General features: G+C 32.9%; 1 protein-coding gene across 1 annotated transcript; it reads left to right on the top strand.

The window, feature by feature from the left end:
* Positions 1 to 81,249: 81,249 nt before the first annotated feature.
* LOC127734431 (zwei Ig domain protein zig-8-like) lies at positions 81,250 to 142,145 on the top strand. Its single transcript, XM_052244276.1, has 7 exons — positions 81,250 to 81,862; positions 126,166 to 126,296; positions 131,149 to 131,368; positions 132,446 to 132,469; positions 133,089 to 133,391; positions 137,505 to 137,534; positions 138,885 to 142,145. The coding sequence occupies exons 1-7, from the start codon at positions 81,784 to 81,786 to the stop codon at positions 139,001 to 139,003; spliced, it is 906 nt and encodes a 301-aa protein (XP_052100236.1). The 5' UTR covers positions 81,250 to 81,783; the 3' UTR covers positions 139,004 to 142,145.
* Positions 142,146 to 144,179: the final 2,034 nt, after the last annotated feature.

Genomic DNA, 144,179 nt, shown 5'->3' with positions numbered 1-144,179 from the left:
GTGACGATACAGGCTTGTTTCGTTTTTATGTTGTGACTCAAGCGGCTGACACTGAAAGATGTCTACATGTACCACGTGCACAAAAAAATAAGAAGTAAAAACACCGGACAATCTTTACAGATCTTAGAAAATTGGGGACAAACGGGACCTTGTATGGAAAATAAATGCTTAATAGGATGATAACTACATGATTGGTGGTGTTTTTAAATAAAAAAAAAATTAATAAAAACAATTTATCAAACAAAATAAGTTGTTAACTATATTTGAAATATCAGCATTCCCGGTGAAGAAACTGACAGAAGTAAAACTTTTCACAATCGTTTTTTAAATTTATTCAATAAGGAATATGGATACGTACATTTGTATGTGATAAAAAAAAACCGTTCACAATGATAGAGAGATAGATACTCCAAATAGTACCTTTACATCTATAGCATTCGTACGCTTTTGGTGCTTTTGCAACCTATTTTTTTTTTGTATTTATCATGATCTTATAAATAAATAAATACAAGTAGATGTACAAAAAAAATATTCACACCTTCAGATACGAATAACACTATTTTTACAGTCCCACTGTGCTACATTTTCATTACATCATCGAACACGTAAATTTTAATGGTAATGAGAATAAAGACAGTATTGTTCGATAGCTTAATATATAATTCACATGATAAAAAAACATTCTTATATGGGTTACTGAACCAGTGTTAATAGGTTCAAAAATAGAAATGTATCACTAGCCTCATTACACAACTACTTGTGTAGCGCTTGCACGGTATATATATATGCAACGATGTTAATTGATGAATAGGAATAAAAGTCAAAGAGATTTAGAGCATTCATTAATGAGACAGCAACATAACGACACAAATAACTAAAGAGACATATTGAAGTCAAGTTTTCGAAGTTGTGAATAAATATAACAGAAACAAATATCTACCATCGACACGCAGTTCGTCAAACAAAAGAAAAATAAGATATAACATAAGACTACCCCGATTAGTTCAGGACACTGCTAGGCACATGGTCATGTTACAAGATTTAATAAGTTTTTTACAAACCAACCCTTTAGTTGCTCTTAGTTGACAAACATAATCAGTGGTTACATCATGTCATTTGGACAACTCCTACACTCTTATATCAGTGGCTGTTCTTCACAGTGGATTTAAAACTGCCATGTCATAAACAGAACAAAAAATACGACAGTGTGTAATGCCAAGAGCAAACCTGTACATAATTTCAATGTAAAAAATCAACGAAACATTGTAGTCTGGTTTCCAACTATAAGTTAGCGAAATTGAAGTTTAACCGTGACAAACAATGCTCGACGTTATGATTGCACAATGTATTAATAAGTCTATTTAATTAAAAAGAAAGATTTGAATGATAAACCTTAGTTAGTTATGCTAAAATTGGATGCTATTCTACATCACATTTTTTTTATTGTAATACGTTACATCTGATTTTTTATTGCAATACGTTACATCTGATATGTTTAAACTATTGTCTAACAGTGTTTATTTTAATTCCTTGAAATAGCATTATACAGTCTTGAGGAAAGGGTGTACAGGGTACTTAATAAGTAATTGTGATACTAAATACCAATCACCACTCTTAAGTCTATCATGTATATATATTTGTATTGCCATATGATAATAAAGTTGTCGTATTAGTTGTTAAAGCTGCTGTCTTTTAAAAATAGATTTCATTGGACTTGGAACTGGATCATTTGTTACCATAAGGTGAAAGTTGTTTATGATACATTTTATAATTATAGTCAAAATTACCCGAGCACTTCATATTCATGTAGTTAAGGTGTCTAGTACTGCTGATGTAGGATAGCATGCCCGATGCGTTCTTATTAATTTGTACAAAATGGAGATAATATATAACGGTATTTTATGATCTTGTTTTAAAATAAAATAGATATAATATTTTAGTTCACACAAATCCGATATGATTTCTCTCATATACCATATAAGATACGTCGAATGATTTGAAACTAATAGACTGTGAATGCAAATTGATAAGTATGCCCGTTTGAATATCATATGTCATGGCAACTCACTTAGCTTAAAATCAATCTCATTTGTGCGTAAAGATTTGCTTTTCTTTAAATGATGATATTATTGAATATTCTATAAGAGGGATTAAACAACCTCTGTTTGGCCTGATATAGATATTGGGTGGTAAATGTTGTCAATCAGATGGAAATAAAAAACTAAATTAATGCACACACTTGATGATTCAAATCAAGTCAACTTGAAAGGAAATTAATTATTTGTAATTTTATATCGGGAATATAAAACATGACTATATTGTCAACCGGTAAAAATATTAAACTGAATCATATTTATTTTCCATAGCAAAAACTAGTTTTACCTTTTATTTTATTATTAGTCTCTTCATAGTGTGTAATTAGTGAGAAGTACACTTGTAATACAATTGATACAAATGATAAAATATATCATTTTTAGTCAACCCTTTTGTATACAAATTATGTATTTTAAGGTTTCTTAACAAATGCGAAGAGGAATAATCAAATTTCTATTCCAGAATTAAAAACAAAATAGTGCAGGAAATAGTTTGTCTTACTCTGATTTAATTTGAATTAACAATACATTAGCCTAAAGCCTAAATAAACTGACATACAATTGTCTCTCTGTGTATCATTCTTGTCACAAATTTGTGTCCTGAAACAGACAATAAAGTCGAAGTTCATAAACAAAACTTTGATTGGATTACAAAAAAAATAAAGTGGAGAAACTGAGCAATTTTATTAAATAAATTGACAGCACATAAATATCTATTGCTTTAATTACATAAAACATTGTTAAGCAAGTCTGACAGCAATAGTTTTAGTTTTCATTACAATTAAACAATTTATTGTCTTTGTGGATTGAGTTTATTCCAAGAATGCTAGACGGTTGTAAATTAAATCTTTTTTTAATATACACCAGGGAGTAATGAAATTGTTGTTCCTTTGATATCGTTGTTTCTGGAAACATGATAAGAAAAAAGCTCGTTTTATGACCCTATACAGTAATGTAATCGCTTAGTTCACATTGTGTCTGTTTGTTTTGTTCACGCATTGTTGTCAATATAAAGGAATTCGATGCGACCGTCATACAAGTGAGAGGTTTAGCTAGCTATAAAACCAGGTTCAATCCAATCCACCATTTTCTACATAAGAAAATGCCTGTACCAAATCTGTACCAAGTCAGGAATCTGACAGTTGTTATCCATTCGTTTGATGTGTTTGAGCTTTTGATTTTGCCATTTCATTAGGGACTTTCCTTTTTGAATTTTCCTCGGAGTTCAGTATTTTTGTGATTTTACTTTTTTCAATGTAAACACAATGTTCTACAGTAATAGATTTTAATGCATTGCAAGCGATTTTAAATATAGTTTTATTTTTGCAATGAAATTTAACTATCAAACTTTAAGTATGATATAAATAAGTTTTTAATTACAAGAGGCTGAAGATATCAATGGGCAAAGCAAAACTCATTTGTCGAAGAAAGACCTACAAAAGCTTGGCAACACCCCACTCCCCCCGAAAAGTCGGATAAAAATCTAAAAAAAACTATTTATAAAAAAAACCTAAAGACTGAGCAACACAAACCCCACCAATATTCGGGGTGATATCAGGTGGTCCGGAAAGGTAGGCATATCCTGTTCCACACGTGGCACCCGTCATGTTGCCTTCTTGTATTAAAGTGAACATTTTATGTTAAGTCTCATTGGGTGATGTCACAATCGAGGAAATAGAGTACGGGAGAATGACAAGGACAATTGAAACATGACTTAAGTAACTCGCCAAGTTACTGCTAGCATTGTTTTTCATTAAAAGCTCTTAAATGAAGTGTTCCTCATATAAATAAAGGAACAATATTAGAATTGTGAATGGAAACGGGGAATGTGTCATAGAGACAACAAACCGCCCAAAGATCAGAAAACAGCCGAAGGCCACCAATTGGTTTTCTACACAGCGAGAAAATCCCGCACCCCCTAAACAATAATGTATTATAGTTCAGCAAAATGGACGACACATACAAATGAACCAAAAGTACAAAGAAAAAAAACACACACACACAAGACTAACAAACGCTAGAGGTTCCTGACATGCGACAGGCGCAAAAATGCGACGGGGTTAAACATGTTTTGTGAAATCTAAACCCTGTTCCTATACATCTAGCCAATGTGGTAAAAAAAACACACAGAAATACGCACAATAAAACTCAGTTTAAAAGAGGTCCGAGTCCGATGTTAGAATAGGTTAGTGAAAAACTGCAACACAACCTTCCGCCTTATGCAGAACACAGAATGTATTTGTTAATAAAGTGTTAAATATCATTTATTGTAAGGTCAAATGTATGCGAGTAAGTTTGTTCGTCACACGAAATGCACAACATTTCTGGATTTGACTGAAACTGTGTGAATTTCATTTTGTACAAAATGAAATAACTATAATACCTGAAGATTTACGACAAATAAGGTTATCCGTAGTGAAAAGAAAAATGAAAAGTAATTGTCAAATCCTTGTCGTTTTGGTTTTTTAATGGATAGTTGTCTAATTGGCAATCATAGATCTTTTTACATAGTGTCGGTGATACGTTTCTTTGAGAAAGAGAAACATAAAAATTCCCAATTGTTTTTGTCATACCGACATTCAAGGCCTCGGTGGCCGAGTGGTCTAAGTAGCTCATCTACAGCAAAAACTAGCCTGTCAACACCGATATTGTGAACTTAGTCGCTTTAAAATGAAAGTTTTCCTTCTCTCAGCTCATCATTGAGGTCTTTAATTTGCAATCAACTTGAACTTAAACGAGGTTTATTACACTATAAACTCTGATATGAGTCAACGATACGCACGTCATAAAAATAGTTATAAAAAGTATCGGCATGGAAGTAGTTGGGGAAAATAAAATAAATCGTTCCAGAGTTTTGAGTATCAAGTCTATCCATTGACGATTAAATTACAACTACTCTTGAATGACAACAGTAAAAATTGCCAAAAGTATACAAACCTCCAGTTTCCATTCTTATTAATTTAGTAAAGTATGAATTGAATTGTTCAAGGCATACCCAAGGTAGTGCACAATGTGGGGAGGTTCCAATTTGTTTTATAGATAAAGTTCTACTACTAAGGAATTCGAATATGAAAATCCTCAAAAACATATAGACACCCAAAACCATTTCTAAACATTTGGTGAAATTTTAAGTACATCGCTCAAGATATTTTTGAGCTTGAGTGCGATATGAGAAAATTGCTCAGTTTTCGAAGAATAAAGTCCAAAAACTCTTTAAAGGGGCATTAGCAACGGGATACATAAATATATAAAAAAAAAATATGATTGTGTTTGTTCAATCATTAATGAAAGTGAAAAAGTTAAATAATAATTTGCTTTAGCAGCCATTTTGGTTCTATTTTGTCAAAATTAGCGAATAAACATCGCTGATGAATTATTCACAAGCAAGTGAATAATTCGACCTCGTTGAACCTTCAATTGATTCCCTTAGCTGGAGATGGGTTACGCATGTATTCAGTTATTAAAATGAAAAGAATGTCCACATTGAAAGTGAAACAAGGATGAATCATTTGGTTGAACGATTCGATCCACAAAAAAAATCATTCTTTTACAGGTAAAAAACGATGATAAACATACTTTTTAACCCACAATATGAAATCAAATCAAACAGACCTAGAAAAGTCCAATTGCACGAGGTCGCTATCTATTTATATTTATGTTTATATCGCGTTATATATCCGTCTGCAGTCTTTGGGGATCATCTCGATGGTTATTTATATGACGTCTAGACAAAAATACATGTACGAAATGCTGATACATATTATCGAGTCCATGCATTGTTTACTTTAGACTTTTTGTAATTTGGATATACGTTTTAGTATTTTATTGATCAAATATGAGAATATGAATCAAATCGGTGAACATGAATTTGACAGCTTATGCTTCTTTAAACATGCACAAATGTAAAAATATTCAGAAGTAAACGAACCGGCAGGCCGTTATTCTTAAAATTTTGGTCGTTTGCAGTAAATCATTCGAGACATACATGCATAAGTACCCTGCCACGTCCACGCTGTGTTTTTGTTAGATGTATTTCTGCTTTGCATCGATCTGATGAGTTAAGCTCTTTTTCGACTGATTTTTATAGTTTGTTCTTATGCTGTACAGTTACGCCACTGTCTCGGGTTAGGGGAGGGTTGGCGCGCCTTCAAACTAGTTTAACCCCGCCACATTATGTATGTGCCTGTCCTAAGTCAGGAGCCTGTAATTCAGTGGTTGTCGTTTGTTCTGCATATCATATTTGTTTTTCGTTCATTATTCTGTGCATAAACCAGGCAGTTAGTTTTCTCGTTTGAATTGTTTTACATTTGTCATTTCGGGGCCTTTTATAGCTGACTATGTATGGGTTTTACTCATTGTTCAAGGCCGTACGGTTAACTATTATAATTTCTGTGTCATTTGGTCTCTTGTGGAATGTTGTCTCATTGGCAATCGTACCACATCTTCTTATTTTTATATGTGTTAGTGCACAACTATTAAAATTTCCTCATTTTTTTACAATTGAAGTCCTATAACTCTATTAATGACAAAAGTAAACAATTCAAAACGTAAAGAGATACTCAGACTAATAATTTGCTTAGGTTGAAGTTCACCACTAAAGGTAAAGTTGAATGGTCTTGTGCACGATATGTGATTGTTGCTTATTTTTCGATATCCCATAAAAATCGTCAAACTATAAAGACTTGGAGACGACCAACCATGATAATTTGAAACAATTTGAAGTATTTCGATAACGGTATATACTAAAGTTTGTGTGCGACATTTGAAAAAAAATAATGTTCTTTTCGAAGATTAAAATCACACAAAATCTGGAGACCCCGAAAAAAAATGTAAATTGTCAACAAGTATAATTACAATCAATCAATATACAATTAAAATTAATTTGGTAAAGTTTGAAGTAACTTGAGTTAATGCGCGGCATGCAGGGAATTCGAAGGATGTACATTGTACAAAGGTTTACTTACACCACAATTCACAAATTGCTGACAAGCGTATCAAACAAAACGTTGGATAAAATTAAATTGGATGTGCAAGCGGGGAAATCTGCAGAATAATACTCAACAAAACGAGCAACACCTAAAACGATGTACTTAAACTTCAGGAAGGTTGAAACAATTGTACATAGTTGATGAAAATAACCTATATGCGTGTCACCTCTCGCGCAAAATAGTCGCAAGGAAACTTTAAAAAAACTGTCTCTTAAAGGCCACTTTGCTAATGAGAGACAACTTACAAGTGAATATGTATGATTTACTCGTTTTGATCTGTTTCAGTCTGTCATCTGTCATCATTTTAAGCAAAATCAAATGTTTTTTTTTTTTCATTAACTGAACGTTACTTCATATATTAGTAATAAATCCCTGTTCATTTCTATTTTCATTGAACACGTTTTGAAGGTATGAGATTCACATCTCTTGAGGAAATTGTAATTTTCGATTTTATATGTAATTAATTTGATGATCGAATCAGACAAATTGTTAGTGCTTGTACAATCGATACGCTTATAACTGTAAAGATTCTGGTTTTTATCCCTCGAACGTTTCTATAGCTATATGATTTACTCTCACTGGTGAATTGGTATCGCAGTATTCTACACAACATGTTAGATTGTCAAACATATCTTTCAAAATAAAATAGTATTTGATATTTACATTTGTACATGGGACAGACAATAACTTTCATTTACAGTAAACAATTTGTACATGGGCTTGACAATAACTTTCATTTAAACATGGTTTACAAAGAAATAGTTTAATAACATGCCACCTGAAACCATGCGCCGACTGACCTTTCATATACTGTGCACAATGTTTAACCGATATTTTCAATGTCTATAATGAATAAACGATAACAGAGTATAATCGTCATATATTGCTAATACCATCGATATCGCGATGTCTAAAATGTATTCAAGGTATTGTGTTAACATCGTATGAACTGCATGTATTGTTTACATCGTCGACATTTAAACGTCGTTACATGTAACATTGTATAAAATATCGTGTATTGTTTTCATCGTCGACAATATGAACATACATCAATAGAAATGTTTCAAATACGGAACGATATTTGTCGGTACTTCATCACTATTTCTTCATTTGCATATATTACTACACATAATTTATCTTACAATTAAGATCCATAGTTTAGACACTTTATTCAATTCATCGTATATTGTTAATGACGATTCACTCTTACGATGCTATCCCAAGTAAACATGTTAGAAATGTTTCACATGAACAAATGTATTTTCCATGTTACAAGTGCTTCGTTGCATATTTGTGTTTCGCAATCAGTTGAAAAAATGTTCACACGCTTCTGTGCTTATGTTTCTGAACTCATCTGTGTAGGGGATAAGATTATCACTGTCACAATACCATTGATCTACATGAATGTCAAAGTGCATTTATCAACCACAATTCTCAAAGTTGTTGCAAGAAATCAAGTATATTGTCTTACCATACCAAAACCAAATATTATACTTCAGTTTAAGAATTCCTTCATTGCATCAATTATCCCGTAATTATATACCGAGGAACCAATTCATGCAGTTTTTTTTATTTTCTCGACAGTCCTTTCTTATTCAAAGTGTTGCATCCCGATGTCGACCATTTTTTAACAATTGAATACTAGTATATAGACTATGTATACATTCCTTTTTATGAATTACTACTTTTAAAATTAAGTTCAGTTTACCTTAAAACACTTATTAGCTTTTAAAATTTGATTTCAGTTATAAGAACGTAGAACAAGATCACTGTCTACGCGAAAAAGGAAATTGATAAATCATTTATATCTACCTAATTCTTGCCAGAAGCGCAAGTTAAATTCTCGATTCGTATTTTAATATAGTCTTGGGATTGCAAAATACGAATCCAGAAATTGATTCCTGTTGAATAGTTGTGATGGCATCGAACAGGAAAACAAGATTTTTTTTAATCCCACATAATGGTCATAATCAAGCCATTAAATTTAACCATGTTAACAGAACCATTATTATCACATCAATTAGAGAGCGAAAATATAATGTAGGTTTGGAATAATATTTTATTGAGTTATACATACATTCATCCTATCAAGTAATACAATAGCATTGTCTCACAATAATGAAGCACAAACCTACGAAATAATTTGTGTTTTATTGTGATGAAAACAGATTTAATCCACCATCTTCATCAGATCCTAAATGCCTTAAAATTATTGGAGAACTACAATTAGTGAAAAAAAATGTTCTACTTATTCGCAGTTAATTTGATTGGGATGGTGTCTACTATCAGGCCTGAGAATATTTCTTTGTATCGATGTCGCAAAATTAGACATCTCAATTGACATATTTTCATCTCCTTGCTCTTAACACTCGCCTTTCTCACAACAGCATCACGGCACTCAATAGAAACCTTTTGCTGATTTCAATCTATAGATATAATTCTAAGTTTGGTTGATATATAGAGTATGTGTCCTAGTAAACACATAACTTCTTATAATAGAGAAGAAGCATCAATAACATGACATAATTTTGTGTCGTTTTGACTTGTTTTCGTTGAGACATTGTCGATGTGTACTGATGTCAGCGGTGATAAATTATTGCCAGCAATAAATCAATCAGTTTGACATTTAGAGGCTGCATCCTCTCATGAGATAACAGTCATGAATATTATAAATATAATACTTATTATCCTTTTTTTTTTAAAGAAGATTGCTCAACACCAGCGTAAAAGTACGTAGGATCTAAGACTATTAAGACTTCTATAACTAATAATTATAGAAGTCTTAGACAGGATGTCTAATTTAATATGCAACCATAATATAAATATTTTCAAATGTGTTATTTGCTTTAAGTTGTGGTACAGACCTTTCACATTCAAACCTAACACACACATGGTGCACGATACAAGCACGGCGAAAGGACGGTGAACGCACGATGAACGATGCACGCACGATGATGTATATATTGTGTTACAGTGGTTTTCTCCTCAGAACATTTACAATGTAAATCCTTGTCCGACATAAATGAAAGAGAGTATAGATGCTTCACAAAAAGATATGAATCATATAAGATATGACTTAAAACAAAATAAGTAAAACAAGTAAAATTGTCAAATTGAACTACTGTTCCCTTTCAATTAAAAAGCACACAAATACCTGTATGTTGGTTCAGTTGCTCCGTTAATTTTGTTTACTTTTATTAATGTTTAGGGGTAGCTATGACTTTTTAGATCCAGAATGTTAATTACACAACGCCTGATTGACAATAGCAAACATTTATATGTTTTATGAAATGTTACCAGGTTTGCCTCATTTCCTAAAATTTGATATTAATTAAAACCATGAGAGGAAAGAATGAATCATACACAGGGGTTCTATAAAAAATACAAGGAAATAAGAGATAGAAAATCAATGCAAAATTAAGAGAAAATTACATGAACGAGACAAAAGAAAAGCTACGAGATCTAGATATATGCACCCAACTAAAAACAAGTTGATGTCCTCTCGATTTGAGCTCATCTGGAAACCAGTTGTTGCCCTCTCGATTTATACTCAATTGGAAAACCAGTTGTTGCCCTCTCGATGTTTTTTTGAACGGAAACATGCAGTTGTTGTCCTCTCTGTGTCTTTTTTCGTATAAAGAAATATTTTATAAATTCAAAGAAAAAAATATATATTGTTTGGTTTGAAAGCACGGTTGTAAAAATTAAGAAACTGTTTATTCATTTTAACATTATAAACTGACCAAACAGATTATATATAGGTACTGAATACATTGTATTTGATTTAATCCTACAATCACTTTCAATTTGTTGTGGTGATATCCTGTGGGACTTTGTTTTAGTCCTTAATACCAATTCCTTTAATATCTAGTTGTTGACCGGTTGGTAGGTTGGATTTCATGTATACCAGTGCTTCTTGTTGGCTTATGTACTAGATATTTGTTCTTGTCCACATCAATCATTTGTTATTTTAAGAATTTTAATTCCTGCTTCTTTTCAAATTGTGTTTACTGGCAATGCTGTTTATGCTTGATCTATTTTCACGTCTGCTGGTAATATATCGTGCAGCTTGTATCAATAATAACGTACTTTTGCTGTCGCTATATTTTAACAAATATTTTTAAAAAAATCGTCGTTTAAAAAATAAATGATGGAATGTGGTAACTTTAACAAAGATTCATCATGATTGTCAGTGAATCTTATTTAGTGACTATTTATTATTCTACTTTTTGTTAACATGTTAAAACTTTAACCTTTGAAACATTAACACTATAGCAGAAATATTAATGAAAAAAATATAAAATATATCAGGTAAAATGAAGGTTATGTTGAAGATTCATCATGATTGTTAATGATTCTTATTTAGTGACTATTTATTATTCACTTTTTGTGAAAATCTTTAAAATTTTAAGTGACTATTTATTATTCACTTTTTGTGAAAATCTTTAAAATTTTTAAACCTCGAGCAGAGGTTACATGAATTACATTATTACAAAAAAACATTATGATAGCAAAAAATTTAATAAGGAACAAAAACGTATCGATAAATTACATTGTATAACATGTAAAAAGGGTACTAATATATCAATGGGTCATCGAAATCCATAAGTCTAGAAAGACGAAAGACGAACAATACGACTGATTGATTGATTGTTAGAGTTTAATGTCATTTTCAGCACTTGTATCATGTTGACAGGCTAGTAATACTTAAAACGAACTACGTAAACCACTCGGCCGCCGTGACCCCACAACTAATACGAACAACAGTTTATAGAACACCACAAATGTATTGAGCAACAGGAACCATGACTAAAAACACAGAATTAACTGAGGTGCTTCAGAAGGTATAAATGTAAGCGGTACCTATATTTCAGTAGTGACATCCGTCGTGTTGTTCATGACAGGTTAAATGTCGGTGATAAGTCGTGTTCGGTCTTGTAGTAACATTATGATATTTATCGATCCTAAATTTATCAAGTGTTGTAAAAGTTCATACGACCACTATGCAGAATATGTAGCTTGTGCATAATACGAATAAGAAGTATGTGATGTAAGTCAAAATTTACATCTTTTTGCTTCTATTGGATATTAAAAGGATTATTCGTCTCGAAATCAGTTACTACAAATCCTCCAGTGAAAGAGTAAATAAATAAACAAGAGGGACCAACAATTTAAAATTAACAGAAACTCTATAGATAAAAACAAAGGTAGCCATAACCACTGTCAGGTGACCTAACATGATTTGCTAATACTCATTCCTACTGCAGTTATTTTGACAATTAGAATAACATATAGTACAGAAGAAGATGCTTTATTTCCATCAATGAAATAAGTACAATGAATAATGAGTCTGGACGAACTTTTATAAATGCATGTGTCAGATGGCTGAATGTAACTACATTACTAGATGGCATCGTAATGTATCGAATGAACGAAATTGGTATTCCAATAATAGACGACCGTATTATTAAGCTCTTTGAAAAAAAACAATGTTTTGAGATGTTCGTTAAACATCAGATTCTTGATGACATAGTTGTGAATAAGTATGTCTTTCTGGTGATGAAAGCTGTTGTGCGTTTTTAATTTATCACCGTTCAAATGAATGACAAGCGAAAACATTTATTGAAATCGTATTCGTCTACTGGAATCTAATCGTGATCAAAGTTCAAAGGGTTACCAAAGAATTCAAATGCTACGCAAAACGTATATATATTTGATATTTGTTTGGTATTGAAATGAGATAAATCTTGGGCATGTCTTCAGAAGTTTTACAAATTACATCGTTCTAATTTCAGACAGGATTAAAGGAGCAATGTCAAACACACGTAAAGGCATCCAAATAAATGAGTAGACCGTAACCCTTACGTCATATCAGATGCTGAAAAACTCTGTTGAGACATAAAATCAATTAATGTTCGGTGTAATATTCTTTTATATAGTCATTCGGTTTTGTGGAATAGAAAAGGCGAGAAACTTAAATATTCAAGTCCTAGCTTAAACAGAACTTCGTAAAAATGGCATCCAATAATTGATTTAGAAAAAAATCTAAACCAAAACAATAATTTAAAGTTAATTGAATATGTAGTTAGAAAAACAAAATCCAAGTGAACTGTAGTTTTTGATAGATTTGATATCGTTTTGGTCGATCAAAATATTGAAAAAGAGGAGCTAATAAACCAGAAATATATTTTGGAAAGCGATAATGTTCACCACAAATAATTTCATTTATTAAAGCAACGTTATGATTCTAATATTATGATTATGATGCTGTTGTACTGAAATGGTTACATAAATTAGACTGTTATACTCCTTTCAAAATACTTAATCTGCAAACTTCGGGTGCATTTAGTCTAATTACTTTACAAACTTTAAGCCAGACAAAAATGATAATTATAAAAATAAGAATACGTATACTATTGGAAAACTTGTCTTCTTTATTCCAACTGTGCTGTACCTGAGATCACCCTCAGTTTTTGGTTGGATACGTGTTTCTCAGTCTTTATTTTCTATCTTGTGTTTTGTGTACTATTGTTTGTCGTTTTGTTCTTTTCTCTTTTTTTTTTGCCTTTGCGCTGTCAGTTTGTTTTCGTCTTATGAGTTTTAATGTAACTTTGGTATCTTTGGCCTTTTTTTTTGCAAATTTTCTGATAATAAAACCAAATATTGTATTTTTTTTAAGAATGTCTTCTTAATGTCAAGAAGTTAAGTCTTATTCAATATAAGTACTGTTTACACACAGATCACCACAAGGTCCTAGATCACAACTCCACATAAATTTTATTTTAGCACATTATATATACAGCATTGGTTTACAGTATCTATAGTATACCAAAAGTAGAAAGAGACATATCCTGTTTAAATATTAGGTGTCTCTCCTCCCTTTTCCATATTGACAATGAGACAGAAAGTCATTGATAAAAGTACAAACCCTGTACACAAAAAGTCTGGAACAGAAATTGGAAGCTTACTCTATTTTTACAAATTCCGTTAATACGTCTTCAAAAGTATACATACCAGATGTTTTATTCTTTCATATCAGTGCAAATCAGATACTTATTGCTGCAGTAATTCACTTCTTAAATAAAACAAAAAGACTTAAGCATTATACTAATTAGACCAAAAACATAAAGGGCAATTTTACTGATGATGTGATAAAGGTTTTCGCTAGGGGTACCAGTTTCATCTAATTTCCTGGTACGATACGAATTTTCGTTTTGGCAAAACGTGTACCATTTAGAAGGTATAAAGGTCAATAGGTATAATTTTTAGATAAATGATTAACGATATAGACTGAAAGTCAATGTAACTGCAAACTATCAATTATGTGTTAATAGAAATCTACGTATCTTTATACTGGATCTTACTTTGGACAGGCAAAGAAAACTTAAGTTCCAAGCCAGGAGTCTGTAAAACAGTGATTGTCGTTGGTTGCTGTCTGTCATATTTTTGTTTTGTTTGTCGTTTTATCATATATCAGGCCATTGTTTTCTCGTTTGAATTAAAGTTTTGCATTTATTCATGTCAGGGCCTCTTTTAGCTTACTATACAATATAGGTTTTGCTCATTGTTGAAGGCCATTAATTTAAAGATGCTTATATCCACGTCGTTTAGTCTCTGGTGGAAAGTTGTTTCATTAGAAATGATACCACATCTCTTTATTTTTATAAAACATGTCTGTGTTATGTATATAAATATTAGACCATTTTCCATTATGCATTAGTACTGCTTACGATACACTCCGTTAGAGTAAGCAGACCCTGCCCCACATGTGGCACCCGTCGTGTTGCTCATGTAACCTGAAACCCTGTGATAAGTCGAATTCGGTAGGTCACATTCGGTGAACAGAGGACGGGATTGTGGTTATGACAAGTGGGACATATCCGATGTGATCTGTTAAACAGATATTCCATAACGGTTAACCAACTCGTGATGGCGTCCGTAAAATTTACGAAGGGAAGATTTCAACTTCACCACTTGGAACTCATGGTTTAATAGCTTCCTTGTCAGCAGCAACCCTCTATCAAGGAAATCATGATTGGAAATACATGCCCTGGAATATCGTATCAATTGGAAGATATATACTCCATATGCACGGGCTGCTGGAATGTGGTTACAAAGAAATGGAAACTTCCCAATTGAGAGGCTGAAATAATCTCTTTTGTCGTAATGTTTTGTTTTCAACCTTCCCTCATTGTCAAATTCTAGATCTAAGTCAAGAAATGAAGCAGACTTGACTATATCTGTTGTATCCTTTATCTCAAGTTCGATGGGATAGATGCGTTCAAAATTGTCAACTAACTTTGAATTATTAAGTGAGAAAACGTCATCTTTGTAGCGGAAAGGGAATGTAAGGATAATGCTGACTTCTTATCTTTCTTCCCAAAAAGCTACGGTATGAAGTCAGCATCAAATGAGTAAAGGAACAAGTCTGCAAAGGACGGTTTGTTTGCAAGAAATTTGTTTCAATATTGCCTTTGATTAAGAAAAGTCATTTTAGCATCTCAAATATGTCTTTAAAATGAAAAGGACAATTCTTTTCTAAAAAAAAAAAACATATTTTCACTGTAAAAAGTTCGCATTTTCCTTTTAGTATTTTATTTTTATCTCTTTTACCTCTAACATTGATTTACTAAACAAATATACCTCGAAAATGAATAGATATTTGTGTTTGTCGCAAAGATTTGTATTCATTGGTTGCCACTGTTTATTCTAAGTGGACGAAGCAAACATTGTTTTATCTGTGATGTATTTCAATGTTATCAAAAACAAAATCACCGTTGTTTACTTAGCCCATTACCTGCCTGAAGTTTCGAATAATCAATGGAACAAAAATTCATCAAATTCATTGGATGTTGGATGTGTACGGATTAATAATTTAGTCTTAGATGCATGATTTTTTTAATTAGTTGTTAGTGGCTTTGAACTAGCTGTCAGTAACTGCGAGTACTCTCAGATCTGTACTTAGTGTCTTTTTGTTGTTTGGATGTACAAGTACCCGACCACGTCCACTTGTATTTGTAGTATTTGTATTTTTATCCATCTGATGAGTTAAGCCTCTTTCAACTGATTTTTATAGTTCGTTCTTATGTTGTACTGTTACACCACTGTCCCAGGTTTGGGGGAGGGTTGGGGTCCCGCTAACATGTTTAACCCCGCCACATTCTGTATGTATGTGCATGTCCCAAGTCAGGAGCCTGTAATTCAGTGGTTGTCGTTTGTTTATGTGTTACATATTTGTTTTTCGTTCATTTTTTTTACATAAATTAGGCCGTTAGTTTTCTCGTTTGAATTGTTCTACATTGTCATTTCGGGGCCTTTTATAGCTGACTGTGCGGTATGGGCTTTGCTCATTGTTGAAATCCGTACGGTGACCTATAGTTGTTAATTTCTGTGTCATTTGGTCTCTTGTGGAGAGTTGTCTCATTGGCAATCATACCACATCTTCTTTTTTATACAGGTAGAAAAAGAAAACTGTCTTTTTTACCAAAGCGTCCACTCCCATGATTTTTATGCCCCACCTACGACAGTTGCGGGGCATTATGTTTTTCGGTCTGTGCGTCCGTTCATTCTTCTGTTTGTTCGTCCGTCTGTCCCGCTTCATGTTAAAGTTTTTGGTCAAGGTAGTTTTTGATGAAATTGAGGTCCAATCAACTTAAAACTTCGTAAACATGTTCCCTATGATGTGATCTTTCTAATTTTTATGCCAAATAAGAGTTTTGACCCCAATTGCACGGTCCACTGAACATAGAAAAATGAAAGCGCGAGTGGGGCATCCGTGTACTATTGACACAACATCCTTGTTTCTAATATTTCGAAACTAACAAAAAGTATCATATACTAAATCATGCATGGTTCTTATTATGAAAACGTTTTGATTCTAGTACGGTTAGTACAATATTCATGAAAAACATTTCGAATGCATATTGATGATCAAATCAAAACGTGTTCTTTTTCTAAACAGAAAAAAAAAATGTTAGAAATGCCATCTAATTATAAAACAATTATCTTGCAGTAAATTGAACGAAATTATATGCTATTGTTGGTATCTTGAATTGTTTACGTCGAACTATAAGAATAATGTCTCTCTATAAATTGGGCTTCTATCAAGAAACGTCTTTCTCACCTCTATGAATATTATTCATCTTCAAAGACATTTGGATACAAAGTGCACACGGCATCCCCAAAGGGAGTTCATGATATTTTGCTATCATTTACAACTGTTACAGTGATGTCGGTTTATCTCATTTATAAAATTACAAGCTGATTTATTGGCAACGTTGTCCTCATCAGTAATGCCGGATAGTATTACATTGTTAACTTAAATGTTAACCAACCAAATATCAGTATTATATTTTGATCGACTGACCCGATTATAGATACTTTTACTGGTGGTTCTTTACACGTGTCACACAATCAAAGCGGTTGCATTACATATTAATCTTGTCCTTTCTCAGACAGTTCTTCCTTATACATTTCTTAATAGATTTCCATATTCGTTGTAGTAGTATGTGATAAAATATGAAAACGTTTGTTCCTTTTTCACTTTTTTATCTACATTATTCTAATAATAATTGCATGTCTACTGAAATTTTTGTTTCATTTCTATGAACTGACACAGCAGTCTTATACATGTGGTTTCTGCTCACCCTGAGTGCAGGGGTTCATGAGAAAAAGATGGCTTACTCGGAGTCCGAATGATGTAATAAAATAGAATATTTCATTGTGAGCTTTCATTTTAAAAATTCAGCTTCGCCTATACCAAAAAGACAGGGGGTGGGGGTGGTCGGCAGAAAAACAGATAACACCTTATCGTGTTGAAAACGCCGAAAAGACAAACAGACAACAAAACACTAAACAGAAAAATAGATTGAACAACAAGCCGAATCTCATCAATGAACGGGATATACTGAAGAGTTTCAGAAGGGTCAGTTTTACCAATAAAAGATATCATATCTTCATTTTACATGTAAGATGTTTTTGTCCTGAATATGCATGCACCATTTGCTGCTGGACATCAAGTATACATCACGTAAGGTGGCGCGGCCCTTTAACAGTGCGTAGTTTTCTACGCATGTTTCTAACGACGAGCGCGTGTTCTTCATCTTGGAAACGATCGCTTTGAGGAGTCTTCTCAAAAATAATTTTGACGACATTGGAACGCGGGCGTGTGTTAAGAGCACCCTTTCCCAGATGTCACCAAAAAATCAAATACAGTCAGAAATACAGTGTGGTTTGTTAATTTTCACATAAAATTTTAAAACGACAGAAATATAAGCATGGTGTGGTGCATTAAAAAAAAAAGAAAATTGATATGTACGACTGCCAATGACGCAACGTTAAACCGTAAACCAATGACAACGTACGGCCTTCAACAACGAGTAAAACCAATAAAATATCCATAAAAGGCATTGGGGGTTCATCTGCACGCTATATGGTTTTGCGTATTATTACATTTTGTCACTGTCATAAATCTTTTTTTTTAATTTGAAATATCTTCATTTTCAAGTAATGGCCAGGAATGTATTCCGAAGTATGTTAAATATTTTCTCACTACAAAATTATTGATAATAGTTTATATTTTTTATTTACCAAAAGCAGTTTTGCATATAACAATTTTCAAGTAAAAGAATAAATACTTGACAGTCACATCCAACATTTCAATTATACCCATTTATATTCTTTATCAATTCATGGGCACGAAAAAGTACTTTTAAACAGCCACTGTCTTCTAACCTGGAATTTGTTTTTTTTATTGTATTTGTAAGTGTAAAGAGGATATCTATTGTAATAAATGAATAAACGAATACTCCACCAATTATTGTGTCAAATGCATGAACACCATTTATGGTAATAAGAAGTTGGTTTGATATTTGCGTAATGTAACATGGTCTGCTTACTGTTCTTTTCCCTCAGACTATCAACAGACGAACTACATCTGTGAGAGCTGGTTCTGATTTTTTTACATGTTCGGGGGAAACTAGCTGTGAACAATGCCTTTGATGGTGTATGGCATTGCTGCCGATGTAAAGGCAGGCCGGGCGTTGTTGCCGATGTAGAGGCAGGCCGGGAATAACAACAGGAAAGAAAACCAAACTAGAATATCAAGAAACTCGCTATTAATTTAATAAATAAATAATGACAATATAATTTCAAAGTACAAAGTTTGAATGTCAAAATAAATTGAAAACAATAATAAAATACTACAAACAATTCAAATTAAATATCAAATAATAACAATAATAATTACTGTTAAATTCAACCTTTGAATTAAAATATTAGTTACTTATAAACTTTATTTTTTCTTTTTCCAAAATAAAATTAAAAGAAAAATACTTTAAAATCTAAATTGTTTTCAAAATCAAGAGACTCACCTAGAACATCAAGAAACTCGCTATTAATATTATAGCGGCTTGATCAGTTTATATACTAATTTCTGAATGTCCCAGTAACCCTTAATTAACTGCAACAAACAAAAGAATTTATGCTTTATGAGTTATAAATAAAGTTGCTGACGCAGGTTGACCGCTGTCTAACTTCTAAGACCTTATGTTAAACTCTGCCAGACATACAACTGGAGGTCAGTCTGGCATCAGCCGAAGTTTTATAGAACAGATATGTTTAATAGTTTATTAGAGTACTTATCTGACACATTTGAAACATAAAATCAAAGGAATAATTGTAACGTCATTTATATCCAAAATTTATGCCAAATATCTATCACAATATATCTAACAAATTCTTTCATTCGATTATTTCCGGAACTATAGTCCTATAACATATGACCTCGGGGGCAATGTTATCTATTTCTGATATTTTGTTTTTACTTCTTTTGCTATTTGTTATTTGCTCGTTTTTGTTTTATCTTTCAATGTGCCAACCGAGTTCGCATTAAAAAGAAAGAAAATATCAGCGTAAAACGTTAAGAATTGAATAAGAATGTGTTATGGACTACCGGGACTCGAACAACACATTTCTATTAATAGAATTTAAGTCCTGTACGTAAATTCAGTTATCATATATGTTTTGTTTGGTTATTAGTGAGTTAAAGTATACCGAATCTCATTGGTGGTTACTGAACCTTAAAATCTGACGTCACGAGCCTTTTTCAATTTGGATCCAAGGAGGAAGGCAGAAGACAATTCAGCTAAAATATAAAACCAAAAACCCGCCCTCCCTCCCAATAAATTGATTATTTTGTTAATATAACAAGTGTGGACACAGAGTTGTGTTATCCCGATTAACCAATTTTTGTAATGACTTGTGCAGGGATTGATTCTGCAGAGTGCTAGTAGGTACACATGCCATTTAAATCCAAAAAAAAATTGTGTTGTTTGGTTTGCAAATGTGAACTCTGTTTTACATCGAAAAAGAAAACAGATACTTAGGAAGTAACAATACACTAAAAATGAAGGATATCTCTCATAGAAACACTTGAACATTACCATGACTGATACAGTTCTGCAAATATGTAGTATATTTAATTGTCATGCCCTGAGACTCTTTACACCAAACTGAAATTTATAGGAGTGAGATAAAATGAATGTTATCGAATCTTTGAAATATGAATTTAATACAGGAAAAAAGCATCAATACTTGAGAATATCAGTAAACAAATTTACTGATACTGAGAATGCAATGAAAAAAAAATTAGCATTTTTTCTGTCTTTTAAATATAATTAGAATTAGAAACTGCTTTGGTTTATGTTATCTTTTCAGTTAGACATTTCTGGACGCCTTCAAATAATTTACGAATTGAACAGATGAAGAATTCTGATTGATGTAAAAAGAACTGTCCTCAAAGAATGCTTTACAAATGTACTCTGATTTGCATAATTCGCTGCATCAAAAAACATTTCGTTTTATAAATAGTATCATTCACTACAGATGAACAATGTAAGGGTTTTGATCCATCACCTGTGTTCCGACGGTGATCCAAATTGTTTTAATCTTATGTTAAGTTACCACAATCTGTGGTAGTCATTATGTAAGGGTTTTGATCCATCACCTGTGTTCCCACGGTGATCCAAATTGTTTTAATCTTATATTCAGTTACCACAACCTGTGGTAGTCATTTATATATATATTTGATAGTAAGGTTGCCATAATCAGCGATATGCCGGTAACCTCATATTTTCAGATATACAAGTGACAGTTAAATTGCCAGCGATCTGCGGCACACACATACATTTATATTGAGATTACTTATATACAATATGTATAAATTAAATAATATTTAAGGCTGTGGCCAAATACTGCCAATATGTTGTTGGGTTTTAACAAGCATCTGAGATAATTGATTATTTGTTTTACACAGAACAGCCCCCCCCCCCCCCCCCCCCATCCCCCCATTTCCCCGACACTTCAATAAATTTCTGTTTACCTCGTTTGATCATATATGAAAATTGGTTAATAGGTTAATAGTAACCTGGACCTATTATTCCGACCTTATATCTCGGCTTATAATATTATCCCCCAATGCCGCATGCTTTGCTTAGAAGCGCTAAATCTTTGGTTTAACCCAGTATGGGATTTAGCCTAGGACCCCCGCAGTCTATCGACAGTTCCAAAGACTACAAGCTAATTGCTTTATAAATAAACAAAATTTATACCACTTACTTGGTTCAGGAAAAGTTGGGATTGTAATTTCAAGACTCCGCGCAGTACACACACTAAATTATTCAGTGGTATAGGCAAACTTTAACTTCTGTCTTAAGTTTTTGACATGTGTTTTTTGAAAAAGGAAGCAAACAAGGAAAGTTCTTGATTTAAAAAAAAAAACAAAAAGTGAAGTATGTCATTGCGGCAAAAAATTTGAATGGCAATTTTAATAATGATGTGTGAACATGCAATTTGGTTTGACCCACCTGTTGCAAAGTAACGTATTTACTAATTATCGGTCAACGATGATATAATAAGGAGATGACAGGTTTTTTTTTAAACTAGACTCGTTGGGTTAACATGGGTATAAAAATATGACTTCCCTAGTCTGACAGATAAATCCTTGCTTATTATCTCAGACGCCCAGTTTGAATTTGGGCCTGGCCACGGAACTCATGATGCAATGTTTGCTCTTTATTCCATCATATCAAAATCTTTGCGAAACGGAAAAAGATTATATTGTTGTTTTATTGATTATAAAAAGCCTTTTGACAGCATTTTAAATTATGAATGAAATTAGATAAATGTGGTATAACCGGAAAATTGTTCAGTCTAATAAAATCAATGTATTCTAACTTGAAATCATGTGTTAAACATGAGAGATTTTTTTCTGAATTTTTTAACTGTGACATTGGTCTAATGCAAGGGGAATCTTTATCACCTTTTTGATATGCTATGTATGTCAATGACATTGAAATAGAATTAATAAAACATGGTTGTAAATCATATGACATGAGAATGCTCAATCTTTATTTATTAATGTATGCTGACGATACTGTTATTTTCAGAGAAAATGTAAACGATCTTCAAAAAATGATAGATGTTGTCCAAATATATTCTGAAGGGTATAATTTGCATATAAATATGTTAAAAACTAAGATTGTTGTATTTAGAAATAGAGGTGTTATTAAACCAGAAAAAAATGGTTCATTAAAGGGCCATTAGCTACGAGATATAGAAAAAAATGAAATAAGATTTTTTTTTGTTCAATCATTAATGAAAGTGAAATAGTGATATAATAATTCGCTTTAAGTAGCCAGTTTGGTACAGTTTTGTCAAAATAAGCAAAGAAACATCGCTAATGAATACATACATGACAGTCATGGATTGCAGTGTTATCTTAGTAGACCTGTTAATTTTAGATATAAACCATTAATAAGCAAGTACCGTTTACATGCACATAACTTGAGCATTGAAACTGGAAGGTTTTTAAATAAAAACGGAAGCTCTAGAATATGTAATATGTACAACTGTAATTCTGTTTAGGATGAATATCATTTTATTTTGGAATGTATTTGATATAAAGATATTCGTATGAAGTACATAAAACCTTTATATTGGAGAAATCCATCAGCATTTAAACTTATACAATTGTCATCTGTTCGTAATATAAAAGAACTTAATAATTTTGGGAAGTATTTATGTATTGCCAGAAAAAAATCTTAATTGTTGAAAGTGTATATCATTCTTCAAGATTGTTAACTTATATTAATTAATATCATGCTCCTAGATTTGTTTAAAATTGTATGAATTGTATTAATGAATTACTATATTGTGCTATGTGATGTTTACTGTATTTAATGTACTATTGTAAATCTTGTGGAGAGTTATCTCATTGGCAATCATACCACATCTTCGTTTTTTATATTGTTACCTATAAGCTGTATTGCTTTCGGAATAAAGAATATATATAGAATGAGTGTTCATACAGCTGATTGTATAAATAAACAGTCTCGTAGGGTAAAAATGGGGAATTTTGCTTATATCCAACATATATTGTACCTTAACCAGTGGCAGTTCATATATCCCGTCCTTCCTACTTTGCAGAACCTACATGAGGTAATAATCACTACATGTTCTTAATATGCTTAAAATATTCACATTAGATCTTGAATATCGCAGTTGTCATCTCTGTAAAACCAACACAATGTACCAAATTTGAAAATGGTTAGTAGACAGATTTGTTGGTGATACAAAGATATTGATTTGCCTTTCAACCATGATAGCTATGTTTTGTGAAATCAATTTCACAACACTAAATATGGAAATATTAGAAAATAAAATGCTTACAAGTAAACGATGTGAACTTTCTAGACTTGTTTCAATACAATTAAGAAGTATCAGGATAGATCACACATTTTTTAAATTGTTACCACAGATTCCTAAATACATCTACATGTATGGTAGTCACAGTTTTCAAAACATTTGTTTTTGTGTTGAGAAGAGTGCACAAGCTGAAATGTCTCACCTGCTTTACTTATCACGATTATTTTATGTTGATATTGCTAAAGATAATATTTTACTACAAGTACATTTGTATAACAAAAACTTAATATGATCAATGATTCATGAATATGAGGTCAAGGTCAGACAAACCAAGCCAGCATTACAATCATTCCATACACCAAATATTGTTGAACTATAGCATATATAGTATACAAGAAACCGACCATGAAAATGAGGTTAAGTCCAGATGAACCCTGCCAGACAGACATGTACACATAAAAATCATTCCATACACCATATATAGTTGACCTATTGCTTATAGTATCTTAGAAGAGGACTTACCATTGACTAATGAACCATGAAAATTGGGTCAAGGACAAATGATACCTGCCAGACAGACATGTACACCTTACAATCATTCCATACAACAAATATAGTTTACCTCTTGCTTTTAGTATCAAAACAACAGACCAAAACACAAAAACTTAATACATTTATTGACAAATGACCCACTGCTAACAGTATCTGAGAAACAGCCATAATCAGCTAACTTTAACCTTGATCAATGATCCAGGATATACGGTTGAGGTCAGGTGAACCCTGTCTGAAGGATATGTAGACCTTGCAAGGGACCCATATACCTAATATAGATATCCTATTTTAGCTGTCGCTGAACCATGAAAATGAGGCCAAGGACAGCAGATATACATGTATGACAGACAGAAATTTTGTAACATAAGGCATCTGAATACAAGGTATGAAACGTCCAGGTCTTCTACCTTCTTGAATATAAAGCTTAACACAAATATTTATACCAACTCCAGCTTGTAATCCCTATGTCTTGCATTGTCACTATCGTTGCAGGCAAGAAAAAAAAACATTGTTAGGTTGATGTTTTGTTTATGAATACATGTACCCCATATTTCTCCTGCAATCTGTAATAGATTATTTTGGGTAACACAATTTGAAATTCTAGTAATGTTAAAGTCCATTTTTGATGTCATTCAGGTAATTGATCAAATATAATTCAAATGAAATAAAAATTGTTCAGACAGGATTTTTCCATGCCTACTCTTAAAAATATTTGCAAGTTCAAATATCATTTCCGAAATCTTTGTTGCAATCCCTATTAATTGGAGTGCATATCTAATTTTGCAAAACAATATTTATCTGATTTTAGTAATCTGGATCATAGTGATAGATATAGGTAATGAGGTAGTCAGTTAGTGAGCCAAGTTTTCGAGTCATATATAATTTGTTTGATTGTTTTGTTTGGTTGCTGAACTATATTCCAAATCTCCTTTTATCCAGAAAAAAAACTTTGAAATAGCTACTGATCAGCATATGAAATTTTATGAATAGACAATTAATGCCAAATGATGTAAAATAATTCAAGTGGCCATTTTGGTCAGGTGTTTTGTGAGGTAAAAGATGATGGAAAGTTAAGGCACATGCATTTACTACAACTGCCACCTGATATGATTTCCAAAATATACAAATCGCATTAGCTTAATTTTGTAAGACAACAGCATATATTGCAGTTTACATGTCATGTATCATGTTTGCAGCAAAATTCACTAAAGGCAGCAAAAAATATATATATAAAACAGCTCTATCAAAAAAGAGTTTTAATTCAATTTCTGAAACTTTTCTTTATCTTTTTCTTCAAATGTCTATGAGATCAAAGATATTAAACATTAGTTTACGTTGTATATTCTAATATTTACATATATACATGTACAATTATTAACTAATCAGCTCAATATTTTCACTCATTTTATATCAATATTTTTTTTTTCAAATCACCTTCGGTGTTCTTTAAATGACTCCATATTCTGTATTCATTATTGGGACATGTGAGGTAAAGTAGGCCCTTTTGATCTTGGATTTTTATACATGGATTTTGACAGCACTTTGCATATAGTTCCCAAGTATAGTTTATCTCCGCTTCTAATGTGGATTCTGACAGCACATTGCATATAGTCACCAAGTACAGTTGATTTTGGGTTCTTATATGGATTCTGACAGTATTTTGATTATACATGTAGTTCCAAGTATTGTTGATCTTGGCTTCCATTGTTGATTCTTCAGTTTCAGCACTTTATATATGGTTTCCAATTGCAAGGCAAGATGATCTTGGCTTCTCGTGTGAATTCTGTTATTACTTTGCTAATTATAAATAATATAATAGATCCAAAGTAAAGTTGAACATTCAAGAATCTTTTACAACAAATCACAGTGACTACTTCTTCTTACTTGTATCATACGACCCAGTATTCAATATTTGAAGCCTGAAATTAAATTTCAGAGTAATATATTTTTTATTACATATTTGATTTAATCCGGTAAAAAATAGCCAATTTGCAAATTTTCATCAAAATTTCATTATGGGATCAAAACTGTATTGTATGCCCTTAAATTCTGAAATGCAGCTACATTTGTAATCCTCATCAATCAATCATGAATGTTAAGGTTACTTGTACATTTAAAAAACTTCCAACTTTCAATGTCCAGTTCCCTTTTTTTCATTTGTATGTTACAGGAACCACACATCCTTTATAATTTGACCTGATCATTCATCTTTTAAAAGGATGCACTATTTAGTAATTTTTTTTTCTCTTTTCTAAACTCTATAAAAAATATTGTTTATTGTGAAACGTGAAAAATGTTGGTATTATTGCACAGTAGTAAAAAAAATAAAATAAAACAAATTTGACTTCAACAGAATTCTGAATCTTTTTAATGAAACACATTGTTTGTCTCTGAACAAAACCATGCCTCTTAAAAAAACATGCTAAAGTGCCTTTGTCATGCTATTTAAATAACAAATATGAATAATGTTAAAACAATGCAAAAATAAGACCTAAAGTTTAATGTTTTAGTTTCTAGGTATATAATGTATATATAAGTGTATGCTTTTGATATGTTCTTACTGTAAACAGGACAGGACAAGTTAACCAAATAGGTTATTACACCCTGTTTGGGATATGGAATACATGTAGTATTGTACACACATTCTGTATTTCAAATACTGAGCACAAACAATATTGAATTGTGAGTTTGGAAGATTAATATAACGTTAAACTCATATGTTTGTGTTATTTGGTAAATTAGATAAGTCCTATGTTTGTACCTAGACACTGGACCTGAAAAAGGGTGGGGGTGGGAGAGGGCAGGTAACTGTTAACAAATTATGATCACGACGAATCGACCAATAATATGTATTGCCTTTTACTGTAGGAGTTATAATATACAAATTAGGCCCGATTTTTTTCCACCAGGTTTATGCAGGTTCACAACTCACATGCACGTGTTTCTATCCATAGGAAGATTGACTATCCATATGTAATAGAAGAAGGTGGCTAACGAATGTCACGACCGTCTCCGCATCGGACGCTTTTTGTTACTTTTAACTTAATGCAAAAAATCCTTACCTTATAGGAATCGATTCATTGAATATTTTCCTTTAACACTAAACAAATTTTATATCCCCCTTAGTGTTCAGTGTTCCTCTTCATGGTATCTTACTATTATTCACTAAACCGTGGTGTAAACTTGACCTACCAACTTGTGCTTGAGTCACAACTTGACGGTTAAGGGTCAAATAAACACCGAAAGATACCCTAACCAATTTACCACGTCAAACTAAGAACCTGTTCCTCAAACAGTTAGAAGTTTTCAGCCGGAAATATTTTCTACAGTAGCGAGTATTTTGAGACAACCCCCCAACCTTGTATTATTCGTGATACTGATAACATTTGGATGCCTTAAATATTAAAATCTATTTTTTTATATGCAATGACTATACTTTCAGCGTTTAATTAAAGGGAAACAACTCGCGCATGAAAAAATTACCGTATTTCACCAAAAAAACCCAAAATTTCGCTTTGTCATTACAAAAATCATACTTTAAACAAATTTATATTCAGATATCGTCCATTAATATAATTGCACACATTATTTTAAAGCGATCAATAAATAATTCACAACAAAGTAACTAATGGAGTGCATTGAAATCGACCCTTATGGGGAAGATGGGTAAAACAAAAGTCCATCCATAACTTTATTAAAAGCCTGGTGACCCCCATTTTATTTTACCTTTAAGTTAAATGTTAGAAGAAAAGAACGAAAAGTTCATAGCTTTGACATATCCGTAAAAAAAAATCACCGGCGAAATTTTACGAAAAATCGATTTAACCAATATGTTCAGCCTTAAACTGAAATTAGAAAATGGCAAAGTTTGGACATAAATCTATAAATAAAATAAAATTTTAAGTCTAAAACAATTAAGGGAAACGTTTACTTTTAGAATTTTAATGTTTTTCCACATAGTAATCATACTGACTTAGTTCTAAAAGTCTTTGAATTTGATGTACATTTGTAGCCCTTATTGTTGACAGGCTGGTAATATTTGAAAATGGGGTCAACATCGCACATTTCGCTTCCTTTTGAGGAAAAAACGAGCCTGATGACCCCTTTTTTCTTTGCATTTTCGGATTCGACATAAAAAGATCTTCTAAATATTCGAAAATAAAAAAATTCTACCGGGGTCCTTATTGGGGTGAGCCACCTTAATCAATCACATATAGCTTATTGAGTTAATCTACCTCGCAATGATGAGTGTGTGTGTAATGTGTTAAGTCATTTACTTATTTTAACCACAACAGTCTCGCAGCCTGTCTTTGCATCAGGACGAAATGCGTTAGCTAAAACCATATCAGTAGGTCAGTTACAACTAGTACATAAACGCAGTTTACATTAACCTTTGAAAATAAAATATTAAAGCATAAATTGCACGTATCATTTTGCAAAAAGTCGATTGACGGCTATCCTGTGTTAACTTGTATACAGAACTGTCATGATTATAAATTGTTACCCAACATTTTTTGTTCGAAATGAAATAACAAGAAAATAAAGTGTTCATTTGAGACCTATAAAGATATTTACTACTTTATCGCCCAACTTAACTTCCCATACAGGATTTCTGCAGTCAGTAGAATGTCAATATTATCATGATAACTCATTTTATATCAAATTATTTTATTTGATACAAGTGAAACAAGATCAGAGTCGACATAGAAATGATTCAAGTCTACTATTTTATACATGTGTATTATTGGTAACCGGAAGTGTATCAATACTAGAAAGGAAACAGCACACGTGTATGTATAACAAAAACACAGAATGACCTTTAAAAAAGATAGAAAAAGAAGCAATCGAATATTTAAGACTTGTACTTAAATTAGTTATCACGGTGCGCTGTACTGTCATATTTAGTTTGGTTGTTAATGAGTTTGATGAGAATCTAATAGTGTTCATTTGTGGTTATTGAACCATACATTCTGACGTAACGATACTTTTTGACTCTGGGTTCAAAAAGAAAAGCCGAAGATAATTAATGAACTTAGCTTCTGAAGATTATATACACATTGTCACCTCCGATTCTAAATCTGGGATTCTCTTACAAAGAATTTAAATGAATATGGGTAACGCTTAGTGGTTACAATGAAGTAATTATTTACATAGGCGACAATGGTAGCCTTTTTGGGTTCTGCGTTTTCACTATAAAAGAGGGACGAAAGATACCAGAGGGACATTCAAACTCATAGATTGAAAACAAACTGACAACGCCATGGCCAAAATAAAAAGACAAACAGACAAATAATAGTACAGATGACACAACATAGAAAACTAAACTCTAAGCAACACGAACCCTACCAAAAACTGGGGGTGATCTCAGGTGCTCCGGAAGGGTAAGCAGATCCTGCTCCACATGTGGCACCCGTCGTGTTGCTTATGTTATTACATATCCGGTAAATAGTCTAATTCGGTAGGTCACATTCGTGAAAAGGGAAGGGTATTGTAGTTACGACATAAGGAACATATCCGATATCATCTGTGAAACGGTTATTCCATAACGGTCAACGAACTCGTGATGGCGTCCGTAAAATTTACCGTAAAACATAAACATTACGTTGAAAAAACTTTCAAATTCTGAAATTTCAAAAAATTTGGTCGTAAATTAAACTGCAAAACACATATAGTGGCGCAGCTTTTTTGATTGAAAGATAGCATTTTTAAGGGTACTCTATGGGACCGAAATTTTCGAAATAGGATGCATGGAGAACACTACATGCTTAATTTTGCGCAGAAAACTTTGCTGATCACAAAGCGTTTGCACCAAATTTCTCGCTATTTCTACACCAATAACCGACATTCAATTCTCACTATTTAAATTTTCTTTTCTAATTAACAGGGCAGCAGAAAATAAATTTACTTCTAGCTTAATTTTTGATGTAAAAACTAGTCATCTTTATTTACTTCGTTTTAACCTAGTGGCAGTATAAGAAATAATTTTTCTACTTCAGTTTTTAAAGAGTGGAGAAAACTTTTTGGTATCTAATTATAATGGTTACCTTTTTAAATTGATAGGTTTTTAAAAAGTGAAAAATGTACATGTATATGACCTAATGTCATAGATATAATTTACACCGGAAGACGTCATCAGGGTCATCCAAAAGTATATGTATCGGTAATCTGTGCATCATGTTTTAAAATCAACATTAATGTGATTAAGCATACCGATCAAACGACCAACATAAAATCGAACGTATATACGTACGTGTTTCCATCATGTTAAAGACGAAGAAAATGAAGTTTATACTTTCCTTCTCAGGATGGTATTATATCACACTGTTTGTAATGATCTGTAATACTTAGACAAAAGAAACATAATATTCGATCTTACCATGCTAAATGATTATTAATAACACTATAATGTTCTGTTTTGTACAGTAGACATATGTTTAAATGCGAGGATTTATTATTACTGTTGTTCAATACCATTGCTCATGATTGCTGTTATTACTTCATCAGTAATAAAATAACAACTTAACTTGGTACTTTTTTCTCTCAACATTTTCATGGCCTATGGTCTGTCTGTAATGTTCTTGAATATATCTATTGTGGACATTCAACATTCATACACCGTATAATTATCTTCTCTACGAGATGTAATCAGATTTAACAATCTCTTAGAAGAACAAAAATGCATTTATGCATTCCATGATATTCAATTACAGATATATGTTTTCAGTGTTTTGTCGAGTTAATGTAATTTTAACGGTGTCTGTATCAGTCTACAGTTCCTAATTGTGTAACAATATCATGTAATTAGTCCTCAGCCATATCTTCCTATGTCACCTTACTAATGCTTTAAGGAATAGATTGTTGAAATCATAAATACCACGATGAACGCGGTATGACGAAAGAGACATTTCTATTCCAAATAATTCTCTATACATTTTACGATAGACAATTAACGTCATTGCGTGGAAAATGACATAAATGTCATGACATGAAGTCTTTTATTAACCGTTTCTATTTCATACAGTTTTGATTTTCTTGAGGTAAAGTGGTAACATTGATTATATTTCTTATTAAACACATATTCCGTGTGTGTAAACTGGACCAATTAATTCACACAAACGGAGGAAAAACAAAAGACTCTAATATGAATTGTTATATTATAATAAGTTTGATGGTGAATTGGTCCACGTCACAAACATGTTGTGAGATATCGCAAAATGTTAGAAATAAAAATAAATTAGTGAAATAACATTACCGGTACCAATCAGATGCAAATGCATTGGCATCATGCATCACTGAATAGACATCATTTAACAAAATGCGTATCCAGAGCTGTACTAATTGGTACTGTTAAATTTGATTATCAACACGAAGAGTATTTAAATAAATATATATATATATATATATAACCAGTCTAAAAGGGTACAACATCACCAAAAAGTGATGTTGTACCCTTTTAGACTGGTTATATATTATATTTTGTAGTGTACTGTATCATATTTATATGATCCATCGCCCCGTAAGATTTATCGTTGGCTATTATTCAGTCATTTTATATATATATATATATATATAACCAAATTGAGGTAAATTATGTGGCCTTCCAATAACCGTTTTGATTCCTAACATCACTGAAGAGACATCAATTGTCGAAATCCGGATATGGTGTACAAATTTTTGCACCTCATGTTTGTGGTATATCATCTTTTCCGCAAGTTTGTTGTTTTGTGTTTGGTATGAAATTAATATTAAGATCCATTTTGTTACATCTGGTGATCAATTTATTTGGCAATCGCCAATGGCAGTCAGCAGGGTTTAAGAACATTTGTTGTTCGACCTGTTAGTCAAATGCGTTTTGTTAAAATATACTTTTTCACTTTTTTTGGTCTTTTGGAAAATGTTGTTTGTGCTGTATTTAGACCCCTCTAGCAAGAAATTTGTTTTGCATGCACACGTATAAAAATTGCGGTTTTTATCGAACGCAATCATAGGTTTGAACGTTGTTTTCAATTTAGACTTGTTTATATATATATATATATATATATATATATATATATATATGGGTCATTATAAAAAAACATGCAAATATATGTTATTTGGTCTTTTAAGTCACAAACATGAAAACATATCAAGATAACACTTGTATATGTAAGTTATGAATGTTTTGTGAAACAATATACAGTTTACAGTATGAAATGTTATAAAGACATCCTAAATGTTTTCTGAAACCCTTGGATATAGCCAAAATTAACTGTTATTTTTTCTATAGTACTTTTCAGACCTGAAATATGACTATAATTCATATCCTTTTTTATTTGGATTGATCACTATTTATTGCATTTTGATATATACAAACAATTTTTAATGATTTGGATAGTGTATGTTGGTTTTAAAATAAAAATTATCAACAAAAAGAAAAGTCATATTTTTTTAAGTCACTGGTGTAACCAACAGACAAATTGGTTGGGTAAGAGTTATCTTTCTTAAGATTTCAGTATTTACAATAGTTTCTCCCCTAGCAATGTTTCCTGTAAGCATGTAATGCAGACGACAAAAAAAAATCTATGTTGAAAATTAGTGAAAAAATCTTAAAGGTAAGTGAAAGCTGTATCGTAAATGAGTTTAATGTCCATGGTGTACCCTTATAAAAATCATTTTCCAAAATATTTCCAAAACTTTGATTTATGAAAAGATATTAGTTGTAGAAATATGCACAGGAACACCATAAAAAATAGGGGAAGGGAGCACTTATTTTGCAAATAAATCTAAAGATACACCTGTACATCATTGGTGTTACTGTCAATGGCGAGACCACTCAAAAAGTAACACCATTGACCAGTTTAGTAACACCACTGAATATATTATGATACTTATTTAACAATGTTTTAACAATATAATGTATCACCAATACCAAGTTCTCTCAAACTGGAATATGCTGGTAATACCATGGACACAATTTAGTAACAATATTGATATTTTTAGTTATTTTCAAATATTTTCACAAATGCATTCTATATTTGTATGAAATCTTTAAAATCAAATATATATTTTTTCTATAAAGATCACGTTCAAACCAAATTAAAATACCTATCTATCTGGTTTTACCTATTTTACATGTAAGGTGACAACATTGACCAGTTCAGTAACAACACTGCATGATTTCATTAAAATCAACAATTATGTGTGATTTGTTTTACCCTTTTAATAGCCGTAATATATTTTTTTACTTGAGACAATAACAACCAAATTCAAAAGTAAACAAAAGATGATGACAACAAAAGTAAAAACAAACTGAGAATATCACGAACTCAACTAAATACTGGGAGACACAGGTAGCACCATAGAAAATTAAGTAAAGGAGAAACTATGATCATGAATAATCCAGATGTACATCACAAAAGTACATCATGAGGTTTAGAAGAGAAAAAGCCAGAATTCTCAAGAATGAGAAAGATATTGCATCGCCACGTTCCAAAACAGAAAGGCTATTGAGATTTTAGAGTGCCAACTCTAAACCAGGGAAATCAAAAGAAAGGGAAACCCTTGCAAAGTCTAAAGTGAAAGTTTTTACTTTTTCATTTTGTTATACAGAAGGAACTGCAACAAAAATAGTTGAAAAGGAGTAGAACACAGAAACAAAGTTTGTCTGAAATATTCAGAGGAAACATGCTGAGAACATACAAGCTTCTGTTCAAACCAAACAAAGATCTAGGCATTAACTGCAGGGATCGCAAAAAACAAGAGCTAAGGGGATCTCTAACAATAAGAATAGAAGCTCAAGTTATCAATTTCTACCAAATGGACGATAACAGCAGACTGACAACCGGTCTGAAAGAAACAGTCACAAGAAATAAAATAAAAATGCTAGAGCTCAATAGAAACAATTGAAGATGTGCACAAAAAATTCTTGAAGGAAAATAAAGAAATTGAAGTAAGTTATACTTCTTTTTGTCGGTTAAGGCCATTTTTGGTTGTGCCACCAAGAGATTCAGACAGAGACACATGTGCCTGTAAGCTTCATGAAAACATACAGTTTATTGTAAATATACTGAACAGAGTGAAAGTACTGGCAACTCGTAGTTTGAAAGAACTTGTAAATTTATCTGTGTGTAATTTTGAAAATCTAGATTGCATGTCCGGAAGATGCCAAAAATGTAGCAAGAAAGAGATGATAGATCGGAACTCTGGGAACTATAACAAAAATGAAGAAATGACATGGTTCCAATGGATCAAGAAGATGGAAAAAAGAATTGTGAAAACTGAAGAAAAAGAGATTACTCTTACTGTCAAAGATGAGATGAAAGGTGATCTTGGTTTGTTGGTCGACAGATTTTCAGAAGAGATGGAAAGGTTCAGTATACATTACTTCAATATAGCTAACCAACTGAAATACTTAAGATAACTCAAGGAAAATTTTCAACAAAATGAAGCACTGATACATGTGGATTTGTCTGGAAATTTCGTTTGTAAATTAGGTAAAGATACAAAAAAACATGCACTTTGGTTCTTTGAAAAAAAAAAACATTGCACACCGGAGTCTACTACACAGGTTAGGGGGAAAATGTTAACTCTTTCAGTTCTGTGTCCGATTCCCTTGACCATGGACCAAGTGCCATATGGACTTTCTTGAACCCTCTACTTGATGAAATTCAAACAAAATATCCTGATATACATACTCTCCATTTCTTTAGTGATGGCCCAAGTACACAGTATAAGCAGAAAGGCAACTTCTACCTTTTTACAAAATTCATGTCTGAAAGAGGATTTACATTTGCCAGGTGGAACTTCCATGAAAGTGGCCATGGGAAAGGCGTTCCTGGTGGTAATGGATGTTCACTTAAGAGAGCTCCAAAACGTGATATTTTGCAAGGGGAGACATTCTAGATATTGCTTCATTCCTCAAAAGTTCAAATGGTAAAGATTCAAATATAGCATTATTTGAAGTTCCCAGGAAAGAAGTTGAAAAGAACTCAAAGATTGTATCAAATTTAAATCTTAAGGCAGTTTCAGGCACTTTAAAAATGCACCAGCTTTTCACAACTGCATTCGGAGAAATAGAATATCGAGATATTAGCTGCTTTTGCAGAAAAGATGAAGAGCAGAGTGGGCATGGATTGAAATGTTTCAATTTTGATGTACTGAATACAGACAACTCAGAAAACCAAGAAAAGTTAAAACTAGCAGAGAAATCCACAGAGAAAAAAAATTGAACACAATAAGTCGGAGAAACCAAACACTTCACATGCTTCAGATTTGAAATCGGGGATAGGGTAACAAATGAGAGACAACTGTTTTCCATGAAACCTTAAGAAGCCTTGAAAAGTGCAGAACCTTCGAAGACTTAGAAAAATTTTGCCAAACTAAGAAAAAAGAGCTAGAAAGATTTGCCATAGACTATCAACACATTCTACAATAGTCGATACCAAACTCACTGTTGATGAAAAGGATTTGACAATTTATCCAGCTGATACTGAAAATCATGTGCACTCTTTCCTGTGACAGTTTCTGCTGATGGCAATTGCCTACCTTATTGTGGCAGTATTCATGCGTTTTGAAATGAACTTAGTAGCAGGGGAATGAGAACCAAAATTATCTTTGAATCTGTCGCTCATAAAGATTTATACCTTAGTCAGCAATAGGTTTGTGTGAACAAAATAAAAATAATTCTATAGCTAAGGCCTTTGCAATGTACTCGGATGAATTTGTGCCTGGAACACATATTTTAGACAGTCATGAAATAGAGAAGCTATTAAAGGCTAAAGTAATTAAGATTACGAGAAACAAAACTTACATGGGGATGTTGCAAGTTTTTGCACTTTCAAGCGTGTTATGTAGACGGGTTTATTCGGTCTATCCCCTACTAGGAAATACAAATGTCAGGCATGACCTTCATCGACTAGTTGAGCCAAAAGAAAGAAAATCTGAGCATGTCGCATACTAGTATATTATGTGGACAACTACCAGAACTGATATGTTACAACTAAACTGGGTTCCAAACCATTTTGTGGCTGTTTTACCTGTTGATAATCCGGACACCACCAACATCCCGATTGAAATGCAACGTTGGAGATTAATGAGGCTAAGGAAAATAGAGAAGGACAGAAGAGAAAAAGAAGACAGTGAACAAACACTAAAGAAGATCAATACTGAAAAAAATATAATCAACAATTCACGCATAACTGACCTAGAAAGCGACAGTGAAGAAAATCATCAGGATTGTTTTAGTGATAAAAAATCCAGTCACCAGATGGGACATGGAACAGACGAGTCCGCGTCACGGAAAGAACATGAAAAGGAAGTAGAGCATCCTGCTACCACTGAAAAGATTCGACAAACACCTGAAGAATCAATTTATCTTGAAAGTCAGGAAAACATGCCAGACATAAAAGATTTTAAATCTAGACAGGAAAACGATATTGACTATCAAACTTATGGTACTGAAACTGATGAAAATTTTAGTGCATTCAATCTAGAAGATGCTCTACAGAAACACGTTCTAGTAGACTATGATGGCAAGTTGTATTCCGCATTAGTTGTTGATACTGATGACAAGGAAGTTTATGTTAGATGTTTGCACCCAGTTGGGAAAACATTTTACTGGCCAAAAGCGATAAATGATGAGTGTTGGTATAGTATGCAAAAGGTAATTGCACAAATAACAGAGCCAGTAAAGATCAGAGGCAGATATCATATTGACAGTTACATGTGGGAAAAGGCTCTTGGAAAACGAAATGAAAGTCCTACCAAGTTGATTAATAACTTTAATTTGAATTGAATGTTCTAAAGTTTGTGTTCACAACACTATTGCTTGTTAAATGCATTGACATACCATTGGGCATCTAATCTTAAATTTCTTAAGGTCCTGTAAATAAAATTTGAACAAAATATCCTAACTAAATACTTTTCATTAGTGTAACAGTATACATCATTGGTGTTACTTCGATCACAATTTTTATGCTTTCTCAATTTCGTTTTCTATTTCTTTGACTGTTATTGACTGACTACCTTCTAATCAACTTTAAAAGTTCCAATTTGAAAGTTTGAATTTATACATCAACCATGAAAAATCCTCGTTTCAGACATATTGTCAATGGTGTTACAAATGATGTCATTGGAGTTACTAGTACTAAGCTAATATTGTTGTAGTTTGATGTTATGTTACATTATTTCGGATTTTTTAGCCTTATTAGGTTTTTTTCACGCCCATACTTTTTCTTTTGCTTGGTGTTCTTTGTTATGTGTTCAGTACTTAATAAAGGTAAAAATTTAACTTTGTTGGCAATGGTGATACTTTAGTGTCATTGTAGTTACTGAAGGGTCAGTGGTGTAACTATATAAAAATGCAATAATTTTTATTTTTCAATTTTTTTAAATGAAAGCTTTTTTTAAGCCGTATACGAAGGATTAGGCATTATCTTATCATTAAGTCTTACTCATTTCTAAGTTATATTCAGTTTTAGTGTATTCTTTAATATTAACAACAGCCTTAATTAGGACAGCAATGTTTTTACAACAATTTATTGTGAAATTTGTGTTCAAATAGAATGCATACCTATAAAAATAATGTCTAGAAGTAGTAATTTAAACCTTAACATCAAATTGGAACAGTTGTTTGGTATTTAAAAATATTTTTTAATAACTTATATTGGTAACACCATTGACATGATTCTATCAAATAGCAGGACATTTTTAAATTTTTATAACAATGACATCAGTTTTCCGAACTTCCCTCATCAAAACATGCATGTTTTTTATAATGACCCATATATATGTTGCGATGAAATCGAAATGATTTATTTGGATCTGTAATTATGATTTCTTTTGTTTACTTTTTTTTTTTACATATTTTCAGAATGATTGTTGTAGATGATTGATGCTTAATGTTCAGTGACAAATATTTCATGCCTTCCATCAGAACAAAAGCAACTTTACCAATGAATGATTTACACACCGGTATACTACTGTTGCCTTTATTTAAGTAGGTTTTGGAAAGTGGTTCGATTCGGATGCAGGACATTGACATTGACATTCGCAGTGGAAATATTTCTATGTCAGCAGGATAATTTGCCTTGCATTATATCATCTACGGACCAATAAAGTACGAGTCACTCAACACAAGAAATTGCATTGAATGTTCCCATTTCGATCAAACGTTGCTGCATATCTATTATATACACGGTTTGATTGTTCAGGACACAAGCATAAACCCCAATGCAAATAAAAAAATAAATTCTAAAGCATATGTTTTGTTTCTTGACGGAATGGGACAGTCCATGTAACTTAACTATCCCAGTCAACCGGATGTTTGTTGTTCACAGACTTTAATGCCAAACTTATGGTCGAAATTGGAAAAACGAATAAATAAAAACTGAATTAAAAGCATTATACACTGTCAGAACGTTCCATAAACGTTGAATTACTTTGAAAAAAAGTAGGATATTATAGTAATGTTCTCTTACCGGCGAATATCAGTCATTATATTTAAGTACAGACAAACTAAGGTTTCAACTTCCCCAGTTAATTTTAGATGTATTTGGCTTTTATTTAAATAGATAAAAGAAATTGTGGTATGAGTGCCAATGAGACAACTCTCCATCCAAGTATATTGTTGTAATAAATCTCTTCAACTGTGTCGGTTCTTGTACACATCCCTGGCTTTCAAATATTCGGCTTTGAACGTTCCTGATGAAGGTAAATCCAGAAAAGCAAACAGGACGAATGAAAGTGTTGTTTTCATTTTTGACAATTAGTTTTATAATTCAGTGCTTGTCGCTTGAAAATAACATAGAAAACATTTGTTTGTTTCTTCGTTAACAAAAGGTAAAGGTTCGTATTACCAATGTGAACGTACATAATAAGCAATCATCGGTTACAATTAATATAATCCACTTCAACAACAATCTCAACAAAGATTGATTGCTTTAATGACAGAAAATACTGATTGGGTATCCTTGACCGGAAATCTAATTCCAGATCTGAAATTAATTTCTGGCTAAAATAATATCCTTCTTCCTTTTTCCTTCAAGGAGTATTCTGATTTACTTATTATACCTTTACGCTAAGTATACCCATGTAAATATACGTGTTTTATTAACATTATTAAGGTCCTTTAGGATTTTAAGATCTCCAAAGGTTAAGATTTTTTACTTTCCATATCTAAATTATTCAGTTTGTCGTAATCCAATAATACTAACACAGTACTTAGTCTACATGTACTGGTTGTACTATGCAATAAATGCTATCGAATGAATATTACTTGATAATTTTGTTCATTTGCTTAGTCATGTTAAACTAACTATTAGAACTTCACAATAGCGTGGTCTTAAATAGTTTAATGATTATGCGTAGTACACTTTAATGTTGTTTGTATGTTTTTACAAGATTATAGACCCATCCTTTGCATGCCTGCCTAAAAGGTTTATATGGATCCAAGTATGTTATTGCTATTTTATGTACACAGTGAGATTCATTAATCAGTTAAAAAGGGCATTCAAGATTGTGTACAATGTTTTAATTGTAGCGAGGTGGAAACTTCTTGGATAAGAAAGATTTATTCAAAAGCCGATGTTCTGTTGCTAATATCTGGAAAAGAATCTAAATGGCAATGCATGACAATGTTTTTAAAAGGGCAAATAACACTAATTAATTTTAATTAATTTCCTTAAAGTAGTAATTAATGTTGGTGTTATATTTTAGTTTTGCTCTTGTACCGACATGTTTGCACCTAATGTAAATAAGCAAATCATCAATCGTTTCATTATTGGATTGTTTTAATTGTTTCACAATAACTACAGAGCAGGTAAAATAACTAAATGTTTATTGATATACAAATGAGTGATGAAGACTTATGGTCCCACATCAGTCGATATTTGTATTTTGGCAATTAACCTGCACGCGTTTGATGTTTACTGATTGACGGTTTATTACTTGTATAGTTAAAATTTACTGTGAACAACTTTTAGTGACTAAGAGAACTCTTAGATCGTTGTCTAGTGTTTACAGAGTTTTTTTTTATGCTTCGTTCCGATCTGATGAGTCAAACATTCTAACTTCTTTCCTTACGTTGTGATGTTACACAACTGTACCGGGTAAGGGGGATTGAGAGTTTACAAACAACTTAAACCACACAAAACTATTGTTGTCCCTGTCCCTAGTCAAAAACCTGCCTGCAATTTAGTACTTGTCGTTTGTTGCTGTAAGTCATATTTCTTTCCTGTTTATTGTTTTTAGCCTAAATGGGGCATGATGCCGTTGGTTTTTTCTTTTTAATTGTTTCACATTAAGTCATGCAGTGGACTTTTACTTTGAGCTATAAGACGTTACTAACATTCCCGTCTTTTGGTCTGTGGTATAGTTTTCTCATTGGCAATCATACCACATCTCCCTATTTCTATACAGTACTCAATCTATTTGAATCAATGTTGATCGACATTTCCATATTCTGCTGAAATGTTTTTTGAAATGAATGGAAAGGTTGTTGGTTGTCTAAAGTCCAGTGGAAAATATCTCATGTATTTTCAGGACAATAACATGAATTGAAGCATACAATCCGCAAAACCAATCCTACACTGTACCTGTCTTAAGTAGAACAGAAACATGTTTGTACACGTCTGCTACATGTAAGTAATATTACACAAATTGATCCTTGTCTACATCATTCTGCAAATTACAACAAATGTACAGTATCCGAAGTTCACTACGTGACTTTTTAAAACTTTTTAAACCAATGCTATGGTTAAAATCACACTAAAATATCTTCGCGAGCTGAAAATATATTTTCACAGGATCAGTTGTCATAAGTAATTGCATTTATTGCAGCTTTGAATTGAACACTAAATACTAACACTTCCTGGTTACGTGTACATATATACACAATATATGTACATTGTCTGAAAATATTAAATTTATTTGTACGAGCTTTAGAAACAAGACGAAAAGCGAGGCAATTAATCCTGTAATTTACACCCGACATCTTTAGGTTTAGTTGTTTAAATCGAAATAGTTGTCGATGATTTTTCAAAGGAAATCGACATAGTTTAATCGAGGACCGCGAAGAGGGCCTTAAAATGAACTGTCACACCGTTTGCTCAAGATGGAAGTGGAATAGCAGAAGACTTTATTTGTACGCGTGCAAATAAAGCAAACTAATATTTTTTACCTGTTATTTGTACAATACATGTAGTTGGCTGATTGCAGGATGAATAATGATAAATGCCTTCAATAGGCGTCTATAGACTATATATATATATATATATATATATATATATATATATTCACATTCTCACTTTGAAAGAGAGCGCGTTTTAAAATTTATAGTTTAGATTGTTGCAGCCTAAATTGCACTTCTATGTCTGAGAAGCTGTGTTTGTCTGTCACAGTTGAGACAAAATTGTAACTTATGGAGTTCGGTTGAAGATATAAAGTGAACAACAACAACAAAAAAGTCTGAAGATAGATAAATAAACTTTAATGTTTAATGTCGATTGACGTGTTTAGATTCAGTTGAATGGAAAACTATCTACATGTAATTGAATTTGTAAATTACTGGTGTTCATGATCGCTTTAATCCACGTTCTTTGGACTCATTGGCAATCATACCACATCTTCTTATTTTCATAATGAATCAACCGAGATGAAGTTATTGCACTTACATACCGCTCGTCGTCAGTAAACTCAGGACGGTGTTTACTCCACATGTACACATGTAAATGGCACAAGCGCTGCATTTTGTTTACACGAATCAGTTGACTATGTTAGTCAATGATATAAAAATCCATCATATATAAGTATTACATGTAACAGAAAGATTACAATTAATAATCAAAGTACTGAAGTACTGAACATCGGATGACCGCAGGTTCTTGTGGATGGTCAAAAGCACATGTCACAGAAATAGATCACATCTCTATACCTGAAACTGAGGTTAATTTACAGAGATATATTTTTTTCTGATACAAGTTCGTGCATGGATGATGAATAAATGACAGGAAATTCAACCGCACCGTAATAACTATTATATTGTAGTGATACAAATCAGTATACCTGGGACTATTATACTAATATGATAATAGTGTCAGAGTATACACGTCTGGTTTGTTGTTATATATGATATTAATATTACGGTTGCATGTATATATAATTTTCATCTATTTATATATCATTCTATTCTACTATTCTAATTATAGTGCAGTGCAAGTGCATGGTGGACACTCTTCTTTAAAAAAATCGATTTTTCTAAAAGATTGGATATGAGAAGCCATTCATATTTTCCCGCAAAACAATAACAGAGTTATCGGTCCTTGCCGGGAGTGTCGCAAAACGTTCTTGAGATATTCTTCCGTAAGCTTTAACACAATTTTTCGGTACGTGTGCATTTATATCATCAATGATTTTTTACTTTTATATATATATAACTAAAGACAACACATTTTCATATTATTAATTTGTGTTTTAATAAAAATATTTATAGGAGTATTCATTGAAAAAATGAATTTGAAACAAGCGGTAAGTAATGTTATTTTGCACTAGATAAGTGACCGCGGATCTATAATTTTTATAGATCGGTTGAAAACCCAAAACTAATTTGCATAATGGATATTTAGGCGATAGCAATACATCGATATGACCTCACGGTCATCGCGATGTAAAAATGAGAAAAAAATCATGAAATATATATGAACCATTTTTATTATTAGAAACACAAATAGTACAATTAATACGGGTACGTCTTAGTTCATAGTAAATACACTATAATAGTGAATAGTAACAATAACGTGAAATAAAAATATAAAAATCGGTTAATGGAATCAATCATATAGCACGAATGTCAGAGAGTACATTAACTTCAGGGATTAATTTAACATAGAATTTTTAAGACGGATCAAGAACCCAACACATCTTTTCATCTTCAAATTGACTGTATAAAGAAGCAGACATGCAATTGTTAAAACAGACTTTGTAAAAGCTGAAAGTACGATAATGCAATTTTTATGTACTAAAAAGACGGGCGAGAAACCAGTAAGTCTGATTTCGGAACAATAGTAACTGATTAACAACGTGATAATTCGGAATGAGAAAATAAAAAAAAGCCGAAAAAATCTCATAATTATAATTCAAACACATGAATTACACATATTTCTATGTATTATACATGTATGAATTACAGGTGACGCAGGGTGTGACAGTCCGTTAATAGGACAAAAACCCGGCCAACAACAGAAACAAAATCCCCAAAACGTATCTAGAGGTCTAAATACGGTAATAAAATAAATTCTGAAGTGTCTTTCAAAGCGAGTATAGATTCATGCACAAGATATACTTATTATTACCTCATTGTCACTTCAATTTTGTACAAGTAACAATACTGTAAACATTAGAAGTATCTACGTCAACTCTAACTTTCCTAATTCTATATATTTTCTCTTGAAACAGTGTTTATTCTATACAAATGGTAAAAGCAGATAATACTTTCTTGTACTAGTTTGGGGAAAAAATGTTTTTAGAAAAACAAGCTTTTAGTACTAACTGAACCTGTTAAACTTACTATTATACCCATTGACACTCAATACCGGTCACTCGTCAGCTGCAATAACACGTAAACATTTGCAATTCCGACGTTTTGTAAACAATATTTCGATAAAGAAATAAATGCAAAAATTAAGTCGTATTTCAATTTGAAGGTATGGGAAAACTAATCAATTCTAATACAAGACGCAAATAACTATGCAATTACAAAATGTATATCCTTTATCAATAAGTGATTAATACCTCAATCAAATAGTGCATTTAAGGCATGTACCTAATAGCTGTATTTCGGATTTTTATGAACTTTTAATGGCATTTGGAAGCAACGATCACCGAATACCAGAACGATAAATTCCCTTGCAAGGAAACTAATTGGTTTAAACAATTTCATAGTCACGAGATTTCAAATTCTTCTCAAATGGTTTCATCTTGCCAACCATACTGCTATTTTGTAGAAACCAACCCAATTACAGCTCAACAAATAAGTTTCAGTGTCACAGTAACTTAATTCAAAGTCTTAGCAGCACTATTTACCCATGCAAATACTGAGCATTGATAAACATTTATTTGGTACACGATGACGCACTAGTATGTTACAATATATTCCTTCTAAAACTGCAAACTATTGCGTTAGTTGTAGGTGCTCGTTTAGGCAGAAAGTCGGTTTTTTACTGTGGAAAGCAATACGATCTGACACCACATGCAACAGCTATGAGACAGTAAGTTGTTTTAAAACTGAATACAGTCGATCTTTTCGGTAAAAAGTATCATGTTTTGACAATTTGTTTACATCTATAAATCTTGCACGAACATTTTACGGCGAAGCATTTTTTTCACTAGAACAAGACGGGTATATTCCTATATTATATATCCTTCACGGTGAACTTCTAATGCGTTATAACTGTGAAAAATTTGGAAGAATGCCAGTTCGCATTTAGTCAATTTACGAAAACGCTATTGAAGATGTAAATAACAAATCCAAAATTCTTGATATTTATAACATGCATATCAGTGGCGTTTATCTTCTTTATTCTGAAACAACCTACGATAGAAAAGTGAAAACAAGACTATATAAAAATTAGAAGTTGTGGTATGATTGCCAATGAGACAACTCTCCACCAGAGACCTAACAACGTAGAATTAACAACTATAGGTCACCTTACGGCCTTCAACAATAAGAAAAACCCATATCATGTAGTCGGTTATAAAAGGCCCCGACAGGAAAAAAATTGAAACAATCAAAATGAGAAAACTAACGATCTCATTGATAACAAAGCAATTTACGAAAAAACAAATATGACAGACATGCACCAACGACAACCACTGAACTACAGTCCCCTGACTAGGGACAGGCACATAAAGAATGTGGCGGGGTTAAACATGTTTGAAGGCGCCAACCCTCCCCTAATCAACTGTGACAACGGCGTAATGACACAACACAAAAGTACACGATACAAAACAATAACCGACAAACAAATACGAGAAACAGCAATAAACGACAACCACTTATATGCATATGTGTGCTTTTATCTTGCAGATATATCATTAATTTATAATGAAGATAGAAAAACTCTGAAAGTTTGGACATTTTGTTTTTAACTTTAAAGACCATGAATGATCTTAAACCCGTATATTCTTTATTCTGGAAACACCAGCTATCGACAAGTCAAACAATACTATAGTTCATACAAAGTTTAGTTGAGGATCTGGTAAATAAATATCTGTTATCTCTGAAACCTCTGGCTAATCCCCAAAGCAATAGACAGCAAAAAGGAATTTCACTGAGAATCACTACACAAACATAGAGTGTATTTTGATAGAAGTAGGTTGGTCGTCGTCGCCGGATGCGGTTGCATTCACAACACGTTAGTGTTTGTTCCGTTCTGAGGTAACTGAAATAAATCTTGTCGCTTATTTCGCATGTTTGATTTGGTCTTCCAACTATGCTTATTCGAGAGCCACTGACGAGTCTATTATAGACAAAACGCGCGTTAGGCGTAACAAATTATAAGCCTGGTATTCGTTTTTGCTCAGTTCTTCTTCGTCTTCTTCTTCCGCCGAACTTGTCCGCACCCGTTCTCCAAAACCACTGGTCAGATTAACTTAGGGTTTCACAATATGTTAGACTAACATGTCTAGTGGTGCAATCAGGGTTTTTTTTTGTGCAATGGGGTTTATAAAGGGGTATTTTGAGGGGCATAAAGGAAGGAGGGGTTTACTATAGAACTCTATGGGATTTTATTTTTTTTCATTTTCAAATGATTATAACTTGAAAACAGTTAGTGATAGACACAATCTTTATAATTGAAAATGTTCTAAATGATAAAGCACATTAAATGAAATAAAAGCTTATTCCCCAGGGGTAACCCCACCCCCTGCTATTAGAGAAAGTTTTAATATCTTGGAAGTGGTCAAGATCCCCACTCCTAAACCATACATATTTTGGTTTGTCATGATAAAGCACATCAAATGAAATACAGGGTTAGTCCCCAGGGGTCATCCCCACCCCCTGCCATTTGAGAAAGTTCTAATATCTTGTAAGTGGTCAAGATCCCCACCCCTAAACCATATATATTCTGGTTTGTCATGTCGAGATTATTTGAATGATAAACAGAGTTAGTCCTCAGGGGTCGTACCGAACTCCTGCCATTTGAGAAAGTTCTAATATCTTGTAAGTGGTCAAGATCCTCACCCCTAAACCATATATATTCTGGTTGGTCATGCCAAGATGATTTGAATGATAAACAGGGTTAGTCCCTAGGGGTTGTCCCGACCCCCTGCCATTTTAAAAAGTTCTAATATTTTGTAAGTGGTCAGGATCCCTACCCCTAAACCATATATATGCTGGTTTGTCATGCCAAGATGATTTAAATGATAAATATGGTAAGACCCAACGTGTCATCCCCACCCCCAGTCATTTGAATATGTTGAAATATATCTTGTTAATGGTCGAGATCCTCACCCCTAAACCATATATATTCCTGTTTGTCATGTCATGAAGATTTGAATGATATATAGGAATGGTCCCCAGGGGTTTCCTCAACCCCGAATGTTATAATATCTTGTAAATGATTGAGATCCCCAACCCTAAACCATATATATTCCTGTTCGTCATGTTCCAAAGATTTTAATAATATATAGGGTCAGTCCCCAGGGGTTCTCCTAACCCCAAATGTTCTTATATCTTGTAAATGGTTGAGATCCCCACCCCTAAACCATATATATTCCTGTTCATCACTTCACATAAATTTGAATGACATGCAGGGTCAGTCCCTAGGCGTCACTAATGCATATCACTTTACTGGACCAAACCAATTTGAACTGGACTTTGCCCAATGTCAGGTGACCATAGGAATGACGAACTATGGGAGCTTCGTTTGGGAGACTTCGTAACAGCATCCTGTTACAACCATTTCTTGTTTATAACAGTTTTGACAACACCACATAATGTATTAAAAATATATTAAGTGTCGCAAACGGTAAAATACACATTTATGAAAACAAATTCCAAATTATCAACAAACAAAGGTTAAATGTTGATAACTGCCTGTCCAACAAAATCAACTTCAATAAAACTTCAAGGAAGACATTTTAAGCACACAAAAAAAACACGCAGGAATGCAGGATATTTGCTTCTGTGAAAACGATAAGTTTCATGGAAGCAAAGAAAGTCATTCATGTTCTTTTTATACATCGTTTGCCTTCTCCTCGTGATCATTAGCGTTACGGCCTGATATTCAGTATTAATATTATCAGATCATTTAGACTGTGTCTATTTTGTTATCTTATTCAATATACAATTAATTTAAACACTAAACACAATGTGATATAGACAAAAAAAAAATGAGATTGTTCTCCTTAAATAATTTGAAACGAATTTGAAGGTGTAAGCAATGATTCGTTCCCATTATTCCAAATTTCAGCCGATCATAGAATGTGCTAGCTATAGATAAAAAAATATCAAATCATTTACATCTAGACAAGATAAACTCCGCAAGTGATCGATTTGTTATAAACGTGAATACTCAAAAAAAGTTTAGCAACACAAATTCTCACTAAAAAAAAAGGTAAAACAACATCTGTATTTATCTTTAACGTTTGTGTTATCAGAATCTTTAATGAATTGTGTATTCAAAAGTACTACAGTTATGTTGGTCAAATTTCAGGCAGCTACACTGTTGTCAAACTTTGAGGGAAGGGGGTCAAAATTGAAAGTCACAATTTTAACATTTTTTTGCACATGGTCTACTTTTGAGATGCATAAAATTGAATAAGTGGTAAATCTGATAGCATAAATGATTACATTTGAACAGAAACACTTTTTACCCCCCCCCCCCCCCCCCATTTTTATCATATTTTAAAAATATTTTCCCCTTTAATCATTTCAACATCATTTTACAGGAATGCTGTTTGATTTCAGATTATATTGAGTATTTTCTACAAAGATATGAACCATCAAAGTTTAACGCCAATTGATCAACTTTCTTTGAGTAGTATATATACGAAAAAGGGCACGACGTACGTTATTTGACTTAGGCCATCTATATCTGGAGATAAACTCAAACTTTTAATGTTTCTATTGATTTCAGCATTTTATGAACAGTTAATAAATAACAAAAATTGCTTTTGTTCCGATAAATTTTGTTTCTTTCGCCTAATTTTGATGTTTCAATAGATGTTGCTTAAATATTTTGTATATGATATTGTACAGTTTATACGCGTTTGAAACTGACCGTGTTTAACCGAACACTTTCCTTTGTAAGATTTATCTCCCCGTACACTGTTTTCCTTGTAATGACTTCTCCTTCGCAACCATAAAAGAAAGCCCCAATTTTATTTTTCTAAATTGCTCGTTATATCCTCAGAATGTTACATTTAATTTTGACCGAATCATTCCGGAGACTCCATATGAGAGTTATTTCCCCTTCTTTATTTAACATAGGTGAAATGTTATAGTAACTAATAAACCATAAGTCATAGAGTCCTAGGGTCTTTTGATTTGAGGTCCTTGGACTACTGAAATGAAAATAAGGTCAAGGTCAAAGGTTAATGTCATATTTTAAATATGGATTTTGGTTAATTTTCACTTATTATCAGAAACCGTATAAGATAGCGACACCATATTTATACAATTCTGTTAGTTGCGATTTGTCGTTACACTTAAATTTTGGTTGAAAGGGTATGTTGACATTTGATGAGAGTTTTCTCTCCTCTTATATTTTAAACAAGCTGATATAACTCATTAATCATATATAGAAGAGACCTATATAGGCTCTTTTGATTTGAGGTCCTTGCTTTATGAACTTGAAATTGATGTCAAGGTCAAATGAGAATTTGACGTTCTAGATTTTGACCTTTTGTGTAACTTCTTATTGGTAACTTATCTTATGATAAAGTCATGAGGTCTTTTACATTGAGTGTCAGACATATGACCTTGAAGAGGTTCAACCGGAAGTGACCTTTTGTAAACCGGAAGTAGCCATTTGTGCATTAGTTTCATGTGAACGTTACTCTAGAACTTTTTATTTTTGAAATCAGTGTGAAGTAAGATTCAATTAAATGAAACCAGAAGTGAAATTTTGTAAACCGGAAGTACCTAGTTATCTCCCTTATTTGAAGCAAAAGTATTGAATAACCATATATTTTTATAATCAGCGTTAATCAAGCTATTATTTGTCACCAGAATTGACATTTGCAACTATCAAAACATATGCAATAATGGTGGAAAGACCTTTAATTGTTCTTTGAACAATTGGTTTTTAATATCATCAGTAATACCTCCTGTTAGCACATGAGGGTTTGAATACCTGTTTGTGATAACACAGGAGACTTAATGTCCACATCTTATTCAGAGGTTTATAAAAAGTCATCAATAATACCGGACTTAATATTTTTTAGTAAGCCAGACGTACTTTCAATTTAATTAGAAGTAAAATCTATGATTTCGATCTACCTATGTAACTTCGTCAGGTAAGCGAGTCAAGATAGATCTAAATTGAAATCAGATTGGACGTGCATTAAGGGATATATTAGAACTACAATTTTTACACTTTATTTCTTATTTAATAATAACTTAAAAAGAAAAAAAGTGCTTCATTCTCTATACTATATGCGAGATTATTTTCTTTTTATAATGTGTACTTATTAGGTTTGTGGACTTGAATGTTGTGCGGTGACCTACAATTGCTTAAGTTCACGATATTGTACCCTGTTTGATTGTTGTCTCATTGGGCAATCATACCACATCACCTAATTTTGTAGTGTTTTCTTAACGTCGTCTTTTTTTTTGTCATGGCTTTGTCAATTTCCCTTCAACTTCCGAGTTTTGAATGTCTCCATGGTATCTCCTGCCTCGTATCTATTCGCAACACAAAACTTTTAAGCGATATAAGGATCGATGAAGAATTTCTGAAATCATCATAACTTCCATGATCGTATCTGTGCTTCAGTTTTTCAACCCAAAAAAGTCATTTAAGGATGTTCGCTACTCTGTTTTAAAAAAACAACCTTTGAAAAGACTGTTTTAAATTTATAGTATATAAATAAAGGAACCAAAAAAGCAGAAAAAAATGAAGGGTCCGTGTGCTTGTTTTTGAGATATAAGCCATTGAAAATTTGGCGGGAAATGATTCTCTCTAGACTTTTCATACTTTTAACATTGTCCGCTTTTCTCTTTTAAAAACTATGAAAAAATAACAAGGATTTTATAAGATTTTCAAATATGGCTTTTAAAACTATATGAAATAAAATTATGAAAAGAAAAGTAGGGGTTAGTGGACAAAATTATTTAATGGCAAAACATGGATAAAACCAGTGGATTCCGAAAATCTGGCAAAATTTCAAAAACAAGAGGAGCGAACATCCTTAAAACAGAAAAAATGACACCAAGGGGTGATCAAAGTGTGGGCAGCTAGTGTGATAATAATCTTCATTAGGTTCACTCTGAATGATATTTTGATAAACAAATATAATCATTAAACAGTTTTGGAGCATCATACTCAAGAGGACCGAGACAAAAAAAAATGAATCGAACTGTACAATTTAAATCCTGCAATAACTTGCTACTTTTTCCTCCTGGTATTCAACATAATGTCAGCAGCTTTATAGACCCAGTGGATTAAATAAGAACGTAGGCTACAAAATAACTCAAAAAGACACAAACTTATTATTTCTTTTTACAATTATATTTGCAGCAATTTAATTGCTAGTTTGTATCTGATATTTAGACCACTGTAAATTGTAGATTTACGTAACTGTGATTATAATTCACAGGTATTATCACCTTGTAGGTATACTTTTAAATATTTGTTATACTTTAACAGCAACGGGGTGTTTGTCCCATGTGGAGTTGGAACTAATAATCCTTTCGGATTTTTGGTGGTGTTCGTGTTGGCTAACTCTTAGTTTGGAAATTCTATGTTTCACACACATTGCAAGTTTTGCTTTTGTTGCTTGTCTTTTCTTCGTTTTTATTTTTGGCCATGATGATGACTGTTTTCTATTGAACTAATGATTTTCGACTACCTCTAGGTTTTTTCTGTCTTTTTCAGTCTTGAATTGTTGAGAAAGGTTTATGAAAATGTGATATTATAGTTGATGAGTCGAGCAACTCTTCGACTGCTCGATAACTGTATGACAGTAGAACTATTCAAAGATAAGAATTGACGGTAGCATATAACATAATCCGCTATGCTTGGGATAAATACAAAAAAATGAAAAATGGGAATTTTATGTCTTCCCATATAAGCGGTCTGTACTAAGTAATTCATATTTGAGTAATATTTAGCAACCCACAAATAAAAAAGGTATTAATATTTTGAAGTCATAGATTATTGTTAAAATATCTAGTTTCCATTCAAGCTGTATTGAATGCAGATAATTGAAACAGTATTAAAGAAATATATTTTAATATTTTAATTCCTGCCGGAATCAATTTATGTTTCTTGACGGCTTAGGTAAATAATTAACTTTTGATCCGTTCTAATGATGTGCAAGTCATTCAACTCAAATTGCATCTATCAAATTTACAACAGCTGTAGACAAATACTAAAACTTATGTAAAAAGTTCAATTAGTACTGCTAACAAACTATTTGTTACAAAAAAAAAAAAAAAATGAAAAACACTCAGATATTTCATATTTCAAATAATTGTTGTGCGAATAGCAGCCGACTGGTTTTTGTACTCATATGAAGCAGAACTTATACAAAACCTTCTCAAAGACAAAACAAAAGCATCTTTCCTAATTCTTAAATCTAACTTTCAGATATTTGATGATGTCCTATTACTTAATCACCCACATTTCAAAGGTAAAATATGCTACACCGAGAAACAAGTGATCAGTATATATCTTGGAGTTTCTTATTGACAACATATTTGTTGAATTTGGAGGTAGACTTTTTCAAAAAATTGTTGGCATTACTATAGGATCGAACTGAGCGCCTCTCCTCGCGACCTCTTCCTAAATTCATAAGAGTCGGAGGTCCTTCAGACACTTGTCAAAAACAAGAAGATCAAAGAAGTCAGATAATTTAATTTCACATTCAGATATATTGATGGTGTTCTTTCCATTAAGACTTATACCTCGAATTTGACATAAGCGGTCATCTCAGTACCAGAATCCATGACAAACAAAACGATTTTAATTTTGAAATTATCAATTTCTCCCACCTTAGCAGCAATATACCAACTTCATCTGCATATTGAATATACATTTCCCAACTCATTTGGTGTTCAAGATAAAATTGAGAATGGAAATGGGGAATGTGTCAAAGAGACAACAACCCGACCATAGAGCAGACAACAACCGAAGGCCACCAATGGGTCTTCAAAGCAGCGAGAAACTCCAGCACCCGGAGGCGTCCTTCAGCTGGCCCCTAAACAAATATGTATACTAGTTCAGACCTTGCATCTGCTACTCAGACTTTATAAAACGCCACCAGTGTCTGAGCAGAAAATTGATGAAACAGATTTATGTCAAAGAACGTCTCGTCCTTTTTCTCAAAAAGTTCATGCGAAGATACCAAGACCTTGTTGACCCCTATGGATCCGTATTGGTCAGTAGATTTCACAAAGGGTTCATGACATCACGTCTACTATTAATGGTGACGTCATCTATATATATATATATATATATATCAATGCCATAGTATTTTATTCTTTATCTTTATACAAAAATTGGCATGAAAAGTCGTGTGTGCGATAAATTCGCTATACGGCTCACCTCTGACCCCTACGGATCCATAAAGATTCCTATGGATTTTGCTTACCCTCTATGGATCCGTAGGGGGTCAGTAGCAAACCATATTACTTATAATATGTACCTTTGTCCCATATTATGACGTTTACATATATCAATTGATACATTACGTGCGTGTTTGTTCATCCCATACGATCTTCACTGAAAGAGATTTGCTCCTGCCAATAAAAATGCTGCAAGAGGATTATGAGAAAGGACGATTAAAATCCACATTTTACAAATTTTATGGTCACATCACGAATTAATCGATACAATTGTGTCTGTGTCTCAACATACATGCGCCATGTTTTCGCGGTCTTTGATCTTTTGATACCAGAATAGTCGTCTGATCTGTAAGTTTTCAAAGGACATACAAATAATTCGCAACAATCTTTATATAGTGGAAACTTTAACAATATTAACATTTTTACAATGTATTTGTTTAAATCATTTGATCGTACGTGGCATTATTTTACAATTATCGCAGTTAGTACTGAATCCCTTTCTGGATCGGCTAAATGGATGCATTTGTTATAAACGTCCGGTAGAATATAATATCAAAATGCATATCAGAACGAAACCAAGAAGATGTGCTAAGAATAAGAACTCGGCTTTGTAAAAAAATAACTGACACACTGAGGCTGGAATTGTAATTGTGATTCACAAGGTAACAAACCACACCCTACCTGTACTCCAAGCCGACATGTCTTTACTCTTACGCCTTAATGTTGCTTGCTTAGGCAATAGCGGGGAAGCAGCAAACACAAAATTTGACCCGACATTGAACGAATCCCAGAACTCCTGCACTCATGTCGAGCACGAGACATTTTCCACGACACCATCGTGGCTGTTTCTAAATTTGATTTTTTTCATAATAACATTTTTACTATGAATTGACACGCATTTTTTTATTGGGAACTTGGAATGATTTGGTTGTCATTTCAAGGTAGTTTAAACTTTTGATCTCTGATCCGTTTGGGAAAGGTAACTAATAGCTGTTAAAAAAATTTGTTTACCGATATAATTTATTTTCACTGACGATTGTGTGTATGCGTCTTTTGTTGTTGTTGTTTTTCAATCGATGAATTTACTTCAGATTTCAATTTCTTTGTCCACCGAAATGTTTTTAGATTAGTGGCACTAACCAGTCTGTGTTTCCTTGGAATATTCATATCATGACAACATTAATACATTAACACATGTGCATGTACACGGTGAGAGGGGAAACTTATTAAGGAATTATCATTATCGATTATATCATTTGACATCTTTTGATCTATGAAATATAAAATAAAGTGTGGTATGATTGCAAATGAGACAACTATTAAAGACCAAACAACAAAGATGCGAACAACTAATGTGTAACAGGTCATCGTACGGCTTTCAACTATGAGCAGAGCCCATAACGTTTAGTCAGCTACAAAATGTATAAAGGTTAGGCCAATAGGCAATAACACGTTTAAAGTTCAAAAGGGAAAAAAAACCGGCCTGATTTATGTTTTCAACCATAAACGAAACAAAAAAAGCATAAAGCAACTAACGACAACATTATCAATATTGACAACACAGAGATAAGGATCACCAAACCATAATCCATGTATAAAATTACTAAATCAAATCAAGAGGTTTTAATATATTAATTTCTCAGAGGGTCCAATCTTGATCTGTCCTTAGTGTATACTATATATCTTGCATATCTTATCACTATGAAAATAAAAAAGTTTCAAATTTCAAGTAAGATATATATATTAATCAATGCATATCATCAATATATCCTCCAAACAGTTATTCTACATTACGAGTAACTTACTTCGAAGAGCGACCAATGTACATTTTTATACATTTGTTCTGCAAATGCAGTTAATTACAGTAAAACAAAACTAAGAGGGATCAACTATCATCATCCATGCATAATATTAATCCCGTTAATGAAGCAGTTTCAGAGGAACCATGTACATGTTATAGTATATCCGAAATTAAAAAAAAACGCCTTTGGGACCATTGTGTGATTTCTGGTCGCAATCATAGGCATAAATTGTAGAAAAGACCATATCAAGATCTTCAGCCATTACTGATATAACATGAGCTGTCTGAAGCGGTTAACATGTATTTCCCGTAGGTTAATAATATATGATCCATGTTGTCGTTCATGGAATATTGCAAGTAAAATTAATATTAAAATGACAAATAAAAGTCAGTCAGATCATCAAATCTTTATTGTTCACGCATCATGTGCATCAGATCATTCATATTGAACAGTTTCCTTTGTATTTCAAATAGGGTCGAAAGTCCTAACATCTTTGATTTGAGATCGGTGCCATAATCACAAATGGTATTGTAAGAGTCATCATATCTCCAATGCATATTATTATTATTTTAGTCTATTCAGCGGTTTTAAAGACTTTATAAAACGTCACCGGTGTCTGAGCAGAAAGTTGACGAACAAGGGTTATGTCAAAGAACGTCTCGTCCTTTTTCTAAAAAAAAACGTTAATTGGAAGATATCAAGACCTTCCTGATAAATATTTCGTATCAACTTCACAAATAATACATGATAGTCTTGAAGTATAGATTTTAAGTATCTAAAGTACGTGCTATAGTGTTCTTTTTATTTGTATTTGTATATTTCTAACCTTTACTGTTTAGTCCATTTTAGTAAGAAAAAACAACTCTCATATTCCTGACTTGATACATGCATTTCCTTATGTAGAAATTGGTGGATTAAACCTGGTTATTATATTGACAACAATGTGTGAGCAAAACAAACAGACATAATAGGTAAAAATGTCAAAAACTGGGGTACATACCTATTTGGCGTGGCTCGGTATTTATGCATCCCGCCATTAAGTTATTTTGCTATGGTCATGTTTTGTTATCTTGTCTTTCATTTTTGCTTATGTGCTTTGTCTAAAGAGTGTCTATATGCCACTTTGTTTTTCTTTTTTGACAGAGTTGTTTGTTTTATAGTGATTAAGATTAAAACACAATGTTGACTGCTGTGTCCCAATTTTTGACATGTTCATTCATTATGTCTGTTTGTTTTGCTCATACATTGTTGTCAATATAATGGAATCATATGCGACTGTCATACAAGTGAAAGATTTAGCTAGCTATAAAACCAGGTTTGATCCACCATTTTCAACATAAGGAAATACCTGTAGCAAGCCAGGAATATGACAGTTGTTTTCCATTCGTTTGATGTGTTTGAGCTTTTGATTTTGTCATTTGATAAGGGACTTTCCGTTTTGAATTTTCATTGGAGTTCGGTATTTTTGTTATTTTACTTTTCACAGCCAGTCGTCAACAATGAGAAAAATCCATACCTTATACTAAGCTATCAAAGGACGCAACATGACAAAATGAGAAACAGTCGAAAAAAAAAATTAACGACCTGAATTATGCTATGAACAAATAAAGAGCTGAGCCATGAGCGCATGATACGCCCGTTGCACTTTTAACTCGTCTTGATGTTTCAAATGAATTTATAGGATCAACTAGAAATACTGTGAGCACTACTCAAATAGACCCCCCTCCAAAAAAAAACAAAACAAAATCAAACAAAAAATCAAACACAAAAAAAAAAAAAACATGCACACACTGTGTTACCCATCGGCACAAAACATGAACAAAAAAGGGAAAAGACCAAAAGACAAACAACATTATTCAAAACACAACATAGAAAACTAAAGACTGAGCTACACGAACCCCACCAAAACCTGGGAGTGATAGCAGGTGCTCCGAAAGGGTAAGCATGCAGTTGTATAAAATTTATAAATACATGGCCACGCAGCATTTGGGTGTTGATTCAAATGTTCCTTGGGACATTTGAATTGAAATACATAAATTATGATATGTTAGTGGAAATTTTATGTCCATGTTTGATTTCAGGATGATGACAGTCATCTTTTCCTTGAAAGAGGGTTACTGCTTACACGGAAGCTATTGAACCAAGTCTTAAGAGTTGCAAGTGAAGAAGTTGAAATCATCTTTTCGAATATTTTAGGGACGCCATCACGAGTACGTTGACCGTTATGGAATATCTGTTTCTCAGATGACCACGGATATGTTCCAATTGTCGTAACCACAATCTCGTTTTCTTTTCCTTCAATATGATCAGCCGAATTAGACTTGTCATTGGGTTTTTACTTACATAAGCAACACGACGGGTGCCACATGTGAAGCAGGATATGCTTACCGTTCCGGAGCACATGGGATTGGTTTTTGGTGGGGTTCGTGTTGCCTAGTATTTAATTTTCTTTGTTGTGTTTTGTGTACTGTTGTTTATCTTTCCGTCGCTTTTGTCATGGCATGTCAGCTTGTTTTCTACTTATGAGTTTAAATATCCGTTTTGTATCTTTCTCCTCTCTTTCAATTTCATTGAATCGTATTAATGTAGCATTTAATATCCCAGGAGGCAGTGTATATGGACTTCTGACTTTTTGGTGTTTTCCTAGAGTAAACCCGTGTGTATATGAACTTGCATAGAGGTTTTTGTATTTTTGCTCCATATTTTGTGCATCGTTTCTTTTAATTGTTTTTATATTGTTTTTATCGCTTAGCAATCCATACCTTATGATGATATTAAATTTCTAAATCCTCCAAGATTACAGAACGACCAGCAATTAATACTGGTGAATGATAGAGAGAAACAGTCACTGGGAATTGTCTAGTAAAAGGAAGAATAAATGGTTGAAAAATATTATGAAGACGTTGAAAATGATTATTCCTTTGTTGTCTACATCACTAATGTCGACTTACTATTTTATGCTGAGAAAAATATATTTATTAATCTGATCGCAAAAAGGGTTGCAAAATAAACATTTGACTTTACTTTTTTAATTTTGCAAAACTGAAGTTTAAAGTGTAAAAAAGTACAGAGAATATTTGTGTAGCTATGTTATAAAAAGCAATATGGTAACATATTGTTCGAGAGAGAAAAAAAAACTCAATGACAGTAGGAAGTTGTTGTGTACAATGAATTTTATTTAGCGATAGTGCTGGTCGATATTCATGGACTTATACACTAAAGAGGCTTTAAAATATTTTATAGTTTTCTATGCAAGTCCTTATTTTTTTGTCATGGCATTGTCAGAGCCCAGGCTCTCTTTCATTTCTATATGCATTGATTTTAACAGTGCATGCAGTATTATTAAAATCCTTGCTATAAACGGGTTCGTGTTGAAGTAAAATATTGCTGCTTCGTACACTTCAGTAACATATACTAACAAACTTTTTCTTGGTTACTGGTGGGATCAAAATATATTTAAAGAAAAACAAATATACGTTAAAGCCTCTTATAGTGTATAAGTACATCGACTAGGACAATTGCTTATTAAAATTCATTGTACGCAACAACTCCTTACTTTCATTGACGATTTTTTCTCTCGAACAATATGTTACTATATAAGATGTGAATTGTATAAGGAACATTATATGTTTTGGAGTTTAGTGTGACGTCCATTTTCTTTGAGCTAGTACACATTTTTGTTTAGGGGCCAGCTGAAGCCCGCCTCCGGGTGCGGGATTTTCTCGCTGTGTCGAAGACCCATTGGTGGCCTTCGGCTGTTATCTGCTCTTTGGTCGGGTTGTGGTCTCTTTGACACATTCCCAATTTCCACTCTCAATTTTATTTTATAGTGTTGGTACAAAATGTACATATGCAATTCACTTTGTAAGGTAGACAATTTGATAATGAAATTTCTAAAATCAAATTTGACAACAGAGTAGGAGTTTCTGAATAAATGCTGTTATTTATCACTTTCTAAACTCTAGAGTTTTTAGTGAACTTAATCGATATTAATACATTTGTACTAGGCGTGAAAATATGTGATCGATTTCATTCACAAGTTCTGTTCATTAAGGTTCTATGATACTGACATGAAATTGACAAAAAGCATCTGACGACTTAGAAAGTTATCGTAATTATTCAACGACTCTGATTGGTTCAACAGAATCAAAGTGCGTGTTCAAATGTCATAATCTTAAACATGTTTATTTCTTGCACGGCTCACTGCGTGATGTGATACTATTTGATTTCTGAACGAAGGAAGATAAACAAAAAGGTTAAAAGTTTCTAAAAGTGACTTGGATAAGATAATTGTAAAGAATGTTAAACTGATGCCATGCTTGCTTTGGCAATGATTTATTACTGAATAAACATTCAATGACTATACTCTCAAACGGTAAGTAGTTTCATTTCTAGGTAGTAAAATGGAATTTTGAAATCCGCGATTATGTTGCGATTGCTATTAACTTTAAATAACTAAATGGTATATGATAATAACTATTTAGGTCAGTTGACAAGTAACTTAATGCAGATAAATCTATTTTTTAAAATGAACATGTATTATAACTTGCAATGGAAAACGTATACTTTTAAAGTATGAAGTAGGCGTTGAACATATCGAACATAAAATCTTTGAAAGCACCGAAATGACCGGCACCATAAGTCAATAAAACTATTCGACCGATATATTCAAAACTTGTAATTATAAAACTTACTTTGACTTTCAAACCTTACGTTCTAGCAGACATAAAAAACAATAAGTTTCATAATTCTGTTCCATGCGTTTGTGTCCTAAAATTTGAAGAAAAAAAGTTTTTTTTCTCGAGTGGAGATATATCATACATCATACTCGATGAGGTGATATAATTTATCCGACCAACACATTATTCAGAGTAAGCAGTTACTGATAAAACTATGTTTGGTCTAGAAAGAATATAGCATTATACTCATTGCTCATCTTGAAACTGATTAAACTTTCTATCTTTTTACATACACGTTTGATTTGTATTACCATGTATATCCCAATTGCATGAATTCGAATCCCGGCGAGGGAAGAACAAAAGTTTGTTTCCGCAAATTTGCAGATTTAACATTGTTGTGCTGATATTTAGAGTATATATATATATATATAATTACTCAAAATACCAGCATAACAATGTTAAATCTGCAAATTTGCTTCCGCAAATTTTTGTTCTTCCCTCGCCGGGATTCGAACTCATGCTATTGAGATATCGAGACGACACCGCCTGCACTGTGGCCAGCGCTCTAGACCACTCAACTACCTAGACTGAACTAAAATTTCAGCTTTCGGTGGCCTAGTGTTTCCTCTCCTCGTCAGTAAAATCTAGAGTTGTAATACAGTACATGATATATTAGGCATGAAGATGGAATTGATTGCAGATTAGCTAAATTATCTATCGTAGAGGATCGTAAGATGCAGTCACAGAAATAAAGTACGTCTAAGCAAGTGACAACTCTACGACAGATCCATTAATATTTCCAAGGAGCATAACTCGTTAAAAATATTTGATCAGCACTTATTTACGAAAGTGTCAAAACATTGCTGATATAAACCTATGATGTAAGTTTCATAAAATTCTGGCAAGAATTGTACGCATGAGAGCGCTAACAATGCCATTCTCCGTATAATCAATGTTTCCAAGGGATAACTCTTTTGAAAATAATTGATCGGCACGGATTTTCTAACTCGTCAAAGACATTGCTTATAAAAAACTATGATATAAGATTTATAAAATTTTGGCAAGAATTGTACGCATGAGAACAACAACAATGCAATTTTCCATATAATTAAAGTTTCCAAGGGGCATAACTCTCTTAAAAATAATTGATCGGCACTGATTTTCGAACTTGTCCAAAACATTATTAATATAAACCTATAATATAAGTTTCATAACATTCTGTCAAGAATTGTACATATGAGAGCGCTAACGATGCAATTTTCAATATAATTAATGTTTCAAAGGGGCATAACTCTTTTAAAAAAAATTGATCGGCACTGATGTTTGAACTCGTCCAAGACATTGCTAATATAAACCTATGATATAAGTTTCATACAAATCTGGCAAGAATTGTACAAATGAGAGCGCTAACGATGCAATTTTCCATGTAATTAATGTTTCCAAGGGGCATAACCTATTGTCTGACAATATTCACCTGGGATTTCAGTTGTCATAAAGTTACACTTATCTTTCAAGTTATGGTGAAATTGAATGTACTATTAGTATACAAGATTTCCTGTCTTCTCATATGACTGGTTTTTTTTATCGTTCTCTCGACAGACGGAATATTTATAATAGCATGACAGATGAAAATTACCAATAATTATATTACTAGTCTAGCATTAACCGAAAGAAACTTTCTTCAGAAATATCTTAGTTGTCGGAATTTTTTATTTTTAATACAAATATTTTCTATTCTGATGGTCTGACAATATATGAAATTCTAATTGACCTTCAGTTAGCTTTTTTTCATTAGAGTTTAAACTTATATAAATCATTTGACAAACCTAATATATATCATCCATGTCATGTGGATAGTTGTCTCATTGGCCATCACATAACATCTGTGTATTTTTTTATAATTCAGACTTTTCATTACCGTAAACTAAGCAAACTGCGTATGTTTTCCCTTATGATTGTTAAATGCCCCACTCGATATAATTATCTTGTAGGCAAAACAAATAGAAGGTACTTAAAAGTTTAAAATTGAGAATGGAAATGGGGAATATGTCAAAGAGACAACAACCCGACCAAAGAGCAGACAACATTTGTTTATATTATGTTTTTTTTTTTTTAGATTTCAACTTCAAAGTCAACATTCTAAGAACGTGTTCGACTTATGAGTTGGATTATCCCTTTGCTATCTTAGCTTCTTCTGTTTTTTCTAAATACCCTGATGTTGAATAGCATATTAAGAAAATCAAAATAGCACTTCATAAATTTCGTCTTTCCTAAGCGCTTTTCTGGATTTAGAAATATCGTGACTTTTGGTTTTCTTCTTACCGGCAGTAAAAAAAAGTCTGTTTGGTCGTGCGGGATGTATAAATACGCAGCCACGTCCGGTCAGAATTGGGTTGTTGAATCCGATGCATCATGTAGAGAAATTACAGGCTCTCTGCATGTTAAGTTGGTGGCCTGTTGCAAGGGTAAATTTGTCTCTAATCAATATTCCTTCATTTTCCAGCGTCCTCAACTTGCATAAAATATTGAACCCTTGCAAAAACTCTTTGAGGGATCCGTGAGTGGCCTGTTGTAGGGGAAAATTTGTCTCTAATCAATATTCCTTCATTTTCCTGTGTCTTTGACTTGCATGAAATATTGAACCCTTGCAAAAACTCTTTGGGGTATCCGTAGGTCGCCTGTTGCAAGGGTGAATTATCCCCTGTCCAATATTTTTTTATTTCATTGAGACATAGACATAAATAAAATATTTGCTGCTGGACGTAAAACAGACAACAATCAATCAAAGTTACACAACTGAAAGTCCACACCAATAAAAAAATATAATAACATGTGGAATGATATGTCCAATGAGACAAATAGGACAAATGTGCTCACATTTCTCTAAAACGGCTTCATTTGTGTGAGTATCAATATTAAAACTAGAACTGTAGAATGTTATAATAATTGTTTTATCATCTTCATTTTCTGCATTATATTGACTACTTTGTGTTAGATTTTTCAACCATTATATTGTTTTGACGAAAACATGGAATATCGTTGATTGAGGTGAACTAGTTTTGAGATCTCAACCTTTACCAATTTTTCTTATTCTTTTTTTTTTTAACTCTTGCAGAACTATTTGATGAGAGTAAATGAAACGACCTCAAGTGATCTCTTACAATATATACGAAATACTTGAATAAGATTGATGTCAACTAAAAATGTCTGAAAGAAACAAAACATATATTAAGATTATGCCTCATGTATTGATTTCTTACCGAGTTACAATGCACACAATAGACGCTCAGTTATTAAAGACAATATGTGTTAAGATTGGTGTAATGGCGTTTGCGCTGTGCACTATTAAGCTTGTGTTGTCATTATGGCTCAAGATGCACGAGTAAGAATCTCGATGAGGGCATTGTTTTGCTATTTAATATGTACATGTATATGTAAACCAAAAAGGGTTGACTGGGGAAAATATATATAGACAGGCATTTGTAATAGGGAAATCGCTACTGAAGGGTATACAGTTCTTGTTCCATAAGCGGCACCTATCATGTTTCTCATTGCCATTACTATTGTACTGATATATCGAATTCTGTCTCATTCTGTGATTTTATAAACAAGCAAAAAAAGGATGAAATATTAAGGCTACGAAAGACAGTTATCGTGTGAATAATGGTCCTTAGGGCGACTGCTTTTGCAAGTCTTTAACTTATATACCAAAAACTGAGTATCCTTTTTTAAGAAGATGTACACCCCAAAGTGTTTGCGCTAGTTTGTACGCCTACAGAATTTGTGTTTTAAAACAAACGCCCGTTTACTAACATACATGTACCACGATAATATCTAATTCGATTTTTTTCTTAATAGTATAATAATTAGTAAAACTACATGCTTTAGTGTTTTTCAACAAAACTGCTTCAACTAAAAGCTGTGATTTACTAATTATGCATTTTGATAATGCCATCTTAGGTTTGTTATTATGAAAATGCTCGATGTGATTTCCTGGTCAACTGTTGTGTTTACAGGAATTCGTGTTGCATAAACTTGCACTAATACTTTATTTTCTTTTGATAATAAAAATAGGCAGATGTGGTATGATTGCCAACGAGTATCATGCATCAACCAGTACATATCCAACAGATTTAGTGTAAAGACGTGTAAAACAACCTGAGAAAAGCATGACCTTGTACAATGCCAAAATAAATATTGTTAAATTCTTTTATTTGTTCATTTATTTCTGTACGAATTGTTGTTGCGCTTTTTGCTACTAATTGATACATGCTTGGATGAAATTGTCCTATGCAACAGACTATGCAATAGACCATAAACTAGCTATAACAAATATGCACAAGATTGTCTGATGCATTTACACTCATTACATAAACTATTTTCATTATCAGTTTTATATTAACACTGTTTATTGTATGTGGGATAAACATAACAAAGCTTAAATGTGCTGGAAAATAACTGTTATCCCATTGCATTGAAACAAGTAGTCAGGAGTCATTTTACATGAAAGACACAGCTGTGCATGTCACATGCAAATTTTATGATGAGTTTATTTAAGTTAGATAATTCAATATTAGTCTTTCAATTGTATTATTATTCTATTAGATTTTGAAATATAGATTATTATGATGTTTGCATCTATACAGGTAGAAAGACTATCCATTATCTTTATCAAATAATTTAACAACACGTGCATTTCATCTTCCAATTGATTACCTTTACAAGTCAATGTATTGGTAATTGAGCCATCGCAGCTATCAAAATACTTCACAAATGGGTTGATAAGTATTTTCTGTAGAAATTGTATATGCAGTTTTGTACTACTAATCCATAGTTTGTGAAGTGTTAAAAAGATCAAAACATTCCTTTCGAAAGATTACCACAAATCTGAGTTGGCAGTATATTTATTTTAAGAAGTTTAAATCAGATAAAGTACATTCTTGTTACCTGCAAGAAAAAATGATAATGAGACTGTTTTAAGTGAAAGATTTCGTTCGAGAAGAACCTAAAACTGTTTATACTGTGACATCTTTAGGAAGCACTCATAGAAGGACTTTTGTGTTGCATGACCACCAAAAAGCTATGGGGAAACCATGAGCACCAAAAAGGTATGGGGAAAACATTTCCACCAAAAAGCTATGGGGAAAAATGACCACAAAAAAGCTATGGAGAAGAAATGACCACCCAAAAGGTATTGTGAAAACATGACCACCAAAAAAAGGTATGTGTAAAATATGTCCCAATAAACAATATGGCGAAAACATGACCACCAACAAACTATAGGGAAAACATTACCACCGAAATGGTATAGCGAAAACATGACCACCAACAAAGGATGGGGAAAGCAAACTTTGTTAACTAAAAGAATAAATAAAAGATTAACAGAATTTCCTGTTCGATTACTTCTTCATTCGGTTTACTGTGGTGGCAAGTTAATCAACCGACCTTTTGTCATTTTCTGTCTCGTCTGGCACAGATACAAGCCTGATAATGTACTGTCTAATTAAGTGTGATTTCGAGTAAGATATTACAGCGTGAAACTGATTATTGACTTTCTTGTACATTTTAACTGGGTAATGAAATGGTCTTTTGGTCATAAAGTTAATTGAATTTATTCAGGAGGCAATAATGTTATAATGAGTATCACAATTTGATGACAATCAGTTCCAGAGTTATCTCCCTTTCGCTTCCGTTAACATTACAATGCATTTCATCTTAAAAAGAATAGATTTCAGATAATATTCTTATTTGCTTCGAATCCTGTATATACATGCATATAAAACGGATATAAAAGTCAAGTACATTACTTTACATCAGATACATGTCGGTCTTTGTTGACGTTTGCCTTTATATGAAAAACGTTAGTTGACATACATTTGTACTTGATTTAAAGAATTGTTAAGAGATCGACAGATGAACTACACATACCGTTTTGACTTTCAAATCCAATACTGACGCCATAAACTGAATTAAACAGAAAGTGATTAAATTCATGAGATCTAAATAAAATGAAATTTTCTTTGGTTATTTTTTTTTACTAATTTGGTCTAGCAAAACATGACGCCATATAAATGAATATTCTAATTTCGCTAAATTCACGCGTTATATTTGATCAATGTCACCCCAAATTCAGATAGTTGGTGTTTTAATGGTTCTGTACTGTTGCGAGTGGTTTTCTTGAAAGTTAAAGGGGCATTAGCTGTCAAATTCATGTTCACCGATTTGACTCAAATTCTCATACCTGATTTATAACCATGTAAAATATTTATCCAAATTATAAAAAGTCTGAAATAAACAATTTACAGGGCATGGGCTCGATAATATGTAGCTTCGTTTCGTGTGTATTTCAGTCTTGACGCCATCTAATTAACAATCAAGTTGACCTCCGAAGACCTCCGATGGTCATATAAGCGATATAAACATAATTATAGATATAAATAGAAAGAGAACTCGTGCATTTGGATTTTATAGGTCTGTTTAATTTCATATTATAGATTAAAAATATATGTTAATCATCGTTTTTACCCGAATAAGAATGATTTTTTTGGATCGATTCAGTCAATCAAATGATTTACCTTTGTTTCACTTTCAATGTTGACATTCTTTTCCTTTAAATAACCGAACATGCACAGTGCGTGCGTTATCCATCTCTAGCTAAGGGATTAAATTGAAGTTTCAATGAATACGGATTCAATAAGGTCGAATTATTCACTTGCAAGTGAATAATTCATCATCAATGTTTCTTAGTTTAATTTGACAAAATTGAACCATACTGGCTGCTAAAAGTGAATTATTATTTCACTATTTCACTTTCATTAATGATTGAACAAAAATAATCATACTTTAGATTTTTTATATATCTCGTAGCTCGTGCCCTTTTAATTAAGTACACTGTATAGATCGTCTACGAACATGTATGAAATAGAATTATAAATTGTACTAAACCAATAAATCCTGAAATTTATCATTATAGTCACAAATCAAAAAAGACCACCACCGTCTAGAAGCAATCACTTAAAAGTTCTGGTATTATTGGTGGTTAAAATCAGAAATTAAGCTTTACTACTGAGAAGAATTATTCCCGACTGCAATTCAATAGTACTTCTTCACATATTGTACTTTAATATATTTACTATTTTCACCTTTACAACATATAAACCTGACTTCGTAGAGTGCAGGATTACGTTGGTATGTCTCAAACTTTGTATTTTTCTCACTTTTTATTCGTTGACTTCTCTTCAGACATATTGATTGATCATTTAATGCTTCTTAATTCTTTCTTCGGTTTATGAAGGTTTCTATTTATTCGGCGGAATAATTTCCTGAATTTTTTATTACGTATATGTTATTACATTTAAGCAGCTTTTCTGTGGTCAAGATTTCGATAAGAGCACTCTATATAATTTTGATTTATTAAATCGCCAACCTTCCGCCGTACCACAGGATTAACGTACGTGATGTGACACTTAATATGTAATATCAGCAGAAACATCCTACCATAAAATAAATTGCTTAGGATGTAATTAGAATACTTCATAGAAAACCAAAGAATAAGTAACACGAACCCCACAAGAAACCGGAGTGAGCTCAGGTTCTCCAAAACGGTAGCAGATCCTCCGTTACTTGTGGCTTCGTTATGTTGTTCGTCGCAATCTATGACAAGTCGCCTTCGGTATAGTCACAATCGAGGAAATGAGAATGGACGGGGTGGTGGATACGAAAATTGGATCATATCCGTGGTCATGTTTGACACAAAGTTTCATAACGGTTCGAACGATCACAATGGCGTCCGAAGACTCAATAGAAGATGTCTTCAACTTTATCATTTGGAACCCTTGGTTCAATAGTGGAAAAGAGACATAAAAGAAGAAAAAAAAACACATGATGTTTTAGACGGTGTTGAATTCTACAATAGATAAAATTCATCACAGATACCAGGCTTGAAAATAATGTACGAAGTTGAAAACCATTGAAGACCCAAAATTCCGAAAGGTTAAGCCAAATAAGTTAACCTATTCCTGGGGTAGAAAATGATGATGATCAAGACTACATTTTGAAACAGCATTGTAAATATTCCTCAATTTTAAATAAATACACGTGTGTTAATCAAATACCGTGCGACAAAATTGTGATTCCAATGAGACCATAAGCAAAGTAAGGTATCTTTAAAATAGATGTTCAATTATATGAATAAAATAAATCCAAAGTTGATAACGTCGGTAGCCCATGGCTATATATGCCAACTTATATTAGACCCAATCTGTATTTTATAGTCTTAAAGTAATAACTGTTTGCTGAAAAAGAAAGTGCAAAAAGGAAGGAAATTTTGAATGCAATGCGATGCGACAGTTACACACACTTTGTGTGGAATGTTGACACGCGAGGTAGCCCGTTATAAGATTAAGAATATCGGTCTAATACAAAGCAGTATTACTATATTCTTATGAATTAATATGCATCGATCGGCCTGATAAGTGCAGCAAGACGTTAAGTACCCCTTCAACCTATTAATCTATTTCAGCTTAATTTTATTTTATTGTTTATCTAGTAAAAACATTTTTATACCGCAAAGAATTAATCGTATTCCCTTTTTGCATTGGATATCTGATATTTTTAAATTCAATAATAGCTTCCCGAGATTTTAATTGATGATATGTAGAACAATAGTTATTTAACACTTTTTGAAGTCTCTAAGGACAATGTATCTTGCTGGTCTGTATCGATCCATGTCTTTACTGGATTATAAAGTACTCAATTCCTTGAGGTAATTACCATCAGGGTTTTTGGTTTTTATCACATTCTCTCTGATCTGCTGCAAAACATCGATACCTTTACTTTATTTACTTACTACATTTATATAGTTATCCGTTTCATTATATACCAGGATATATTGGTATTTTTATTCTACTGAAAAATGTGATTTTAACCAAATTTTTGATGTATCTACATAGTTAACATAGCTCAAGACAGAATTTTAAATTAAAGACTAAAGGCGTATTGGAAATATTATGTTGTAAACGTTACACGATATTGAAATACGAGCTACGTGCCTTAATAGCTTAGCATGCGGTATGGGTTTTTCTTATTGTTGAAGGCCATACGATGACATATAGTTGTTAACTTTTACGTCATTTGGTTTCTGGAGGAGAGTTGTCTCATTGGTATTCATACCACATCTTTCTATTTTTATAGTTTGAGGCGTGTGTATCTCCTTAATCCATTTAGTTGTACAGATCAAATGTATTGTAACAGTCTGGTATAGACCATTGTAAAGGCAAAATAAATATTCTCAAGAATTAAACTGAAAGTATAAAGAATGTTAATTATCAGGGTATGATTTTTACTTGTTCCTCACGTGTTTCTGTAACAACTTTCAACGAATACTCTCGGGACAAAAAGCAGACGGAAGGACTAACACCATATCCTTCACGATCATGAAATTCAAACAGGGCCTACATAGAACAGATAAAATCATATGTGTTCACTTTTGACTTAGAGTGCTGCAACCTTAGCTTAAGCATACGTACAAAATTTTGGAATTAATAGGCGTTTTTATAAGATATATCAAGTTTACGTCTGTTTTCACAGCAGTATACTAGTTAAAGGTATTGACAAATTGGCCGGTTGATATAATCCGAAATAAACAACACATTTGCATATACTTTAACAAATGTATCCTAAATTCTGCACTAAGAAGTATAATTCAAATGACTGTTTAAACAGAGCAGATCTTTTTGAGGCTACAACATAATCTTATAATAAAACCACTCATATTTAAAAATGGATTTGTATAACGATATCAAATATCTGTTATTGTCGAAAAAAAACTTTTAGCAAACAAAAAAATTCTTATTGGACATGCAACGAAACGATTAAAGGTGTTAGCTTCTCGAATGTTTTTTTAGTTAGTTTTGGAGATAAAGTGAACCAAGAAAATGATTGGCAACCCAATGGAGACTAAGTGTGCCCCATGTTTCAGATCTTAAAATGTTTATAAACGCAGTGTTAAACATTGCAAAAACCATCACCAGTGGAGATATATTTTCAAATAACATGCAGATATTTGAATGAAATCTTTCAAAAAAAAAAAATCCATATTTCATTAGCTGTACAAAAACACGATCGCGAATTAATAGTATAATTTCTTCTTGTTTATTTTATTTTCCCCTGATCGATGGTGTCATTCCGTAAACGTCTTCTTGTGTGTTCATGTCTCAGTGGGATATGTATGCGTTTGTTTACAGTACAGCGATGTATTATATTACAATGAGTGTTATATTTAAATTACTAATTTATTATAACAGGAATATAACTAATCATATCCAAAACTTACTTACTGTTATTTATTGTTTTATTCAATTTCATTCTACATGCTTAAGGTAGATCGGGTGTCTTTTTCTGAGCATCCCTTCTGGACATGTTGCACAATTCATTTTTGGTTTAAAATTATTTTACCAATTATCATTCAACATTCAATATACAACAGAAACATCTGAAACTTGAAATTTAAATATCAAAGTATCAAAAAATAAAGTGTCGTTAATCGTATTTAAACTTTTCAGAAAAAAATCCTTTTAAAATCAAGGCAGATTATGCTGAGCCGGATTCAACTAGTTTAACCAGGTGACTGAAATCGCAATCTCGGCAAATATATAACGAACACAACTTGTTTTGAAAATTGTAATTATAGTATTCCACCAGAAAGGTTTACAAGTAGTCAGTAGATTGTTTGGTAAACTGCAATAAAACAAAAAGAAATACTCACAAAGTGTAAGAAAGAACATATTAATGTAAATGCAAATATTTAAAACAATGAAATGAAAACGAATATAGAATTTACAGTTCCAATCTCGGATATAAATAACTTACAGTTCGTATGCATTTAATAAATCACTTATCCAAATTAACGGACTTAAACAGATTAAATTATCACAGTTTATAAATGAATAAAACGTACTTGACAGTGATATGTCTCGATTTCCTCAGAAAATTAAATGTCGTCCATGTTACATGTGTTTGAAATATTGAAGCAGACGGTGTCACAGAAATTAAAGGCAGTCAATACGTACGGTGATGTAAGAAATCGGTCCAGTGCAATTTGTTCCGGAAGATTATGAAAACATATAGTAAACATAGAATGTGAAACAGAATACTCCCCGTCTGATGTCTAACTGATATCACTATTCAAAAAATATAACGCTCTTGAATATTTCACTGTAAAAACCCATAGTATCACTATTAACAAAACAATATACAGTCGTTCTCTATGAGAAGAATCATGTCCACAATTGGTCGTGTGTAGATGGTGGCTTTTCCATTTACGATGATTCGTACTTCTCCTTTCCGGACATGTTCGTCGGAACTTTTGAATGAGTTTACTATAACCCCGATGGGCCATTGAGTACGGCAAAGGTTTTTGTCCTTAAGGAGAATGACGTCTCCTTTGATGAGATCACGGCGATCTTCGTTCCATTTTCGTCGTGGTTGTAGTAACTGCAGGTACTCTTTCCTCCAACGGGACCAGAAAATACTGGCCAGAGCCTGTACACGTCTCCATTCGTCTAGACATAGATCCTGTTTGTCGAATTCTCCAAGCTGATCTGAAGTGAAGATGTAATCGGTCTTTTGTGTCAATAACATAGCTGGCGTTAAGATTAACGGATTCTCTGGATCTGTCGATACCGGTACCAGAGGTCTAGAGTTCACTATTGCTGAAACTTCTGCCATTAGTGTGTTGAGCACGTCGTGCGTTAGGCTTCTTCCTGCTGCGTTTAAAAGCATAGAATCAAGAATTCTCCTTGCGATACCAATCATTCTTTCCCAGGCTCCACCCATGTGGGACGAATGTGGCGGATTGAAGATCCAAGTTGTACCAGAATTGTACAGAAAGTTCTTGAAGGGTCCATCTTCGACGTTGATTGAGTCAATCTTTAAATCGTCGATTGCACCAATAAAGTTTGTTCCACGGTCAGATCGGAAAATCTTAACTTGACCTCTTATAGCGGCGAATCTTCTGACGGCGTTTATGAAGGCTGAAGAGCTCATTTCCTCGATTAGTTCGATGTGAACAGCTCTTGTCACTAAGCATGTGAAAAGAATTGCCCAACGTTTTGAGTTGGCGTATCCACCACGTGTTTTACGTGAAACAATTGTCCAGGGTCCAAAGGTGTCTATTCCAACGTTGGTAAACGGAGGTGACGGTTCAAGACGGTCCTCTGGCAAATCGGACATGATTTGACACTCGGTTTTTCCTCTTAGTTTACGGCATATCATACATTTGTGAATAGTAGAAGATACCAAGCGTTTTGCTCCGACGATCCAGAATCCTGCGGATCGAATCGCTCCGTCTGTGAAGTGGCGTCCTTGATGTTTTACCTTGTCATGGTAGTGTCGGACTAATAATGTCGCTATATGATGGCGTCCAGGGACGATCAATGGTTTCTTTTCACGGAGGTTTAAGTCAGATTTGACAATACGGCCTCCTACTCGTAATAGTCCTCTTTCGTCCAAAAACGGATTGAGGTTAGCTATTGGGCTCCGCTTATGAATTTGTTCCTGACGTTTAATGCAATCTATTTCAACTCCGTAAAGTTCATGTTGTGCAGATATTAAGATGAAATTTTCGGCGTTCGAAAAACTTTCCAAAGAAGTTACTGGTGCTGCCTGTTTTGACCCATGAAACGTTCCAAAAAGGCTATCGCTCTCACAAGTGATGTCCAGTTGGAGAATCGGTTGAATCTATCAGTTCCGATACCTTTATGCTCAGGTGTGGCAAATGTTTTTGCAACGTTAACAGTTGCACGGATTTCTTCATCTTCCTCTGGGTCTATTAGCTGATATATGTCCTCAGAATTCTTCTGTTCTGAGGAAAGAAGTTGTCTTGGTCCCAATAACCATTCACTGCTATGAACTTCGTGGGCCGGTATGGACCTCGTTCCCGAATCTGCGGGATAACGGTTTGTTGGTACATAATTCCATTGACTTGGAGAGCTAAATTTCCTTATTTTATCTACTCTATTGGCGACGTAGATAAAGAACCTTCTTGTCTCGTTACTGATGTAACCTAAGACCACTTTACTGTCTGTGTAGAATTTCACGGTGTCTATATGTAAATCTAAATTATCCACGATGGTTTGTGTAATCTCAACTGCTAATACAGCAGCAGATAATTCAAGTCTTGGAATAGTGTGACCACTCGTTGGTGAAACTTTAGCTTTCCCAAGAATGAACCCTATGTTTGGTTCACCACTACTGTCGGTCGTGCGTAGATATGCAACAGCTGCTATGGCTTTTTCTGATGCATCAGAGAAGACATGTAACTCCTTTGTGGCGGTTTTGCTGAGGTACGGCACGTAAGTACGTGGAATGCGCAATGTTTCGATAGCAATTAAAGTATCTCTCCAAGATTTCCACTCAGCTGCTGTGTCATCAGAGAGAGGTTGGTCCCAATCGACGATTTCTGATACTATTTTTCTTAATTGGAGTTTCCCTTGTATGATCACCGGAGCCAAAAATCCAAGAGGATCGTAGAGACTGTTTATCGTTGATAAAATTCCTCTCCGAGTGATCGGTTTGTTTTCTGATGATAATTGAAATAAGAAGTTGTCAGTGTTTACGTCCCAGCTGAGTCCAAGACTGTCGCATTCTAAGTCTAGATCTTTAAGATTTGAAGCCAAATCACTGGCATGAAATGCAGACATAACTTCCGCACAATTAGAGGCAAACTTGTGAAGGCGTAAGTTCCCATATTTTGCTAATGCTTGCTGTGTGTCCTTCATGAGCTTTACAGCATCCTCTTTTGTAGGACATGACGTTAGACCGTCGTCGACATAGAAGTCTCTTGTAACAAAGCTAGTCACGTGACTGCCAAACTCTTGATTGATACTTGAGCTGCTTTTCTGAGTCCAAGCGTAGCAACGGCAGGTGACGGACTATTTCCGAAAACATGAACTCTCATGCGGTATTCGACAAGGTTCTCTTGTAGGTCGTTGTCTTTATGCCATAAAAATCTCAGATAATTTCGGTGGTCTTTTCTGACTACAAAACAGTGAAACATGTGTTGGACGTCTGCAGTTACTGCGACCATTTCCTTCCTGAAACGCAGCAATACTCCTAAGAGATCATTGGTCAAGTCGGGACCTGTTAGCAGGACGCTGTTAAGCGAGACTCCGTTACATTTTGCGGAAGAATCAAACACACCCCTTATCTGATCGGGTTTCTTTGGGTGATAGACACCAAACAATGGTAAATACCAGCACTCTTCATGGTCGTCTAACGGTGGAGCGAGCTCTGCATGATTATTGTCTAGGATCTTACTCATAAATGTAAGAAAGTGTTCCCGCTTTACTGGGTTTCTATTCAGACTGGCGTCTAACATATTAGCACGATGAAGAGCTTGTGGTTTGTTGCTTGGCAATGGCTGTCTTGGCACTTGGAACGGTAACGGTGTTACCCAACTTCCTTCCGAGTCCCTCACAAATTCGTTGTCCATCTGCTTCATGAACATTTTGTCTTCATATGACATTCCAGGCTTATCATCGTCCCTTGTTTTTTCAAAGAGTGGTGATTGTAAATCTTTCTTTACAGGGTCTGTGCAATTTTCCCGGATGTCAAACTTGCTTGTGCATGGTTGAAAAGTTGACGGTTGTCCTGTAGGTAAAATGTTGGTTATTTTGACGTTTAATTCATAGGGCACGTGCTGCTTGTTAATGCAAGTCTCTCCTATCACTACCCAACCCAGTTTCAATTGTTGTGCATATGGAGTTCTGGGTGGTCCTATGCGCTGGTCAAGGACGTGGTGTGCCTCTATAAGGTCTCTGCCAATTAAGAGAAGAATTTGGCAATCTTCCTCTATTGATGGAATGCATCCTCTGAGTTCTTTTAAATGAGGATGATGCATTGTGACTTCATGAGTAGGTATTTCGTCCCTATTGTTGGGAATATGATCACATTCTATCAGTACCGGCAGGTCAAATTTGTCATTACCATTTATTGATTCCATGACAAATCATCTTCCCCTTTTCCCGGAAGTGACTACTCTGCCGGAGCATGTTGATAAGGTATAGTTCTCCGGTTTATCTTTTACGTCGAAAAGATTGAAGAATTCGGGCGATGCTAGTGACCGGTTGCTTTGGTCATCAATGATGGCGTACATCCGGATAACGTTGTCCTGTTTATCCTCGTGATAAACATTCACAGGTAGTATTTTAGCACAAGATTTCCCGCTATATGTATCCTTGCAAATCTCGGTACAGGTAGAATTAACTGAGGTTGACTTAGTTTCAGCCGATTCTGTAGGCTCCCCGCCATAGGCTTGCTTGGGCGAGCTAGACTGAGAACTTGCAGGTTGCTGTGGTCTAGTAATGTGAAGTGCGGTAGTGTGTTGTTTACTTCCACATTCTTTACAACTTATGCGTGCATTACATTCCCGGCTTCTGTGTGTGGTGGAATCGCAACACTTATAACAGACATTGTTTTGTTTCAAAAGTCCTTTGCGTTCCTCTATTGACTTGGCTCGGAACGCTCGACATTCATTTAAGGAATGCTTTGTATTGTGCAGAATACAAAGACCTTGTTTGCTGGCGTCTCTAGATTGCTGCTCAACCGCTGTTTTATGAGCACCAACTTTAGTCTTGGGGTGCGACGTGAACCTTGGCGCAGCACCTTTTGTATTTGGTGTGGCTTTTGACCCAAAGATGAACCCAGGATCATTCTTTGTTTTGCTAATTTCCCTGATGAAGGCAGAGAATTCTGTGAAAGGTGGAAAGGCAACTTCATATTTAGACTTGTATCTTGTAGCCCTTGTTATCCACTTTTCTTGGAGTCCGTATGGTAATTTTTCAACAATAGGATTTATCCCGGACGAAGAGTCAAAATATGCTAGCAAACATCCCAGCTTGGGATTTTCTTTGTGATACTCTATTTCTGATAGAATATCGGACAAGTCATAAAGACGTGCGCTATCTTTGTTCGTCAAGGTAGGGAAGTTGACGAGTTTACTTGTGAGAGAGGCCTCCAACATTTCTGGACCACCATATCGCTCATCCAGTCTCTGCCATAACCTTTGTATGCCTTTTGTAGGATTATTGGCATTCGACGCTCGTATGCTAATGGCATGTTTAGCAGACTCTGGACCGAGCCACTTGATCAGAAGATCAATCTGTTCTGAGTCACTAACTTGTTACTCGTCTGTCACGTTCTTAAAGCTTGCTTTCCATGTATGAAAGGATTCTGCCCGGTCGTTAAAGCTTGTTAGCCGGGAGAACAGCAGGTCCTTGCGTAGGAGAAATCTGGTTATCTCCGACGTAGGATTGATTTGTTGCTGGTATGCAACAGGGGTCTCTTCTATTACGCCTTGTTTTTGGTGTTCAGTAGGGATCTCCTCTGAAAGGCCTAGTTTTTGTATGCCGGTTACTATTCCCAGATCTGGTATTAAGGTAACTTCCGGTGACTTAGTATCGGAAGGCAAAACAGCAGATGTCTGTGGCGGCAAGTTCAGTGCCACGGATGGCACGAACGCTGGTGCTTCATGACTCAGCTCAATCTTAACAGGAATCTGTTTTATCTTTTGAGGTTCTGTTACTTTCTGTACAGCAGTTGGTACAGGATGTTTATTGACGAAATCTTGCACACGCTGAAGAGGGTCTTCCGTTTCGTATGGGAGATCGCTAAATTCTTGGCTGCCGTCGTATCCAAGGATACGAGCCTCGGCTTCTGCGGCTGCGGCTTCTCTTTGTGCTTCTAGAATGTTCATAGCAGCCTTAATTTCGGCTTTTTCCCGTATTGCACGTGCAGCCTCTTGTTCCATTATAGTTTTCCTGCGTACGGCTTCACGTTTCATTTCAGCTTTTAGGTGTGCAGCCTCAGCATTTCTACGTATGGCCTCTTGCTCCGCCTCGGCTTTTCTACGTATGGACTCTTGCTTCGCCTCTGCTTTTCTACGTATGGCCTCTTGCTCTGCCTCTGCTTTTCTACTTGCGGCCTCTTGCTCCGCCTCTGCTTTTCTACTTGCGGCTTCTTGCTCTGCTCTGATTGCTTCTTGTTCCACTTCGGCCTTTATTTCATTTTGCTTGAAAAGAGTCTGTTCTTCTATCATTGCCTCCTGCTTTAGTAGCAAGGCCTGTTTTTCAGCAAATGTTATCTGAGATCTGGCAGCCTCTGCTTTGGCACGCTTCCTCCGTGCAAGACTTGACATGTCAGAGACGTTGGAGCTCCCACTGTGCGAGGTTTTCTTGCCCTTAGATGTCTTGGTTTTTGTAGATTTAGCCTTTGTCAGGGTGAGGCGATGCTCGTGTAAGGTTTCAATTGCTAGGTCAACTTTAGACATTCGGATATCTGTTGAAAGTTTACACGTCTCAATGTCTTGAAGGCTGTCTAGCGTTCTTGTATTTTTAAGAAATTTCAAGTACTCGTCTGTGAGCCTGCGATAATTAGTACAGGCTTGTACAATTTTATCTTGTGCTGTTAGCAATTGTTGGGGGTCGGTAGGAGGCGTGGTCGTTTCCAATAACTGAGATTCTAGGTCTGACCATAGGGCCTCTAAGTCATGATAGAACTTGTCACGTTTTACTGTAAAAACTCCCTGTCCCTTTTCGGTAAGTTCACGTACTCGCCTAGTCTCGGCATTTTCATCTAAAGGTGTTGTAGTAGACGGGTTCTGTATTTGTTCTTTAAAGACGTCTCCCTCTGGGGGTTGAACCTCGTCTTGCTGTTCCGCGTGACTGGTATCCATGATGTAAATCAACTAACTGTAGGCAATGTTTGTTCAACGTTGTTGGTTTGCTGCATAGGACACACAAGCTGTGTTGCGTAGTGTCAAGGTAACAGCTACGAACGATGCTCCGTTGTATTTCCTGTTCAGGAGATGTGTAGACAAGTTGTTGTCAATTTACTATGCTGAGCCGGACTCAACTAGTTTAACCAGGTGACTGAAATCGCAATCTGGGCAAATATATAACGAACACAACTTGTTTTGAAAATTGTAATTATAGTATTTCACCAGAAAGGTTTACAAGTAGTCAGTAGATTGTTTGGTAAACTGCAATAAAACAAAAAGAAATACTCACAAAGTGTAAGAAAGAACATATTAATGTAAATGCAAATATTTAAAACAATGAAATGAAAACGAAAGTAGAATTTACAGTTCCAATCTCGGATATAAATAACTTACAGTTCGTATGCATTTAATAAATCACTTATCCAAATTAACGGACTTAAACAGATTACATTATCACAGTTTATAAATGAATAAAACGTACTTGACAGTGATATGTCTCGAATTCCTCAGAAAATTAAATGTCGTCCATGTTACATGTGTTGAAATATTGAAGCAGACGGTGTCACAGAAATTAAAGGCAGTCAATACGTACGGTGATGTAAGAAATCGGTCCAGTGCAATTTGTTCCGGAAGATTATGAAAACATATAGTAAACATAGAATGTGAAACAGAATACAGATAATTATAATGAATCTGATAGAACAATTTGTGTGTTTTATTTTTCAAGAAAATTAAGCTAGTGTCCCTATCGTTTAATGATTCCTCAAGAAGGAACAATTAAGTTTCCCCTATATAGTCCATATAAAATAACTGTGAGTTCGTTAATTTCAATGTATGTGAACGAAAAAACAAGGTCCGTGACCTCTAGTTTTTATACGAAATTTGAAAGTACATGATCAAGAAGTCTTTAACAGAAGTTCAAGAAAAATCAATCGTCTAACATTTAGACACCCCAACTACCTTAAATGTAGTAAAACGTTGTAATTCATACTCAGCCTTGTACGGAAACATTAAAGGTATGAAACAAAAAATAAATGTCAATAGACTTATTGAAAAAAGCTTGTAATTTTCTTTTGTTGGTGCTCAGTTATTGCGTTTGGTATCTTTGGGGATAAATACTTATTGTTTATTGGAAATTAAAAAAAAGATCTCATGCTTTTTGGCTTTTTCTACATTGAAATTCTCTATAATAGATTAATTTTTGATATTGTTTTCTTTTTATACTTGTGGCATTGCTAAGAATCCAGGCCCATTTACAGACGCTAACAATGTCGGACGAATCATAAAATCGGCAGTTTTAAGACTTATATAGGATTAAGAAGATGTGATATGATTTTAAATGAGTCCACTATATCTACTCGAGTTCAAATGACGTGCATATTAGCAGCTATAGATCACCGTACGTCTTTAAGCAAACCAATACCGTATGTTCGCTATAAAACACCCCGACAGGACTAAATGTGAAACAGTTCAAAACAAACAAAAAATATGAAAGAAAACAACCACTTAATTACAGCGTCCTGAAATGGGACAGGTACATAAAGAATGGGGCTGGGACATTGGGTGGTGTAAAAGCACAACATCTAGCTTGTATTCAGTAGCTACGAGCATTCTTTAATATTTTTTTTTATATTATTTTTTTACTTGTACTTGTGTTTTTTATCTATCATACCGTTATTATGGAGTAGACACAACTGTATAATTTGTATTTTACTTTTATTTATGTACATTTGAATATTCCCAGAGATGAAGAGGGTTGAGATCTCATTCAACCCATTTAACTCTGCAAAATGTTTATGTCCCGTCTAAAGTCATGAACCTTGTCGGTGGTAGTCTTTAGTTATATTTTTATGTTTTCTCATAAAGTGAATTTGATGATGACTGATATTTGATAGTCTGTTTTAAATGTATTCACACCTTTTCTGGACTATTGGCGTTCTTGGCATGTCTTATACTGAAACTTGTTTTATTTAGATATGTTGTTTTTGTGTTGTTTGTTTGTTCGTTGACGTAGTCACATCATATCATTTTAATTCAACTGAAAATTTATCTACATGATCTTACTCTGGCTAGTTTACCGGCGAATTGTCGTTTTATTACTTAGACTGGTTTAAGCATTCTTATGGTAATCCTCATACCATATATATATATTTCTTGCTTTCTTGATGATAATTTTCTCTTTCCTGTGGCTCTTTCTATTAATGAAGTGCACATTTTTCGGGTTTTTTAATGACCATTTGACTGCAAAGAGTGTTAGCTTTCCAATTAACATTAGTATTTTTAGAGTTCAAATATTATCAATTTGTTAGAATGATTACTAAGTGGGTTATCACAAATATAGGGCGGTATAGTGGATGTATGATTCATCTTGCATGGGTATAGTGGTATAGCATATGAAAAATAAGGAGACGTGGTATGATTGCCAATGAGACAACTATCTACAAAGTTCAATTGAAATTGATGTAAGCAATTGAAGGCTACCGTATGGTCTTCAGCAATGACGAAAATCCATGCCGTATAGTCTGCTATAAAAGGCTCCGACGTGAAAAATATGAAACAATTCAATTGAGAAAACAAACGGCCTTATTTACAACAAAACAATTTACAGACAACGACAACCACTGAGCTACAGCCTCCTGACTTGGGACAGGCACATAGAGAATGTGGCGGTGTTAAACATATTTGAAGGCGCCAAGCCTCCCCTAACCTGGGACAGTGGTGTAACAGTTCAACATAAGAGCAAACTATAAAAAATAAGTTGGAAAGGGCTTAACTCATCAGATCGATACAAAGCAGAAAACATCTTACAAAAACACAGACCGGACGTGGCAACGTAATTATACATCCCTCACAACAAAATATCTAGACAAAAAGTACAGATCTGAGAGTACTCGCAGTTACTGGCAGCTAGTTCAAAGCCAATAACAACTAACAAAAAAATCATGTATCTAATACTAAAATTCCAAGCCAACATCCAGTGGATTTAGTGTAAAAATGTCATTAACAGTCAGAAAAAAACACGACCTTGTGCAATGCCAAAAAAGTAAAATTAACAATAAGGAAAGAAAAATCGTCCCTTTTGTCGTAATTTTTTGTGTAGAGTTTCTCGTGTGAAACTGAAATATCTAAATCTAGGAAATACCCTGTTATCATTTAAATATTATCAATAAAGCTAACCAATATAGGTTCTCTTTTTTGTCTTCAAATCTTGTGTTCTAACCGTATAACACAATTAATAAAGGTTATGATTTTGTAGTTAATTTTGAATCAATGCGCTTGTTATTTTTGTGGAGTGGATCGCTACTTCATATATAGTTTGAACCATGATTGATATGCATCATATAACTTGATGTTCACAAGGCCAAAACTTGAAGAGCAAAATATTGAGTTTATGAAACGTTGAAAAGCAGCAAAATATTCAAAACCATCAAAACTCTACTTTTTAATTACATTTCCATCAGTAGATATAAAATTCTCTCACTAGTAATTATTAATAAACCGAAATATTAATTGTCGATTAAAACAAAATGATTTAAAATTCTCTTGTGTGTGATAACACTAACATACTCTACAAACACAATCATTGAGCATAGAACATGTCATTGGTAAACAATGTACAATAATCAATGGGATGATTTTCCGTTTTAATGATATTTTTAGTTAGAAAACATTTATAAAGTAAATAATTGTAAGTGTTATCGTTTTATGATCGTGACAATTTAAATCTTTGATCAGGATGAACTCTTAATGGGTGAATTGTATTGGAGATATGGTCATTTGATAATACTCAATCAATGATTCCTTTTTAATTTGTATTGGTATTTTTATTGTATTAAGTTTTACACGATACGAATTATATAAAATATTAATGTTAATTGTCTTTATGTTTTGCAGACGAGGAACTCGGAAAGCGATAGTGACATACACAAGTGATATCCTGTCAAGTAATAATAACGTCTCATTGGAGTATATTCCTTCTATATGAAAACTTTTGATCAAGGAGATAAAGTATATACAATAAACGTTTTGTTTAAGATCTAAATAATATATCATATAAACAATAATTCTGGAAGCTGGGAAATTACTCAAAGTAACAATAGCGGAATGTCATTCAGGCATGGTAATGTAATGTTACAACACCTCGGTTATAGCTGATTTTTTGTCGAATAGTTTTGCATGCAGATCTATTCACGAATTGATACGAGATACTTTTTCATGTGAAATCGCTCAAGTATTGTGTAATTTAGATTGGATTTATAAAACTTGACATTTCAAGGAAAATACTAATTTGTTTCAATGTGTTGAAGACGAGAATGCATAATTAAGACATTTATTCCTGATTTTGATACTTGGAACGGCTCTAGAGAAAGTGACCACTGAGGGTATAGTAATAAACATTGGATTTTGAGATATTATTGAGTTTAGCGATGGAATTGTATTACCTTTTGGTTCAGCGATCTCTATGGACAGTTCAACTTCTTATAACGTTTTTAATTTCTTCGGAAGGTAAGTAAACAATATTTTTGTATATTGATAAGATTAATATTGTAGTTTTACAAAACTATAGAGTAACATATACTAGAATTTTTTTATATAATGTTACTTTTCATACTTCTATAGACGCTAATATAGTGTGAAAGGTATGTTGGAACCAGATATATAGTACAATGTAACCAAGAGTCGATTACTTTAAAATTAAAAATAAACATATCTGTCTATATACGAATATCCTTCAAAATTAAAAATAAACACATCGGTCTTTGTACATATTTCGAATGTTCTTTAAAGACCTCCTTAAAATATTTCAACCGCTTAGTACTGTTCTATTATTTATCTAAAACTTACATGCATGACTATTCTATATCGTTTTTTCATGCTTATATTCAAAACGACTGTGTTAGTAAACTTCTAATCATTCGTTTGTAAACTGATGTCAAAATCCCCTGCCAGGTGTTTTACAAATTTGAATTATATTTATTGATGTAGATTTTATATCCACTATTTTAGTTAACTAAATTGTTTCAGCTATCTCTGAATCAACAAATAATCAATTAAACCTGTTACCTTCATTTACAACAAAAAACCCAACAAAATTTTATCTAAAATATTGTTTTTATATGTATAACTATGTCTCAAATATGCAATGAATGATCCGTCATAATATTCAAAACCCGGGATTAAACTATAATTTTATATGTCTTTCACAATATCACCTTATTGTCTCTGTATTTGAAACTTTATTCCAGGCTTTGTATTTTGAAACTAAATGCGCTTATATTATTGGATTATTTCACATACAGTTGTATTATTGTATTTAATATCCCAAGAATTACGAGAAAAGTACCAGCGGCTTCACAGAGGATTTTCCCAATCATACGGTAATGACAGTTCTAAGATTTCCGACTTTCCTAATTGGAATCCTTTTTATAGCACTCCCGGAATGCCCATGATAACGGTAATTCTAGTTAATGACATAATGAAATATAATAGCAATGATGTCGGCACTTTGGTTCAGAATAAGTCATGTGTAAAACGTCAATTAATGTGTTAAGAAAACGTTGCGTGTCAAGTGGTGGACACAATGCATCGGAAACATAATGATTGAACCTTTTATGTACATCCTAAAACAAGGCAGGAAAACGAAAGAGAGAGAGAGAGAGAGATTTTAAAACTTCTAAAATATTTATGGATTATATAAAAAGCTTTACAATATTTATGGAGGAAAATATACAATCCAACAAACTTAAAGTTAACCCCGAAATGTATGACACAAATGGAAACTGAATTTCATATTAAATCAAATGTTAAATCAATTTTGCTGGTTAATTATTTCTATCACTAGAGCTGAAATGAGTTTGGAAGCCACAATAGATGAATCCCACATTATCTTGGGCTTTTTGTAATGAATTCAATTACATCAGAGAAAACAATCTATAATTCATCATTTCAAAAATATGGCCGTAAAGTTCAATATTTGATTTTTTTATTCCCTGTGTTTCTTGTCAAATACATATTTTTTCGCGAGACAGAACACATATTAATATTGTATAGTAATTGGTCTTTGGGGTGATTTCATAAGGAAGACAATCAGAATTTCACAAACAGAATGTATAAATCATCACCCAATTCATTTGTGAAATTGCTAACCATGACTTTGGTTTTTGATTATTATTGAAGTATCATAATTAATTCATTATAGATAGTAATCTTAAAACAAAAACTAAAGTTCATTGATGTAAACAAAGGCAACCGTAGATTACCGATATTCAAAATCTCATAAATCGACGGAAAAAGACAAATCAAGGTTACAATCAAAAACTGAGGGAATCGCATGAACTCCAAAATGAGCCGAGACCGGGTGCGTGGACAGGGTATGCGTCACCTGCTATGCGTGCATCACCTGCTATGCGTGCGTCACCTGCTATGCGTGCATCACCTGCTATGCGTGCGTCACCTGCTATGTGTGCATCACCCGTCATGTGTATAAACACTCAGTCAAAATGTCACAATTGGGAATAGGACACAATTGGTAAAATTACAAAATAGACCGCAATCTGGTATCTTAAGATAGACGACTATTCTGGTATCTTAAGATCTAAGACGACTATTCTGGTATCTTAAGATCTAAGACGACTATTCTGGTACGACTATTCTGGTATCTTAAGATAGACGACTATTCTGGTATCTTAAGATCTAAGACGACTATTCTGGTATCTTAAGATCTAAGACGACTATTCTGGTATCTTAAGATAGACGACTATTCTGGTATCTTAAGATCTAAGACGACTATTCTGGTATCTTAAGATAGACGACTATTCTGGTATCTATTCTGGTATCTTAAGATCTAAGACGACTATTCTGGTATCTTAAAATCTAAGACGACAATTCTGGTATCTTAAAATCTAAGACGACTATTCTGGTATCTTAAGATAGACGACTATTCTGTTATCTTAAGATCTAAGACGGCGAAAACATGTCGCTGGTAAATTAAGACACAGACATATTATCGTATCGGCCAACAAATTCGTGATGGTGACCATAGCACTCCTGTTATTATTCCTTGAAAATCTAATGGAATAGTTTTTGTGTAAGGAGCAAATGCAGATCTATTTGTAATATGTTCGGATAAATGAATTGGGATTATAATGCATTGATTTTATTTGTTGCTTGATGAAGATATATATATATATCAAGGGGAGAATGGTTAGAATTTTGACAGCGCTAAATTGAGGACAATGGTCATTGCACAAGATTTTGTTTGCATTATTACTTACATTTTGTAGAAGTACATTTCAAGATTGTTTCAAGGCACGTCTTCAATCTTCTGATGCAGAATTACGATATTGTTCGCTTGCTTTAATCCGGTCATAGTTTTATATAGCAATGTAAATAAAACTTCTAGTGTGCAAAAATAATTCAATCAAATGCTTTTTTTAAATCCGATTTTATTTCTACTGTACGTTTCAACTAAAGCATTTATTTTTATACTGACCGAAGGAATGAGGAAGAGCTTACAGATAATTTAGTTTAACGAATTAGGATTGAATTTCCCTTTATACAATATGTAAGAGCTGAGACAGTCAATGTGTGAAAGGTATGTCATTAAATATAAGGAAAAATGGTGATTTTGGTAACGTTTAAGATACATCAACATAACGGTACAAATAACAAAAAGACATCAAGAGTAAAACATAGTCTTCAATAACAGACATGTGTCTTAGCAATTTGTCGTAATGTAAATTGTCCAGAGAGTCTGTGATTAAATTAACCAAAAACATTCAAAGTATGCAATTAACAGCATTGTAGCTAAGTGTATATAACTGTGAAGTCAAAAATAATCCCATTGCATGTTAATGAACTATATTTTTTATCTGAACACAGTGTCTGCAGATAAAACAGAGACACGAGACACTTAAGGTACAATCATAAACCAAAGAATACCGACAATACCATGGCCAAAAAGTATTACAACGATAAGACAAATAACAGTCTACAAAACATAAAACTAAACACTAAAGACTGAGCAACACGAACCTCGCCAGAGACCGGGAATGATCGATCTCACGTGCTCAGGAACAGATACTGATTCACTTGTCTTTTCATAGCATGTAAAAAGTTGGTTGTTAGGCGCATTCGATATCGTGAAACAGCTAGGACAGGATGGTTGCTTCGATAATTGAAACACATCCCTGGTCACCTGTGACATAGATTTCCATTATGGTCAACCAAATCATAATGGCGCCCGTAAAATTACACCCTTTAAAACCCTTGGTTCAATAGCTTTTTTTGTACCCACTATCAAGTAAATCATGATAGGAAACGTAAGCTCTGGAATATCTTTTTAACTTTGAGATAAAAACGCTACATAGAATCGGAACGTTAGAAAAACAACTCACAATTGGAAAGCTGAAATTATGTGGTAAAATTGAGTTCTCAACTTACCCTCATTATCAATTTCTAGAATAATCAAGAAATGAAGCAGCCATAAATGTATCTCGAGTATCCTTTATTTCAAGTTCGACTATGAATTAAGGGATGGAAAATCTTTCATAAAGCGGAATCTGAAGTTATAGGAAAATATTAGTTTTATATTTTTCTTAAGATGCTCTTATATGAGTTCTGCCTCATATGAGTAAGTTATAGCGTTTACCAGTAAATGCCAGATTCATAGTTTTAACCCAGAGAACCACCATTTTGTTTATTATTCTTATAAAAAAAAAATTTTTTATGTTTTGACTTTTTTTATAAGATCACAAGATCCCTAAACTTCAAAGCATCACAAAGGTGGTTTGTTTCCTAAGCATACAACCTCTCCTTTCGGCAGTGAAAAATTGAAATTCTAGAAGGCAGTGGTATTCATCACCAATATAGATTGTATTGCACATTTGACAGGTTCTGAATTCTTTTTGAATTTTCTACCATCGTCCACATTCTATTAGTAGCGTCAGATCATTCTAAACTTACACTGGTGAATAAAAATAACATATTATAGATAACAAAATAGAAGGACCGCGTTCACCATTTGTCAATTAAAAGTGCAAAGTTGAGAGTGTTTGTTTTCTCTTGTCTTTTAATTGACAAACTGTGAAGGCGGTCCTTCTTGATAACATTGTACATGACTGTCGTTGCTTTTTCAACCATACGATTTTTTCATCGTTTGAAATTTCTTAATGGGATGTCGATGTGAGGTATAGAATTTTTCTGTGGGAGGAGGTCATTACATTCAGTGTTTTTAACGCAATTTATCGCGTCAAGTTGCTTCTATATGTGTTATATACATCAGTTAAATTACTATCTTAGCTGAAAATAAACTTTTCAGATTTCAATAAAATGCTGAGTTGTGCAATATCAGAATTTCAATAACGATTGTATTTATTAGATCCAGACGTCTTGCATTGTGAATACACCAATAATTATAATCAAAATTCCAATATCAAAACCGACAATGATATATTGCGTTCTATTTTTTTTTCTCCTCCATACTGACAACTTATAAAGTTTGAGATACATATATTCCAATAATAAGATTGAGTAGAACTTTTGAGTCGTTACCGTTTTTACCGGGTATGCTCTCTTTTTTCAACGCATCAGTCATGTAATTACGTCAGAGAGATAGTCATATTGGGATCAGCAACATGTTTTCCATGTGATATATCAACTTATTGGTAATGTCACCTGACAATTGCATTTGAGCCAAATAAAGGGGGGGGGGGGTCAAATTAGTAAAGTGTTGTCGAATTGTTTTATTTTTAATCTGTCAAAATCGTTCTATTAACTCATCTCGCCTTTGAAAATGACTAAGCAGTTGCTTTCAAATATGTTAAGTGAAATGACATTTTTAACCTCCGACTTGGAGAAGCCACTTTGCCGGTAGTTAAAAATGGTACATGAATATTTTTAAAGTCATAATAAGTCCTCAAATATAGTTGGAGTTGTATCTCAGCCAAAGCTTATAATAAACTTGATTGGTTTACCATAAAACGAAGATAACCCATTTTACATATACATCATATTCACTTACCCATACATTTTAGTAGATTCATGTACATGCAATACATGTAAATACCAAAACGTACAATATTTATTTTGTACAAATTATATTTTGTACAAAATGATAACTTGTACACAACATATATATAACATTAACTTCAGCAAGAGGTCAATCGTTAATTATATAAAAATGACAGATTATTAAAAGCATTTTTTTTAGCAAGAAACAATTCTTCACTGTTAGATAAAAAGACGACTTTTTCGTCATAAGTTCATAATCAGATTTTAAGTGGTTTCAATTCTATTAATCCACAGCTTTTCTAGACTTAAGTCCGCATATGTACATCAATGAAGATCTAATCTAAATATCTTTCAGTTTTTTTTTAGATTTGTTCTGTGTTTTGAAGGTTGATTAATTAATGTTTTACCCAAATTTTTTTTTTCTTCACGTATATTTTCACAACATTTGAAAAGGTTTTCTGTACCTGACATCGGGGCCTTTTATAGCTGACTATACGATGTGGGTTTAGCACATTATTGAAGGACGTACGGTGAGCTATTATTGTTGCTTACAGTCACGTCGTTTTGACTCTTGTGGATAGTTGTTTCATTGGCCATCATACCACAGCTTCGTATTATTATATCTTACTTTAACACGGCCTTGCACAAAACTATAAAATAAGGCATTTAAATAATTATAGTCCTTATATATTTGATCGAATTAAGAAAAAGATATTGATCTGACATACCAATGTAAAACGATCTACATTATGTAGGGTTTTTTAGTTATGATTACAACTACCGAGATAAAACGAAACTTTCTTATCATAGATGGAAATAAAGCACCGAGATAAAACGAAACTTTCTTATCATACATGGAAATAAAGCATCGCACTTTAATATTTTTCTTTGTACAATTATGAACATCTGTAAGATTCAGTAGGAGTACACAATACATTTATATAATTAATGTCCTTTAATTTGTTCTCGACAGACCGCTCATCTCACGAAATAGATATAGATCTCAAATAACAATAGAACAAACATCTACATTTCAGTTGGTTTGAACAGTCAATATAATACTTATTTAGATCAAACGAAACCTTTATTTATTAATTTATCACAAGTTAACATTTCCTTGTATAATAATGTTTTTATAAAATACAAAAGAAGAACGCTTTTGAATTCCATCCATGATGTTACAAATAATTGACAATACGACGGGTGAAACATGGGGAACATCTGGCATTACTTCCTCCAATTATTATTAATAGTTTTCTTCGGAGTTCGTATAACCCAAACATCAGTGTCCATTCGCAGCAAGCGGGTTAAAAGGAAATTCCAAAGGTTATACTATCATCAAAAGGAAAGTATTCAAAATCCATATATCAGGTTCTAAACAGCTCCTAGTCTAGACACGTAATGAATAAATTAAAGTTAAGACTACCAATACACTGCCTCTTTGACGACCAAGAACTCTATGATGTTGGTACCATTTCCCTAGGATAGGCATAGTTACATATAGTGAGGTTAACATAGAATTTGATAACTAAATCTCAATTTTCTTGTTTCGATCAAAGCTACATATAGAAGAACGTGACTGTCATGAAAATCTGTGTAGAAAAAAAACATGTTTTGTAAAGTTAAAGTAATAAAATATTGAAAAAACTGTAAAAAGTATATGAGTAACTTAAATCTAAAGGATTTATATTGCCTGTACAGTGTATAAAAATTTAAGTGCGAAAACATTGAGAGGCAATATACACTATAAGTCGTAGAAAGCCAAAAACACTATTGCAAAAAAAAAAAAAAGAAAAAAAGAAAAGAAAAGATGGCCAGTCAATCAAGAGTCAACAGAACACTAATAGCATACTAAATATCAATGTGAATCCCGCCAAAAAAGAGTATGAAATTGGGTTCTTTGAAAAACATGCCTTCCTTTACACTTATATTGGCAGCTCAACTCAATACTTGTGTGTCGAAGTACTACGCTGCATTTTCCAAACAACTGTATACTTTTAATCTTTATTAATTAGTCTATTCAGTAAGTAAAATGATTGATGTATGCCTCATAAACATCATAGTTACAATAAAAAGCTATACTCATCGCGGTTTATTAATTTCTGCAAATAGAATATCATACTTCAACAACAAATTCCTGTGATAACGATAAAATTGAATAATACATGTAGTTTTGACCAATCTATGATACCAATGTCCCTGTTGTAAATTCGTTCAGTTATGAAAATAATACATCTCATTTAATATGGCAAGTGCGCATATCATAAAATGTCATAAACAACAGACAATGAAAAATCGTGTCGCTTGTTAAAAAAAACTTTGGTACGAGAAATATGTGGGACGTTCTGCCATCAAAGTAAAAAGGATAACGTTTGCACTTTTAAGGTTGAACTATTGACGAGGAAGTCCAGGAGTGTTGCACGTGTTAGTTATCATGGTTGGTGAGTTCTGTTGTTGGTTATTATCTTTGGTGGTTGTCTCTGTCCCCTGACATGTATTGTCCTGAATGGGTTATTGATATTTTGATTTTTATCTGCACAAGTTGCAAAGACGGTTTCGGTGTCTTCTAGCTTTCCTCATCTTGCAAACCTGGTTATAACCGGCTTGTTATATAGTCCGATAAAAACAATTATATAAATACCTACTCAATTGTAAAGTCTTCTTCAGACTACTTTCTTCTAACCACGATTTATAAATATACAACCGTGCAATGTATTCAGTCTTAACAAAAATAATTGTATTATCATTATCAGATTAACCTTTAGAGAATCAAATTTAGAAAAAGGAAAATTAGTTTAAAATTCAATTTCTGGCTGCTTGGAATTTGAGTTATTATATATTGTACACAAGGAAAAATTAGAAAACTCCAGGAAGTGAAAAACTCAATGCGTTAAATAAAAATGTAATTTGATAGGTATGTTCAAGTGTGACTTGAAAACAAAGAAAGCGTAAGTCTAGGATAGAATGATAGGGTTGCGGACAATGAAGTTAGTTTTGATATAATCATGTCGTCTTAAGGGACATACCAAATCAGCATTATACGAAATAGCCAAAAGGTATATATATTTTTAATTTATCTAGAATGAATAATTGGCACAATTTGAAAGCTCCGTGTGTGCTATTTCCTAACGCTCAAGATTCCCTTTACTCTAACTTTAGCCCTAACCCTATGCATCCTGAAGGTATGAAAATTATCTGCTATAAAGCAAAACTTTTATGCAAATTTCTGTAAAACATGTCCCAATTGAAATGTCGTTTCCGTTGCACCTTCCATGCTTCAAATTAATGCTCAGTCTGTTGTGAAAACGAAATAAGTTACATACTAGTATATCATTCTATTTATTACTTTCTACTTGAGTTTACACCATATATTTAATATAGAACCTGCAATGACATATGATTTCCCTGAAAACTACACATGAGTATCGAAAGGCATAAAGTATCATCATTTATTTAAACCACTTATATTGCTTTTATGGCACAAGCAAATCAGACAGTAAAAGTTTGAAGGCTGAGTCTGTAATGATGCATCTATTCAATGATCAGTTACAGCTTTTCCGTTTTTTTTTCTTTCAGAAAACAATCTACAAAGATGAAGAAAACTAATGTATTTATATTTTCGTTGTCCCCATCCCCCTTTTGGAATAGTTTTTTGTTCTTTAAAAGAAATACAACATTCTTTTTTTCATTTACTTTATGGTTTCTAAATTGAGGCTCTCAAAACAAACATATTAATTTTCCTTACTTCACTTCTATAATGTTGTCAGTGTTCATCTCAATAACGGAAATGCAGTTTTATTAAGTAATGAATCACCTAATGCAAATAAGTCGGACAAATGTTATAAGGAAGCAATACTGGTCTGCCTTTCACAAAAAAGTCTTATGACTAAACATTATCGTAAGTATACTGAATTGTTAAATACTGGCGATCAATTTAAGTCGTAATTTGTTTTGTGAAACGTGGACCTAGTCCTTTCCTAATGGTCATTAACGATGTCGTAGCTTACATGTTTAGGACATTATTAAGCAACTCTTTCGAGCATATTGTTTACACAACAAAATATATAGATGTAAGTATTACTTACAGTACAACAAAATGATGTCAATCTGAAAGAATGGATTATTATTATACTCAAATCTTTGCAGTCTGTGGGGTTTGGGCTACATAACAGTGGTCCTGCGTTCAAGCTCTTGTTTCGTAAACTTCTCGATCCGATAATGGAAAGAGTCATTAGGAAGCAAGTAGGGGGTTTGCACGTTCAATCTCACATGCTTAACGGATACGAGTATTTATTAATCGTTTGTAACAGTAATCTTCATAAGCAAGTGAAAAAATTTCGGTAAAAGTAAACTTTAACATTGAAACAATTATACTCAGTGCCGAAAATACAATCGATTTATATGCCTCGCCTACGAAAGTAGAGGGTCATTATGGTTTCTGGTGTATGAGTCTGTCAGTTAGTCCGTTCCGTTTCAGATTAAAGTTTTGGTCTAATGTAGGTTAACGTTTCGGTAGTTTATGGACACATCAGCTTTAAAAGAGAGGCGAAAGATACCAAAGAGACATTCAAACTCATAAATCGAAAATAAACTGACAACGCCATGGCTAAAAAAGAAAAAGACAAACAGACAAACAACAGTACACAAAACACAACACAGAAAACCGAAGACCGAGCAACACGAACCCCACCAAAAACTGGGGGTGATCTCAGGTGCCCCGGAAGGGTAAGCAGATCCTGCTCCACATGTTGCAACCTTAGTACACTTGTTCATTATGAAGTAAGCTTTTTAATTTTTGATCCAAAGTAGTGTTTTGACCCAGGGGTTTCACTGAACACATACATGTTATAGTGAGAACAGGCCTGTGAACACATATTACCGTTTGTTTGATTTTTTGGCATATGTTGCAAAAAAGAAGCCGTGCATATAATACAAAGAAGTAACAAGTTATTTTAGGATCTTTTCTGAGCTAATTTACTATAGACACATCACTTTCAGCGCCAACCCCTATAAAATAAACATTTTAATTCATATTTAATGTGTGATATTCAGTCATTAATATGTTGTTATTGGTGTGTGGTATGGTCGTTAGGGAAATGGCTCAGAACCTTGTTATGGATTCTTTTTTTCATATTTTGAGACGTATGATGAGTAAAACCGACAGATAATTCTCCAAGACAAGTTTATCATCTGCGAAATAACAATCCACAATATTGAAATATCTTGTTATCACGCCATACTAAAATATACATTGAAAATGGAAATATATCTTCTCTTGTTTATTTTATTTGTACCTAGTATTATTGCTTCAGAGCAGAACTTATTCTCATTAATTAATTCTCAATATTATTTATTAATACATTTATTTGCTTTGTAGCCACTATGCCCTAGAATATAACGTAAAAAGAATAATTTAATAGTTTGGAAGTGCATAATATTGAATAATTGATTATTAATCGTAACTAATGCAATTTCTTTTTGTATCTCTTCAAGTTCATTTTATACCAATTGTTTTCATTATCTCGTTTATTATGCAATGATTCATTTCAATTCAAAACAGATTGTAAAAGTGCAAATTTGTAACTTTATAATTAAATATTTGAAACGGTTCTGATAAATTCCGGTGGCATATAGAAAGTTTACATTCACGATAACAGATTTAAAAGTACCTCGGTTGTCTTAAAATATAATGCAGTTAAGGTGGAAACTAAGTGGACTAGAATATGAGATTAAACGTGGAACAAAGTGAACTAGCATGTGAGATTAAACGTGCGTCTTTCTATGTTGTGATGTTACACTATTGTTTCAGGTAGGGTGAAGGTTGGCGCCTGTTAAAACGTTTAAACCCGCTGCATTTGTTTGCACCTGTCCTAAGTCAGGAACCTGATGTTCAGGGGTTGTCGTTTATTGATGTGGTTCATAAGTGTTTCTCGTTTCTTGTTTTTTATATTGATTAGACCGTTGGTTTTCCTGTTTGAATGGTTTTACACTAGTCATTTTTGGGGCCCTTTATAGTTTGCTGTTCGGTGTGAGCCAAGGCTCCGTGTTGAAGGCCGTACTTTGACCTATAATGTTTTACTTTTACAAATTGTGACTTGGATGGAGAGTTGTCTTTTTGGCACTCATACCACATCTTTTTATATCTATAGAATGAAATTAAATCCCCCTTGGTGTTAACTGTATGTACAGTTGGCGTCTTAGCTTTTCCTGTTTTTGGCTTTGTTTCGAGAGATTGTTTTCCTATTATTGTTCGACATTCAGCACTACAACGTCCTACTGTTCGCTTGCAAATTGTATAAGTTGTATATTGTATAATCAAGAAATTTTAAGATCCGATTTTAAAGATCTATAAATGTATTTTACAAGTTGTCATTCGTTTTAACTACTATAAAGTATTTCAAATTTTACATCAGCAAACAAAGACTTGGGCAAAACAGACTTTGATTAAACTATGAATAAAACATGGTAGGCAGTGACAGATTCAAGTGGCGATGAAACCCTTTTAATAGTCGACCCGCTACGTTTGGCGCTATTTTTTTTTACCTTTCCAGACAATTACGCCCGACTCTTTTCCTCTAACCCTTGATCCGCCCTTTTAGGTGTACTCGAAATCTTACATGATCGTGGGTTTTGTAACTTTTTAAAATTTTCAAATACATTAAAAGGGTGATCGTGTTAAAAATAATGTACGATGTTTGTCAATTATCATGTTAAATCATGTATTTATAAGCACTGTATGCTTACTTTTACGACGCTACATCTTTCTGAAAGACTTAGTACTCTGTATTTATCAACCTTCGATGCTCAACGACGTTCGGATTCAACTGTCAATGTTTCTGAAAAAATATACTGCTAAATTAAAGTCCGAAACTTATAGAAATTGATTTTGGCCTTATATAATAATTAGCACGTCTGTTCCCATTTCAGGTAACATCGTCAGTATTTGCTTTTTAATTAGGATACATTTTGGCCTGGCTCGGTGTTTATACATCCCGCCATTGTGTTATTGTTCTATGGTCATTTTTGTATTCTTGTATTTCATTTTTGCTTATGTACTTTGTCGATAGAGTGTCTATATGCCATTTGGGTTTTCTTTGTTGAAATAGTTATTTGTTTTTAAAGTGATAATATTATAACACAACGTTGACTGCTGTAAAAAGTAAAATCACAAAAATACTGAACTCCGAGGAAAATTCAAAAAGGAAAGACCCAATTTTCTACCTACAGGTATTATGTCTGTTTGTTTTGCTCACACATTATTGTCAATATAATGAAATACTATGCGACTGTCATACAAGTGAGAGGTTTAGCTAGCCATAAAACCAGGTTTAATCCCCCATTTTCTAAATAAGGAAATGTCTGTAACAAGTCAGGAATATGACAGTTGTTTCCCATTCGTTTGGTGTGTTTGAGGTTTTGATTTTGCCATTTGGCGAGGGACTTTCCGTTTTGAATTTTCCTTTGAGTTCGGTATTTTTGTTGTTTTACTTATTAGTGCTAGAGTTTGCCATATGATATATACGTATAGCTATTGTGTGAAGATCGTAAATGGTGACCTCTTGATATCAGAGTGTTATGATTGTTTTGTTTGGTGTTCATTTCACTGACGTATACCCCACATCTCCTTTTATATTTATTTGACTTGCTTCTGTCACGAACCTTAAAGTCAAGGAACAGTAAATGGGCTTTGTCATAGATTTTACTGAAAATCGAAAAATATTGCATTTATATCTTTTATTATCTGAAATATAACTGATTGAATTCTTTCAAAATAGGTGAATATTTGTATGGAAAGCACATACAACCGGCGATTTTTTCTTCTTAAATTTGTCTGATGTTGATGCCTAAATTACCGTTTTAATGATATACAATAATCATATGGTCACCGAATTCGTTTTTAGCTCACCTGGCCCGAAGGGCCAAGTGAGCTTTTCTCATCACGTCGTCCGTCGTCGTCGTCGGCGTCGTCGTCGTCGTTAGCTTTTTACAAAAATCTTCTCCACTGAAACCACTGGGCCAAATTTAACCAAACTTGGCCACAATCATCATTAGGGTATCTAGTTTAAAAAAATGTGTCCAATGACCCCGCTAACCAACCAAGATGGCCGCCATGGCTAAAAATAGAATATAGGGGTAAAATGTAGATTTTGGCTTATATCTCTGAAACCAAAGCATTTAGAGTAAATCTGACATAGGGTAAAACTAATTATCAGGTCAAGATCTATCTGCCCTGAAATTTTCAGACAAATCTGACAACCTGTTGTTGAGTTGCTGCCCCTGAATTGGTAATTTTAAGGAAATTTTGCAGTTTTTGGTTATTATCTTGATTATTATTATAGATAGAGATAAACTGTAAACAGCAATAATGTTCAGCAAAATAAGATCTACAAATAAGTTGTCATGACCAAAATTGTCAGTCGACCCCTTTGGGAGTTATTACCCTTAATAGTCAATTTTTAACAATTTTTTGTAAATTTTTGTAATCTTTTACAAAAATCTTCTTCTCTGAAACTACTGAGACAAATTTAACCATACTTGGCCATAATCATTATTAAGGTATCTAGTTTAAAAAAATTGTCTGATGACCCCGCCTTCCAACCATCATGGCCGACTTGGTTAAAAATAGAACATAGGGGTAAAATGCAGTTTTTGGTTTATATCTCTGAAAAGTGTTCATCAGATTTAGATTTATCTGTCCTGAAATTTTCAGACGAATCCGACAACCCGTTGTTGGGTTGCTGCCCCTGAGTTAGTAATTTTACAAAAATTTTGCAGTTTTTTGTTATTATCTTAGATATCATAATAATATCTAATATCTAATGCTATTAATTATGATTTTAACCTTATTTTACATGATTTCCAAAGCATCAGTAAATACAGGTGAGCGACACAGGGTCTTGAGAGCCTCTAGTTTTTTTGTCTAAATGAATAATCATTCTGTTACCTAGTGAAAAACGTCAAAAATTGAAGTTTTACGGCCTGAAACGCGATGACGTTACGGTTATTTCGACGTTTTGTGGAATTTTTTCACATATAACACCACTTTGAAAGATGTATACCTTAAAAACGAAGACGGTGACCCTATCATTATCCTAAATCATTTAAACGGAAATTTATGTATCGACAACATACAGTTTTTTTTATGAAAAATCTATGTACTTAGTATTAGAAATTGGAGATTTGGTGATTTTTAGACAAATTTAAGTAGGTTTTTTGCCGATTTAATGTGCTTTCTATACAAATGTTCACTTATTTTGAAAGAATTCAATCAGTAATATTTCAGATAATAAAAGAGATAAATGCATTATTTTTTGCGATTTTCAGTCATAGTTGAACGAACCAAAGTTGTATGCAAAATTTTAGAAAAATTTGTGACGTAGTCCATTTACTGTAACTTGACCTTAAATAAGCCAAAAGGACGCAATCTTCTTTAATTGATCACGATGATGAAAAAAATCCATTCACTATTTATAAGGACGGATTTTGAATCTATTTAAATTGATAAATCTGTTGACACTGGCTATTCATGGTAAATTGACAAATCTGTTGACTCTGGCTATTCATGGTAATTTTTTGTGCTGTGTAATCCTTTATGATCTATTCTTCAGACATTCAGTAAGAATTTCATTTAATCTTCAATTTATGGTTATTCACATTGTTTCTTTAAAAAAACTAATGCAAAAGTGATGTAAATGACACGGTATTAATATTTCGACGTATACAATTGTGCTAAGTAATTCCTAAATTGTCTTGTACATCAGGCTACATTTACATAGAAATTGGACTTTCAACAGACTTATTACCAGCAGAAAAAATACAACAGACAAAATAATTTAATCTTTCTTCTTGCAATATCAGGTTTTTGTTACTGTTAAATTACATTTAAGAAAGATTTATATATAATTTACACCCCTCGAATAAAATTGATTTACACTTTTTAATATTAAAACAAAACCAGCGTTGAAACGATTTTTCAAAAGAACGTCGGTTAATTTCCAAGTTGATTAATGATCACAGCTACAATTATAAACATCTTGAGATTTCCTGAATTCCAACTTCAAGATGTAAAGATTAATGTCTTCATTAAATAATAATATCTTCTGGATGATTGAAGAAACTTTAGTTGTCTGAAATTACGAATTAAGAAAATATAGGATACCAAGCATACACATTTGTAAGGATACAACCAATTAACTTCACGGGAGATAAAATGTATGTCATTCCACTAAAGCTAGTCATTGGGGGGAGGAGGGGTCATTAAACCAATGTTAGAAGTTATCTTGGAAAAACGCATTGTTACTAAATGAGACCGGTCGTTACAGGTTGCACTTTGTAAATACAGCTGTTTCACAAACCACGCCTCTTTTGGGGAGATATATGATATTCATAGATATTTTGTTTTGTTTACCTACTGGTTCCCGGATATGATCGCCATGTTTCATCTCGTAGAAACATAACTTGGGAATGTTACCAGTATAAATACACATGGATAGCGGCTAAATTGAATTCCGAGGAAGACCAAAAGTGAAGGGAGGGGTAATACAGAATTTTAGTATAAGTTTAAACTCTTTGTAGTTCGAGGCATATAAATGTTGAAAATATGCCGCACAACCCTATATTTTGACCTTTGAAAAAATAGTAGTGCTTATGAACTTTCCATTCTAGTATATAATTTTTTACGAAACTTCATAGTAAAAGTGGCACAGTTTTAGCCGTAAAAGGGGAGTTCCTATGGGAAATTGCATTGTCTATATTTACAGAAGTGTAGCCTACAGGGGCAAATTGTTTCTGATTATATTCAGGTTACCTAGATTTTAGATATTTTTTCTTTTAAAGTTTAGCCCCAATTATTCTTTAAAGTGTACTAGTATATAGCTTTTTGAAATTTAAACCTAGTAATCCTGTCGATCTTCTTAAATGGCTGTTGTAAAACAAAGATATGCATAAAAGGAGATGTGACTACCCACAAACATGTTTAGCTATGCCAAATTCTATGTATGTCTGTCCCAAACCAAAATCCTGTTAACGCGAGGTTGCTGTTGGTTTTTATTGGCTATAATTGTTTTAAGATTATTGTTTTAGAATAAATCAGGCCGTTAGTTTCTTTCTTTTATATTGTTATTTATTTTTACTCCGTCTCTCCTACCACCTCGAACATCAGATGTCTGTCCCCTTAATTCTTTTTTTTGTTTTTTTTAATGGAGGTTTACAGAATAAATCATCTAATCTTCATTATGAAGTTTAATGTTCCCTTTCCCTTTCTACAGCAGAATTTTAAATACAGGGGCTTATTTATAAAATTATAGCAATATACGATGAATTAAAAAAAAACGACACATAAGAGTACTTACTTTCACTTGATTTTTGACTGATTTGCTCTGTTGAGTCATGATAGTACAAAATATTAATACCATAATCTTTACACTGGAAATATGCGAAATATTGCACTATCATACGGTCAAGAATATTCACTGTTGTTCCCTATCACCAGCGCACTATCTGATCAAAATGACGAACACAAAAATTAAGTAAAAAAATCAAAACTTGAACTGTTAGTAATATTTATGAAATTTACATTTTGTTTGTGAATTCTAAGCCTACAATAAACATTGTTATGTCGATTTATTTAAAAGCACACAATATTTTGTTATTTAGTCAAATTCAATTAACAGTTAAATTATTTGAATAATTTAAGAAGACATTGGGTTATGTAATTCGTCATCGTTATTTGCATTTATGTGTTTCATAATCTGTTCCTTTACATGCAACAAAATTATCTCACAAAGACATTGTCATGAAGAAAGCTTTTCAATCTAAGTGATTGCGCAAGAATGAATAAAACGTACATCACTGCTACAGGCTTTAATTTTGTGGTGAAAGGCAAAGGCGTAAGTTTTATTTAAAACCGAATATTTCTTTCATTATTTACAAAAGAATTAAATTTGCGCAATTGAAATGCCAATTAAAATATTGGAGAGGTTTCTGTTAAATTACAGAAAATCCAAAGGGAAATTACAAGCAGTAGGCAATATGCATTCTTTGATTAGGTCTTTAATGTTTCCCCAATATGCAATCACTGTCATTCACTGTAAAATTACAGTAATCAAAATTTGACTTAAACTGACAGTGAAAATAAAATTGAGACAGATGAGGATCATAAAGGGAGAATACTCATTTACATTAATTGAAAAGGGTTTGAAATGTGAAAACATGTTTAAGGAAACAATGAATTTCTGAATTGCTATTTTTCTTTGCAATTGGCATGAATGGATATTCCTGTAATTACGATCAAATAGGTATTTAGAAAAGATATTAAAAAAACACATAGACTGTTTTTTTTTATCTCCCTCGTGTTATTTATTTAGCTAAAAAGTGTATTGATGTAGGATTCAAAATCAGACAACTCAAAGGAAGCAGATTGTATTTCTTAAAATTAGATAAAAATAAGATAATGTACCCACCATTAACTTGGTTGACCGACACAAATACAATTCCCATTTAGACCTTTATAAGTTCAACCTGTTATTTATGCTTTAAATTCTGTTCAGTGGGATTAGTATACATTTGTACTTTGAATGTCTTGATAATTCACACAACAGATAAGACGGAATATATGCATATTTGCATTGTATTTGTAACGCTCAATTGCTAGAAGACATTGTTATAGTCAATCAAACAAAAGATGATTATAAGATTTGTGAAGAAAAACCGTTTATGCTATAAAAATGATAAATTGATTTCATCATTGCTTATGACCGAAGGTTATTGGATTGAAACAAGAAGTTTATTTAGCAACCGGTTATTTATCATGATTGTCTTACTTGCCGTCATACTTTTCGGCAATCAGATATACAAATCCCGAAAAAACGAAAATCGTGCGTTTTATCGCTGCAATGATGTTGAAGGTTTTGAAGGGTCATAGTTCATATTGGATCAAAATCGATCTCTACCACAACTTGATACGTCTTTAAAAATATTAAGTAATTGCAATTATTTGTCTCCTTATATTTAATTGCAGATGTTGAACTGCAAAAAAAATGATAGACAGCAAGAATTATTCTGTTACATTATACGTCTACATAGCTTGATTTTTCATAAACATAATTTATATACTAGTCAACAAAAGTAACGATACACAAGTTTGAACTCCAATTTAACATAAAATATAATAAATAGGAAAAACTGTTAAATTACCCAATGAAAAACATTCATTTGCAAAGCAAATGCAAATGATTAAAAGAATCTGACCAAATTGGAAAGTGAGAAAATACCGTGTTATAGAACACAGGGGTCAAGTTTATTTTTGCTGAAAATGATGACAAAAGTCGGCACTTTATTTCGAAGATGAGAATTAAGTATTCAAATATCTGCAAAGGCATTCAAAATTTTAAGCAGACCATGTTTAAGTTTAAAGTTTTAAGTTCTAATATCGATTTTTGAATTTTTGGGTGAAAATACGATTTTTGAAATAACAAAAATTGCAAAAAAAATCAAAAAAATCGCGTATTTGCCTTAAATCAATGGTTTTGATAAGAAACTAACACTTTGTAAATATTAGACCATTTGGGCAATTATTTACCTTGGTACAGTGTATCCAATTTCATTATATATGGAAAATACGTTGCCTTGTATCGTTTCTTTTGTTGACTAGTATACTACACCAAAATGCATCACCCTTTGTACTGTATTCGTAGTAACTGCTACATGTTTACCTATGTAGCGCAACACATTTTAAACTCGAAGTGTACATTTAATTATGCACTTTGACTTGAAAAAGTGTTTATAAATCAAATCTAAGTTCAAATACTTAATTAACCTTAATGCCTACACACACACACACACACACACACATATATATCTGCCTATGTGTAGTGACAACTGTAAATTATATCTTGTCCATCGGATTTCTTATGATTAAGAAATACCAAGCGTTAGTATACTTATAAAGTGCCTAGAAAATCATCCTAACAATATTAGAGTTGATCTGATTTTTACTTCCTCCCCGAGCTGTTGGGTTGATTTTCTATGTACTATATAGATATAGTGCGTCATAACTAATAATGAACTATGAGCCACTGGGTGTTAGGGAAACAACTAATAACTTATATACTGTAACGCAGTTTAGGAGGTACCAAACACCTTGACTAAAACTAATTTGGCTCGTTTAATTTTCATAAAGTTTTGACAAAATATTTACTTTGACCCTTTGACAAAAATATAAAAATTTAAAAATCACTTTATCGGAAAAATTTCATTGGATATATAGCAGTTTGACAAACACTAATTTTGATCATTGAGAAGCTTAATATTTCCTTAACAACAAAACGTGATTAAAACGTTCATCTGATTTTTACAGAGTTATCTCCCTGTAGTGTTATATACAGAACCACCTCAACACTTTAAATGTTAAATATTTTCATTTACATTTTGACTTTTTATACACAAATATTAAACCAAGGACAGGGTGCAATACGAGTCTCATTTGGCCTGCTGGGATCGTTTTACGGAAATTTGTAATTTTTATTCAAGATTTCGCTCTAAGTCTGTTTAAAAGTTGAGGTTATGGAATGTTAAAAACTAGTAGTTTTCTATCCATAATGTTAGGGAAAAGGGTATCTATATGTTTCTTGAAAAAATACATAGATTTTGGTCAATTGTCAGATACTTTTTGGAACCACAAACATAGACAACATGCAAGTGCCAACAAAATAATTTACTACTCTGTTGTCTACGTCGCCTTTCATGTACATGTTTTTGTGGTCTTTGCATTTGCTCAATATTCCCAGCTGACTTATATCTTATTATTAAAGTCCTTGCAAATATGCGTGAAAACAATTATATTTGTCTTTTTGATTTACAGCTAACCCTACTGTCTTTTGTCTGTTTTCTTTTTAGAAAAACTGGATTGTTTCTATATTTTGACCGAAAATCTCGGCAAATCATAATATCTTAACACTGTAACAGTTTACACTTTGTGCATACTTTGCAATTATCTTAAAGATAAATTACCATGATTTTGTTATACTTCATTTTTTACGCCTTCATGGGCCCTTAGCGCACATTCTCCTTTACACAAACAAATATAATATGCAAACATATATTCGCTCTAGGAAAGATTACTTTAATAGACGATATACCTATATAGCATATACCAATGTTCGCACTTTGAATATTAGATATACTACAGTAGTATACTTTTTGACTTCCCATAGGACTGTTTATTTGAAAAAGATTGTATTGTGGTATTAACTGTTAGTACTGTTAAATCTACAGATATTATCTTCTGTATACGTAACCGTTGATGCTAACCGTTTCTCTGTTTTAATACATAATTTACATATGTCTGAAATGAAGAATTGTCCAGATAATAACCAATATATCTTATAAAATGTGTTTACGTCAAAATTTCGCACTTGTGTCGTGTCGTGCTATAATGTTAACTGCATTTGTTTTCTAACCAAATCAATATTCTGATCTTTCTCTTCCATTTAAGTAAAGTATAATTCATACGTCGACTAACTTATGGTATGTAGTTTATTCAACAATGAAGATAAGTACTATGGAATATCAAAGTTATTAGTCCTATAAGCTGGACCTCTTTCTATATGGAGATTGGTATACGTGATAAACATCTGAATGCATAAATGCAACAACTCATCGAAATAGCAATACAATAATTTATAAATGTATGAATACATATAGGAAATATAAACATGGTTTCAAGTCCAAGTCCAAGATATTGTCATATTATAAACGTACTTTCTTTATTGATGTATATGAAATGTAATATAGTATTTCCTCTTCACTCTAGTATGTTTATTCTGTCTGCTATAAAAGTGTGTTTCTTCCAAATAAAAGAGAACACTACCGGAAAAGTTTCTTTGTTACAGTATCAACAAATACAACATGTACATCGAAACAAATCTGATATTGACGATCATCACGATCTTATGGGTGACTGGGGTATAGAAATACATGTCTTCCTTTCGGTTGTTAGACGCATGAAGAATGAGTGTCCGATTGCATGTTAGGGATATGCAGTCATGATTGGTTGGGTTAAAACGTTAAATTAGGTGTCCCGTGCTAGGAGATTTTATCATCCTTTTCATTTACTGATAACTTTACAAGAATTTAAAACATATTGAAAACTTCACATTATTAATTTTTCTGTCTTATAGCCAAATACAATTTCTGATCATGGCTTATCTTTTCGTTTTAATCAAATTATGAACGATTTCATTATAAACTTCTAAATTGAACACCACTTGTTTTCCATTTATCAATGAACTTAACTTTCATTTGAACAGATTGAAGAGTTTCAATATTTTTTTTAGTTTCAATTTCTCAGTGTACCTCCTCCTATTCGTGCTAATCTAATCACGAGCGATTTCATCGATTTTACCCTTAAAAATTAGAATGCAAAGCGTGTGGTATAGTACATTGTAAAGTTTATATTTCTAGTCAGTTTATATCACAGTGACTGACAACAGGAAATGTGTTTGAGAAGTACAAATTCTTGATATTTGTTGCTCAATGTATGCATGAATACTAAGCATACCTCTCAAATATGTGAAGGGATGTCATGTGCAATTTATATTTTTAAGACCTTAAAGACAGTTGTTGCATTGTGTTGGCTATAAAACTATTCTCGAAAAATCTACAGATTCTACAAAACCGTTATCACTTTGATGAAAATTCAAGACTTATAAAAGATACTTACACAAATAATGTTGTTGAATTTAATTATGTTACGGATTTTTGTTTGTCTTTTTACATTTAGCGTCTCCTTTTCTGATTTACACTTTTAGATTTAAAGTTATATCGTCTTACATTTTTTTATGTTTACAGTATCAATATTTTGCTCGATTGCACATGTTCTACCAATTTGATATATGTGTATGTTTTTTCAGAGTGTGTATGTTTTAGACGTTATATGTGTATGTTTTTTTTCAGAGTGTGTATGTTTTAGACGTTATACATGCAACTGATCTATTTGTATATATATGCTTTGCATAGCGTGCATGTTTTAAGAGCAGCAACGTTTTTGTAAGAAATAGGTTCCTGGCATCCACATGTATCACTTGCTCATATCTATTACATTACATTACATTACGAGCAGAAACATGTTCTCTCATCAATAAATTATGATATGGTAAATTTGTTGCGATCGTTAAAATCACTCTAAGATGATCATATTTACGGAAAAGGTTTTAATAGATTATGTCATTTAACAGATTGATATATATGTACGGAGAAAGACATATTTGACTTTTTATTTGACAAGTAATACTGGTTGCTGTTGAACTAACGAGACATATTGTCTAAATATGATGTCCTAAAGGGAAGAACTAAGAAATCAACATATTTCCTTATCTTCCTGCCTTTGTCTCTATTTTTTTTATCTGGTACCTTTACGTTTATTGAGATCATTATGATATAACTTCTACAACAATGACATTAACGCTACCAATGTTTCTACACTATTATAATTCACATGCTATAAACCCAATGTCAAAGGAAACTACTATCGTCATTATACCGATACTTTCAAATAACGTTTAAAACATTCAATAGCATGGACATAAGGGCTGTCCTTCCGCTATTCCGAAACCTAACAGTTCTCACTTTTTTTCACTTTAGCGCTTGAGTGTGTATCTCCAACCTAATCTTCTGTGCTCGAGGCTTGTAATGTTGGCGATGGCTGTCTTTCAGAAATTCAACAGTTGTTTGGGGTGTTTGTTTCGTTATGGTCAATCAAAACTATTGAGCAGAATCATATCGTTCTAAATGATTAAATGTGAGTTGGTGATCACGGTCACGATTCAATCTTTATGACCCAATTTCCACGGAATTGCTTTAGCTTCCTGTCTTTTTTTGAAAAAAAATGTGTTATTTGTCATGACTAAACCGTCCATTCTACGTTTAACAACGTATTTTACAGTGCATTTCAGTGTAATGAAGAAAATAATGACTTTATATAGATTAGACCGTTGGTTTTCCTGTTTGAATTGTTTTACACTAGTCTTTTTGAGGCCCTTTATAGCTTGCTGTTCGGTGTGAGCCAAGGCTCCGTGTTGAAGGCCGTACTTTGACTTATAATTGTTTACTTTTTACACATTGTGACTTGGATGGAGAGTTGTCCCATTGGCACTCATACCACATCTTCTTATTTATATTAACATTGACTTAATGGTTGTTGGAATGATGTAAGTCAATGTATGAGCTACCATTTATCCGCCATACTTCACTATGATAAGGAATGACATAAATGCTGTTGACATTACATCGGGCGAACGAAAAAAAAGTTTTCACATGAACTTCTTATCAAAGAAGAGCGTTTAAAGCTTTAATTTACAAGCAACTGTTATAACACAGAAAACGATCAAGAGTCCTTAATTGTGCTGACAATTGTAATCCTTTTGTTTGTTTAGGCATCTAAAAATGAAATTTAAAGTTAAACTACATTGATTTTGAAATAGAAATGTAATTATGTTCTATATGCAGCATAGCTTGTGGCTGCACATTTGAAATATATTTCAATAACTAAAGTCGTTTGCTGTTTCATTTACATCAAAATTAAAATTCCAGAAAATATACACCAACGTTGCGTTTTCAATGGAAAAAAAATCAACAAAGGAAGAAAAAAGGCAGATATTAGGATAAAGGAAAAAAAAATATTATGAAAAATGCAAAACAGATTATATAATCAATGCATTGTTTTCAAAATATGCTCCATGAAAGTGCCGCAAAGCTTTTTCAACAATTAAGGTCTGTCTAAAACCTTCGGCTCTTGGGCTAATATCATGACCTATAGCTAGGGTTGATAATACATCTGATATGAAACAATGCCTTCGGCTCTTGGTCTAATATCATGATATAAGGCTGATAATCTTATATGAACAATGTAATGCAATAATCTGATATCATTTCTCTGTACTAACCAAAATTTGTATGAACCTGCGATGACAATGTTTTTTCCCCCTTTTTTTTGCAAAAAAACTAATGTTCAGATTTCATCATTAACAAGTTTAAGCAGAACGATTTCACTATTTCTTTATGCCCCAAACTTCTTAATCACATGTATATATGCAGAAAAACCAACATGTAATTTTCTGAAAATATTTCATGAAGAAATGTTAATATCGAAAACAAATTCCCTTTTAACGTTTTGCAGGAGTTTGTAATTATGGTCATGTATATTGGAAAAGGGCATCGCGATTCACCCTTTGGTCTCTCTTTAATTAAATGTCACAAGACGCTTTCAATTTACAAAACTCTGAAATGACAGCAATCATTTGAACCTTACCCGCATCTGATTGGCAGCTTGTCTTATGGTAAATATTTGCCATATTTGCCGTCAGCAATCCATACATAGACGAGTAGGCTTTCATTACACTGATCTACAGGATTTTAAATGACTGTAGGCAGACGTCATTAATGAGTCTATCCCAAAGTTGCGTTCGAAAACTGACATATGTTGTTCATATAAACCATACTTAATATAAATATAAACAATAAAACAGACACATCATGACAGTCACACGGCATCAAATGTTAGATTTTTATTGTTCAAGTATCAATTGTGTAATGTAGAGTAAGTGATCTGTCTGACAGTTTAAAATCAATTTGAAATCTAAAACGCATTGTATATACAAGAGTATTAATATTTGATCAGTATTTGTGAAAACAATTGTAAATCAATGTGTGTCTGTAAATCAAACGTCCATGCCTTTTAATTGTTTGTCCTCGTTCATGAAAAATGTATCAGTTCTAAATACATTTCATATAAATAAAACAATAATTATACTTAGACACCATAATGTTGTCTGGGAGTGTAAAAACCGTGACGCTCATATTGGGGCTCTGATGACAGACGTATATGTTTTTATTAACATTTATGAATCATATAACCGATAATCATATTTTTTGGCAAAGACACTTGATTCATAAGGTGAGATACTGAGACGATGTACTTTTATATGCATGTATTGTAAAGCAAAAATCATTAGATAGGAAACACCGAATGTGTCGTGTTAAACAAGGCGATCAACAATCGTATCATAAGAACAATGGTATACTCACGAACGCAGGTGAATATTAACCGCGTACAAACACTAACAAACGGGATAAATTAAGTGCCAGCCTTTGTAAGAATCAAAATTTAGAAGAATTTCAAAACATGACCGAAAAAAATCCACCGACCTAACCATCCTATTTTGAGGTACCCTCATCCTGAGTAAGAAATGGTAGGTCTTTTGTTTCTACGTGTCTGGTAATTCAAGAAATGTCGAGATAACTTTTGGTTAGAATGATAGCAAATTACGGAGTTAGCTTCCCTTAATTTTTAATTTTTAGTGCATTTCAACCAAATTTTATCTTGAATTACCAGAACAGGAAAAGGAGACGAATATTATTTTCGTGCACCATTATGCATTTTGAACATAAATAAATGTAAACTTGGGTGGGTTTTTGTTTATCATGTTTTCACCACTGCCTGATTCTTAGGCAGATTGGCACTTAAATCAATAAGACAGGATACTAGGTTGACGTACGAACTCTACTCATTTGAACGAGATACATGTTTATCAATAAGACAGGACACTAGGTTGACGTACGAACTCTACTAACTTGAACATAATAAATGTAAATTAATAAGACAGGATACTAGGTTGACGTACGAACTCTACTAACTTGAACATAATAAATGTAAATTAATAAGACAGGATACTAGGTTGACTTACGAACTCTACTCATTTGAACGAGATACATGTTTATCAATAAGACAGGACACTAGGTTGACGTACGAACTCTACTCACTCGAACGAAATAAATGTAAATCAATAAGACATGATACTAGGTTGACGTACGAACCCTACTGACTTGAACGAGATACGTGTAAATCAATAAAATAGGATAATAGGTTGACGTACGAACTCTACTCACTTGAACGAAATACATGTAAATCAATAAGACATGATACTACAATGCAGGTTGACGTACGAACTCTACTCACTTGAACGAAACAAATGTAAATCAATAAGACAGGCTACTAGGTTGACGTACGAACTCAACTTACTCGAACGAGATAAAGCTGAAGTTTGGGACATGTTAGCGTACAACAATACACGACAACAAAATAATCTAAAGTAATGGGACATCTTGGCGTACAAACAATACACATCGAGATAAATCTAAAGTATTGGGACATGTTGGCGTAGAAGCAATACACGAATGAGGTAAATCTAAAGTAATAGGATATGTTGGCGTACAAACAATACACGACAACACGATACATCTAATTAAAAGTAATGGGACATGTTGACGTACAAACAATACACGAAGGAGATAAATCTACAGTAATGGGACATGTTAGTGTACAAACACTACACGACAACAAGATGCATCTAAAGTAAAGGGACATGTAGGCGTACAAACACTACAATGAAAACAAGATAAATTTAAAGTAATGGGACATGTTGGTGTAGAACCAATACACGAAGGAGATAAATATAATGTAATGAGACATGTTGGCGTACAAATACTACACGACAACAAAATATATCTACATTAATGGGACAAAGTCACATGTTGACGTACAAACAATACACGAAGGAGATAAATCTAAAGTAATAGAACATGTTGGCGTGCAAACACTATGCGACAACAAGATATATCTACATTATTGGGACATGTCAACGTACAAACAATACACGAGCTTGAAGATAAATCTTAAGTAAGGGGACATATTGACGTACAAACAAAACACGAAGGAGATAAATCTAAAGTAATGTGACATGTTGGCGTACAAACAATACATAATGGCGATAAATCTAAAGTAAGGGTTCATGTTGACGTACAAACAATACACGAAGGATATCAATCTAAAGTAATGGGACATGTTGATGTACAAACAATACACAACAAGAAGGAGATAAATCAAAAGTGACGAAACAGGTTGACGTACACACAAAACACGAACGAGATAAATCTAAAGCAATGAGACAGGTTTGCGTACACACATAACACAGAGGAGATAAATCTAAAACAATTAGGCAGGTTGACGTACATACAATATACAAACGAGCTAAATGTAAAGTAGAGAGACAGATTGACGTACACACAATATAGGAACGAGATAAATGTAAAGTAAAGAGACAGATTGACGTACACACAATATAGGAACGAGATAAATGTAAAGTAAAGAGACAGATTGACGTACACACAATATAGGAACGAGATAAAAGTAAAGTAAAGATACAGATTGGCTTACATACAATATAGGAACGAACTAAATGTAAAGTAAAGAGACAGATTGACGTACATAAAATATAGGAACGAGCTAAATGTAAAGTAAAGGGACAGATTGACGTACATAAAATATAGGAACGAGCTAAATGTAAAGTAAAGAGACAGATGGATGTACATATACAATATTCAAACGAGCTAAATGTAAAGTACAGAGACAAATTAACGTAAATACAATATAGGAACGAGCTAAATGTAAAGTAAAGCGACAGATTGACGTACATATACAATATTCAAACGAGCTAAATATAAAGTAAAAAGACAGATTGACGTACATACAATATATGAACAAGATAAGTGAAAAGTAAAGAGACAGATTGACGTACAGTTAATATAGGACAGAGATAAATGTAAAGTAACGATACAGATTTACTTACATACAATATAGGAACGAAATAAATGTAAAGGACAGAGACAGATTGACGTACATACAATATACAACCGAGCTAAATGTAAAGTAAAGAGACATATTGGCGTACATGTACATACCGTATTGGAACAAGATGAATGTAAAGTTAAGAGACAGATTGACGTACATATAGTTTTCCTACAATATCGGAACGAGATAAATGTAAAGTAAAGAGACACATTGGCATACATACAATAGTGAAACAAGATAAATGTAAAGTAAAGAGACAGATTGACGTACATACAATATAGGAACGAGATAAATGTAAAGTAAAGAGACAGTTTGGCGTATAAATGCTGCCCGAATGAGAGAGATTTTCAAGCAACGAAACATGTTTAAGTACGAAAAACTATACACGAAGGAGATACATCTAAAGCAATGAACAGGATGACATACAAGTACAATGTACAACAAGAAATGTACAACAGGAAAAAAGATAATTTACAATCTTCAGAACAGGTTTATGTACATGTGCAAGCAATTCACGAACGAGAAATATCAAAAGCAAAGAGACATGTTGAGGAACAAACAAAGAAATGTGTACACGAAACGAAAACACATCAAACAGCAGATAAAGTATTACTTACTGCATTCAAGCCCGAGTGTTATCGAATGCTCCTGATTTGCACACATCATACCGGCTGCCCGTAACTCACCGAAACAGACGAACAGAATTTTTGCTTTCATTTAACTTTGCTTTCATCTGACAAAAGAAAAGAAAAACTTGACCATGGTATATACAAGTCATTCAATTAAGTCTTTATTTCATAAATAATTTAGACAAAGAAGTATCTCTAATCAAAAACCACAAAATGCATTGTTTATATGTCACGTTCTTCTTTTCCGCTCCTTTGAGTGATCAATTGCAGCAACTTTTAAGAGAGTTGCAATTTTCATGAACTAAAAGTAGATTTATCAAACGGATATTTGTGCGCACAACACGTGTTTCTAAAGAAACACTCGCGAGACCAATTATCTCCATTACCAAAATTATATAAAGCTTGACAACATTGTAATCAAAGGAGTTAAAAAGTGTAATGTCAACCTTGACGCAATAAGTTTCAACTTTAAATCTTGTACCAATCACATCTGAGAACATTTATATCTAATAATATGAACTCATGCTTGTATTAGAGCACTTGTTGTATACCATCGAGGATTGATAGTCCGTAAATCTGGTACTGACCCAAAGTATATACACATATACCATTAGAAGTATCAAACCAAAGATGACAACCAAATGCTATATATTACTTTTGTAATTATAAATAAAATACAACTGTAATTGTATATGCAGAGACATGAAACATTTATATCCCGATGGAAAACGTTTTAAATAACTAGCTGACAGCTATTTTGTCAATTTGGTCTTGGGGAAAAGTTATCGATAATCTGGTTAAAGATCTCCCTCTTTCTTTCTACGTGTCGATTGTCCAGATCGACAACACGGCCGACTTTTTCAATAGATATGTTGTAAATAGTTTGTATTCCTATTTCCCTATTGTTAACAAACACGCGATTAATCTGCAGTGTTTTAATGTTATCAGACTTTTAAACTTATGTATTACAGTTCAACAAGGGCTCATGTAAATAAAATGAAATTGAACTTTGCATAAAAATAGTGACCTGGAAAATTGACCATGCCCTGTTGTTCCATTTTTTTAATTTGTGTTATTTGAGTCCAAAAAAGTTATTTACATTTTTGTGTTCACAGCTTTCTTTATGATACTGGATCACAAATATTTTTTTTATGTACAGATAATGGTTTTTTGTATACTTGAAACCGGAAAAAATCCGATACTGAAAGAATTTTGGTATCTGTTTATTTTTCTTGTTATAACAAATATTTCCTGGAGGACATTTTTTTTAAAACATAATATCTCCTCATATTTTATTCATTTGTTCACTATAACAGTTATTTTTTTTATTATTAAGAATTGAATGCTTCTTTTTGTACTTTTATTGGGGTGTTGAAGCGTTGACCGAAGCAGATTTTGTATGAAGCGCGGAATACTAAAAATGTGGGCACGATCAACTTGTAACTTGTAGAAACAGTTATCGCTGAAAATCATCCTTTACTTATGCCAGTTTATCGATTTAATATAGATCTGCATCAATCAGACAGCTGCCTCTCATCTTTGGCATATAATTGTTGTTGTGTAATAAACGCGTATAAATATCTACAAAGTGATTAAAACAACAACGATACATTGAATATGTAAAAATGATACTCAACAAATAGCTGTGAAAAAAAGCTGACAGTTGAAATTCAAAAGAGTATGGTTGTTTGGAAATTTCTTGTAGCAGAATCATTTTATTGATATTAAGGGGAACCACTTGGTTTTTATTGTGGGATTTAGGGAGTGATCGGATCCTGCTTTTGTTCATTATAACACTGTTTATTACTGGCTATATTTTAGATGCTTTCACGTTCATATATTTTTTTAATAGGCATAATACATGATCTTATTTTGCCCTAGACGTATGTTTGAATTATTAAATAGTTCCTTCCCCTTTTACATTTTTTCCCTCAAAATTTCATGCATTGCAAAACTATTGATTGAACATTAAGTTAGGACGTTTATAACATCATGGTCATTGTTACATATCGTATTTAATTTACATATAAATATAACCAGTTTCCCCCAGGAAAATAAGAAACCAATTTGCTGATTTTTTGTTTTGTTGCATTAGGGTTATACTGACAGTTTCACGCAATAACTATTTTTTGCCAAACAAAAATCACTACATATATATGTATATGATTAAAACAACAATGAGATTACCTTTTATTAATGAAACGGCAAACAAATGAAAATACGTTCAAACAAATTATATGTACACTGTAGTTATTAGTACATAGACTTCGTGGTCAATATGCGACATCCTAATTATTGACATCGCCTGGTAAGCTCTAAAAGTTTGCTAAGTAATCTCGAAAAATTGTGAAAACTTCAAAAGAAATGATGGCAACCAACGACGAGATTTCTAACTTAAACTAGCATTGAATATTCAAGTTTATTCCAAAACACAGTCTCAAAAGTTCATTATATATGTATGTACCGTATTACGTTTTCTTTTTCTCTCTTTTTTGAAATTAAAACAAAATAAAACTAATTAACTGTTGCATCATCCTTGCACGATTTGTGATTAAATGTGAGATATCAAAAGATTTCCTTTATTGTTCAGGTTTGCTATTGTCTAGTACTGTGTCATATTTCGATCGTTTGAAAAGAAAAGGTGATACATAAAAATAAAAGGGTGTGGTACGATTAACAATGAGACAAGAACAGTGTATCAACCAGTGACTAAGGATGTGAAAAACTTTAATAGGTCCATATACATTTTGTACGGCCTTAAACAATGAACAAAACTCGTACGGTGTAATGAGCTATATAAGGCCCCAGTACACAAATTCAAAAGAGAAAACCAACGGAATGATAAATGCTAGAAATAATGAACGAAAAAGATATACCGGTATATATAGGAGAGAAAGCAACAAACGACAACGATTGGATGACAGCCTTACTGGCTTGGAATCGGCACATAAATAGTGTGGCGGGGTTAGACATTAGTGTGGGCGCTCAAATCCCCCCTAATTTTGGACATTGTTTTAACATGACACTTGTTTTCCTTTTTCATCGACGTATGACAGTACAACACCAGTACAAATTGTAAAACTTGGATGAAAATCATCAGCGTGGTTCTTTACCCCCCCCCCCCCCCCCCCAAAAAAAAAAAGAAAAAAAAACTAATAGAATGACAAAAAAGGCTGATGGAAGAGTACTCACAGTTACTGAAAGCTCGTTCAAATACATATATAAAAAGACTTTGATTCTCAAACTTATACCCCCATCACAGTAAGCCGCGATCGCACTACAATCTCTGAAAAAAATGCAAATTTTGATGATCGTAGTGCGATCGTGTAGATCGCAGTAAGGTGGTGGTACGGTCGTGGTGAGGTCTTCATGATCGTGGTAAGCGTGGACCAACTTTGAACATGTTTAAAACAATCACTGTGCCGTCGTGGCGAAATCAGGTCGTAGTAGAAGCGTAGTGAGAGCGCAGTAAGGTCTTCTTACGACCTGACTACGTTCATACTACGACCATTTCGAGTTCTAGTCATGCTCATTGTCATTGTCACATAAAATATATAACATCATTAACACAGATACAAAATCTTAACGACCAGGCCATGATTTTGTTATTGAGAGAGCGAAGAAGAAGAATAAGAAGAAATTTTAGACGAATCGAGGATGAACCTTCCTTCTTTAATTTTTTGAGAATGCCACCAGAGTTGGTCCAAGAATCAAGAAGACAGATACTCTATTTAGAAGAGCCATGTCGCCTGGTCTTAAACTTGCCATTACTTTAAGACATTTAGCTACTGGTGACAAATATTCGACCTTGTAGTATGACTTTAGAGTTGCTCGGAATATACTATAAGCATATTTTTACCCGAGGTTTGCCGAGCAATAGTTGAAGAATATAAAGATGGGGAGATTTCATGTCAAACTGACCCAAATGACTGGAGGGCTATTGCAGACGAATTTCAGAAGAGATGGAACGTTCCACATACGTGTGGTGCATTAGATGGCAACCATGTTGCTATTAGATGCCCACCTAAAACTGGATTCCTTTACCAAAATTACAAGGGTTTGTTCTCACCGTGTCGTCCCCATTATCGTTCACTAAAATATCGTCATTTGATCTTGATGGACCAGCAATAGGTTGTGATTCATGTTGGATTGGTCGATCCGACATCTCTACTGGATCAGGATTCGTATCAGAGGCTCCTCTGTCTCTACTTTTCCCCCTACCACCACGCCCACGAGTTCTGGTAGATTTTGGTGGCATGACTGTGTTGTTTCCGAGAAATCTACGTATTAATGAGAAATAGAAGGAATGGAACAGTATTTATATCGAACACGATGTTGACGATATTGCTGAGAGCGTAGTAAGATCGCGGTTTGAACATGGTATGATCGTAGTTTGATCGTAGTAAGAGCGTGCTATAATCGCAGTAGAAGCGTGGTAAGATCGTGTTGCAATTGGATAAATCGTGGTACGGTCGTAGTGAGAACGTGATGAGCGTAGTAAGATCGGGATAATCGTAGTGAGGTCGCAAAATAAGCGTGGTGAGAACGTGGTATAATCGTAGCGGGATCGTTGTAGAAGCGTAATGAGGACGTAGTAACATCGTGAAAACAACGAAAATTTACATTTTCATGCCGTTCATACCGCGACCTCAACACGATCTGGATTTATTTCAGATCGCGGTGAGCGTGGTGTGATCGTGGTATAGTGTGACTGGGGCATAAGATATTATATCTGCTTTTTCTTTTATCAAATTCTTTGAATTGTTCAGCAAATAAATGCATTGAATTGTTTAGCAAATATATACAACAGCAAACTTCAATTCGTAACGAAAATTTCAAAGGTTGTTGATTTTTCTGTGATCTTCCTTTTTCACAATTAGAGAAACAACAGACTTTAAGAGACGGTAAATAATTTCATTAATGAGCTACCTTTGAGAATTCTTTACGTAACCACTAACACAAAAATAGATTTTTATAAACTTTTCAGCATGTTAGTTATGTAATAATCGAGTCGACAAAAAATCGGTTGCTAAATTTTATTATATGATATGATCATGATACAAAACTATCAATTTAAAAATCCACACCAGTTTTCCATCAAATCATTCCTCCATACAGATATAAGAATCTGATTAAAATATAAGATAAAGGAAGTGTTCAACGAGTGATAATTCTTAGCTCACAAACTGTTCATTATCATGTTTAATTGCACGCTAGGTTATACTCGACCATGTCGTATGAACATCAGAGTTCGAATTGATTTTCAGAAGTTGATAATATTCACACCTACACGACTTAGTGACAATTCATATTTACATTTACTGATAAAATTTAAATGTCTATGTATTTATAAACTCTAAAGCATGTGTTTAACTGCTAGAAAACAAAAAAATCTGCTGGTCGAGTCATACAATATAAGATTTGAAATGTTTGTTAATCTTATATAAAATATATCTTAAATAGAACTAAAAATTCATAGCAATATTAAGTATAAATATTGCTGCATGTAGTTTAAAGTTTAAACCAAAACATATTATTAATTTCAATAACCTAATAATATATAGGACGCAATAAAAACTGGAAATGCTAATCTATTAAGATCCGAGTCGTATTCACTGTGCTGCCACGAGTGAGATTCGAATTCACAACATCAGTGTTGACAACCTTGACAATGTGATCACGGTGAACGAACTACCTAGACCACTCGGCAACCGAAGCCCCTCAAACGGACAATGATAACTTTCTTCAGGAGCTAATAACATACAGACCATAAAGGATACTAGGTTGACGTACGAACTCTACTCACTCGAATGAGATACATGTACATCAATAAGACAGGATACTAGGTTGATGTACGAACTTTACTCACTTAAACGAAATACATGTAAATCAATAAGACAGGATACTAGGTTGACGTACGAACTCTACTCACTTAAACGAGATACATGTAAATCAATAAGACAGAATACTACAATGTAGGTTAACGTACGAACTCTACTCACTTGAACGAGATACATGTAAATCAATAAGACAGGATACTAGGTTGACGTACGAACTCTACTCACTCAATGAGATGCATGTCAATCAATAAGACATGATACTAGGTTGACGTACGAACTCTACTCACTCGAACGAGATACATGTAAATCAATAAGACAGGATACTAAGTTGACGTACGAACTATACTCACTTGAACGAGATAAATGTAAATCAATAAGATAGGATACTAGGTTGACGTACGAACTCTACTCACTTGAACGAGATACATGTAAATCAAAAAGACAGGATACTTTGTTGACGTACGAACTCTACTCACTCGAACGAGATACATGTAAATCAATAGGAGAGGATACTAGGTTGACGTACGAACTCTACTTACTTGAACGAGATAAATGTTAATCAATAAAACAGGATACTAATATGTTAACGTACGTACGTACTAAATGTAAAGTAAAGTTAAGAGTGACGTACAGATAATATAGGAACGAGAAAAATGTAAAGTTAAGCTACAGATTGACGTACATGCAATATAGGAACGAGCTTAATGTAAAGTAAAGAGGCAGATTGACGTACATACAATATAGGAACGAAATAAATGTAAAGTAAAGAGAAGATTGACGTACAGTAAAATAGGAACGAGATAAATGTAAAGTAAAGAGAAAGATTGACGTACATGCAATATAGGAACGAGCTTAATGTAAAGTAAAGAGACATATTGACGTACATACAAAATAGGAACATGATAGATGTGAAGGAAAGCGACAGATTGACGTACATACAATATAAAACCGAGCTTAACGTAAAGTAAAGAGACATATTGGCGTATATACAATATTGCAACAAGATAAATGTAGAGTAAAGAGACAGATTGACGTACATACAATACAGGAACGAGATAAATGTAAAGTAAAGAGAAAGATTGACGTACATGCAATATAGGAACGAGCTTAATGTAAAGTAAAGAGACATATTGACGTACATACAAAATAGGAACATGATAGATGTGAAGGAAAGCGACAGATTGACGTACATACAATATAAAACCGAGCTTAACGTAAAGTAAAGAGACATATTGGCGTATATACAATATTGCAACAAGATAAATGTAGAGTAAAGAGACAGATTGACGTACATACAATACAGGAACGAGATAAATGTAAAGTAAAGAGAGAGTTTGGCGTATAAATATTGCTCGAATGAGAGAAATTTTCAAGCAACGAAATATGTTTTATTACAGATTAGACCGTTGGTTTTCCTGTATGAAATGTTTTAATAGCTTGCTGTTCCGTTTGAGCCTAGGATCCGTGTTGAAGGCCGTACTTTGACCTATAATTGTTAACTTTATATACATTGTGACTTGGATTAAGAGTTGTCACATTGGCAGTCATACCACATCTTCTTTTTTATATTAAGTACGAAAAATTATACACGAAGGAGATACATCAATGAACAGGATGACAAGTACAATGTACACCAAAAAATGTACAACAGGAAAAAGATAATTTACAGTCTTCGGAACAGGTTGACGTACATGTGCAAGCAATACAGGAACGAGAAATATCAAAAGCAAAGAGACATGTTGAGGAACAAACAAGGAAATGTGTACACGAATCGAAAACAAATCAAACAGCAGATAAAGCATTACTTACTGCATTCAATCCCGAGTGCTATCGAATGCTGCTGATTTGCACACATCGAACCGGCTGCCCGTAACTAACTGAAACTGATTAGTTATCTGTATATAAACAGAATTTTTGCTTTTATTTAACTTTGCTTCCATCTGACAGAAGAAAAGAAAAACTTGACAATGGTATAAACAAGTCATTAAATTAAGTCTTTATTTCATAAATAATTTAGAAGAAGAAGTATCTCTATTCAATAACCACAAAATGCATTGTTTATATGTCACGTTCTTCTTTTCCGCTGCTTTGAGTGATCAATTGCAGCAACTTTAAAGAGAGTTGCTGTTTTGATGAACTAAAAATAGATTTATCAAACGGATATGTGTGCGCACAACACGTGTTTCTAAAGAAACACTCGCGAGACCAATTATCTCCATTACCAAAATTATATAAAGCTTGACAACATTGTAATAATAGGAGTTAAAACGTGTAATGTCAACCTTAACATAATAACTTTCAACTTTAAATCTTGTACCAATCACATTTGTGAACATTTATATCTACTAATATGAACTCATTCTTGTATTAGAGCACTTGTTGTATACCATCGAGGATTGATAGTCCGTAACTCTGGTACCGACCCAAAGTATATACACATATACCATAAGAAGTATCAAACCAGAGATGACAACCAACTGCTATTATAAATAGAATACAAATGTAATTGTATATGCAGAGACATGAAACATTTATATCCCGATGGAAAACGTTTTAAATTACTAGCTGACAGCTATTTTGTCAATTTGGTCTTAGGAAAAGTTATCGATAATCTGGTTAAAAATCTCCCTCTTTCTTTCTACGTGTAGATAGTCCTGATCGACTTCACGACCGACTTTTTCAATAGATATGTTGTAAATAGTTTGTATTCCTATTTCCCTATTGTTAACAAACACGCGATTAATCTGCAGTGTTTTAATGTTATCAGACTTTAAAACTTATATATTACAGTTCAACAAGGACTCATGTAAATTAAATGAAATAGAATTTTGCATAAAAATTGTGACAATGAAAATTGACCATGCCCTATTGTTCCATTTTCTTAATTTGTGTTCTTTGAATCGAAAAAATATATTTGCATTTTTGTGTTCACAGCTTTCTTTTATAATATTGGATCACAAATATTTTTTTTATGTACAGATAATGGTTTTTTGTATACTTGAAACCGGAAAAAATCTGATGCTGAAAGAATTCTGGTATCTGTTTATTTTTCTAGTTATAACAAATATTTCCTGGAGGAAATACTTTTTAAAACATAATATATCCACATATTTTATTCATTTGTTTACTATAACAGTTGTTTTTTTATCATCGAGAATTGAATGCTTCTTTTTGTTGAAGCGTCGACCGAAGCAGATTTTGAATGAAGCGCACAATACTAAAAATGTGGGCGCGATCAACTTATAACTTGAGGAGACAGTTATCGCTGAAAATCATCCTTTACTTATGCCAGATTATCGATTTAATATAGATCTGCATCAATCAGACAGCTGGCTCTCATCCTTGGCATATAATTGTTGTTGTGTAAATAAAAGCGTATAAATATCTGCAAAGGGATTGAAACAACAACGGTACATTAAATACATATAAATGATACTCAACAAATAGCTGTGAAAAAAAGCTGACAGTTGAAATTCAAAAGAGTATGGTTGTTTGGAAATTTCTTGTAGCAGAGTAATTTTATTGATATTAAGGTGAACCACTTGGTTTTTATTGTGGGATTTAGGGAGTGATCGGATCCTGCTTTTGTTCATTATAACACTTTTTATTACTGGCTACATTTTAGATGCTTTCACTTTCTTATATTTTTCTAATAGACATGATAGATGATCTTATTTTGTCCTGGACGTATGTTTGAATTATTTAATAGTTCCTTCCCCTCTCATATTTTTTTCCTCAAAATTTCATGCATTACAAAACTATTGATTGAACATTAAGTTAGGACGTTTATAACAGCATGGTCAGTTTTACATATCGTATTTAATTTACATATAAATATAACCAGTTTCCCCCAGGAAAATAAGAAACCAATTTGCTGATTTCTGGTTTTGTTGCATTGGGGTTATACTGACAGTTTCACGCAATAACTATTTTTTCCCATACAAAAATCACTACATATATATATATCCGTTCATCCTATTTTGACTCTTAAAAATTCAAGAGTCTATCCTAAATTGAGGTAAATTATATGGCATTCCAAATGCCGTTTCGATCCCTAACACCACTGAAGAGACATTAATTGTCGAAATCCGGATATGGTGTATAAAAATTTTTGCACCTCATGTTTGTGGTAAACCAGCTTTTCCACAAGTTTATTGTTTTCTGTTTGGTATTACATTAATATTAAGATCCATTTTGTACTGGTGATCAATTTATGTGGCAATCGCCAATGGCAGTTGTTCGACCTGTTAGTCAAATGCGTTTTGTTAAAATATACTTTTTCACTATTTTGGTCTTTTGGAAAATGTTTTTTGTGCTGTATTTAGACCCCTCTACTTAGAAATTTGTTTTACATGCACACGTATACAAATTGTGGTTTTTATTCAACGCAATCATAGGTTTGAACGTTGTTTTCAATTTAGACTTGTTTATATTTTTCCGTTTGGGCTTGTATTATATTCTTCTTCGGGTTTATATGATCCGTTCATCCTATTTTGACTTTTTAAAATTCAAGAGTCTATCCTAAATTGAGGTAAAATATATGGCCTTCCAAATACCGTTTCAATCCCTAACATCACTGAAGAGACATTAATTGTCGAAATCTGGATATGGTGTATACAAATTTTTGCACCTCATGTTTGTGGTAAACCATCTTTTCAACAAGTTTATTGTTTTCTGTTTGGTATTAAATTAATATTAAGATCCATTTTGTACTGGTGATCAATTTATTTGGCAATCGCCAATGGCAGTCAGCAGGGTTTAAGAACATCCGTTGTTCGACCTGTTAGTCAAATGCGTTTTGTTAAAATATACTTTTTATACTATTTTTGGTCTTTTCGAAAATGTTGTTAGTGCTGTATTTAGACCCCTCTACCTAGAAATTTGTTTTACATGCACACGTATAAAAATTGTGGTTTTCATCCAACGCAATCATAGGTTTGAACGTTGTTTTCAATTTAGACTTGTTTTATATATATATATTGACACTGAGGAAGGCTATTTGTTAAGCCGAAATATTTGTCAACACGATTTAATAACAACATCTTCGTATAATTCCATCTTATATTAGTATCGTTGTGCAAATCTCTAGACTTATATAATTTTTTCCTTATCTGCACAGTATCGTCTATTCTAGACGATCCGGTACATAGTAAATTTGCAGGTTGGTCCTTTTTTTAGACTTCTATATGATTAAAACAACAATGAGATAACCCTTTATCAATCAAACGGCAAAAAAATGAAAGTACGTTCAAACAAATTATATGTACACTGTAGTTACTAGTACATAGACTTCGTGGTCAATATGCGACATCCTAATTATGGACATCGCCTGGTAAGCTATAAAGTTTGCTGAGTAGTCTCGAAAAATTAGGAAACCTTCAAGAGAAACAATGGCAACCAATGACGAGATTTCTAACTTAAACTAGCTTTGAATATTCAACGTTTATTCGAAAACACAGTCTCAAAAGGACATTATGTATGTATGTACCATATTATGTTTTCTTTTTCTCTCATTTTTGAAATTAAAACAAATAAAACTAATTAACTGTTGCATCATACTTGTACGATTTGTGATTAAATGAGAGATATCAAAAGATTTCCTTATTGTCCAGGTTTGCTATTGTCTAGTATGTGTCATACTTCGATCGTTTGAAAAAAAAAAGGTGATACATAAAAATAAGAAGGTGTGGTACGATGAGACAAGAACAGTGTATCAACCAGTGACCAAGGATGTGAACAAATTTAATAGGTCCATATACATTTTGTACGGCCTTAAACAATGTACAAAACTCGTACGGTGTAGTGAGCTATATAAGACTTCAGTACAACAGGATACTTGTTTTCTTTCTTCATCGACGTATGACAGCACAACACAAGTACAAACTGTAAAAGTCGGTTGAAAAGGGAATTTGTCTCATTACCCCCTCCCCCCCCCCCCCCCCAAAAAAAAAAAAACGTAAAAAAAAAAACTAATAGAACGACAAAAAACAAAAGGCCGACGTAAGAGTACTCGCAGTTACTGAAAGCTAGTTCAAATACATATATAAAAAGACATTGATTCTCAAACTAAGATATTATGTCTGCTTTTTCTTTTATCAAATTCTTTGAATTGTTCAGCAAATAAATGCACTGAATTGAACAGCAAACTTCAATTCGTAACGAAAATTTCAAAGGTTGTTGATTTTTCTGTGATCTTTCTTTTTTTCACGATTAGAGAAACAACAGACTTTAAGAGACGGTAAATAATTTCATTAATGAGCTACCTTCGAGAATTCTTTACGTAACCACTAACACAAAAATAGATTTTTATAAACTTTTCAGCATGTTAGTTATGTAATAATCGAGTCGACAAAAAAATCGGTTACTAAATTTTATTATATGATATGATCATGATACAAAACTATCAATTTTAAAAATCCACACCAGTTTTCCATCAAATCATTCCTCCATACAGATATAAGAATCTGATTAAAATATAAGATAAAGGAAGTGTTCAATGAGTGATAATTCTTAGCTCACAAAATAATCATTATCATGTTAATTGTACGCTAGGTAATACTCGACCATGTCGTATGAACATCAGATTCCGAATTGATTTTCAAAAGTTGATAATATTCACACCTACACGACTTAGTGACAATTCATATTTACATTTACAGATCAAATTTAAATGTCTAGACGTATTTATAAACTCTAAAGCATGTGTTTAACTGCCAGATAAAAGAATTCCAGTGCTGTCCTATTTGTATTCCCCAGTCAACCAATGTATATACAAGCAACATAATCAGTAACGTTGAAACACTTTTGGAGATTGAAGTATTGCAAATATTTTATTACGGTGCATACAAGAAAAATAGCTAAACAACTAAATTTTTCTGAATCAATTTTGTCTGACTTTAGGGGTGAAAAAATACTTATACAATTCTTAAATATTTTAAGATACTCTGATATTATAAAGTATTTTATTAATTTTGATGTATTAACAAATTATTTTTTTTAAACGAAAAGGAACACAAAAATAAGCGTACTATGCTGCAGCCAGTTTCAATGTAACAACTCCGTAATATGACAGTTGTTTTCCATTCGTTTGATGAGTTTGAGCTTTTGATTTTACCATTTGATAAAGACTTTCCGTTTTGAATTTTCCTTGGAGTTCGGTACTTTTTTTATTTTACTTTTTTCGTAATACTGGTATAAAATTTCATTTAATAGATTATTAATGCAGTTTTAAATTGTTTTCTCGTGACGAACAAAAAAAATCTGCTTGTCGAGTCATACAATATAAGATTTGAAATGTTTGTTAATCTTATATAAAATATATCTTAAATAGAACTAAAAATTCATAGCTATATTAAGTATAAATATTGCTGTATGTAGTTTAATTTACAAAGTTTAAACCAAAACATATTATTAATTCCAATAGCCTAATATATAGGACGCCAAAAAAAAACTGGAAATCCTAATCTATTAAGATCCGAGTCGAATTCACTGTGCTGCCATGAGTGAGGTTCGAATTCACAACATCAGTGTTGACAAGCTTGACAATGTGATCACTGTAAACTAACTACCTAGACCACTCGGCAACCGAAGCCCCTCAAACGGGCATTGATAACTTTTTTCAGGAGCTTATAACATAAAGACAATTAGAATAGTTATTACAAATCCCATAGCCAACCGTAATAAGATGATCCAATGTTCTCTTTAAGGATAAGCACATCTTGAATCAACGATCAGTCTTTATGGTAAAAAGAAGCACACGTCGATTATTTATGGCGACCAAATTACTATGCAAAAACTTAAACAACTTTTTACTCTTGTAGCATCTCCTTTTCTTGAAAAGTGAATTAGAGAAAACTAGGTATTTGGGTATCTTGCTACTGGAAAGTAACTTCTCCTTCAGGCACTTCTATAAATGACTAACGTTTAAGTCATAAATGGTCTTCTCTGTCACATTTACTATTATAATTAATTTCTTTTTTTAATTTGTTATGTGACATAATTTGGGTGTGGTAGTGCCCTCATCGTTTGAAGGCAAACTATTTAAACACTGATTCCTAATAGTTAAGTTGACGTCATCCCTTTTAAAATTTAACGGACTCCATCATGATTTAGTTGCCGTTATGGAAAAGCTTGTGTCATAGATAACCACGTATATGTTTCTATATTCGTAGCCCCAATTCCGTCCAATTTTTCTCGAGCTTGACATAATTGAATGCCGACTGAACAACCATATTAACTTTCCAAGCGGTGAGCACCTAAGATAATCCTGGTTTTTTGTGGGGTTCCTGTTATTCAATTTTTAGTTTTCTTTGTAGTGTACTGTGACTGTTGTGTGTACTTTTGTCGTGTTTCTACATGTATTTGGCCATTATACTGGTATTGCTTTTGTTTGACGTATTATGGTTTTTGATTGTTCCCTTTATGTCTTCTGCGATTTTTTTTAAAAGGTGAAAATAACTTTTTAGTTGTCAATAAATCTGTTTTACTTTCAAGTTTGATATCTCTTTGCAGTTAATAAATCTGTGTTACTTCCAAATTTAATATATCTTTGCATTAACTGATCTAGACGATACATTATGAATATATATAAAAAAAACTCTATCAACACCCAAATCTCCGTAAATACAATAATGCAGGATATTTTAACTAATGAAATTTGAGCATTATTCTGATATCATCGAACTCCATCGGAAACCTAACCAATTCTTCGTTTAACAATGGCTTCATAGTGTTCCTCGGGGGAGTTAAGACAAGTATTTTGAAAATTGATGTATATGTTTTGAGGTTTCATAAAGAAATGATTATTTTCTAGGATTGTGGTTAATTATTTCTTTGCTTTACTTAATACTTTCATAATCGTTCAGCATGATGTTTTTGAAATACAATCAGAATCCATTCAAATCTCTTCCATAATGATTGACAATATTAAACATAATACCCGTCGATAGACATCAAATTAATTTTTGTTATAAAAGCTATATTCTGAATCTTTATGAAATTGTGATTACACCAAATTGAATGCAGCATTTAATGCATTGTATGATTTATTGGTTTCAGTCTAGAATGGATACATGCATAACATATTGTGTCTGTACTAAGTTTATCGACAGTATGTGTTGTGTGTTGGTCTTTGTTTGTGCGTCTGTTTTCCCGAGGAGACGGGTATTGTGGTTGATATGGTCTGTTTTACTGTCCTGTATTTTTAGTGAGTCTTGTTATCCTTTTTATGTATTTGTAAATGTACATGAATTTGAAAACTGTAGACAATGTCTTTTCAAAATACCAATGTAGTACATTTAAAAGTATGTTCATCTAGAAATTGGAAAGATGCCAGTTTGCACAAGTTAAACAGCTACCTATACACATGTGACAATGTTTTAACGCAGTGTAGACATTTTCTTTATGTTTCTACTTTTCGCTGTTTTATTTTTGATAGTTGGCTTAATTTACTCTGAGATTTTGGTTGGATGAGGTTATTGATGTTTCAATTTAGAAGGTAAGAAGTATCATCGATATCCCTTTTATGGTACCCTTTTGAGACTGTTTTAATGTGGTCGTAGAACATAAAACGTAATTGTAAAGGGTTAAGACTATCCAGGTTTAAACACATGCAAAGTATAGTTGTCAATAATTTTACACTTTCAGGTAGGCATTACAGAAGATATGTCTATAGACCATCAGCACCAGAAATACTTCCAGATGCAACAAATATAACCGTCCATAGTAATGAAAAGGTCATTCTAAAATGTACAGTCAGAAACAGAAGGACAAAGGATGTAAGTATTTGATGTCGTTAATAGCTGTATAACTATCTACAATAATTTTATGAAGAACATTTATAATAATGATAGAAATAACAATATTAGAAACTATGCTAACATCAATGATGATAAGAGCATAATTTTTATAGTAATCCTTTCAACAGAACTAAGTTTTGATGTATAGCGCTTTTCTTTCTGGATAAGTACCATGAAAGTATAGATGGACAGAGTATTTTTTAACGCTTGGACACCAAATTTATATATACTACATGCAATGTTATATGAATGAGGTTCTTAATAGACAGCTTAATCTTTGCAGGAAGGGGATAAAACCTTAGTTTTGACAATTCATGAAAGTGATTGATTAATTCATTGTTTGTAGCTTAATGTCTAGTCTCAATTATTTCATGCATGTTCAGGACGAGTCTTTGACAGTTGAAAGTCAGTGGAAACGTCTACCCATGGGTTTAATTTTGCCACATGTTTCACATTTTGACAGTACAAAGTCAGTGGAAACGTCTACCCATGGGTTTAATTTTGCCACATGTTTCACATTTTGACAGTTGAAAGTCAGTGGAAACGTCTACCCACGGGTTTAATTTTGCCACATGTTTCACAATTTGACAGTTGAAAGTCAGTGGAAACGTCTACCCATGGGTTTAATTTTGCCACATGTTTCACATTTTGACAGTTCAAAGTCAGTGGAAACGTCTACCCATGGGTTTAATTTTGCCACATGTTTCACATTAACTAAAATTGTCTCTGTCTGTTGAATGGGAGTAGCACTCGCTTGGTAGTCAGTGTGCTTTGTTTCTCGCACAATTCAAATAATACAGGGGTATTGTACATTTTCAGTTTATAAAGTATGTATATTGTGTGTTTAATCACAGGAAAAGTGGAGATAAAGCGATTTTGCCACTTGTGTTTTGATCCCATTCGGTTTGGTGATGTTAAGGATTATTTATTTTACATTCAAAACTTGTCTAGAACAAACCTGATCAAGGTAGTCAGACCTGTATATAATGGTTACCCTTGGAACCAGAGGACAATGACCTTTAATTTTACACTGACGGTTCATTTTCACGTAATGTTATGTAACGCATGTCTTACAACAATCTACTTTATACTACACTTCCACACAATCTTAACAAACAAAAGTTTTCCTATTTAATTAAATGGTCTGATTGCAAATTTATTTGCTGCAACTCATATATAGCTTTTTCTCAAATGAGAAATAAATTTGCTAGATATACATACTGGGGTTGTCTCCCTGACAACATTTATGTACGTTTAGGCAAAAAAGTTTATCGACAGGTTGTAGGTATTCCTATGGGCAATGGGCACCAATTGTGCCCCTTAAATAGCAGACTTGTTCATGTACTGTTATGACTCATAGTATGTGACCAAACTCAGTAAAGACCCGTCTTAATTCCATTTAATTGATAAAAGAGGGACGAAAGATACCAGAGGGACAGTCAAACTCATAGATCGAAAACAAACTGACAACGCCATGGCCAAAAATAAAAAGACAAATAGACAAATAATAGTACAGATGACACAACATAGAAAACCAAAGACTAAACAACACGAACCCAACCAAAAACTGGGGGTGATCTAATTCGGTAGGTCACATTCGTGAAAAGGGAAGGGAATTGTAGTTACGACATAAGGAACATATCCGATATTATCTTTGAAACGGTTATTCCATAACGGTCAACCAACTCGTGATGGCGTCCGTAAAATTTATGAAGGGATGACTTCAACTTCACCATTTGGTTTAATTGCTTCCTTGTGAGCAGCAATCCTCTATCAAGGAAATCATGATAGGAAATACAAGCCCGGGAATATCGTATCAATTGGGAGATATATACTCCGTATGCAGGCGCTGCTGGAATGTTGCTACATAGAAATGGAAAGTTCACAATTGGGAAGCTGAAATCATCTCTTTTGTCGTAAAGTTTTGTTTTCAACCGACCCTCATTGTCAATTTCTAGATGTAAGTCAAGATATGAGGCAGACTTAACTGTATCTGTAGTATTCTTTATCTCTAGTTCGATAGGATAGATTCGTTCAACATAGTCACCAAATGTTGTATTATTTAGTGAGAGAACATCATCTATATAGCGGAACGTAAAGTTAAAGGATATTGCTAACTTCCTATCTTTCTTCCTAAGAAGTTTCTGTATGAAGTCAGCCTCATAGTAATAAAGAAACAAGTCGACAAGAAGAGGGCACAATTGGTTCCCATTGGAATTCCGACAGTCTGTTGAAAAAACGTCCTCCAAACGTAACAAATATGTTGTCAATCAAGAAATCAAGCATCTTGATAATGTCAGTTTCAGAGAATTTTTTGTTTGAATCAGAGTGATGCTTTACAAAGTAGGATTTATCCCTCTCCAAGACAAGATACTTGTATCTACGTTCGCCATTCTTTTTAATGAAACAAAGTAATACTCTCTAAATATACTGCCGAAATTTACCCAAAGGAACTTACTTTGAATAAATTAAATATAAACAGCAATAACTGTCCTTTCCTAGATTTAGATATTTCAGTTTTACAAAGAAACTCTACACAAAAATTTACGACAAAAGGAGTGATTTTACTTTCCCTATTGTTAATTTTCCTATTTTGGAGGATGATGTTCCTTTGGCGGTGTTTATATATCCCAACTTGTTCGCCATGCCCGTGTCTGTAGTGACGTTTTGGATTTCAATGAGCGTAATCTATGTATTACTGGTAAATTATTAAGTCAGGGATTTTGTTACCAAAAATTACTTAAAACCTTTACTAAATTCTTCCATAAATACTAAGATTTGGCTTGCAAGTTTGGCCGTTCCTGTAAAAAACTTATTCAAACGGAATAGCACATCCTTAATTTTACTGTGATGTTGTTTACCAAGCCCGGAAATGTAGATACGATCCGGGTAAACTTATCAATCCTTTAAATAAACTTATTCTAAAAGGTTACCAATTCAACACTACAATTAGATCTTTGAATATTGTTTGTATTGGTACAAATATTGATTTTGTTATCATTAAATTAAAACCATACTAAATATTATTGTTATACATATATGCATTTTCACGGTTCTACAATCTGTCGATACCTATATTTTGGCATTGCACAAGGTCATGTTTTTCTCTGACTGTTAATGAGGTCTTTACACTAAATCCATTGGATGTTGGATGTGTGCTAATTGATATTTTAGTCTTAGATACATGATTTTTTCATTAATTGTTATTGGCTTTGAACTAGCTGTCAGTAAATGCGAGTTCTCTCAGATCTGTACTTTGTGTTTTTTTCTTTTGTTTTGTTAGGGATGTATAACTACACTGCCACGTCCGGTCTGTGTTTTTGTTAGATGTGTTTCTTCTTTGTATCGATCGGATAAGTTAAGCCCTTTTCAGCTGATTTGTATAGTTTGTTCTTATGTTTTGCTGTCACACCACTGTCCCAGGTTAGAGGAGGGTTGAGCGCTCACAACCATGTTTAATCCCGCCGCATTCTTTATGTCCCTGTCCTAAGTCAGGAGCCTATAGTTCAGTGGTTGTCGTTGGTTCATGTCTTTTATTTGGTTTTCGTAAATTGCTTTGTTATAAATTAGGCCGTTAGTTTTCTCAATTGAGTTGTTTCATATTTTTCATGTCAGGGCCTTTTATAGCCGACTATGCGGTATGGGTTTTCTCATTGTTGAAGGCTGTACGGTGACCTATAATTGCATACGTCCACTTCATTTGAACTTTGGTGGAAAGTTGTCTCATTGATAATCATACCAAATCTCCTTAGTTTTACATCTGCGTTACATTGCGATGGTTGAACATCAAATTAAGTAATTATGAGCTTGGAACCATGTGATATTGAACATCTATTAAAGGAGAACAGCGTGCTGAATTATAGTAGGGTTTTCTATCAAAAAAAAAAATACAAGCACCTTGATCGTAACTTATAATACAGGGTTCATATAACGTATCTAAACCATGATTTATGAATAAATCTGTAAACAAAATAGGCCATTAAAACATTCTTATTATAAGTTATCACGTAATTAGCAAATTACATTGTATGTATAATCACACGGTAAATTGTAATTTATAACTTTGAACTTCAGATACAACTATGACATTTCCAGAGCACCTGATATCACCCCAAGTTTTTGGTGGGGTTCGTGTTGCTCAGTCTTTAGTTTTCTATGTTGTGTTTTGTGTACAGTTGTTTGTCTGTTTGTCGTTTTCGTTTTTAGCCAAGGCGTTGTCAGTTTATTTTTTGAATTTTGAGTTTGAATGTTCCTTTGGTATCCTTCGCCTCTCTATTACAATCATGATAAGACGTTTATATACTAAAATAAACAGTCACATTGTTGAAAGATTTCATTGCTGTCATTTCTATTTTCTTATTATATTTTTCTATGTTTTTGATTGTTTGTATTGGTTCGTGATTTCATTTCTTTTCGTTTTGTTTTAAATTGTATGATATTGCTGTAGTTTGTTTTCATAAAATTGGCGATGTTTTATTTTAATGGCATCACCTTGTCCCAATTGTTTTACATCTGTTTTCTCATTCATTTCGATTTATCGTGACAGTTTCTGATTAGCGCCTCGATGTTTTCAAACTTCATATCTGAATATTCTATAGCTATCAGCACCAAGATCATAAATGATTATATATGGAGTTTCTTCCCGGTACAATAATGAGCACAAATGAATGCAATTCGAAACCTCGAACAGTCTTAACATTTATAATTGATGCATATATGCCATTTATGGAAATTGCTAGTGTATCTATATTTAACCAAATGGAATTGTTTTATATTTGATAAGAGCTCTTTCTTCCTTTCCAATCACAATCATGCTGTGTTCTTGTTACAGGTTCAATGGCGTCTTGAACGTAAACGATGGCCATTAACTATCGGTACAGAACCATGGACAACTGATAAAGATATCAGTGTTCTTTATAGTGTAATTAATAAAACTGACGAAAGTTGGGACTTGGTTATCAAAAGTGCTAAACCAAGACATACAAATACATATGAATGTCAAATATCATCGACACAAAGTAATAGACGATATGTATATCTTAGAGTTTTAGGTAAGTTAAAAATGTATATGTAAATTTTAATATTCAACTGATACCACCAATACGAGTTAGTTAACACTTCGGGGAGCTTTTCGTCTCATCAAAACAATGTTATAATATAGAGACAGGAAGAGCAGAGAAGCGAATGTTGTAAAGATCAAAATCCATAGAATATTACAAAGTCTACGAAACTGCAGAAAGACAAAATATAAACACACTAAAATAGAGAGTGAACGAGGAATACAAAACTGAAAGCAAAATCTTTGGCAATGTGAAAATCAATTACACAATACGCGATATCAAGTTATCTGTCCTGCTTAACAATACCAACGCGTCATCAACCAAATGGGACTTTCCTTTAAGAAGTGCTGTATTTTAATCAGTACTATGTATTCAATATTTACATAATGAAACATTCTGTTATAATTGAATTTTTGGTATTATAAATAAAACATGGTAGCGAAAGATAGAAAGATTCGGTGGGTAGAAATAAAAAAGAGTTAGACATATTATCATTGTACGTTATACTGATGTTCAATCATTGCGGTTGGTATATTTTGTGGGTAGAAATCAATTCGCTAATTTTTTTACATGTATGTTTTTACCATATACATAAAGCAAAAGTAGCCTGTCAAAGTCCTGTTAAATTTATTTACCATGTTTCTAGGCTCGGGCCGATTCAGAGCTATTATTATGTAGACACTTAGTCTTGTGTATTGTTGAAGACCGTATGTTTAATCTACATGTAATTTGAGGTTTTATGTTGTCAGGTTGTCTCATTGTTACTCAACATATAAATTTCTTCATACATGCTTGCATTTGTTTAGCAGCGTTCTGTTATGAAATTTAATTTGATTTAATTTAATCCGCGCTTCATTATATTCTTTCAACTCTGAACCATATAGTTTTCTGTCCCTTTTTTGCATCCTACTAATTCTGAGCATATCTTTTGTTGTTTGGATCTGTTTGTTTTTGTTTTACTGGATTTTCTGATTAAAACATGTTTTATTCATATAGTTACATGAACAGGTGCATTATTGGAAAGTACATAATAAAATAATTTCTTTATAAATTTTACTTTTATTGCAGCACAACCTAAAGACAAAAGACCAGGTAAATTAATATCATTTAACAAAACTTCATATCTATTTCAAAATGATTGCTGTTTCTTCAATATCCAGTGGCAAATATTTCAAGCAAATTAAGAATTTGAACATTGTCAATTTCATAATAAATTCAATGGTTATTTTTTCAAAATGGATGAAGGACTTGAATTTCTAGTACCACTGGAAACAGGGTATAATCAACATGATACATGTATATAGGAACATGAATTTAGACTCGCAACAGTCCCCTACGGACCCCTCTAATAGTGTTTGCAAGGGTTCTGTGACGCATTCTAGAGCTTGACAATCTCACTACACTTAACATCGAATTGAACGTCCCCAATATCACCGAAAGATGTTAAGTACTTAAACACCTCTAAAACATCTTATACATCTCTCAAAGTCAAACGGACGCCCAACTTTATAATGTAGGTTTTTTTTTAAATTTTTATACCCAATTCTACCCATCGGGTAATTTAAGTAAATTATAATCCATTGAGAAAAAATCAATGCTATATAATCGTTTTAAATCCCATTCTCCAGATTTGTAAATTCCAAAAACTCCATCGTCATAAAATTAATTGAATGCAAACATATCCCATAAGTTAGGACATCTTTATTTTCAGGTATAAGCTTAACAGGCACAGCCTATTTAGATCTTCATCAGAAGGTTAATTTAACATGTAATGCTACTGGATTATTTCGTGCCCCAGACGATATTGACTGGTTTCACAATGGTAACATCATTGACCAAAAAGATAAACGTTGGGGCGGAAGGTTAAAAATTTACAAACGCATACAAGACGTCCCTGGAAGGATGTTGATTAGTGAACTTATTATTGAAAAAAGCACATTAGAGGACCGAGGAATGTATGTTTGTCGAAGTTCTGAAAACGAAGCTTCAAGTTTCCCAGTCAGTATTCTAGATAGTAAGTATAGCTCTGGTATACATACATTTATTTTTATTAAAAAACGCATGATTTTAAAACGTCTCTACAAAAGTTAAGCATCGTATGTTAATCTAAGGACATTTACTATAAATACAAACAATTTGTTTTGGACGTTAAAGCAAGTCTTTATTTGAAATCTAGTGTCGGACGCTAAAACACGTCTTTATTTAAACCTATTTTTTTCATATTGAAAATGGCTTAATTTGGTGTATGCATTTGGCACTAAAAAGCTAAAATCGGTCCGTGAATTTGCTCGGTAAATTCTTTTCTAAAAAAAACTGATAATTATTGTTATGTGCCACAGCATTAAGCTACATCTGTTTCGCAAGGGAAAAAGGTGGACTCTACGCAAAATAACACGAAAACGCATTGAAGTTAAGAATATTTAAAAACGCTTGCGTTTAATATTGATGCATACAAGGTAATTGCTATAGAGCACGACAGTGGCGAACAGAGTTTCCGATATTACTGTATTTTTAGAAAATTATTATTAAGCATGTCTTGGTCACTATTTTATAACATATCCTGTTTATCACGCACTTAATATAAGAAGTATGAATAAATTGTCACCCATACCCATGTCCATCCTTCCGTTCTTCTGAAATGTAACATTTATTCGGACTTTTTTCGTTACATATTCATATTCATATATTTTAAATTGTTGTTATATGAATGTATAATCGATGACTTATAGTTCCATTTCGATTGACTGGGCACATTGCATTTGCGCCAATTTTTACAAAATCCTATCTTTCATTTGCGCCACAAGGTTATATTTCATTTGCGCCAAAAATAAAAACTACATTTGCGCCATTTTACAGGTAAGATAAAACAGGAAAGTTTAAAATTTTCATTGCTACATCGTGAATAAGAATTTGTTTTAAGTATTTCCCGTGGGTACGGGGTAACTAAGTAAGTTCATACTTATTTTTTTTATATAAAACTGAGAGTCACGTAGGTTTAAAATTATATAGTGTTCACATGTTTGAGGTGTCAAGATGGACATTGTCAATTCTGAGTTAGTTTCCGTTAGTTTTCTCAGAATTGGATTGTTGCATATTTTTCATGTTGGAGCCGTTTATAGCCGACTATACGAAATTGGTTTTTGAAGGCCGTGCGGTTGTCTATGGTGGCTTTCATCCACATCATTTGACCTTGATAGTGACTCATTGGCAATCATACCACATCTCCTTATTTTTATATAGAGGAAATAAGTCTGTAATTTTTTATGACAACACATAAAGGTTATCCAGTGTAAATTAGTACATCCGAGCAGTTGCTTTCAAGTCTTGTGTTAGAACAAACTTTTGGTTTTACTCCAGTGTATAGTGCTTTCTTTTAGTTTTAATGATCTCGTTAATTTATAACCGAACTGTGTTTTAACATTATCAAAAAAAGTCTCTTATCAAGAACTTATCCGTGTATAGTGCTTTCATTATGGTTAGGATGACTGATTTCGGAGGAATATGTTTTATTATGCAATCAAAAACTGTGCTTTAAAATTATTATTAAAAGTCTCTTTTGAATAAAACTCTTTTTATACTATTTACCTGTACTTACCTGTATTATTGGCGCACATGAAATGTTTTGTTTTGGCGCAAATGAAATATGGTTTGTGGCGCAAATGAACGATTATTTTGGCGCAAATGAAATGCCAATTGGCGCAAAAGTAAAGCACCGGATTGACTGACCTTTCGCGAAATTAAGGCTTAAGAACTTGGAAATTTTCATTGAAACTATACTTTGCATACATTTTTTTTTTTACATTTATAAAATAATGACGTACAGTTAGAGTATGCGTTTCTTTCCGGTTGTCTGACTTTTCACAGACTTAACATTTGAATTTAATTTCTGGTGATCATCATCTGTCCTTCCTGTTGACCGACTCTCGAGGAATCACAGCCCATAGACTTCGAAACGAAACTAAACACAACTGTCATACAATTGGAGGTTCAGCTAGTATATAACCAGGTTTAACCAACCATTCTCTTAGAAAATGCCTGTACCACGGCAAGTCAGATAGATGACAACAGTTTGCCAGTCGACAAATTTTGTGGACTTTCCCCTTTTTGAGTTTACCCTTAAATTCTGTATTTCTATTGATACAATTTCATTAACACTGTACTTGTCCATACCTTTTATGTAACACCTGCAGATCTGAAGTTGATTTTCATACATTAATATATAAAGATGACTTCCATATCGAGTATGTTTTTCGTCTCTGATGACTGAATTTTCACGGAATTTAAGTTTGGTTTTAAATACATTTAATACGTATTGATCAACATTTGATAATTTATAATTACTCATATGGAGAACAAAAATAAAAGCAGTTCCTTTGAAATTTTTATTGTACAGTCTACTATAAATGTCCAGCCATTTATCTTTATAGATAAAATGTTGCCAAGCACATGTCCTAACTCCTTGATAAATATGTTTTCGTTCGCTGCAGACAAACCCCAAGCAATATCGTTATTGTTTGTATATTATATTATATTTACTTCTTGATATGAAGTTAGGTGTTCACAGTTTGCTTGGGGATACCCAACATTTACTCCCACAATACTTACAAAAGAGGAAAACTTGAAAATCATAGGTCAGTTTTGCGTTTCTATGAAATTTTGACCAGAGATGAAGAAAATGGGAGTCAACTGTGCCCCTGTACTTGCATTGTCTACATGTATGAATAATTTTATACAATGGCAAAGTATGAATGAACTTTTTTCAGCAGGATCAACTACTCGATATAATGATATGTACTACAGAGGTAAGGACAAACACGTGACTGGTGTATAAACTCTTTGGTTTGAAATGCTATTATAGTCAACGGTTTTGTTTTATAAGTCTTCCCCATCCATGTTCTTGTATTCGTTTTGTAAATCTATACACCTATCTGCTGAATTCCAATGTATGCACTGCTTTTTGAATGTAATTGTTTAATGTTATTCATTTGGCTTAGATTTCCACCCACACAATAGACTAAAGTAAGGCAATACATACCTCGTTTAATAACCTATTTGTACAGTTTAAAACGTTATAATATTTGATATGATAATCAAACAAAATAAACATAGATATAACAAGAATGATTTAAACGTTCAACACAAGAACAAGGTGTTCCAACAACCAACCACATATATGAGAACACCGGTGCACAGATAATTACAAACAAGCAAACACACACACACAACTACAAAACAAAAGGTTCATTGTGACAGCTGATGGAATTTTTTTTAGTGATTATTTCGTATTTTGTTTTAACTTATCATGGATTAATTTAAACAGATTGACGTATGATAAATGCATTTGTGTATTATTGCTGAAGACCTTTAGACGCCTTCTTTTCTTTTTCTTAGTGATACAATTCCAAAACATTCTAAACCTAAATAGTTAACTCGAATAATTCAGTCCCAGTTAATGGTGGAACGGTAGTATATATACTTTCAGGTTGCTCTTTTGTGTATCCTACTTGGCTCAATATATCTGAACACGGTGATTGGACAAAAAATAAAACATCTTCTTAACACAATTTTCCAAGCTTAGGGATGAATCAGGTGTAAAACATATAATCTTTTTATAAAATGCCGGTGAAAATTAATTTTTGAGAATTTGTTTTAAATTTTGTATTCACTGCCTGTTAAAAGACCGGAAACTACTAGTGGTCTTAGGTTTATAAAGATAAAAAGAAGACCATCATCATACATATCCGCATTTATTTCTGAATAGTATAATGATAGTACTTCAGTTAACTGTATATGTAAGTTCTGGGTCAGTGTTAGAATTAGTGAACATTCTAAAAAAGGCTACCATTATCTCATGGCACAGAAAATACAAACGTTCAACCTAATAGTCATCGTAGATCAGCAGAATATAACGACTGAATTATTCAGGTAACTAAATAGTACTAGTGGACTGAATGATTCTGATTGGCGAAAACAAATATGTGTGATTTTAACTGCATACACAGATTTGTGAATCATTCTTTTATTCGAAAATACATTCTGTTAGGGTGAAGGTTTCATTTAGAATTTTAAAAATAGCTATGAAAGTAAACATTTCAGTTAGATACAACGATCTCTATATTCATTTCAGATGGGGTACCAAACAAAACAAAAAGATATGGTAAGTGATATGTACACGAATATATACGAACAAACTTTAAGTTTACGTTTCAACCTTTTCCATATGGGACCAATAGATGACCCACAAATATATGTATATACCATTATATGAGATTACTTCAAGTTTTTACATTTCGTATAAAAGTACAGAATAATTTTGCACCAATTTTCATCTACATTGTTGAATCATGATAAGTGTATACTCTAAATAATTTGATAATTTCATTCCATTTCCAAATACAGCTTAAAACAAAACATATTTCACTTTGATTATTAAAGATTTTTTTTTAAGGTCAATATTATACCAATGAAAATGAAGTTAATGGAGGTATTGGCAAACACAAATTCGGTTATTATGAATTAGAAAAAAAAATTCAGTATCATATAATTCAGAACCTATCATTTAAAAAAAATATTACCCTGACAACCAAAAATAACGAAATTTCATATTTCTAAACCATTTTGTACTACTTTACACATGGCATTTATATTTTAATGCTTTCAATCAATATCCCGCTGTAAAAACAGACGAATAACATACAAATTTTGCCCTTATTTACAGAATAAATATGAGTCTTAGCCGGAGAAACATCGGTTTTCCGACGACTTAAAAATATCAGGCATATATAACGCGGAACAATTTGTCAATTACAATCATCAGCATTCTAGTATTTCATACATGTTTTTTTCTCAAATAAGAATTGAACATACCAGATGGAAATTTCGAGTATAAGGTAAACAACAAGAAACTTACAATATATATATATTATCAACGATAAAAATATCTTCGAACTTCGTCTTGGCAAAAACATGCAACATAAGACAACCAAAATACAAGTATAACGAAAATAAAACGTATATGTAATATTTAGGGTGACTTAAAAATAACATTAACGCTATCAATTTCACTGCACCAAAGGCGCATTTCGACATTACATGTCTCTTCAGTGATTATCGAGGCCAAAATATTTGAAAATCCAAAACTTAATAAAAAATTGGAGAGCTGATATAATAACAAAAAAAGACAAAAAGTATAGTCAAAGCGTCATTTGAAAAACAAAAACAGAAATGTATTTCAGTTGAACATTTTTTGAAAGGTTTAACTTTTAACTGCGATTGTCACAGCAAATGATTATCATAGTAATCCCAGTTGTTTCTTCAGTACAAATAAACAATATCAACAGGTTCATTTGAACTTAAAAGCTGTCATATTCTATACACATGTTACGTTAAACTTGAATATTTGACAAATCTTGAATATTAAGATAAAATTATCAATTCCACCAGCGGACAATTTTGCATAACCCATTATCTAGAATTTACTGAGAATTCTTTATTTTAATTGTTTAAGGTACAGAAAAGGTTTCTGAAAACAAAGAAGACGACAAGAATTCAAACAGTGCAGCATTTAATTCTATAAATGTTGTGTTAATTACTTGTATTTGTGTATTTGTGTCGTGTAATAGCTGATAGTAATAGAGTCAGACGAAATAGATTCATTAACAAACCTATGTGCCTTTTTACCAGTGGTGTTTGTGCTCAGGACATTAGAGGCCGGGTTATGGATTCGGTGGTATGTAATAAGATAAATGCATTCCAGAAAGGCTTTAAATCGAGATGATGTGATAGCACTCTGGACGATGATTAAATTACTGAAATGCATGATCCAATATATAATGGATTAGACGTGACATTGATGTGCCATAAAAACCAGACTTCAACACTATTTGCATTCATACAGCAATTAATGCAAATGTTTAAGACAAACAATCAAGTGTTTGGCAATACAATGAAATAAATTGTATTTGTCTGTCAAGACACTAATGGATATTATCTTTTGATCTGATATATACGAATAAAAAAGACAAAACGTATTGTCAGAATGATTTAAATGTAGTTGAAAAGAAATTCAAACCGATTATTATGTTGAGTTTTCTTTCTATGAATTGTCTATAGCATTGTGTATCTTTGTCGATGGAATAGTACAATCCATTACGATTGCCAGAAGCAGTCATCCAAAATGAATATATCGGCCATTGAAATCGTTTCTTTTTTCTTGTATAAAAAGCTGTATGCACAATTTTTTTTACTAATGCAAATTAATCTAAAAGGTTTAAGATTCTGACATTTATAGCGGTGAATATGTACACTGTATACAGTATCTAGTTTAACGTTTTTCTTTCGTGTCGTTCGCCAGAATATTAATTGAAACCTCCAATATTGCACTATAGAATCCATATTAAACATGATAAAGGATTAATTACGATGCTAGCATTATTAGGCGTATTAAGGCTGATTTTATGTAAGTTTGGTCAAAGATATTTTGTATTAACGTTGTTATTGGTGTATGGTATCATTAGTCAGTCAGACATCTACTTTTAAGAGTTTTTATAATACGTACGCTTGATTTCAAACTTTATCATTCCATCAAAGTATTTGATTTTTTACACGACGTAATTTAATCTTTTGCTGGGCGTAAAATCTAAACCAGTTCGTTGAGCAAAGGACTGAATATTTTAATAGGAATAAATTTCCATATTTCGGCTATGATAAATGTGAAGATTGATAATCACAAGAATTGCGTCATGCTGTTATTATTGAAAGGGGCACAATAATAGTGTCAGTCCACGGATGCAGAGATCCAGTATGTCAATGCAACGCTCAAATGACATTAGAAAACAGCTATAGGAAAAGAGTGTTATTTTCTTGTAGTGGAAATATTATGAGTGTAGCTTATTACTGAACTATTACAATTTATAATTTTGATATTTTGTTGATTTAAAAACACGATCGTCTACAAAAGTTTACAGTATAACTAGTACAATGCTTTAAACCAAAAATACACAATTACAAATTTATGTCATATGTCTGTGTGGGTATATTTTATAACTAAATCATAAAATAGATTGAATCTCAAAATGTAACATACTTTGCAAAAAATTGAATAAAATACTGATATTCCTAAGAAAATAAACTTTTTAAAATGAGATTTCCGATTTTTTTTTTGTTCGAGCTATTCCAATTATTTTCATTTATTGTCCTGTACAAATCATATATATCTATCAACTTTGCTCAAGATGTAATTCTCGGTCATTACTGGAGATGAAAAGGAAACGAAACTAAAGATATTTTTTACGGTGATTCGAAGAAAGATAAATAGATACTTTATTCTCTAAAAACTAAGTTCAAGTTCACAGAGAAACATATACTATCAATAAAATCAACGCAATAAAGTTGAAGGTGAACGAATATTGATTAAAATATGAAAGTATAATTTGTGATACGTCACATTCGTTGATGTTTATGGCTTTCAAAACTTGGCTACCACTATTATTAGATAAAAGAAGATTTGTTGAAACTCTTTACGAAAAATCATGTTTAAGATGTAGTGCTACCAAACACATTATAGATATGTGGCTGAATTGTGGTTGAATACACAAACCGTCATAAACCAAGACTACAAGATTATTTAAACAACAAATTTCAGTATTAAAACCTTTAATGTCTGTAAAAGACCAATTGCATCTTAACCTTTCAAATATTTCTTACTGGAGTTGTTCGTCTTTTCGTCGTTTTTCTTTTTGGCCATGGTATTATCTTTTTACTTCAACTTGGGATATTTAGTAGTCCCCTTGGCATACCAAAATCCAAAAAAAATCCAATAATTGTCTTAGGCTTGTACAAAACTTTGGAGAAATACTTTAATCATTCTCCCTAAGAATATTGGTTAATGGTAAAAATCGTCGTAGATCATGGTTACAATCATTCCTAAATTTTTTTTTTCCCAAATTGACACGATAATTCAATAACAAAAAATATGAACAGGCTGTATAAAGTTAATTGGCACAAAATTTAGATTTTATAGTACGTGTGTAATCCCGTTTAAAAATATGGTTGGTGGCCTCCTTACTCGCCATCGTAAATGGCTGCATCTTTACTACAAGTATAGATTTGCCAAAAGTTAATAAAATTTCCTACAAAATTCTGCTCATGATGAAAAACAACAACACGTTAAAAAAAAAAAATAGCCCAATACAGTGTAACTCCTTTTTGGAATTATTCCTCATAAAAAAGTTTGCCATAAAAAAAATTGCATCAACTGTTTCTGTTACTTAAAATGGAACATAGGAGAAAACAATATCAAAAACATACAGCCAGCTTGCTCCAAATTCTGCTTAATAAGTGCTGTTCATTATCTTTTAGAACTTTGACAACCCCATGCTTATTTCTTTCAAATCATCTTAATCATTAAGTGTCATAATTATGTATTAAAAAAATATAAGCAACTTGTGCATTACAGGGTACCTGTTGTGTTAGTGGAATAAACTTCGATAATTCAATCCCTTTTTGTAAGTGACTGCATGATGTCATCTTTCTCACTGTCCTTGGAAATAATATACTGCAATTTCATTGTTGAAGAGGACCGCAAAACTTATTAGGGACAAACTTAATATAATCACGTTATATGTGTAATAAAGTATACATTTTCCATTAAGAATACATTGTTTGACATGTGTACTTTAGTATTGTATATACATGTAACATGACTTTGTTTTAACATTGATCAAGTTGTTTTGTAATGATAATTTTGAAATAAAATTTATTTTGATAACTTGATTTTGCCCTACAAGCATATCAAAGCAGACTGTTAATTTCATGTTCTTATTACATTGTACTTCGGGGTTTGTGTTGCTCAGTCTTCATTTAGTTTCATGTTGTCTATAGACGTATTTACACTTGTATGCAAATTTGTCCGCCATTACGTAAAATCACACAGATTCCCGTAAACTTTGACATCATAATTCAAAACATTTGACGTCACAATTAAAAAGTGATTGTTGCCTGACGTCAAAAGGTGATTCGGAGTAGATCTAAGGTCATTCGGAGGCAAAATATAGCTAAATACCAAAAGTGTAAATACGTTTATTGTTTTTTCGTCATTTTTCGTTTTTATGCCATGCCATATCGGAGACGGTAGTTTACCAATGTTCAAATCTCGTTAACTTTTAACTTATGATATTTTGTTGTCACTTTGGTATCTTCTGTCTCTTTTTTGTTACAGGTTATCTGTTTAACTACCGTCTATGACTTTACACGGTCTGGATTTTTGTTTAATGATTATTTCATCAGGGGGAGGTGATATTACATGTTCTCGGCACTCATCAAATGTTTGCTTTAAATACTTTTAGCCCGGTGTCCATCTACAAATTCTATATTTTTCGTATCAAAAGTTCGATAAAGTATGAAAAATAAAATACCGAAAGGTACAAATACAAAAACAAACCTACAATGGTCCTTTCACGAGTAAACTTTAAGATTATGGATACGCGGTAGTTTACCGATGTTCAAATCTCGTTAATTGATTAAGAAGAGACAACTCAAGGTAACACATACAAGATGAGGGAATAGCTTATACAATGCCAACTTCATTATAAACCGTTATTATTCATTCTTATATGAATTCATTGAAGAACAAGACAAGACAAACTGTTGCTTTCAATTTTTTCAAAAACATGACTATAAATGTGTGAATCATAAATATGACGTCAAACAGAAAGGTAATGGCTGATTTTAGATCCTTTATTTCGATACTCTATTTGTCAGTTACTTCGGGTAAATATGATGTTTGACAGTCCAATAAATTTCTATACATTGTACTAGAACATACTATATATAACAAAGCCTGATACATGTATCTCTGATTTTTTTTTACAAAATCAGACATCTTTCTTAAGCAGTCATACAATAATGTAATCACTGTCTACATTAGGCACATGACCTGAAGATTTGTTCTAAGAGCGAAAACTTTTAGAAAATCTGTAATATCCCAGGGAATATCGCGTAATTCCAAGATTATTTTAAGATGGAAGAAATTCTACAATTTTAAAATCCTAAAGATCCTCAAATTAAGCAAATATCAACAGAAATATCGAATGACCACTTTTTACGATATCTTTACACTAGATTGGTTGGAAGTGTACGGATTGATATATTAGTCTTGGAAAACATGATATTTGTATTTGTTGAAATTGGTCCCAAGCTTGCACTAGCTTTCATTTATATTGAATACTCTTAGATCGTTTCTTTGAGACTTATGTCTTTTTGTTAGTTGTTTTTCGTGTATTGTTTTAATATAAACCAGGTCATTAGTTGTCTTTTTTGAATTGGTTCATATTTTGTCTTGTCTGGGCTTTTCATAGTTTACTATACGGTATAGGTTTGGCTCATTGTTGAAGGCCATACAGTGACTTATAGTTGTTTACATTTATAGCATCGTCCTTTGGTCAATTGTGGATTGGTGTCTCATTGGCAATCATGCTACATCTCCTTATATTCATTACTATATTGCGCCATCATGATAGCATGATATGATTTCCCACAAACGTATTTTTGCAGTCTTCACCAGGTATGTTTTTTTGGAAACGTTTGAAAGCCACCAGTATACAACTTTTGAAAGCAAAACCACAAATAGACACGAACAGCTAAATCATCTGAGGTCAACTTTGCAATTTTTTTTTCTAAATCAAAATTATGAACTAGAAGAGGGACGAAAGATACCAGAGGGACATTCAAATTCATAGATCGAAAACATAGGAATGTACAGGCACAATATATATCATAAAAATCATGCCAATATCGACACATA

Source organism: Mytilus californianus, unplaced genomic scaffold (assembly GCF_021869535.1).
Source record: "Mytilus californianus isolate M0D057914Y unplaced genomic scaffold, xbMytCali1.0.p SCAF_3, whole genome shotgun sequence".
NCBI lineage: Eukaryota > Metazoa > Mollusca > Bivalvia > Mytilida > Mytilidae > Mytilus > Mytilus californianus.
The sequence above is the reverse complement of the archived record's forward strand: the minus strand, read 5'-3'. Positions and strand labels throughout refer to the sequence as shown.

Excerpts from the sequence above, each read along its gene's own strand:
- LOC127734431 (XM_052244276.1), top strand. The coding sequence starts at position 81,784 with ATGGAATTGTATTACCTTTTGGTTCAGCGATCTCTATGGACAGTTCAA. Across the intron at positions 131,369-132,445 it reads TGTATATCTTAGAGTTTTAG|CACAACCTAAAGACAAAAGA; the intron begins GTAAGTTAAAAA and ends CTTTTATTGCAG. Across the intron at positions 133,392-137,504 it reads CCCAGTCAGTATTCTAGATA|ATGGGGTACCAAACAAAACA; the intron begins GTAAGTATAGCT and ends TATTCATTTCAG.